Source organism: Plecotus auritus (assembly GCF_963455305.1).
Source record: "Plecotus auritus genome assembly, chromosome: 1".
NCBI classification, from domain to species: Eukaryota; Metazoa; Chordata; class Mammalia; order Chiroptera; family Vespertilionidae; genus Plecotus; species Plecotus auritus.
Window position 1 is genome coordinate 4,587,022 of NC_137770.1, and position 138,389 is coordinate 4,725,410.

The 138,389-nt window shown below is 57.0% G+C and overlaps 4 protein-coding genes across 10 annotated transcripts; 2 read left to right on the forward strand and 2 right to left on the reverse strand.

Annotated features, from left to right (window-relative positions):
* The first annotated feature begins 15,167 nt into the window (after positions 1-15,167).
* On the forward strand, positions 15,168-27,848 carry ZNF839 (zinc finger protein 839). 2 transcript variants are annotated; one of them, XM_080672007.1, is made up of 8 exons: positions 15,168-15,434; positions 19,635-20,489; positions 20,859-21,023; positions 23,642-23,734; positions 24,359-24,508; positions 25,766-25,885; positions 26,024-26,121; positions 26,863-27,848. In XM_080672007.1, the coding sequence occupies exons 1-8, from the start codon at positions 15,240-15,242 to the stop codon at positions 26,903-26,905; spliced, it is 1,719 nt and encodes a 572-aa protein (XP_080528133.1). In that variant the 5' UTR covers positions 15,168-15,239; the 3' UTR covers positions 26,906-27,848. The 2 variants fall into 2 exon arrangements, with proteins under 2 accessions (XP_080528133.1, XP_080528132.1); XM_080672006.1 differs by having other exon boundaries at positions 15,181-15,434; positions 19,632-20,489.
* Positions 27,849-29,485: 1,637 nt separating this feature from the next.
* Positions 29,486-40,673, reverse strand: CINP (cyclin dependent kinase 2 interacting protein). Its single transcript, XM_080645220.1, has 5 exons — positions 40,553-40,673; positions 38,401-38,569; positions 35,905-36,034; positions 33,941-34,070; positions 29,486-32,961 (listed from the first exon to the last, which is right to left on the reverse strand). Exons 1-5 carry the CDS (start codon positions 40,557-40,559, stop codon positions 32,759-32,761), a joined length of 639 nt encoding a protein of 212 aa, XP_080501346.1. The 5' UTR covers positions 40,560-40,673; the 3' UTR covers positions 29,486-32,758.
* Positions 40,664-120,691, forward strand: TECPR2 (tectonin beta-propeller repeat containing 2). Of its 6 annotated transcripts, none has more exons than XM_080645195.1 (20): positions 40,664-40,802; positions 43,034-43,324; positions 59,863-59,991; positions 60,317-60,448; positions 65,439-65,596; positions 68,282-68,594; positions 69,432-69,564; positions 71,788-72,105; positions 72,985-73,973; positions 76,314-76,503; positions 78,125-78,298; positions 82,328-82,508; positions 83,607-83,748; positions 86,134-86,374; positions 87,441-87,530; positions 88,954-89,187; positions 94,664-94,812; positions 116,670-116,811; positions 117,275-117,424; positions 117,724-120,691. In XM_080645195.1, exons 2-20 carry the CDS (start codon positions 43,106-43,108, stop codon positions 117,873-117,875), a joined length of 4,236 nt encoding a protein of 1,411 aa, XP_080501321.1. In that variant the 5' UTR covers positions 40,664-40,802; positions 43,034-43,105; the 3' UTR covers positions 117,876-120,691. The 6 variants fall into 6 exon arrangements, with proteins under 6 accessions (XP_080501321.1, XP_080501322.1, XP_080501323.1 ...); XM_080645196.1 differs by lacking the exon at positions 40,664-40,802 and adding an exon at positions 41,147-41,282; XM_080645197.1 differs by lacking the exons at positions 40,664-40,802; positions 43,034-43,324 and adding an exon at positions 48,769-48,829.
* Positions 120,692-124,237: 3,546 nt separating this feature from the next.
* ANKRD9 (ankyrin repeat domain 9) lies at positions 124,238-127,088 on the reverse strand. The gene is made up of 3 exons (XM_080645229.1): positions 126,835-127,088; positions 125,807-125,878; positions 124,238-125,305 (listed from the first exon to the last, which is right to left on the reverse strand). The coding sequence occupies exon 3, from the start codon at positions 125,253-125,255 to the stop codon at positions 124,323-124,325; it is 933 nt and encodes a 310-aa protein (XP_080501355.1). The 5' UTR covers positions 125,256-125,305; positions 125,807-125,878; positions 126,835-127,088; the 3' UTR covers positions 124,238-124,322.
* Between the last annotated feature and the right edge of the window lie 11,301 nt (positions 127,089-138,389).

Genomic DNA, 138,389 nt, shown 5'->3' on the forward strand with positions numbered 1-138,389 from the left:
TCCCCGGCTGGAGGGGCAGTGAGGGTTGGCAGTGTCCTGAACCTCTGCTTCCAATAGGAGGAAGCGCTGGAGTCGAGGCAGAGCCTTCCTGAGATTCTTCCAACGCCAGAGAGACGGCTCAAGAGGACAAGCCAGGTCACCCCCAGAGAGCCCTCCCGGGTCCCTGGACGCCACCCCAGCATGCTCGTACCGGCTGGAAGAGAGAGGCGCCCGCACTGGGCCCCCGCCCAAAGGTAGGAGGCTCTGGCCTGGCTGCAGGAGGGCAGTGAAGGGCCGGATCGCAGGCCTCCCTCGTGGGCAGGGCAGAAGCAACGAGATGCGAGCTGGGTGCGCACACGTGTGCTTGGAGCCTGAGGGGGTGCTCCGCACACCCACGTCGGCCCCCTTAGGTATGTGAACACCCAAGTGGAAATGTGAACCCACATCCCTGTTGTGGCAGTTCCGTCCCAGAACCATTTAGTTCCTTCAGCATGAGAAGCCTCACCATCACGTACACTGTGGTGGGTCCTCGAGTATCCAGGGCGGATCTCCATACAGTTACCGCAGAGACAAGCTCAAGAGAGTATGTTTGTGGGGTTCCTTGTCTCTGCCAGGCCTCGGATCAGCCATCTCTGTAGGGCGATCCCCGCATGTAACACGTCATGGACATCTGCCGGGTCTTCAGCAAGGCTCAGGCTGCTCTTTCCCTCCCTCTAAAAGCAGGTGGGGTTCTCTTCTCCCCCCGACCTGGCCCTGCGCCCTCCCACCAGGGGGCGCTCCTTAGGGCTGTGGTGGGAGTGAGCCAGAGGGTCCAGTGGATTTCCAGCTGCATGTGCTGCCTGCCTTTCATGGGATCTAAGCGGCTGGCAGCTGTGAGCTGCCCGATTTTGTGCTCATGGACAGAAAATGAATGGGCGGGGGCAGTGACGGTTTGTCAGCATTGCCACCTAGCCGACAGTGACTGGGAGAGATGCCCCGAGCTGCATCCTGATTTCAGAGAAGTAAGGTGTGGTGGGGGGTGTTCATCTTACAACCGACTGAACAAAGCCATCGCCTTAAACGTGGTTTAGTTTTCAAATTCACTTGGAAATACCATTTTATCGGTTATTTACCTATAAACCCGCCAAACGTGCGCCCTGGGAAAGTTAAATTTGCTGAAGGACACTAGGGCTTTCTGAACACAGGGCCATGCCTGAGACTCGTGGGCTCCCAGGGGCTGGCGTTACAGGACCTGACAGGACCCAGGGCCTGAGGCAAGCCGCCCTGTGAGTGTGACGGGTGCAGCAGCCGTTCCGGAGGCAGTGACCACTTCAAGTCCTGCTGTGCCGCTCGAGATGCAGAAATGAAGTGTGCACACTGTGCCGGGGTTCTTGTCCCAGCATTACAAAGGGTTCAGCAATCTGGAGAAAGGCTGTGTGTAGATTAAATAAGAGTCTAGAGTCGAAAGATAATTTTGAAAGGCATTGGGGGTCAGAGGAGCTTCAGCTAAAGGAGCTAAAGATTCCAAGTTCTTAGTTCTTACTTCTTCCTGTTTCAGGACCCCTGCTTTTTATTAACACAATTTGTCCTAAGGCAAGATGGAGATAATACACTTCAAAGCGTAGGGTACAGAAACATTGTCAGATTGGGGAAGAGCCTACAGCTGTTCAGGTGTTTGGCCAACAGGAGGCAATAACATGTAGATTGAGATGCCCTGAGCCATCTGACAGCAATCATCCTATTCAGGTTTGGGGGGAAGTGCCTTTTAGCCAGTCCAACAGGGGATTACATATGTGACTCAGCCCTTGTTGAGCCCTCAAGTTTCACCCACCTTTTGATGAAAATCTTGTAATGATGATATGCTGGAACTGGCTTCCAGCACGCACTCAGACACCTGTCTGGGGACTGAAGTTTGCATTTCTGTCTCACAGGAGGCGAATTAGGTGAAACGCTCACGTGCAGGTAAATGATCATGAAGCTTATTGACTTAGTGACATTTGCTTTATCTAGAGGGTTCTGTAGCCTCAGGTTTTCATACTGGCCCCTCAAACTTTTTGACATGTATCACCTCAACTTGTGTGATGGGCTAAGTTGATGAGTGAGCTATAACCAGCCTAATTGAGTTAGCAAAACGTTCTGAGAAAAAACTGCTTGACAGATCCAACTGTCGTTTGGCGCCCTGAGTGAGCAGGTCCGTGGCTGATGCAGTGACAGCAGCCGTGCGGTGGTGCTTCCTGGGCTCAGCGGCCTTTCGGTAGTTGACCCGCTTTATCCGTCTCCTGGGGTCTAACTGCGGGTGAGGCAGGCACGGTTCCTGTCCCCTGTTCAGCGCTGGGAAGGTGGGGCTGTACCAGGGTAAGCACTGGCCCAGAGGACAAATGGAGCTGGGATCCGAACCGGGACTGACAGATCACGGGGCCCGAACTCTTAACCTCTGTGAGCATGCCTGCGCTTCAAGCTGCTTTGGTCCCTGAAGATGCTACACCAACTTGGGGCACCAGCACCGAATAGTGGGTCCCTTCTCCTTTGGTGTGAGCTGTGGTCAGCAGGTGGTGCTGTGGGGGAAGAAATAACAGGGGTGCAGCCGTGCACTTGAATCCTCAATCAGAACTCGGAGAAATCCCTTCTATTCGTGTACATGACGTGTTGAGGAAGTCAGACCACTCGTCTGCTCTCATGAGACTGTGATGTGAAGGTTGTGAAGGGAAACCGAGAGGAGAAGATGTGTCAGGATCTAAACTGCGATAATCCTTGAGTTTGAGGGTGTTTGGGTATCAAATAGAGGCTGGTGTTTTCACTTTGTTCAAGTCATCCTGCCGCAGAGGCTGTTGGATGTTCAAGAATCATGAGTGAGCCCTGCCCGTTGGCTCAGTGGTGATGGCATCGCAGGACCGAAGGGGCACCACTTCGATTTCCAGTCAGGCGCGCAGACCTCGGTTGCAGGATTGATCCCGGCCGCGGTTGGGGTTGTGAGAGAAGCAACCAGTGGATGTATCTCTCTCACATCGATGTTTCCCTCTCTCTCTCCCTCCCTCCACTTACACCCTCCCTTCCATTCTCTCTCTAAAGATCAATGAAAAGAATAGCCTCCCGTGCGGACTTTTTAAAAAGAAGTGTTATTACTGAGGAGTTCAGGTGGACTGTTCACTGCATGCAGCAGGCCAGGAACATGCCACTAAGTGTCCCACGGTCTTTGCGGAGGAGCAGGAGTTAGGTGTGTGTGAGCCAAGTTGTCAGGGAGCCTGTCACTAAGAGGGATGAGTAAGCCCAGCTGGTGAGGCTCAGTGGTTGAGCATCGTCCCATGAACCAGGAGAACCTTCTGATTCCCGGTCAGGGCGCATGCCCGGGATGCGGGCTCCATCCCCAGTACGGGGCGTGCAGAAGACAGCCGATCCATCTTTCTCATCATTGATGTTTCTGTCTCCCTCTCCCTCCCTCGCTCTGACAGTCAATAAAAACACATTGGACCCAAAAAATGGAGGAGGAAGAAAAGCCGCGCCCTAAATCAATAAACACCCTTGTTGAATAATTTCACCCGCTGAAATGGAAAAGCAGTCTAACGCGTCGTCTCCTCGAGCAACACAGAATTCTCCTCCAGGGCGCCACTCCGTGAGCTCAGTGGAGCCAGAGCAGAAGTGACGCACCGCGTCCTGATTCGGGTTGGGCCGTGGGTAACGTGGCCATCTCTCCTGGGCCGGACAGGATTCTGATTTTCCAAGAACATGTAGCGAACGTAGCGTCATTTGTCATCATTCCATTCATTGATTGCTGTTCTCTGTTTTTACCCTTCCTCTCTCGGTCATCCGGGATAACAATTTAGGAGCCGGGCAACAAAGGAGTGCCTTTTGGAGCAGGAGGAAGAGGGACGAAGTCAAAGACAAGCCTCCAAGGGCCAGGACGAGGCCTCCGCCCCCGACACTCAGGGCAAGTGGCCCCCGTGGCCCCCGTCCCGGCGGATCTCAGCCTCTCAGAGGGGGACGGGTCCAGGGCAGGACCACAGAGGGGGGCTCCCTGCCCAGCCCCCGCGCAGGTCTCCCGTCGTGGCTCCCACGCCAACAGGCCCCTGAGAACATCAGTCGTGGGAACAACTCGGAGAGCAGGCGGCGTCCCCACAGCAGCGTGGGCCCGGCAGACGGTGGTCCGAGGATGGAGCGTGGCCCTGGGGGCCTCCTCTCCTGGGCCCGCAGCTCCTGAACCTTAAAACCCCGACGCGCCCTCTGACCACCTGGGCCCCCTCTCCCATGGACCTGAGGGGCAGGGAGCGCCTTGGGAACGAGGAAGGGTCCCCCGCTGCTTCCATCTGTTCCGTTAGTGACAACGCTGCGCCACCCCCAGGGTCACCCTCCCAGGATGGCAGCACGCGTCTGGCCCTCCAGCCACTGGCTCTTTGGACCAAATCCACCTTGGCCTGGGGCTGCGCGCAGGGCAATGCCAAACCCACTCCCCCGAGGCAGACACCGTGAGCGGGCCCCTTAGAACACCTGTCAGCCACCTGACCTCCATGAACGTGTGTGTGTGCGGGTGCGGGTGTGCAGACACACACGTGCACGCGTGCTCTCAGGGCTGGGCCCTCGTGGTCCGGAAACTGGACTCCGTCTCCAGAGGCCTGGCGATCCCAGGAGAAGCCCAGACCGGCCAGACTACAGAGACCTCGAGGCCCGGGGTGGACCCTGGGGTCAGGCTCACTGTTACCCAGAGCATTGCCCAGCCAGGCCGGGGCCCCACGCCCCTCAGCCCAGGGCCCAGGCACCTGCCAGGCAGGTGGTCTCAGGCTCTGCCCCTCCCCAGCTGACTCCTGGGCCTCCCGGGACCGGCCCCCCTGCTCACTTTTCTACCAACACCGGCTCTGCCAGGCCTGGGGCAGAGAGAAGCACCCCCGCTCTCGGCAGTGGCCACAGTGTGCAGAGGGGAGCGTGTGCGAGAGGCAGGTGCAGCCTGATGGGTGTCCCCCATCGAGGGTGAGACTTGGGTTCATTATTTCTGAGTGACTTCCTGGGACAGAAACCAAATTTAATATATTACATACTCGTGGAGGCACTCGTGAAGTATATGTGCTTTGAGGTGTCCCCCAAATGTATATAGCACAGAGTGTCCCCCCAAATGTACACGCACTTTAACAGCTGATACCTCAGTTTTCACTCCCTTTCAGGGTTAACGGATTTGATGTAATGGGTGAGGCCAGACTAAGCTTCGAACAGAGAAGATGCCTCCTCTGGACCTTCTTACGGGGACACATACAGGATGGAGGGTCTGGTCCCGACCGGGCCACAGTCCAGGCATCCAGGGCCGCCGTGGACAGAGGATGCGCAGAAACACCGAACGGGCCACAGTCCAGGCATCCAGGGCCGCCGTGGACAGAGGATGCGCAGAAACACCGAACGGGCGATGCCCGGTGTTTGCGGTTCCACTGCTTCATTACCAGCGGCGCCTGGACCGGAACTGACGCAGCCATGGAGTCGCAAACACCCAGCATCGCTCCTTCGGTTCGGTATTTGTGCGCATCTCTTTCAACAGCTGCCCTCGATTCCTCGACTGCGGGGCGTTGGGTACCCTAAACTTTAACTTTTATGTATCCCCGTAAAAAGCCTCGTGGAGAAATGTTCTTCGTTCAAATCTTAGTCTGTCTTCACACATTTCTTCAAGTCAGTTAAACCTGAAAAGGAGTGAAAATTAAGTGCGTTAGCAGCTGTTAAAGTGTGTACATTTTTTGGGGGACACTATATTTGCACTCAGTGGGGTGCAATTTTCCATCACGTGTCTGACCTCTGTATACCTGTTTTTTTTGGGGGGACACCCTATATTTACATTCAATGGAGAGTAATTTTCCATCACATGTCTGACCTCTGTATACCTTCTTTGGGGCGATACCCTATATTTGAATTCAGTGGGGAGTCATTGTCCATCACCTGTCTGTCTGTATACCTGTTTTCTGGGGGGCACCCTATTTTAAATCCAATGGGGAGTAATTTTCCACCATATGTCTGATCTCTGTATACCTGTCTTTGGGGGGACACCCTATATTTACATTCCATGGGTGTCATTTTCCATCATGTGTCTGACCTCTTTGTACCTGTTTTGAAGGACACCCTATATTTACATTTAGTGGGGAGCAATCTTCCATCACATGTCTGACCTCCTTGTACCTGTTTTGGGGGGGACACCTTATATTTACATTCCACGGGTGTCCTTTTCCATCGTGTGTCTGACCTCTTTGTACCTGTTTTGGGGGTACACCTTATATTTACATTCCACGGGTGTCCTTTTCCATCACATGTCTGACCTCCTTGTACCTGTTTTGGGGGGACACCTTATATTTACATTCCACGGGTGTCCTTTTCCATCGTGTGTCTGACCTCTTTGTACCTGTTTTGGGGGACACCCTATATTTACATTCCACGGGTGTCCTTTTCCATCGTGTGTCTGACCTCTTTGTACCTGTTTTGGGGGTACACCTTATATTTACATTCCACGGGTGTCCTTTTCCATCACATGTCTGACCTCCTTGTACCTGTTTTGGGGGTACACCTTATATTTACATTCCACGGGTGTCCTTTTCCATCACATGTCTGACCTCCTTGTACCTGTTTTGGGGGGGACACCTTATATTTACATTCCACGGGTGTCCTTTTCCATCGTGTGTCTGACCTCCTTGTACCTGTTTTGGGGGACAGCCTATATTTACATTCACTGGGGCCTCACTGTCCAGCAGCAGCCTGACCTCTGTGTACTGTTTTGGGGCACACCCTACATTTACATCAGTTGGCATCATCTTTCTCCTGGGGAGTCGCACCTGCTGTGTGTGTGGCCGGGTTCCTGACATCCGTGTCCTGTTGTTTACTAAGGTGCTCTTCCTGGGATGGGCTCGGCCTGTGACTGGGGCTCTATAAGGAGGTTTTCCTTGGGAGCTGATGTGCTGAGAAAGAACTGGGGACGCTCACAGGGTCTGTCTTCCGAGTGCTTTGAGATTGTACTAAGTAGCCATTGATGCTGGAACACAAGGATGGGTTTGTAATAAAGTGAGATGGAGTAGAACGGAGTCCTCGTTTTCCTCTCCGCTCATCACTGGCAGCGATGCCGGGGCTCCGGGCTCCCCGCGTCGGGGCCCCTGGAATGCAGACCTCCTGGGCCCCTGGAATGCAGACCTCCTGGGCCCCTGGAATGCAGACCTCCTGGGCCCCTGGAATGCAGACCTCCTGGGCCCCTGGAATGCAGACCTCCTGGGCCCCTGGAATGCAGACCTCCTGGGCCCCTGGAATGCAGACCTGGGCCCCTGGAATGCAGACCTCCTGGGTCCCTGGAATGCAGACCCCTGGGCCCCTGGAATGCAGACCTCCTGGGCCCCTGGAATGCAGACCTCCTGGGCCCCTGGAATGCAGACCCCCTGGGCCCCTGGAATGCAGACCTGGGCCCCTGGAATGCAGACCTCCTGGGCCCCTGGAATGCAGACCCCTGGGCCCCTGGAATGCAGACCTCCTGGGCCCCTGGAATGCAGACCTCCTGGGCCCCTGGAATGCAGACCCCTGGGCCCCTGGAATGCAGACCTCCTGGGCCCCTGGAATGCAGACCCCCTGGGCCCCTGGAATGCAGACCTCCTGGGCCCCTGGAATGCAGACCCCCTGGGCCCCTGGAATGCAGACCCCCTGGGCCCCTGGAATGCAGACCCCCTGGGCCCCTGGAATGCAGACCCCCTGGGCCCCTGGAATGCAGACCCCCTGGGCCCCTGGAATGCAGACCCCCTGGGCCCCTGGAATGCAGACCCCCTGGGCCCCTGGAATGCAGACCCCCTGGGCCCCTGGAATGCAGACCCCCTGGGCCCCTGGAATGCAGACCTCCTGGGCCCCTGGAATGCAGACCTCCTGGGCCCCTGGAATGCAGACCTCCTGGGCCCCTGGAATGCAGACCCCCTGGGCCAGGAGGTCAGAGAATGGGGAGCGAGGCTGTCTGTTCCCCAGGCAGCAGCTTTCCCCGGCCTTGGTGGTGTCGGCTCCTGTAAGTTGAATCCCGTTTGATTTGGGGTTTACATCACAGTAGGAGCTCAGCTTCCAAGGATCCTTTGGATTTTCCCAGGCTCCTCCCCTGGGAAGAGGGGGAGGAGGGAGGGAGGCATGTGAGGACCCCCTGCCCACTCTCATGGCGGCCTGTCCACGGCCGCCTGCGTGTCCCCCCTTCCTCACCAGCCTCTTCTGTCAGGTGCCTCCTCGCCCTCCTCTCCCGTTCTCTCCCGAGGCCCTGCTCCTGGGGGAGCCGCGCTCAGCGAGCCGCCCTCCCCTGCGGGGGGCCAAACTGAGCGCAGGTCCCTGCAGCCGCCGCCCCTGCGCCTTGGGCTGTTGCAGGGTCTGGCCCGGCCAGGCCCCCTGGGAGCTCTCAGCCTCTGTCCCCTGACGCTCTCCTCTGGGACAGCTCTCCAGGGCTCCCCCTGGCCGGCCCTGGGTCACTCCCTCATCCCCTCCACAGACACTCATTGAACGCTCCTGGGTGCTCGCTCCCGGGTTCCACCGTGGAGGCAGCCCCCCTCCCCCTCTGCAGGGCTGACCACCTGCTCCCCTAGCACTGACACTCCGGAGCTTCAGGCCTGAGGTCGGCTGCCTCAGACCCCCTGCCCGGGCTGCAGGCCTCCCCCACTCTGCCCGGCTCCTCTGGGCTCCCTGCTCACCCACGGACACCAGCTGTCCATCACAGAAGCCCACCGCCTGTGGCACAGGCTGGACCCTCCTCTCTCCGCTCCCCACAGGTGGGAGCTCCCCTGAGCCCGGGAGTGGGTCTGGAATCTGCCCGCCCCTCTTAGCTGACGGTTCTCATCCCAGGTCCCCCGACACCCCTGTCCCTGGGTCTGCCTGCCTCCCGCAACTTCTCAGCCCCTTGGCACCTCTCGGCATCCCCCCCCCCCACCCCATGACCTTCCTTTTTGAACCTCCCCTCCCTCAGCCTCCACACTAGCTACACCCATCCCTTTGTGGTCTAGGCGCTCCATGTGGCTCACCTCGGGGTGCACCCTACCCTCTATCACGCCCCCTCCAGCCCCAGACCAGCTGGTACACACCCACAGCTCTCCCTGCAATCTTCCCAGAGCCTGCAAGCACCTCAGCCCAGGCCTCTCCTGGGAGCCCCCAGATCTGTTCCCAGCTTGGATGTCCCAAAGACACCTCCAACCCCAATGCTCAGCACAGCGTTCCCATCCTCCCCACCAGAGCCGTGTGCGCCTCCTCTCGTCACCTCTGTCCCCTGCACCCAGACCACGCTGGGCACCCCCCTCTTAGATGGGTTCTTTCCGAAGGCTGCTCCTCTGGGGTAGGGTTGCCAGGTAAAGCAGAGAACTTCAAGGTGAATTTCAGATACACCAACTACCCGTTTAGTATAAGTATGTCCCGAATATTGCATAACACATACTTATATGAAATTATTTGCTGAATCTGGCCATCCTCTCAGGGCCTGGCCAGAAGTAGAGAGTTTGAACAGAGAAATGACTGTGTTTTAAAACGTAAGATTTTTTAAATGAGCTCATTCTTCCTTCTGCCTCCTGTTATTAAACATGTGCTGTTGGAGACTGTGCCAAGCTCTGGGCATTCAGGTGTAAGCAAATGGAGGGGTGCCTGCCATCACCAGCACTTCCGTCTGCCCAGAGGGCTCTACCCACTACAGTCTACACGCACCCACCGCTGTCCTTGAGAACACCGTCACCCGTCACCGTCCCAGGAGTCTGCCCAGCCCTCCACAACCAACACGCTTTCTTTACAGGCCCTGAGCACAGCCTGCGCGCTCCCCTCGCTCTGTCCCCTGCCTTTGCTGACCCCCAGTGGCCTGGATCATCTGTTGTACTCCTGGCTGGTGTCCGGGTTCAGGGCACTGTCAGGCTTAATGACTGTTTTTTGACAGAGTGGTCGTCTGTCTGAGCCTGGGCCTCTAACCCTCCGGGTGCCCTCCCTAACATCCTTTCTACTAAATCTGTTCTCTTGAGATGAGCTAGACTTGGGTTTTCTGCTTGCAATGGGGAACCTGATGAGACACGGGCTTGGGAGCAGTTTTGTGAGCATTCAGACCAGAGGAGGGACGTCTCAGCTGTGCCCGTGGCCGGCCTCTCGGGGAGCGTGGCCCCTGGGACCTACAGGTTTGAGGAGCCCACATGGCTGAGTGTTGTCTCCCCAACGCTTTCTCTCCGCTTTATTTCAGTGCGTGCAGACCCTGGCCCTTTGGAGTGAATATGGTCGGTTGCTCACCCAGCAGGTAGTCCAGGATTTATTCATGTGCTAATTAGTCAGAGGGCAAATGAAGACATTTTCCAGACAGTATCAAAGGGGGAGGAGACACGGAGGAACCGTTTAAAATGGCATTTGCAATTATTTAGGGATAGACTTATGATAGAATAGTAAGTAAAAAACGCAAGATTAAAATATCTTAAGCAAGGTTATATTGAATTACATACACACACACACACACACACACACACACCACACACATCCAAAAAATGTATACACACTTTGAACAGTGATATATTCCTGTGGGTTAAATCTGAAAAGAAAGAAACATCAGTTGAGCTATGAGCTGTTAAAGTCTGTATTGATTTTGGGGGGACGCCCTGTATATGTCTGTACAGTGAAAGAAAAATGGAAGGAAGGATGCCAAGATCCCAGCGGTGGTTGTTATCGCGCGGTGGGAAATTCGGTGGTTCTGTCCTTTCTCGGCTTTTCTGTGATTTTCTAAGCTTTATTTAGCCAAGGCGAACGCTCTGGGTACACGAAGTTTCCAAGCTGCAAGGATTCTCGGAGATAAACCTAGCATGAGTTGCAGTGTTTGAAAGCCTTTCTCCGGAGCTAAGGCAATTTGCGTTTTCCCCGTGAAAGACTCCATTCGCTGGAAGCAACCGCCTGCCTTCTGGAAAGCCCCAGGCCTCAGGTTTTTCCTTGGCCCCAGGGAATGACAACCGGCGCCGCGGGAAGGAGCCGGCGTCCCGCAGTCGGCCTGGGAGCGCAGGCACAGAACCCTCATAGGCATCGTGGCGGCCGCCAGCTCTCGGCTGGCCGGTTAGCTCAGTTGGTTAGAGCGTGGTGCTAATAACGCCAAGGTCGCGGGTTCGATCCCCGTACGGGCCAGACTGGTACTTTTTCTTTAGCAAAAATCCACTGACTAATTCTTTTTACAGCATATTTCAAAATATGCCTTTGGAGATCTGTAAACCGGGTGCAAACAGGAGAGAGTCGCGCAGTCATTCCGGACTCCGCCTCAAACTTGTCGCAGCCGGCCAGTGGGGAGAGAGAGCAGGATCCCCCAGCGACTGGTTACCCCAAATCCCCAAGCGCCGCACCCCGCGGCCGCCCTTAGGGTCTTTCTTAGGAAGCTCTCAGGGGCTACCGACAGTGGCTTCCCAATGCAGAGCTTCCGAGGGCCCTCGGGGGAGACCCCAGTTAGTTTTCTGGGGCTCTTAGAGTTGAAATCCCGGCTTGTAATTAATGCATCCCACAGACGTTTACGGAGAGAGCCTGGGGCGTGTCCCGCACAGAAAGTGAAAGACACAAATGCCAGCCCGCACTGGAGACGTGACCTGGCACAGGGACCGTGTATTTAGGAGGGGGTCTGATTGTGGAAGCCTTTCTTTCATGTTGTTAGTGAGTTTTACTTTATTATTATTATTATTTTTTAATTTCTTTATTGATTAAGGTATGACATATGTGTCCTTATTCCCCCATTACCCCCCACCTCCCATTCATGCCCCCCACCCCCCGCGTTGTCTGTGTCCATTGATTAGGCTTATATGCATGCATATAAGTCCTTTGGTTGATCTCTCCTCCTTACCCTCACTGTCCCTCCCCTACCTTCCCTGAGGTTTGATGTTCTGATTGATGTTTCTCTGTCTCTGGATCTGTTTTTGTTCATCAGTTTATGTTGTTCATTATATTCCATAAATGAGTGAGATCACGTGATATTTATCTTTCTCTGCCTGGCTTATTTCGCTCAGCATAATGCTCTCCAGGCCCATCCATGTTGTTACAAATGGTAAGAATTCCTTCTTTTTTACCGCAGCGAAGTATTCCATTGTGTAGATGTACCACAGTTTTTTAATCCACTCATCTGCTGATGGGCACTTAGGCTGTTTCCAAATCTTAGCTATGGTGAATGTGCTGCTATGAACATAGGGGTGCATATATCCTTTCTGATTCGTGTTTCTAGTTTCTTGGGATATATTCCTAGAAGTGGGATCACTGGGTCAAATGGGAGCGCCATGTGTAGTTTTTTGAGGAATGGTTAGTGAGTTTTAGAGAGCATGTGTGTGCCCTGACCTGGGAGTCAACCTTGAGGTGTCAGGACGGCGCTCCAACCAGCTGAGCCGCCAGATCCAGGGCCTCCTGCTACTTTTTTGCTTTTTCAGAGACATCTTCGGCTTCACCTTTCTTCCTCTTGGTTCTGCAGTTTGCAGCCAGATGGCAACGGAATTCATTGCTCACTCAGGGCTCAAGTCTGCAAGTGTGTAGCCAGGAGTGTTTAGATTAGCAAAAGCCAATTTAAAAAACACACACCCCAAAACACATTTTTATTGATTTCAGAGAGGAAGTTGAGAGGCAGAGAGAGAGAGAAACATCAATGATGAGAGAGAATCCCCCTCCTGGGGATCAAGCTCGCCACCAAGGAATGTGTCCTCACAGGGAACTGAACCATGACCTCCTGGTTCCTAGGGGAATCGATGCTCAACCATTGAGCAACACCAGCCCGCCGGCTTTTAAGGTCAATGTCCTTTTATTTTATTTTTATTTTTTTAAACCATAAGGGAAGATGCAATTTATTTTTTAAAATATATTTTACCGATTTTTTTTACAGAGAGGAAGGGAGAGGGATAGAGAGTTAGAAACATCGATGAGAGAGATGGTGACCAGCTGCCTCCTGAACACCTCCTACTGGGGATGTGCCTGCAACCAAGGTACATGCCCTTGACCGGAATCGAACCCAGGACCTTTCAGTCCGCAGGCCGACGCTCTATCTACTGAGCCAAACTGGTTAGGGCAAGTTCAATGTCCTTTTATATCAGGATCCAGAGCAAGGGTTCCAGACATCTGAAAAATCTCCGGTGAGGCCCTAGCTGGCTTGGCTCAGTGGATAGAGGGTGGGACTGCGGACTGAAGGGTTCTGGGTTCGATTCAGGTCAAGGGCATGTGCTGGGACTGTGAGCTTGCTCCCCAGTAGGGGGCATCCAGGAGGCAGCCAATCAACGATTCTCTTTCATCTCTCTCTCTCCCCCCCTCCCTTCCTCTCTGAAATCAATAAAAATACTTTTTTTAAAAAAAATCCAGTGAGACCTACAACCAAGATTACTCTACCCAGCAAAGCTATCATTCAGAATTGAAGGGCAGATAAAGAGCTTCACAGATAAGAAAAAGCTAAAGGAGTTCATCACCACCAAACCAGTATTATATGAAATGCTGAAAGGTATTCTTAAAGAAGAGGAAGAAGAAAAAAGTAAAGATAAAAATTATGAACAACAAATACATATCTATCAACAAGCGAACCTAAAAATCAAGTGAATTAAAAACCTGAGGAACAGAATAATCTGGTGAATATAATAGAATCAGGGGCATAGAAAGGGAGTGGACTGATAATTCTCAGGGGGAAAGGGGTATGGGGGGTTCATGAAAAGACTGGACAAAAATCATACATCTATGGATGAGGATAGTGTGGGGGAGGTAAGGGCAGAAGGTGGGGTGGGAACTGGGTGGAGGGGAGCTATGGGGGGAAAAAGGAGAAACAATTGTAATAATCTGAATAAAGATTTATTAAAATAAAATTTTCTTTTCTTTTTTTTCTTTTTTTTTAATTAAGGTATTATATGTGTACATATCTTACCATTGCCCCCCCCACCCCACTCCCATACATGCCTCACCCCCCAATGTTTTGCATCCGTTGGTTACTCTTATATACATGCATATAAGTCCTTCAGTTGATCTCTTATTTCCCCCACCTCTCCCTAACCTTCCCGCTGTAATTTGACAGTCTGTTTGATGCTTTACTGCCTCTGTATCTATCTTTTTGTTCATCAGTTTATAAATGTTTTTCATTATCCCCAAATGAGTGAGATCATGTGGTATTTTTCTTTCATTGACTGGCTTATTTCACTTAGCATAATGTTCTCTAATTCCATCCAGGTGCCTACAAATGGTAGTAATTCCTTCTTTTTTATGGCAGCATAGTATTCCATTGTGTAGATGTACCATAGTTTTCTGATCCAGTCATCTGCTGATGGGCACTTAGGCTGTTTCCAAATCTTAGCTATGGTAAATTGTGCTGCTATGAACATAGGGGTGCATATATCCTTTCTGATTGGTGTTTCTAGTTTCTTAAAATAAAATTTTTAAAAAATAAAATAAAATAATAAAAAATAAAAAAAAAATAAAAATGCAGAGAAAACATCTGTAACCAGATGGGGGCCTGGCCTTGGACTCCTGCACACGAGCTGCAGGTCACATCTTGGATGTCTGTGTCAGGCTCCTTGTTAGATGCAGGGACACAACAGAGGAGGAGGCAGCTGAGACAGCTGCCCTCGGAGAGCAACTTTCTGGAACGAGGCTTGACGGGGTCCAGAATATGCCTCTGTGACATAAAAAATATTTTGAGCAAAAGGCATTTGAATTCCTGAACAGTCTTTTCTGCCTAAAAAAAAAAAAAAAAAAAAAAGCAGAGCCTTCCAAAAAGAACTCAGAAGAATTAAACTGTCATAAATGGTCTTCCCTGAGAGCGATCAGGAAAGATAACCTAAACGGGCATTGTCCCAAACTATCACAGCCCCACCTACTGTGGGTAAGGGCCCATTCACCTTCCTAACCGCCATCTGTTCCCCCCAGGCGCCCCCTCCTTCCCTTCCCCTGTTAAGATAGTGTACACGCCCCACACTCTGCCTCTTGGAGTCATTTTTTTTCTTTCTGTGGATTCTGGTAGGTACATGAATAAAAACACGATTACATTTTGTCTTTTCTCCAGTTAATCTGTCTTTTGTCAGTTTAATTGGCAGGCCCTCAAAAACCGAACCTACATGGGAAGAGGAAAAGTTTTCTTTCCCGCAGGTTTGAAGATTCCGGAGGTGACCCCTGAAGGTCAAGTCCGTCCTTGACAGACAAGCGTGGTTGGCTGGTTCCGGCGCTGGTGAAGCGAGGGGGCGGGGCCACTCTAGACCCCGCCCACCGACGTCTCCCTTCTCGGTCGCCTTCCGGGGCTTCTTGGCCCGCCCGGCACTCGTAGCCGCCCCTTTCCCGTGAGGCGAGTCTGAGCGGCGACCCCGGTTCGAGTCCCCGCGTCGGACGCCATGGCGGGCTCCGAGCCGGGGCACCCGGGCCGGAGCGGCAGCGCCTCGCGCCTAGCCCCGCTGGGCCCCGATCAGCTGCGGCAGGTCCTGGAGCAGGTGGCCCAGGCGCAGCCGCCGCCCTCCGTCCCGCGGGTCGCCCCGCAGCCGGGTCCCCGCGCCCAGCTCGCGCGCCCGCCGCACCCGCTGCCGCCCCAGGTGAGGCGCCGGGAGGGACGTGGGGAACGGGGCCGGGGCACCGCATCGGCCTGGAGCTGCCGGCCGGGGAGGTCACGTCCGCCCGCGGCCAGACTCAGGGTCCCCGCACTGGACTGCCTGGGACGGCTCGCGGTCTCCGCCCGGGGTTTGCAGCTCCCACGCGCCGGGCCCTCCTGCCGCCCCTGCCGCCAGCTCCGCCGCAGGCCTCGCCGTTCCCTGCGAGCTTACCGGGCACTTGCCGCGTACACAGCGTCCCGAGGACACCAGGCAGGTGCTGGGAGCCACCGGGGCCGCGGTAGCGAGAGCCGTGCTCAGGCTGGACCGGAGACACGGATGGTTCAGAGGAGCCAACGCCGAGAACTGTTCAGGTGGCAGGTGCTGCGACTCGGGACAGAATTAAGTACATTCTTTTTCAAAAAATATATTTTTTCATTGATTTCAGAGAGGGAGGGATAGAAACGTCAATGATGAGAGAGAATCATTGATCGGCTGTCTCCTGCACGCCCCCCCCCCCCCTTTTCTGGGCTGGAACCATGACCTCCTGGTTCATAGGTGGATGCTCACTCAACCCCGGAGCCTCCCAGCCGGCCGCGCAGACTTAAGTACTTTCTGATGGTGGGTGCAGACTTAGCGCCCTGTTATAGTAGGGCCTGGGTGTGTAACTCAGTGCTCAGCACAGCGCCTGCCATACACTTCATGAATGAAATATGCAAAAAAATATACCACAAAACCTCCTTTCTCAGTGGCATTATTTCCAGGGTACCACGGCTCTTGGTTCGTAGGGAAGTTGGGGGTCCCCTTTCAGCACTGGGCTGTAAATGACTGGAGGCCTTCTTCCTGGAACTGGGCAGAGAACAGAAGCCACCATCCTCATTGTGGAGGTCCCCCGCCCCCACCGGGTGATTTGGGCTTCTTAGAGCTGTATCCAGTTCCTCATCGGGACTGGAGAGTTGTCTAGCTAAAGTCTGAGAAGACAAGTACGATTCTGCCCACACTGCTTCCTCCCGCATGCGCCTGGCACAGCAAGTCTGCGCAGTCAGAGGGTGAGGGTGGCTGTCGTTTGCAGACGCTGCTCTGTGCCTGGCCCCGTGCTGCGTACAGTGTGGCTCAGCAGCCACACACGCGTGTTTGTGTCAGCGTTCTACAGATGAGGAACGAGCTCAGAGAGGTTAGGTGACTGCCCAGGGTCCCCCGGGTGTGGCTGCACGCCAGGGCCTGTTGAATGTGGCCACCGCTTTTTGGGTTTGGTATGACAACTTAGGAAAGGCTCCAAAAATGACATTTTCCACCAAATGAAAGCAAACTGAGCTAGCGTGAGGAGGCACGATTGTGTTCTGTAGCTCATCTAATTGGGAGGAGATAAATTCTTTGTGTGGTTTTTTAAAAATATTTTTTATTTTTTATATTTTTTTAAATATATTTTATTGATTTTTTACAGAGAGGAAGGGAGAGGGAGAGAGAGCTAGAAACATCAATGAGAGAGAAACATCAATCAGCTGCCTCCTGCATACCCCCCCACTGGGGATGTGCCCACAACCAAGGTACATGCCCTTGACTGGAATCGAACCTGGGACCCTTCAGTCCGCAGGCCGACGCTCTATCCACTGAGCCAAACCAATCAGGGCTAAACATATTTTTAAATCTTTTTTAATATTTCAAGAAAAACTATTTTAAATATAATAATGCTATATGCAATAAACATTCATATTTCAAGGGAGGATATAAATTCTACCCGAAATCACAATAATGTAATTGTGCGGCCTGTTCAGCTAATACTCCATGAGCACCAGCTGTGCCACGGAGGCAAAGAAGAGGTGCCCCTTGCCCCTAAGGAGGTAATAATCTAACCAGGGAGGTCAAACAGGACTCATAACTTCTGATCACAGTCAGAACGCTGGAGGCACATTGCCGGTGTTGCTCAGTGGTTGCGCGTCAACCTATGAACCAAGAGGTCACTGGATCGGTTCCCGGTCAGGGCACATGTTTCTCTCTCTGTCCTTCTCCCTTCCCCCCTCTCTCTCTAAAAACAATAAAAACATTTAAAGTGAAGAAAGCTAGAGGCACAGGTCAGGACTAAATGCATTAGAGAAAGGTTTCTGGCTGAGGGGTCCGAAGGGGTTCGTGGAAGAGGTGGAGTCTGCGTAGACAGGGGGGGGGGTGCCTTTGAAAATGCGAAAGAGGAGCGGCATGCTAGGGTGGGGTGGGGTGCATTTAGAGAAGGTGGTTCTCTGTGGGGTGGGGTGGATCGGAAGGCACAGACCCAGTGGACACACACCCACGGGTCAGGCTGTTCCCGTCCCTCCCGTTCCTGCCCCGCAGAAACACTGCTAGCTTTCTCTAATAGCCGTGCCCTGTTTTCCTTACACCTAGAATACCTTGCCACCTGCAAAAATTCTACTCAGCCTCCAGCCCCCGCCTCCCGCCCCCAGAGGTCATCTCTTCTGGGAAGCCACCCGCTCCTGGGCGGCACTGCCCCTGCCGCTCCCCCTGCACCTGTGCGCCACGGTGGCAGGTGGCATTGCTTTCCTGTCTGCGTTCCTTAGGGAACCTCTCTGCCTTCAGAATCAGCAGTGGAGCTGTTGAAAGTACAGATTTCGGGGCAGGAGGTTCCGATTCGGCTAGTCTGCAGGTGGCTGAGGCAGGCAGGAGAACTACCTGCCTCCTCCAGGTAGGCAGGGCTTTGCTTATGTTTACGCTGGCACCCAGAGAGACTTAGAAAGTCTGCTAAATGAAACGAACATGTAGCAAAGTATCCAGTGTGATACCCACATGGTAAAGCAGCATCCATACAGATTAAAAATTTAGGCCATTTTTGTACTGTGGTAGTTCTGAAACTATAGGGTTTGGTGCATGCACTTCTATTATTTACTAGAGGCCCGGTGCATGAAAATTCATGCACTGGAGGGAGGGGGGTCCCTCAACCCGGCCTGCCCCCTCTCACAGTCCAGGAGCCCTCAGGGGTGGGAGGCGACCTGGCGATCAGGGGAAGGCGACGCCCCATCACATCTCTGCTGCTGCCATTGCCGGCAGCGCAACCCTCGGCCGGCCCTGGTTACCTGAGCCTCGAGCGGCCCTGGGCGGCTGGGCAGCCACCATCTGAGGCTTGCCTGTGCCTGGGGCCCGCCCTGGGGGGCTGGGGGACTCAGGAGGCAGGTGCGCAGAGTGGCCATGCACCTGTCGCCCTGCCGGGGCTGATGGGACTGGGCGCTGCCATCTTGTGGCTATGGGCGCTGCCATCTTTGAGGGTGTGACAGTCAATTAGCATATTCCCTCCTTATTGGCTGTGGGCGCCGCCATCTTTGCAACAGCATGAGGGTCAATTAGCATATTCCCTCTTTATTAGATAGGATGTGTGCAAATGTTTCCACACTAACCGATGGATGTGACAAAATGTATCACTTGGCATTGTCAGAAAGGTTCAGAAACATCACTATAAACAGTATAGATATGCAGGCTGTCCCAAAACTACACACTTTAACAGCTGACAGCTCAATTTCAAAAATGGAATGTATTTGAATAAGCACTGCTTTTATAATTATTCAAAGTGTGTGTATACGTTTTTTGGGACACCCTATATTACATAGACTTTTATATACCTGAGATGCATTTTATAATTTTATTTATTTTTTCATACATTTTTATTGATTTCAGAGAGGAAGGAAGAGGGAGAGAGATAGAAATGTCAATGATGAGACAGAATCATTGATTGGCTGCCTCCTGCCCCACACTGGGAATGGGGCCCGCAACCTGGGAATGGAGCTTGCAACCCGGGAATGGAGCCCGCAACCCAGGCATGTGCCCTGATGGAATTGAACCGTGACCTCCTGATTTATAGGTCATCGCTGAACCACTGAGCCACGACGGTAGGGCATAATTTTATATTTTAAAAGATTTTTTATGGATAATTAGAGAGAAAGGGAGGGAAAGAGAAAGAGAGAGAAACATCAGTGTGAGACTAAAACATTGATCGGTTGCCTCTTTCACACTCCCGACCAAGGATCGAGCCCAGAACCCTGGCATGCACCCTGGCCGGGAATTGAACCGGCAGCCTTTCGGTTGCATGGGACAACACCCACCCAACTCAGCCACCACGCCTGGGGTGCATTGTATAATGTAGAAAAAATGTCAATGGTGGATTTAAGATGAGAGCAAAATTGCAGAAACACTGATAAGCTAAATGCTTCTTTTCTCTTTAAGCAGCTGGAAACCACCTGTGTCACAGTAACCTCTGGAGAAACGAAAGGTCAGGAGAGGCCGAAGCCCCAGCTGGCCACCGTCCATCCCAGGACAGCCCGGCTGAGCCAGCCGCCCGGAAGGCACGGCCGCGTGTTGGGGCTCAGCGTCGCCAGCCCTCGGCTGCTCAGGGCACAGCCCCTCCTGAGCACCCGGCCGCAGCCTCCTGTCCAGGTGCTGCTCCAGAGGCCACTGCCCGCCCTCCAGCCGGTCCCTGCGGTGAGACTTGTGGCCCCCCAGGCGCCAGATGGACCCGGCGCCACGTCAGCCCCTCGGGCAGCCTCCAACCCGCCAGCAGTAACATCTGTTTCATCCAGTTCAGCAAATTTATTTATTTCCAACTTGCATACAAAACACACTGAGAAACTAAAAAAATCTTTAAAAGTGAAAACACGTTCTGGGCGGATATCTCGACCTCCCAAGTACAAAGCCAAAGATTATAAATTCATAAGGATGGAGGATTTGGCCGACAGCCACCCATCCGACTCGGACGATTATTCAGACCTGAGTGTGGAAGAGGAGGAGGAGCAGAGGGACAAGCAGGCGCTCTTTGACTTGCCGAGCGGCTCCCTGAGGCCCAGAGCCTTCAGGTGTCAGACGTGTGGAAAGTCATACATAGGGAAGGGGGGGCTGGCCCGGCACTTTAAACTCCAGCCGGGCCACGGCCAGCCCCAGCCGGAGCCGCTGCTCTCTGAGAAAGCCGAGGGGAGCACGGCCCGGGGCTGTGCGGAGGGCAGTCCCCGAGGCCCGTCATCCCCGGGGCCGCCCACACCAGCTCCTCTGAGAGCCGAAGGGGCCCCCTGGGCTCGGGGTGGCCTGCAGGTAAGGATGCTACCTGGTGGCCGTGTCCTTGTTGCTGGCGTCCTCCTCGCAGCAGCCTTTATGATGTTTCAGGGCGTTCAGGCAGAGGCTCAAGCAGAACCACGCCTCTCGTTGGGGGATCTGAGACCCCCCCCACCTTGTGGGCCCGCTGGGGGCGGGTGAAGGGAGGTGTCTTTGTCCGGCGCAGCGTGGCGTGGGCAGCCAGTTCCTCCGAAGTGGTCACAAGGCTGCACGCAGCGCACTCCAGCTGGCAGTGCATCATGGGAAAGGTCGGGATTGGGGGCAGCGGCCCACGGGTGCCTCCTGGGGCATCGGCAGTGACACCTGGGCACGTTCTCTCCCCCTGTTGCCCCTCCCAACGCCATCTAGAACGGTCGGTCTATAGAAGCGCAAGAGGCGTCGGTGTCGGAACCAGCAGATGGACGTTACTCAGCCCTTTGGGAACCAGAGAGACACCCAGGACCGGAAAGGGGCTCCCCCCCGGCCCCCGCGGGCCAGAGCCGAGCTGCCAGGGGCAGAGCCAGGCTCCAGGAGGTACGTGGCTCTTGCGCGCTGTGAAACCTGTTGGGCGTGGGGTGTGGCAATTCGCTGTTAGGCTTCCACATGTGAAAGTAAAATACCCAGATGGGCGTGCAGTTCCCCTGGCGTGTGCGTGCCCGAAGCACGCCGCTAATTCAGGCGGCCCGTTTGAACGGACCAGAGTCTTACCTACAGCAAGAGCTGCTGCCCTCCACGGTTTGGAAAAGTATAGCCGTGTGTTCATGGAAGTCACTTAGAAAACAACAGAAATGCCTTTTGTTGTTGGTATTGTACTAAGTTACAAGATATAAAAGCATGTTTCCGGTTTTGAGTCTGGGAATCTCCAACCCAGCCCCGGAAAGTAGGTGCACTGAGTTTCTTTATTTTCTTTTAAAAAAATATTTTTATAGCCCTAACTGGTTTGGCTTAGTGGATAGAGCGTCAGCCTGCGAACTGAAAGGTCCCAGGTTCGATTCCGGTCAAGGGCATGTACCTTGGTTGCAGGCACATCCCCAGTAGGAGGTGTGCAGGAGGCAGCTGATCGATGTTTCTCTCTCATCGATGTTTCTAGCTCTCTATCTCTCTCCCTTCCTCTCTGTAAAAAATCAATAAAATATATTTAAAAATATATTTTTATTGATTGCAGAGAGGAAAGGAGAGGGAGATATAGAAACATCCATGATGAGAGAGAATCCTGGATCGGCTGCCTCCTGCACGCCCCACACTGGGGATGGAGCCCGAAACCAGGGCATGTGCCCTGACCAGAATCAAACCCGGGACCCTTCAGTCCACAGGCCAGCACTCTATCCACTGAGCCACACCGACGAGGGCGGTGCACTGAATTTAGCGGGACTAACTGGGAAAAGTGGGACTTACTCAGGTTGCCTTTGGCCAGGATGCATGTATCTGCCTGGTCACGGCGGATGAATGGATGTCTTAGGGCAGTGGTCGGCAAACCGCGGCTCGCGAGCCAAATGCGGCTCTTTGGACCCTTGAGTGTGGCTCTTCCTCAAAATACCACGGCCTTGGCAAGTCTATGTTGAAGAAGTGGCGTTAGAAGAAGTTTAAGTTTAAAAAATTTGGCTCTCCAAAGAAATTTCAATCATTGTACTGTTAATATTTGGCTCTGCTGACTAATGAGTTTGCCGACCACTGTCTTAGGGAAGTGAGAGCCAGCAAGAGAGCGCGAGTCAGCGACACGGGCTCCACACGCAGGGGAGGAAGTGGTTTCACAGGAAGTGGGTTTCCTGGAAAGCTCCCCGAGGTCAGGGTTCTATGGGAAATGTGAGCCCTGGTGAGTGGCTTTGGGGGTGGGGCTTGTTAATTAGTCAGGTGACTAGTGTTTAGGAGTAGGAGGGGAGGTGGTCCTTGGCTTGACTCACTCACTAGAGTCACGTTAGCCTCCACCCACCCGTAGGCCCTCTGCACCGCCCGGCCGCTGGCCGGCCTCGTGCTGACTTCCTGTGCGCTCCTCTCGCCGTTCCGTGATGGGGGTTACCTCGGCTTAACCGCCAGGAGCTGGAACTCCAGAGGCGCCACCTCCCACAGGCCCCCTGAGGTGGCAGGTCTGGAACCTGGATCTAGGGTGCTGGTGTCCGCGCGCGGCCCGTCTGCGCAGTGTGACGGACTCACACACGAGGGTCCTTCGCAGTCAGCGAGGTGGCGTGGGAAGCTGAGGCCTGCTGACCACACCCTGACTCGCAGCGAGGCCCTCAGAACCGGGCGCTGGAGTACACACTGCTGTCTGCACGGACCAGGCCTGTCCTGGGTGTGGAGGGGACAGTGTGCACATGTCCATCCTCCCATGTCTCAACCCGCACTCCCCTGCTGACTCCCACGTCCGAATCCGTGCTGCCTGTTCAGACCTCTCTGGCGCGTCAGCCTCGATTTCAAACATCCCACAGCTGGTTCCTGTCCCACCCACCTTGCCAGGGTCTGCCCAGAGCTCAGCCGGGCACCCAGAGCACCCAGGGCTCTCCTTTCCCTCACGCACCCTCCCCATTCCAGCGGTCACTCAGCCCCGGGGACTGCACCCTCCCTGCTGCTCCCAGATGCCCCCCCCCCCGCCCTGCCTGCCTGTCACGTGGCCCCTTTCTCCCACCGGTGCTTTGGTGGGGTCCTGACTGCCTGTCACCTCGTCCCCTTCCTCACCCACCGGTGCTTTGGTGGGGTCCTGACTGCCTGTCACCTCGTCCCCTTCCTCACCCACCGGTGCTTTGGTGGGGTCCTGACTGCCTGTCACCTCGTCCCCTTCCTCACCCACCGGTGCTTTGGTGGGGTCCTGCCTGGCTGCCTTGGGACTTCTGTGCCTTTTCGTCTCGGGCTGGGGAGCCTGCAGCCCTGGAGAGAAGGGAGCGCGTCTCCCTGTCGCCATGTCCTTACCCAGAACCCGTGTCCACTCCGTGCTCAGGGCTGTCGGGGAGTCAGGCTCTGAGCCCAGGTGGATCTCAGGATTTTGTTCATGGGAACAAGCGAGAGAGTTCATAAAGCAGAGCGTTTGTGGTGTCGAGTGGCTTCATCACTGAGATTTGGGGGAACTTTCTCAAAATCTTTTATGTTCTTCGTCGCACCAGCTTTTGGCTAATAGGAGATTCTTGTGGGCTTTCCACGACATCCAACGCCTCTTCCGGCAGGTTCTCCAGCAGTGTGCGCTCGAGGACCTGGTGGAGTTGGCGCTGCCCCGGCTGGCCCAGGCCGTGACCGTGTATGAATTCCTTCTGAAGAAGGCGAGTGTTCCTGACCGCTCCGGGGTGCCCGGGGCGTTTAGAAAGGCGTCCTCACGTTTAGGTTAGGAGCCAGGCCTTCTGCAGTCCTTCCCCTCCAGACAGCTGGGGAGCTGCTGGTGCTGCCGGAGGCCCAGGCCTCCCCGGGCAGCTTTAGCTTTTGTGGGGGGCCCCGAGGGGGTAACAGCAAACCCTGGCGGCACACGGCCCCAGCACCCACCACCCACCCGCACTGGCTTCCTCCACTCCGACTCCCCCACGCCGGGCTCCTCCCAGCCGGGCTCTGGGCCCCGGTGAGCCCACACTGAGGCTGCGCCTAGCCCTGCACCCACACCGCACACCTCCCAGCAGTGCCAGGGAAAGGAGGCCGCCCACAGGCCCGGAGCAACGCCCATCCTCAGGCCCTTCTACGTCCCCTTCGCTCCCAGGCCCCTCTGGTGAGCCCTGTGGGCGCAGTGAGCACACGGGCTCCCCCTGGGCCGCACACGGGCTCCCCCTGGGCCGTGGGGAACGCCTGCCGGGACAGGCCTAGGCGGGGGCTGAGGAACCGGCTCCTCCCCTCCGCCTCTGTGTTTTCGCTCTCACCGCCTCCGGGTAACGGTGTTGGTGCTCTTTCCCTTCACTCAGGCCGAGAAAGGTCACCCGGCACAGCCTTTGTTCCCCGCTGTGTACAAGGAGTTTGAAGAGCTGCACCAGGTGGTTAAACAGATGTGTCAGGATTACCTCCGGGAGCCCAGCCCACGTCCTCAGGAGCCCCTGGAAATAAAGGACCCCGAGGTGAGGGTCCCGCCGGGAAGCGCTCTGCCCGGGAGGAAGGGCGTTCAAAGGAGGGCGTGTGTCTCCGTGGTGACGTAGGCCAGGGCCGCTTTGTCACTTTCCCAGCAAATGCAGGTGGTTCTCTCCACGTGAAGGACAGGCGATGAACGCGTCCTCAGGAAACGTGGAAATGCAAATAAGCTCCCGGAAGTCCAGCCACCATGACCCTCCTCTCGGTGTCGGGGTCAAGGCCACGGTTAACGGGGTCCATAGGGTCCTTCATTATGTAGATTTTGGGTTACACACAGCCCAAAGGTCTTGTTGTTTTGACAACTTTCTCATTTCAATGTCATTGTCATCAAATTGCCTTTAGCTATATTGGGTCCTCGACAGAAATGCGTCTGGTTTTGTTTGTTTTTTCCTTCTTTTTTTTGTGTGTTTTTTGCTTGTTTGTTTGTTTCTGCTGAAATGTTTTGAAAAAGACCTGGTTTGGTTTATTTTGGATCAAGCCTTTGCTGCGAGGAGCATGTACCACGTGGTCAGGGACCCCTTCCTGCGTCCGTCAGGGGGAATCCCCTCTTCCCACTGCCATGCCCCTGAGCCGGTCACTGACCCACTAAGTCCCCGCACCGTCTGCAAGGTCTCTAGATGCTAACCTTGCCGACCCCTGGCCTCTCCACTGACCTTGATCTGCCCCTGCTTCCCTGCCGCCCCCTCCTGCTCTTGGTGTTCTCTCCATGGTCCATGCGTAAATGCTGACAGCTGTCCACGGTGACCTTCACACCTGCTGCTTCACATGTGGAGCCTGGCGTAATCCCCACACACACCCCTCACACGGCCGTGGTCCCCCGGGTAGCCGCCAGGGCCAGCCAGGCTGTGACAGAGAAGCTGGGGTCCAGCTCCGGCTCCCAACCTCCCAAACCCACGTCCTGGCCACCGGCTGGGAACGGAGACGTGGTTCTGGAATAGGCAGGATTCCTTCTCTGAAGTACCAGTGAGAATTCAAAAAGAGGCACAGGGGCCAAGACAGCGGCATGGAAGCAGACTGACGGTACTAAGCTTGTGGTGACACCAAAGAGAGTTTTACATTTTATTAAAATCCTTGCTGGTGCCTCCTGACCGGCTAACGCAGCGGCTCTGGCTCTGGGAGCGACCTCTCAGCGCCGGCTCTCCCACCTCACACTGACATCCCCCTTTCCCTGTTCAGATGCCTCACCGCACAGAGGGACTCCGCACACTCAAAGGCAGGCGTTCATTCCCACACCCTGTGTTCCTCAGGTCGCCGAGTCCCTGGGAATCACGGAGGATTTCCTGCGCAAGGAAGACACACACAGAGACGGCATTCGACACACGTGCAGCGGCCGAGAGGCGGCCAGCCCGCCCAAGAGGGAGAACGCGGTGGGCCAGCGGGGCATGGTGCGGGGGGAGGGGGGGCCTGCCTGTGTGCGGGTGGCTGAGTTCACTCTCAGCGCTGCTCCAGGAGGGGAGGTGGGGCTGCCTGCTCCTTCTGTCTTGCTGACTGTCCGCTCTCCCTAGACCGCAGAGGAGGCGCTGGCTTCAGCGAAAAGGATCAGGAGGGCAGCTCTGCCCCAGGAGCCCCCCGAGGCTTCGGAGTGTCCGGGCGGCCAGCAAGGGTAAAATGCCGTCGTGGTTACGCCTGGGGCTCAGAGGCCTGCTTTTCAGGGTCGGTGCCCTGGTGGCCACATTTAAGAGAGCCCCCTGGTTCCTCAAGGGCTTTGTCTCGGCTTCCCCCCCTTCTGGCGCTCGTAGGCGTCCCGGGAATCGCGAGGTCCTGGAGGTCTTCCTGGGTCCCGCGTTGACACGAAGAGCCGCCACGTGGTGGTGGGTGGTGTGCCAGGAGGGGCCCCAGGACCCCCCGAGTCTGGCTGGGCTTTCAGGAGACTGGGCTCCGAGTGCCAGCTGAGCTGTAGCATTTGCAAACGTGGCGTGTTCTGGCTTTTAGTCCTGCCCGAGTGGGCACCTCGAACCTGGGCATGTTGAGAACCAGGGGAAACTCTCTTAAGAGCCAGCTTCGCAGGCCGCCCGCTGCCCCCGCTGGTGCAGGTCTGACTTAAAGAGGCCTCTCCATTTCCTAACGCATTGCTTAACACATTGCTTAATCCTGCCGGGGCGGGGCGGGGGGGGGCAGGTTTATTCGTGAGAACGGAAAACTGACGCGCGGGACCCAGCTCCCCTGCCTCGGGGCTGCCCATCCTCTTGTAGCTTCCCCCGCGCCCGGAGCTGCAGTCCAGGCAGCAGGAGCTTATGTCTTCCTTTTCCTGGATGTGCGCGTGGACAGCTTGTTGTGGATAATGAGCGCAGCGCACAGACCGGTCTGCAGCCCGCGGTGACTTCCCGTTTCCCTCCCCACTTAGGGTTCGTCCCTCGAGTAAATGGGACCGCCTGTCCCCGCCCTGAGGAAGGCCCCACCACACCGAGGTCTGTGGGCGACACCAGCACGGCCCGGGCCAGCAGCTTGCCGAGGTAGCAGCAGCAGCCGGTGTGCGAGCGCCCTGGCGGGGGGATGTCAGTGGCCGGGCCTTCACGCTCAGCCCGGACAGCCGGCGCGCTGACCAGGAGCCGGCCGCAGCGAGCCCCACGGAGGGTGTGCAGGGACACTCTCCAGACCTGGACGCCGGGGACAACCTGGGCGGCGGGGACCCCGCTATGGCTCCATGTCCCCGGGAGGAGTCGCATCCCTGCTGCCTGGAGGGGCCGGGCACTGAGGCAGGGATGCCCGCCAGGTGCCTGGCTCTCACGTGAGCAGCCGGCAGTCCAGTGCCCGTGAGGCCCTGCTCCCCGCGGCTGTGGTCCCTCCGGCTGCGGTCCCTCCGGAGGAAGTCGTGTCCCTGCAGGCCGTGCCCCGCCCTGTGCCTGCAGCCCTGTGTCCCAGCGGGGCCTCCGCTGTCTGCTCGGGTGGGTCTCGGGGGCCACGCGTGGGGCTCGGACCAGTCACCCTTGGGGACCCGGCCACACACTGACCAGAGGGCACTGGAGAGCGTGGTCGTGGCGGGTGAGGCATGGCTTTGCGATCACCAGCGGGTGCAGGAGCTGTTGTCTCAGGGGCAGGAGCAGGGATTTCTCCCGACTTCCCAGGGCTTGTCCTGTCCCCTCCGGGCGCCATAGTGTCTGGGAGGCGGGCACTGCCCACCGGCCTGAGCGGAGCGGCCTGCCCTGCAGCCGGGCCCGCCGGGAGGGCTTCCTCCGGAGTCCGAGGCGCAGAGCCTCCCCGCGAGAGGGAGTCGGAACGCAGCAGCCCGACCTCTTTTATGCAGAGAGTCTGTTTCAAGGCACGTGTATTTTTCTAATGTGAATACTGACACAGATGAGCCTTCTATTTATAAAGAATGATGTCTTTCCACCCCCGCCTACCGTTTTCTCTACCTTCTCATCGCAGTGGTGGCACCGGGTATCAGTAACGAATTCCTCCCGGCCGTCATCTGTCATCTGCCTCAGCACCACTCAATGTGCTCCTTCCCCAGCCCCGCCCCCCCCCCCCCCCCCCCCGCCCAGGCCCCTGCTGGGCGATGTGCTCCTTCCCCAGCCCCCCCCCCCCCCCCGCCCCTGCTGGGCGATGTGCTCCTTCCCCAGCTCCCCCCGCCCCCCCCCCCCCCGCCCCTGCTGGGCCATGTGCTGCTTCCCCAGCCCCCGGGGCCATGTGCTGCTTCCCCCAGCCATGGCCCATCCCAGCTTCTGGCCTCAGGAGGCAGTAAAAGAGCCCTCTGGCCGGTGGCACTGTACCAGGAAGCAGGAAGGCAGGCGTTCTCTGCTTGGGTTACGAAGGAGGAGAGTGAGCGTAAAAGGTAGAGCCCAGTCCATTGGGCAACTAAGCAGCCGGGCCAGATGCGCACTTACTCTCCACGTACAGGATGTTGCTCTGCTGAACGTCCCGTTGCACCTGAATTTCTCCCGGGCATGAGCCGCTGTGAGGGGGCAGTGGGTTTCACGATGGAATTAAATGCCCTGGCCGCACCGTGCAGTTGAAAGCACCGGAGGCCCTGGCAGCAGCCACTGGCCTCTGCTCGGGAGCCCGTGTCGCTCCTGCCGGGCAGTGTTGGCGGGCCCCGAACCCGAGCCACATTTTAGCACTGCTTCATCCTCACAGCACCACCCGAGCGGACAGAGGGAGCGGAAGTTCCTTCCTCCTCGGGAACTCTCCTCTCTACCCAGTGCTCACAATTTGAGAGGCGGAAATGGGAGTGGGAGTGGGAGGGGAGGCCTCAGACCACAGATGACACATGCCAAGTGCTGCGTAGGGCTTGTGGGCCTCGGGGAGAAAGAACCGTTTCCAGCCTCCCATGGCGCCTGTCCGTGGTCAGCGCTGCACCCCTGCAGGCCCCGAGGCACAGGCCCACCCACCTCCACCTCCACCTCCACCTCCACCCCTTGGGGTTGGGACAGCTGAACGGGAAGAGGGCCATAGGAGAGTTGGTCTTCAATGCCCTTTGAGGTCCTTTTTTTAAAAAAAATATTTTATTGATCTTAGGGAGGAAGGGGAGACAGAGGGAAACATCAATGTGAGAGAGAAACATCCATCTGTTGCCTCCCACACACGCCCCAACCAGGGACTGAACCTGTAACCTGGGCATGTGCCCTTACCGGGCATTGAACTGGTGACCTTTTGTTGCAGGGGACAATGCTCCCACCAACTGAGCCACCCGGGCAAGGAGGAGGTCCATATTATGTATTTATGTATGTATATATTTATTTATAATCCTCTCTTGAGGATATTATTTTCCTTTTTTTTTTTTTCAGAGAGAGAGTGGAAGGGATGGGGAGAGAGAGAGAGAGAGAAACATTGATGTGAGAGAGACACATCAATTGGATGCTTCCTGCACATGCCCCGACCAGGGCCAGGGATTAGCCTGCAACCAAGGTATATGCCCTTGACTGTAAATCGAACTCTCGACCCTTTAGTCCGTAGGCTGACACTCTAACCACCGAGAAAACCAGCCAGGGCTCCATTGATTTTTTTTTTAATATATTTTTATTGATTTCTTTACAGAGAGGAAGGGAGAGGGATACAGAGTTAGTAACATCGATGAGAGAGAAACATCGATCAGCTGCCTCCTGCACACCTCCCACTGGGGATGTGCCCGCAACCAAGGTACACGCCCTTGACCGGAATCGAACCTGGGACCCTTCAGTCCACAGGCCGACGCTCTATCCACTGAGCCAAACCGGGAAGGGCTCCATTGATTCTTTAGAGAGTGTAGAAGTGACGGAAGGAAGGAAGGAAGGGGACAGAGAGACATCGACGTGAGACACACCGATTAGTTGCTTTGTGCATGTGCTCAATGGGCTGGGCTTTGAACCTGCAACCCAGGTAAGTGCATCAACTGGGAATCGACACTGTATCCACTGAGCAACACAGGCCAGGGCTCCATATATATTTTTATTGATTTCAGAGAGGAAGGGAGAGGAGAGGGATAGAAACATCAATGAGGAGAATAATTGATTGGCTGCCTCCTGCACGCTCCACACTGGGGATCACGCCTGCATCCTGGGCATGTGCCCTGATCGGGAATTGAACTGTGACCTCCTGGTCCATAGGGCAGACACTAGTGGATGCTCAACCACGGAGCAACAGTGGCCAGGGTCCGTATCTTTAAGATAAACCCTGTTTTCATCTGGGAGCAGCACGGCCATAGTTTATAAAATGTCAAGCACTGCCTGGGGCTGGATGAGTGGCGCTGGCCCGACCTCAGCACTCGGTTCCCCTCGGCCAAGGCACCCGCCTCCCCTTCTCGCGTCTGAACCAGGCTGCCTTGCTGCTTCCTTGATTTGCTCATGTTAGATGTTAGCCACAGACAAACCACTGAGACATAGGGACCTGGAATGCGCCCCCCGTCCCCCCCACCCCGCACTGCTGCCCCTCACACGCCGTGTTAGCATCTGCTTCGTGCACTCAAATGTAATATACCGTTCATGTGAGCCTGGGCACTACCGTGACGTTTTCTTTTAAGTTTTGTTTTTCCTAGAGATTATTGCCTTGTTTTTTTTCATTTGCTTAGTTTTCTTTCTTTTTTGCTATTTGTTTTTTAACAAAATCATACATGCATATAAAGTGTCAATTTTCTAGGACTTATTTTGCTTTTTTAAATGTTTTCATTGATTTCAGAGAGGAAAGGAGAAATAGAAACATCAGTGAAGAAAGAGAATCATAGATCGGCTGCCTCCTACTAGGGATGGAACCCCTAAGCCGGGTATGTACCCTAATAGGGAGCTGAACTATGACCTCCTGGTTCATAGGTCGACGCTCCACCCCGGGGCCACACCAGCTGGCGGACTTATTTTTTAAAGCAGCCCTCCTTCATTATGACACAATGTCCACAGCTGAGCTCCGTGGTGCATTGTGTGACTGTCATGCTTTTGTGTGAGTTTTTGTTTTTCCAGGAGTTAGTTTTAATTAGAGTACTGATCATGACTTCTCCCCCAGCCCACTCTGTCCTGCTGGTCCTTTCCTTGCCTTCCCTGTCCAGGGGCAGACTCCTGGAGGCAGAGGGGAGCACTGTTCTCCCGACATCACTGCCCCTTCCCGATAGGAAGTGTCCTGCAGGTTACCCTCCAGTGCGCCGTGACTTTGGAGTCAGCAAACCAGCGCCGGAGACTTCCGTCCATGTGACCCCTCTCTGTTTTGTGACACATCTCGGGGCACATGCCACCGGGTAGTCGGTTCCTCACTTCGCTCTTGTTTGTCCTCCGCAGTATCGATCCTTCCCATTCATTCTGGGCACGTTGAGTGTTCCGGGGTGAGGCATCGAGACATGAATGTCCTAGAAAGGCCTAGACGTCGTTGTGTGTCTCCTCTGAAGAGCATTTATTCCCTAAGTGCCCCCCACCCCCCGTTTCTGGGCCCCGCCGGTGGCCCTGGACCGGGGACCACAGCCTGCCCGAGGCAGCAGGACGTCATGCCTGCCAGACGCCTGGCTGCGGCTTCCTGCTTTCGTGTGGTTAGATTTTGGCGAATTCTGCACAGGCAGCGGCAGGGACCCTCAGCATGGTTGCCTTTCATGCTCTGCTAGGCCAAGGCTCAGTGCAGGCGACCGCCAGGACAGCCCGCCCCGTAATCAGCCTTTCCTTCTGGGCACTTCCCGTTCCTTCCCTGGGAAGCACTTGCTCCTGGGGCCTCGCACTTTAGTTTCCCGAGGTTACAGCCCCATCCCATCGCGTGAAGCCCGCAGGCTTGAGTCTGGGAGCATGGCAGGAGTGACCCCCTCCGATGTTCAGTTGCAAATATGGCCCAACTATAGGATTTCCGCCAGAAGAGTGACATGGAAGAAACCTCACTCGGCCGGTGGCACCCTCAGGATGCAAACAGGCAAATTTTTTGTAGGAACTTTTCATTTCATGATGCCATCTTTGCGCAGTTATCTTTATGGTACTTTTAAGAATATTTTTAGTTTTTTGTTAATCCTCACCCGAGGATACTTTTCCGTTGATTTTTAGAGATAGAGTGGAAGGGACGGGGAGACAGAGTAACATAGATGTGAGAGAGAGATAGTGATTGGTTGACGCCTACACATGCCCCGACCAGGGCCAGGGATTGAGCCTGCAACCTAGATGCATGCCCTTGGCAGGAATCGAACTCAGGACCCTGCAGTCTGTGACCAACACTCTATCTGTTGAGCCAAGCCGGCCAGGGCAATATATTTTTACAGATTTCAGAGAGGAAGGGAGAGGGAGAGAGAGAGAAACATCAATGATGAGAGAGAATAACTGATTAGCTTCCTCCTGCACCTCTCCCCCCACCCCGACTAGGGATTGAGCTGGCAACCTGGGCATGTGCCCTGACTAGGAATCGAACTTTGACCTCCTGGTTCATGGGTTGGCGCTCAACCATCAAGTCACAACAGCTGGGCAAACTCTGTTATTTTAAACATTAGCTGTAATTACAAAACTAGTCTCAAAACTTCGAACAATACAGATAAGTATAAAGTAAAAACACTAAAACCAGGGATTTTCTACACAAATGCAACCTCTGTAAGATACACCTGATTCACAGAAACAGGACCACGCCATCCTTGCGTTGAACTCATTTATTTCGTGCCGAGGTCCTCAGGGGTGTCAGGTTCACCGTGGGTACCGGTGACACTGTGTGGCAGACAGTTCGCAACATCACAGAGGCCGCGGGGAGCTGGTGAACCGGTCCAGTCTGGACGACCCTAAGAAGGCGGCCGAGGCATGGCGCTGGGGCATGGCCCTGGGTCCCACATGCAAGACTGTCCACCGCGGGCGCTGCAGAGGCCAGTGGAGCAGGCGGGCCTGGAGTCACAGCGCCCGGTGCCCCGTCTCGAGCAGCATGCTCTCCAGAAGCAGCCTGCTGTCGCTCTGCACGTAGGGCTGGTGCAGCCACAGCGACAGGTAGGTGAGGGAGAGGCCGTGGTCCGCGGTGTGCGCCAGCTCCTCCACGATGGTGCGCTTCAGAAGGAGCTCCGCCCCGTACATGTCCGAGAGGCGGCGGGAAGCCTCGTCTGTAACAAATGCGAGCCTCCCTTTAATGGCAGCCACGCAAGGAAGCACCTGGGCGGGAAGCTGCTGGCGAAACGCCAGATTCAGCTACGGCGCAGGGGTCAGGGACCGGACCGGCAGGCGTGCACACCTGGCGGCGGCCTCGGCAGGAGAACGCAGGAAGCACATGAAGTGAAGAGTAACTCTACCTCCTAGCATTGGGAGCCTGCAAGGCTCTAAATCAGCCATGGGCAAACTACGGCCCGCGGGCTGGATCCGGCCCGTTCGGCTGTTCTATCCGGCCCGCGGAGCCGAAAGAGCGGAGGGTTCTCTTGCTCTCCCCTCCGCTCGTTTACTTTGAATTTATATTCGTTCACACAAACACTCCATCCATGCTTTTGTTCCGGCCCTCCGGTCCAGTTTAAGAACCCATGGTGGCCCTCGAGTCAAAAGTTTGCCCACTCCTGCTCTAAATGGTAGGTTAACCTCACCTGACAACACTGCAATACACATCCATTAGGTGGTGTCACCCGCTTCTCACTTAAAAAAGTGAGCTCTCAATGGCTATCAAGTAGCTTAGCCCTGCTTTTGAACTAATAAAGCTAAAAACAACCTATTGCCTGGGCTTATGAAAGCAAAGGATTCCATTCCCAAGCAGCCTTCTCCCATGAGGTTCACTGAAGTTTTATCTTTATTCAAACAAAACAAAAGGCAAAAGAACCCTCTTTAAAAAAACAGATTTCTTCATTCTACCCACTGGCTTAAAGGGCCAGTAATGGCAACCTGCTTCATGGGTCTCTATGTTTCTGTTATTCTTTGCTGATTAGGTGATTAAGCCAATAATAAATGCTCTGTTTCTTTAAGATCCCCCCCAGGCTCCTTCCCTCCGTATGGATCGTCCTGAATTAAATGTCAGAGCCTGCCAGTGTGTCGGCATGCCAGGTCTAAATGGCACCAAAGGCTCTCGGAACGCACCCGGCAACCGAGGCGGAGAGAACTCACAGAAATGGCTGGTGGGCCACGTGTGAAACAGGGGCGGCCGGCTGCTGTCCTGCCCGTGATAGTACTTTTCCAGCTCGCAGACTCCCTTGGTGGTTGAAGAGAGCCTTTCCATCTTCACCTGTATTTTGGTCTGAAAAGATATTAATTTGGAATATGAGACTAAGATGTGAAACCTACTCCAGTCTCAGATTCAACAACTCAGGATTTCAAAGCTAAGACATCTAAGTCTGTTGAGACCCAAAGTCCAGTAACTCCACCCCGCTGGCTCCGTGCACAGCGAGTCCAGGCAACGGAGGCAGATGGCTGCTATGATGTCACTCACCTGGTCACGTCAGTAACCACCCCATCTGCAGCTGCACTTCACCCGCTTTCCCAGTGGCACTCATTCTAGCACCAAAGACCAGCCGGAATCAAGCCCAGGCAGGCTCCTGCTTTTGTGGAAGGCGGGGGGAGCCAGTAAATGTGCTCATTTCTAATGCTTTCATCAACTGCCTCTGAGTTTACTGAAACCTCTTTGAGGAAGAAAAAGGGGGGATGCCCGCTCCGTCTCTGAACACAGCACAACCCCAGGCCAGAAGGATGGCCGAGTCACGAGGACAGGACAATTACAAAAACCTAATCCTTGAGAAGAGACAAGTAGCCCGCACATCAAAATAGCCCGAAGTCGGCACTGCATTTCAATCTAAAGAAAAGACCAGCCCTGGCCGGTGTTGCCCAATGGGTAGAGCGTCGGCCTGCGGACTGAAGGGTCCCGGGTTTGATTCTGGTCAAGGGCACATGCTTGGGTTGCAGGCTCATTCCCCAGTAGGGGGCGTGCAGGAGGCAGCTGACCAATGATTCTCATCATTGAAGTTTCTATCTCCCTCTCTTCCTCTGTGATATCAATAAAAATATATTAAAAAAAGAAAAGGCTAAAACTACTGAGATGTCCCCATCACACCAAGAAACATTTCCATCAGGAGAAGTTAAATATAAAGACTTGATGTTCACGGGTGAGTGAAAGTTATCCAAGTTCAAACATGTGCAAACCCCTATCCCTGTGCCCTGCAAAGAGGTGGCGTGTCTTGCCCTGGCCGGTTTGGCTCAGCGGATAGAGCGTCTGCCTGCGGACTTAAGGGTCCCGGGTTCGATTCCGGTCAAGGGCATGTACATTGGTTGCGGGCACATCCCCAGTAGGAGGTGTGCAGGAGGCAGCTGGTCGATGTTTCTCTCTCATCGATGTTTCTAGCTCTCTATCCCTCTCCCTTCCTCTCTGTAAAATATCAATAAAATATATTTAAAAAAAAAAAAAAAGAGTAAAAAAAAAAGACTTGATGTTCACGGGTGAGTGAAAGTTATCCAGGTTCAAACATGTGCAAACCCCTATCCCTGTGCCTTGCAAAGAGGTGACGTGTCTTGTCCACATTTGGTGGCCAGTATGGGGGACACTGACCTCCGGTCATCAGTCCATTAAACAACCCCTACGAGCGGCCCGTGTGCCAGACCAGGGCCCCCGGCCAGCTGCCCCTGGAGCCGATTTCTGTACAAGCTGCCAGCTAAGAATGGGCCTTTTCAATGGTTGAAAATAAATCAAGAGAAGAATATGTGTGAGACATGAAAATTATATAAAATTCAAATCTCCGAGTCCATCAATAAGGTTTTGCTGCAGCACAGCTACAGCCATTCGCCTCCAGACAGAGCCGAGTGGTGACAAGAGACGCTGGGGGCCCACAAAGCCTCGGCACGTTTACGGGGTGACCTGGCACCGGACAGCACGGAGGACCAAGAGAACAAAGGTCTAGGACAGCATCTTGGGACGTCAAGACTTACGGGACAGGCAGAGGAAGAGAGACCAACAGGAGGCTGAGGAGGGAAACCCAACGTATGAGCAGGGAAGCCCGCCCTCGGCGTCCTGAGAGCCAGGCAACCCCAGACACGCCCGGGGCGTCGGGCGGCGAGCATGGTGGCTGGGCCGCGGGTCTTACCAAGCCGTCTAAGGTGGCCCGCAGCTCCTCGCACAGCGCCTCGAGTTCCGCGCTGTATTCCCGCGGCCTCTGCTCCGCATTCTCATCGCAAGCCGGGCTGCGGCTCTCTAACTCGATCTTGTCTTTACTCCTGGACCAAATGGAAGAGTGGCAACAAACACAGCCCATCAGCTCGCCTCAGACGTCAGGGTACACTCGCACACACTCGACACCCACGTAATGGTGTCAGATGCTCTGCAAAGGTGTTGCGGGTCGTTAAACGTGTTCACTCATTGACATACGCAATGAACCCATCCGTCAGTGACTCAATTTGCATGAGAAAAAGCCAATTACACTCAGCCTGTGGCCTCCTCGGTGGAGGGTGGGGTGTGGGTAAGATGGCGAAGATGGGGGCCACTCCCCAGAGTTCACAAGCTGGGGGTGCCTTGTGTAGAGTGAAGCTGTGACCCATGGGGCACGACACAGATCCAGCGGAGTCACAAGCGACACTGAAGGAGAAAATTCCACATTAAAGAGAATGGAGAATGCGGAGCACCGCTCGGGACCGGCTGAGCCGGTTCCAGGAAAGAGCAGCGGAGGCTCGAAGCGCACAATGTGGTTGAAGAAAGGGGCGCCGGCAGCCTGGCCAGCAAGGAAAGCCTAGACTCGGCCTGTAGACACAGGTGAGCTGGAGGATATACGTATATACGCTGAGTGGCCAGATGATGATGATCTCTGAACGCATAATAATCTGGCCACCCAGTGTATATCCTATATAATAAAAAGCTAATATGCAAATTGTCCCCTCGACCAGGAGTTCAACCAGCAGGCAGGCCGGCCAACCGCCCATGTCCCCTCCCCCTGGCCAGGCTGGCCGGACCCCACCCATGCACGAATTCGTGCACCGGGCCTCTAAAATACACACACACACACACACACACACACACACGCACACACGCGCGCACACACACACACAGACACAATGGGTGGCCAGATTACTATGCGTTCAGAGATCATCATAATCTGGCCACTCAGTATAATTAGAACTTTGAGAAGTTAAAGAAAACATGTATACAGGGTGTCCCCAAAAGTGGATACCCAGTTAACAGCTGATAGCTTAATTTTGAAACTGAAATATATCTTGGTAAACACTGCCTTTATAATTCTTCAAAGTGGGTGTATACTTTTTTTTGGTGACACCATCTATATATATATATAATCTAACCTGGAGACAGCAGCAGATCCCACAGGTGAAGGGCTCAGTCCCCAAGAGTGACCCTCCCAGGGGTCTAAGTTGTTACCTGTACTTCTGACTGACAGGCTATAAATCGAGGGATCCCACGACCCCGTCCTCCAGTTCAAGTAATTTGCTAGAGTGACTCATGGGAGTCAGGCAAACAGGTTACTCAGGAGATTCCAGGCTTATGACCAAGGGCATTAAAGAATAGCCAGATGAAGAGGCGCACAGGGCGAGGTTCAGAGGGGCCCCAAACAGGAACTCCTGTCCGGTGGGGTTTGGGGACACCCTACCCACACATCAAGGTATCCCTGTTTACAAGTCAGAGCTCTTATGCTCTTGGGGCTTTATGGAGGCGTCATTGTGCAGGCAGGATGGATTGGACCCCTGGCCACTGGTGATTAATTCAACTTCCAGCCCTGCCTCCCGGAGGGGTGATGCTAAAGGGGCGGTGATGCTAAAGGGGCGGTGCTGCAAGCGCCAACCCTCTAATGGCCTGGTTGGTTCCCTTGGCAACCACCCCCCTCCTTGGGGGCTTTCCAAACATCACCTTGTTAACATAAACTCAGGCATGGTGGGAAGGGGCTTGTTCTGAATGAGCGGACACTCCTTTCATTCTGAAGCCATTGCAGGAACGGGGACTATTTGAGGACAAAAGACCAAACATAACAGAACATTCTCCCATTGCTCTGACCAGCTAGGAAATTGTAAGGATTTTCGGAGCTGTGTACCAGGAACAAGGAGGAAGACCAAATAGGTATTTCTTATAAATCACAACAGCACGAGATAAAATGCACCTTAGGAAGATAAAGTCACTTTTTCCTGCCATCCCATACTCATTCTTCCTAGCAGAGACCAGTGTCATGAGCTGAGCTACCAATCTATTCTTAACGCTTTCACGCACAGATGTAACCATGGACAGCACGTAGTGTCATTTTGTACCTAAGTGTACATGTAATTCACACTTGCACATATTGTCTTACCACTTTTTTGCTTAATATAATTTAATGTATCCTTGTTCATGGAGACCCTCACCCTGAAAACGTGTGCCCAATGTATCCATGTTCATGGAGACCCTCACCCTGAAAACGTGTGCCCAATGTATCCTTGTTCACGGAGACCCCCACCCTGAAAACGTGTGCCCAATGTATCCATGTTCACGGAGACCCCCACCCTGAAAACGTGTGCCCAATGTACCCATGTTCATGGAGACCCCCACCCTGAAAACGTGTGCCCAGTCAGTAAGGGTGCAGAACTCGGAGGGGCACGGCAGTACTTACAGCAAACTGATTTTCGTGTTGGCAATGTTATTTGCAGTGGCAAAGCCGGCATCGTTGAGGGCTTCCCACTTCAGGATTAAATTATGCCAATCGGCTGCATTGTCCTTAATTTTTCTCGCACTAGCCGATAAGACAGGTTTTCGGGACGTTGCACTTCCAAGGGTCTTTGCTGATGGGCAGTAAAAGAAACATAATTATTGTGAAATTCTTGATCATAGTTGGAGGGCAAATGTCCTCATAACTCTCAACTGTAAGCCGATCTGAAACGCTACATCTTCTGGACAAACAGATGGCGTGGAAACGAAGAGGAATGGATGTCCGGGGAAGTTCCCAGAACAAGAAAAAACAATCGTTTTCACATTTTAAGACTCTCCGGAGATGGCTGGATCCTTTCTCAGCTTAATGGCTCCACAAAGTTTTACGTTAAGCACTTTGACCACTTACAATGAATGTCTTTATTCTTATTTTTCTTATTTTTTTAATTGATTTTTTTTTTTTTTAAGAGAGAGGAAAAGGGAAACAGAAAAACATCGCTTGGTTGCCTCCCGCACACACCCCAACTGGGTATGTGCCCCGACCCAGGTATGTGCCCCAAAACCTGGGTATGTGCCCTGACCTAGATTTGAACCCACTACCTTTGGTGTGTGGGATGATGCTCCAACTGAGCCACACCAGCCAGGGCACTTTGACCGTTTCCAAAGGTTGGGGATAGGGCAGAGTTGTGACTTCCTGCCAAAACCCTCCACGCCCCAGCCCAGTGCTCTCGTCATGGCCTCAGGCACTCTTGAGGCCTCACATTTGACCAGAGCTTGTGGTTCTCCAGACACGGCAAGGCTGGCCCTGGAGATGCAGCCGTCACCTCCGTGCTGAGGACGCGGGAGGTAGTCCCAAATCCTCAGGACCTGGCTTCCCCACCTTAACCCCCACCTGCAACCCCTTAACCTACAACTAAAATGAACTCCTGGCAGCTCCTGGGAAGCGGACTCACCTGCGGGCCTTTGCACATGCAGTTCTTTCTGCTAGAAAGTTCTTTCCTTTCCTGGGCTAGTGCTGCCCATGCTCCAAGACTCACCCGCAGCCCAGCTCCTGCCGGAAGCAACCCTCAGACCCAAAAGCCAGCTCTCTTCCAGACCTCCTGTGCCCTCCCTCCCTCCCTCCCTAGAACCCTTCAAAGGCTACTCCTGGAACGCAGGATCAAGTCCGAACTCTGTGGGAGGCCCCTTAAGGAGTCCAGCACACACAGCGGTACAGTTTGGAGTCTAGACTCTAAAGACCATACTGACTGGGTTAGAATCCCAACTCTGCCCTTGCCAGCTGTGCAATCTTGGGCACGTAAATGAACCTCTCAGAGCCTCAACGTTCTCATCTGTAAAATGGGGATGCGATATATCTACTTCAAAGAGTTGATGTAGAGATTAGATAATACATGTCAAGCCGTGAGGGCCTGGCACATGGCAAGCATCCGGCCTAGTGTTCCCACAAGGACCTCTCCAATGTCTTTTTCCATCACCACGAAGCAACAACCTCAATCCTGACCCTATTACCCGAAGAGAGCCTCAGATCCCACAGGTTAAGGGCTCGGTCCTACGAGATTGTCCCTTCCCCCCAACCTTCCACTTCGCACGCCGAGAGCAGGCCCAGGTTGCTGGTTACCTGTGCTTCTGGCCTACCTGCCATAGGTTCCAAAGACCCCTCCCTTGGGTTTGATTAAATTGCTAGAGGCTCACAGAACTCAGGAAAGCGTTTTATTGACTAGATCAGCTGACAGTTCAATTTTGAAAACGAAATGTCTTTTAACAAACACTGCCTCCATCATTACTCAGCGCGTGTGTGCATCTGGGGGGACACCCGTGCTTAGAACACGACGCTCGCGAATGAGCGCGAGGACTGAGCCCGGCGCTCTGCCCGGGGAGTTCAGGGCACGGGCTCCCGGACGCTAACGTAGAAGGACAATTGCAACTGGAGTGCCGGGATCTGCTACACCTGGCCGACATCATCCCGTCCCACGCAGGGAACTGAGGCTCGGCAAGCTGACCGGCCCGCAGGCCGACGGCAGAGCCCACGCGGGACAGGGCAGGGGCAACGCACGGACCCCGTTCCACCCGCGGCTCCCGCCTCCCACCCGCCCCGGACATCGGCCCCTTTCACGCACCTTCCATGCGGCCCGCTGATATCCCAGGAAGGAGACCGGGGCCCCGCCCTCGCCGCCGGAAGTTACGTCACTTCCGACCCGCCCGCCCGCGGCCGCTGGTGGCGCTGCCGCTCTAGCCCCTGAGGAGCCGGCTGTCCCCGGTGGGGCGGGCCCGGCGGCCCAGGGAACGGGCTCCCGGCAGCCCCCGCGGCCCGGCCTCACCCCGCCTCCTCCGCCGGCGGGGCCGAGAGTCCAGGGGCTGCCGCGGGAGGTGAGTCCGGCGACGCGGCCGGCGGCCCCGCGCCCCTCCCCGCCTCCCCGCGCCTCAGCGCCTCAGGGTCGCCCCGCCCGCCTCGCCCTCCCGCTCCCGTCGCGCCCGCGCGGCCGCCGAGGCTGAGTGTCCCCACACAGAGCGCCCGCCTGGCAGCAGCTGTCGCCCGCCCCTCCTCCGCGCGGGCCCGCGTCCCCGCCCTGGCCCCGGCCCCCGGGCTCCCGGTTCCCCGGCTCCGCCCACTCCGCCGCCGCGCCCCCGTCCTCCGACCCCCGCTCCGGCTCCCGCGCTCCCCGGTTCCGCCCACTCCCCCGCCGCGCCCCCGCCCCCTCCGCCGGCCCCGGCTCGGAGCGCCGGGTCTCGGGATGGACCCATGCAGCCGCCGAGCCTCGGGGCCCACAGACCTGGCACGTCCCCAGGGGGTGCGCACAGCGACGCCTCTGTCCCGGGCTCCGGCCGGGAGCTGGCTGGGCCGTGCAGGTCAGAGGTGGGCAGGTCCCCGCGGCCGCAGCTCTGTGCGCCGGGCGGTGACGTTCATCCCCAGGGAACCGGTGGCCTCGTTTCTGCTGCGGCGGTGGAGGGTTGACGGGGCTGGGCAGGCGAGGCGCTAGCCCAGTGCCCGGCGGGGTCGGTGTGCCCGTGCCCGAAGCACGGCTCTGCCTCCGCGCCTCTGCCCCGCTCTTCCGCCCTCGCTTTCCCCCGGGATTGCGGGCTTTGTTCTGTCGCCTCTGTCTCTGCTGGCGGCGGGGTGCCGCCCGCCGCACTCCGCCTGGGCTGCTGAGGGGCGAGCTGCACTTGGGTGGACTCCTCTGTCCCAAGGAGCCGCTTGAGGGGCCAGGGAGGCCGGGGTGGAGGGGACATCCCCGCAGAGACTAGGTGTTGAGTGGCCGGGGAACGCACATCCCTGGTGGAAGGCGGGCCCAGGCCAGGGCCCCTGGCGAGTGTCACTGGGAAGGTTGGAGGTCAGTCGTCAGCTCCGTAAACATAGGAAACACACCGCTGAAACAGGCTGCGATCCAGCACCCGGACGCTTCCGTGAGGGCTTGAGGTCTCCATGGGCCAATAGGGCTAAATGGCCCTCCAGCTGGTCAGGTGCCCCATCAACTGGTCAGGTGCCCCTGCAGCTGGTCAGGTGCCCCATCAGCTGGTCAGGTGCCCCTCCAGCTGGTCAGGTGCCCCTGCAGCTGGTCAGGTGCCCCTGCAGCTGGTCAGGTGCCCCTCCAGCTGGTCAGGTGCCCCTGCAGCTGGTCAGGTGTGAGCGCCCACCCGTAGCTGCCGTGTCTGTCAGAGCTGTGCCTGTGACCTGGGGAAGGCCCAGGACTTGGAGGGCAGCCCTGGATTTGGATCTCAGCCCTTGGTCTTGGGCAAGTCTTTTTTTTTTTTTTTTTTTTAATATATTTTATTGATTTTTTACAGAGGACAGGAGAGGGATAGAGAGTTAGAAACATCGATGAAAGAGAAACATCGATCAGCTGCCTCCTGCACACTCCCCACCGGGTATGTGCCCGCAACCAAGGTACATGCCCTTGACCGGAATCGAACCTGGGACCCTTAAGTCCACAGGCCGACGCTCTATCCACTGAGCCAAACCGGTCAGGGCTTGGGCAAGTCTTGTGAGCCTCTGGCCTTAGAAGATTCTTCATCTAAAGTTGGGTTCAGCCCATGGTTGAGCGTTGACCTTTGAACCAGGGGAGGTCACAGTTGGATTCCTGGTCAATGGCACATGCCGGGGTTGCGGGCTGGATCCCTAGTGTGAGGCCTGCGGGAGGCAGCTGATTGATGATTCTCTCTCATCATTGATGTTTCTTTCTTTTTTTTTTTTTTTTTAATATATTTTATTGATATTTTACAGAGAGGAAGGGAGAGGGATAGAGAGCCAGAAACATCGATGAGAGAGAAACATCGATCAGCTGCCTCCTGCACACTTCCCACTGGGGATGTGCCCGCAACCAAGGCACATGCCCTTGACCGGAATCGAACCCGGGACCCTTCAGTCCGCAGGCCGACGCTCTATCCACTGAGCCAAACCGGTTTCGGCTCTCATCATTGATGTTTCTATCTCTCTCTCCCTCTCCCTTCCTCTCTTAAATCAATTTAAATGCCCCTCCCCCCCAAAAGTGGTCTGAATGACAGCTGGCTTGCTTTCTCCGTGTAGTCCGGCTCCAGCTATGATTTCTACCCGCCTGGAAGGTCCTGTTCCCACGATGGAACGTGACCTCTTTGTTCTCTAGCCCCCAGGTGTGCTCAGATGCCAAGTCAACACTCCTTTCCCTTCCTGAAGATCAGCCGTGGGAACCGTGGCCATGGCATCCCCATCGGAGCCTGTCACGTTCAGGGAGTTCTGCCCTTTGTATTATCTCCTCAACGCCATTCCCACGAAGATCCAGAAGGGCTTCCGCTCGGTGGCGGTCTACCTGACGGCCCTCGACACCAGCGGGGACTACATTGCCGTGGGCAGCAGCACCGGCATGCTCTACCTGTACTGCCGGCGCCTCAGCCGGATGAAGAAGTACAACTTCGAGGTGAGTCCTGCTGTCCTCCACGCGCGCGCGCCTGAGCCCCGGCTGATGTTTGCTTGTTTGTGAGTTCCAGCGTGGGACAGTTTACTGCCGATGTACTAGAATATGGCCTTAGGTTCTCACCCAGACGATACTTTGAAATCATCTTTAACTGAGGTGGGATGTAGATGAAAACATTGCCTCCAAAAAATCTAGCATCATTTTAAAAGAATATTTTAGTGTTTAATACTTAGCAGGAAACTTTGGAAGGGTGTATTTTTTTGAAAAAAATATTTTTATTGATTTCCGAGAGAAAGGGAGAGGGCGAGAGAGAGAGAAACATCGATAATGAGAGAGAATCATTGATCGGCTGCTTCCTGCACACCCCCTAATGGGGATGGAGTCTGCAACCCAGGCCTGTGCCCTTGACTGGAATTGAACCTGGGACCCTTTGGTCCGCAGGCCAACACTCTATCCACTGAGCCAAACCAGCTAGGGCTATACTCAATTTAAACTAACAAAAATGGTTAGCATGCATGTAGCACTTATCATATGCCAGGCATTATTTAACCTTTACATATATGTATTAACTCATCACATGCTTAGAGAAATTCTATGAGGTGGGTGTTACCTTGATCCCCATTTTAACAGGGAGACACTGTGACACAGAGAGGTTAAGGGACTTGACCAAGGTCAGAAGTTAGTGAATGGTGGCAATATTGTCTGAACTTGGGCAGACTGGCTCTAGAGTTTATATTAATGTATTTTTTAAAATATATTTTTAAAATTAGAGAACATTATGCTAAGTGAAATAAGCCAGTCAATGAAAGAAAAATACCACATGATCTCACTCATTTGTGGATAATAAAAAAACATTATAAACTGATGAACAAAAAGATAGATACAGAGGCAGTAAAGCATCAAACAGACTGTCAAATTACAGCGGGAAGGTTAGGGAGAGGTGGGGGAAATAAGAGATCAACCGAAGGACTTATATGCATGCATATAAGAATAACCAACGGATGCAAAACATTGGGGGGTGAGGGCATATATGGGAGTTGGGGGGGGGGCAATGGTAAGATATGTACACATATAATACCTTAATAAAAATAAAAAATAAAAAAAGAAAAACAATAAATCAATTTAAAAAATACATATGTATTTTTTAAAAAATATTTTTATTTATTTCAGAGAGAGGAAGGGGGAGAGAGATAGATACATTGATGTGAGAGAAACATCAATCAGCTGCCTCCTGTGCGCCCCCTGCTGGGGATGAAGCCTGCAACCCAAGCATGTGCCCTGACCGGGAATCGAATCCATGACCTCTTGATTCATGGGACGATGCTCATCCTCTGAGCCACTGGCTGGGCTGAAAGAGCGTTTTTTCAAATAAAGTGTGTTCCTCAAGAAGAAAGCAGACCTTTTACATGATAAGGAGACCCTGGCATGTGTTTTCAAGAATAATCCTCTTTGGAAACCTTTTCTTTCTCTACACAAGTTAGTTGGAGAGAGCAGATGGCGACACAAGAAATTCTTGCTAGTGAGTGCCAGAAGCACAGAGAAATGTTTGAGGAGCTAATCATAAGTACAAAAGTGCTGTTAACTTGTTAAACATACCGTGTGACACACACAGGAAGAGAGCAGAAAGGTAACGTGACCTGAGTTTCTGATTTTCTGTTTTGGGATTAAATGTATGACCTCCCTTGAGAGCACTCAGCAGGTTGTTGAGATTCCATGGCTTTGCCCTCAGAACTCTTTGCCCATCCACAGCCCCTTTCTGCCATTTTGCCACACCTGCTGTCCCGTGCGCACATCATAAGCATGTGTCCAGCGCTTCCGGTGTGCCAGGCCCATCCGAGGTCCTGGAGATGCCGGAGGGCGCACAACAAGCCGGGTACCGGCCACGTGGAGCTGGGAGGCTCACGAGAGAGTCGGAGCCCAGCTGGGAGTCTTAATGGGAGATTCGGAGCCCAGCTGGGCGTCTCACGGGCTCAGAACTGAGTGAAGTGAAGGGCTTCAGTGCAGGAAAGCGGATCCTTTGTTTCCCTTTAGGTCAATGGCCACCAACCTTTAGGACCTCGCGGACCACCGGTTGGTGACCGCTGCTTTAGTATTCACACTTTGTGTTTTGTTTTATTTATTTATTTTTAATACTGTGTGTCGGTGGGGTCCCTTGGCCTGGCCTGCATCCTCTCATAATCTGGGACCCCTCAAGGGATGTCAGAGAGCCGATTTCGGTCTGATCCCAGCAGGCCAGGCCGTGCACCGGGCTTCTAGTATGCATTAAGATCTTTGGCTAAATCTCTTCCGGCCCTCGTCCCTCCCCCCTCCCCCCTTCCCTCTTGAGATTCATCAGTCTGTTCCATGCCTGTGGTTTCTGCTCCTGCGTTGAGCATCTGCCCCCTGGTGGTCAGTGCGTGTCATAGCTACTGGTCAGCCAGTCACTTAGGCATATACACACACACACACACACACACACACACACACACACACACACATATATGTGTGTACATTTTTATTTATTTTAGAAAGGAAGGGAGAGGGAGAGAGGGATAGAAACATCAATAATGAGAGAGAATCATAGATTTTCTGTCTCCTGTACGCCCCACACTGAGGATCAAGGCTGCAACCCAGGCATGTGCCCTGACCGGGAATTGAACCCTGACCTAGTTCATAGGTGGATGCTCAACCACTGAGCTGGCCTAAGTATTCACACTATAAACTGTGGTTCTTTGTTAGTAAAAGAAGGGAACTAGTGGAACAATTCTTACAAATGTAATGAATTCCTATCTTACTTAGTCCTCTTAAGTATTTCAGAATGCTCAGGTCTGTTGGCTGTTGGACGTGCCAGCAGTCCTTTCCTCCTGTGCACAGAGCCCTTTCCTCCACTTGCTCTGTCCCCCCTGCACTCCTGTCCCGCTGCACTCCTGTCCCCCTGCACTCCTGTCCCCCCTGCACTCCTGTCCCCCTGCACTCCTGTCCCCCCTGCTCGTCTGTCCCCACTCCTGTCCCCCCTGCACTCCTGTCCCCCTGCACTCCTGTCCCCATGCACTCCTGTCCCCCTGCACGTCTGTCCCCCCTCCACTCCTGTCCCCCCCGCACTCCTGTCCCCCCCGCACTCCTGTCCCCCCCGCACTCCTGTCCCCCCTGCACGTCTGTCCCCCTGCACTCCTGTCCCCCCTGCACTCCTGTCCCCCCTGCACTCCTGTCTCCCTGCATTTTGTCTTCTGCATGGAGGGAAAGCTGCCTGCCCAGAGCCTAAGAAAGTGGGCTGCAGGCTGTCCTAATGGTGACGTGTTTGTCCGGGAAACCATTCCCAGCTCCTGTCGAATTACTTTTTAAATGTTTTGATTATTGGGTGTCTGTTTGAGGAAGTTAAATTGCCACAGTGAAGCAACAAGTGCCCCGAGGAAGCTGCAAATGAGGGAAACAGAGTCGATGCGGTCTGAGATGGGCAGTGTCCTGACAGAGCCAGAAGAGTGGCGCCCAGGCCAGGATGATACTGAGCTGTCCCCTTATCACAAGCCTAGAGGATGTGCCGGACGGAAGTGGGTGGTCTGCTGCAGAACAGGCCGACTCCCTGCACAGCCGGTGCGGGGATCCCTCTGGGAGCCGTGATCCCCTTGGCGTGCGGCTCTAACGCTTCAGTGGTTTCATCAGAAACTGCTCCATGCTCGCCCTAGCCGGCCTGGCTCAGTGCTTAGAGTGTCGGCCCTCAGACTGAAGGGCCCTGGGTTTGATTCCAGTTAAGGGCACGTACCTTGGTGGCAGGCTCAATCCCTGGCCCGGGTCGGGGCGCATGCAGGAGGCAACCAATTGATGTGTCTCTCTCACATCGATGTTTCTCTCCGTCTCTCCTCCTCCCTTCCACTCTCTCTAAAAGTCAATGGAAAAAATACCCTCGGGTGAGGACTAACAACAAAAAGGAATTGCTCCGCGCTTGTCCGGCAGCTTTTGGACTAAAACGTGCTGCCCATGTACGTTGGCCGTAGAGGAGGAATGTTCGGCTCCTACCTACGCGAGCATTCTGGTCTGTTGGCCAGTTCATTCGCTGTAAAACGTAACGGCTTTTTGGCTCAAACTTCCACTTCGTGTGCCTTCGGTGGCGGAGAGGCAGCCTCCCTGGGCTGATCAACAACAGGACACTAAGGAGATTGAGGAAGGTTGGGGGCCACACCTCCGTGTGTAAGGGCACGCGAGACCGTGGTTTGCCCAGCCTCGGGGCGGTGGAGTTGTGAGTCGGGGAGAGGGGCACCGAGGGCTTCGGAGTTGTTCTGGGTGTTCCCTTTCCCAAGCTAGGAGGGACTTGCGGGTGCTTGTTCTATGATAACCCTTTAAGCTGTTGCGTGTGGTTATGTTGTAAATGTTGTAAATTTTCATGGGCTCGTATTTCCTCACTTTGAAATGAAAACAAGGACAGCCCCGTGCCATGAGACATCCTGCAGGCAGCACCGTGCTTGCCTCCCCTCCTCTGCCCCTCCCCTGGGAAGTGGGCCACATCCTTCCCAGACCACCGGCACGGGTGTCGGTGTCCACATGCCGGTCGCTCGCGGCTGGTGGGTCCTGCTCCTTTTCCCAGGCCGTCAGGCCCCTGCGAGCAGCCGGCTGTCGGTGTCCCTGCGCTTCCTGCGGACCCCTTCACTGTCCATCTCGCCAGAAACCAGCAGCTCCGTGATGTGGGGGAGGCCCATCTCTCATTGTAGCCCGTGGCAGAGACCAGACTCGCTGGGGGCTTAATGAAGTTAGTGCAGTGAAATTCCCATTTTTAAGTAATGTGTTAACCTGGAGGGTTGCTTTTTTGAAATAGAAATACTGCCGCATGCATATAAGAATAACCAACGGATGCAAAACATTGGGGGGTGAGGGCATGTATGGGAGTGGGGTGGGGGGGCAATGGTAAGATATGTACACATATAACACCTTAATTAAAAAAAAATCTTAAAAAAAAAAAAAGAAATAGAAATACTGCCAAAAGAGATACTAATAGTGGATTTTAGTCCTAGTGTTTGGATACCCTAAAACGGGTCCTCAAACTACGGCCCACGGGCCACATGCGGCCCGCCGAGGACATTGATCCGGCCCGCCGGGTGCCGCTGCCTGTCCTGCTTAGCAGCCGACTCGTCCCGGGCCCGCAGTGCGCATAGGAATTTGTTCATAGTTTTTTTTAAAAACTATAGTCCGGCCCTCCCACGGTCTGAGGGACAGTGAACTGGCCCCCTGTTTAAAAAGTTTGAGGACCCCTGCCCTAAAAGGTTTTGTGCATCCTGCTTCAGTCATGAAAAGGAACCCTCAATGTTCGCTCTCTTTAAATAAAATAGTGTTCGTTGTGTCTTTTTACTTTGTATGTCGCATGGTAATGACCTGGCCTCAGATCCTCTCCTGCTGTGGGGTCGTCCTTGGGGGGGCGCTCAGTCCGCCCCATGCGCGTTCCGAGGCCACCCTTCCGTGGCTGCTCCCAGCCAGGGACCGAGTGCTGCCGGGACCGAGGCGGGCAGACCTCAGGCCTGTGGACAAAGCGCCCTCTGACAGGTGAGCTCGGTGTGGAAGTTCCTGGAGTTGATTCTTCTTCATGGCCTATTTCCCTGTGGCCATTTCTAATGATGTGGCTGATCCTAACATGGCAATGCTGGGGGACCCGGGTCGAGACGCAGACGGGGTTCACTTTCACTCTGCCAGGCACCTCGGTGTGCTCCTCACCTGAAGCGCTTCAGTGAAATTGCCTGGCGTGGAGCTCCTTTGTAGTGGAAAGGAAGAAAGAGTGAAACGGATGCCGAGCGGGGCAGGCTTGTGACTGCAGATTCTTAGGAAAGATCCTTACTCACTGCCATCCGTGCCTGAGAGAAGGCCGAGTTCATTGTCAGCCTCTTTTGCCAGCAAGTCCGTTTCCCCTCGCCCACCCTTTCTCTGCGGGCCGGGTCCACAGGGGTTCCGGCTTTGGCAGGGGTTATGGGTTCCAGCCTCCACCTCGTCTGACCTGAAGCCAAGCATTCCAGGGAAGCCGCAGCTTCAAGGCTGGCTTCTGTCCTGGTTTGGCAATATTCTCTTTGATTTTGGCTCCTGTAAATGTTCTTACTTTTTAGAGGTCAGCTGTGCGTTTAGAAGGATGTTTTTATGTATCTTAGCATTTCTAGGTATTTAGAGAGATGTCTTTTGGAATAGCTAGATGATATGATCAGAAGTTGAAGCCTTTTGTTGCTAGGTGAAGTGTAGTTAAATGTGGGTAATCTGATTCTTGGGGTGTTTTGATTCTTAAGTCAAGAACTGTAACGCTTATTGATGATTGTATTAAATAACATTAGTGGAGACTTAGCACATTGCTCTACTAGAGCAGGTGTCTGAGCGCCCCCCACAGATACTCAAGCTTCCAAAGGCGTGATGAGTTTTACTTGGAAACCATTCGGGAACAGGACACGCTGTCATAATTTATGCTAAGACATGGAAAGATTTCCAGTAAATGATTTTGATTCCGATGTGGTGGTCTTATTTCTTATTTTTCTTATTTTCATTTGAGAGAGAGAGAGAAAGAAACATCTATCAGTTTCCTCTCCTACCTGCCCTGACCTGGAATTGAACCTGCAACCTTTTGGTGTACAGGACGATACGCCAACCAACTGGACCACGCTGGCCAGGGCTGGTGGTGCTATTTTTGCTTTTTATTTTATTGTTTAAGGTATTACACATAGTAGTACATATGTCTCCTTTTTTTCCCCATTGACCTTCCCCGGCCTCCCCTACCTGCCGGCACATGCCCTCCCCCCCGCCCCCCCCCCCCAGTGTCTTGTGTCCATTGGTTATGCTGATATGCATGCATACAAGTCCGTCAATTGATCTCTTACCCCTGCCCCAAAACTCCTCAGCCTTCCCGCTGTAATTTGACAGTCTGTTCGATGCTTCTCTGCCTCTGTATCTATCTTTTTGTTCATCAGGTTATAATGTTCTTTATTATCCATAAATGAGTGAGATCATGTGGTATTTTTCTTTCACGTCCAGTCTTATTTCACTTAGCATAATGCTCTCCAGTTCCATCCATGCTGCTGCAAATGGTAAGAATTCCTTCTTTTTTATAGCAGCATAGTATTCCATTGTGTAGATGAACCATAGTTTTCTAATCCACTCATCTGCTGATGGGCATTTAGGCTGTTTCCAAATCTTAGCTATGGTGAATTGTGCTGCTATGAACATAGGGGTGCATATATCCTTTCTGATGGGTGTTTCTGTTTTCTTGGGATATATTCCTAGAAGTGGTATTACTGGGTCAAATGGCAGGTCCACTTTTAAATTTTTGAGGAAATGCCATAGTGTTTTCCACACACTATGCTGCACCAGTCTGCATTCCCACCATCAGTGAAGGAGGGTTCCTTTTTTTCCGCATCCTCTTCAGCACTTGTCATTGGTTCATTTGTTGATGATAGCCATCCTGACAGGTGTGAGGTGGTACCTCATTGTTGTTTGGATTTGCATCTCTCAGTGGACTTTGAGCATGTTTTCATGTGTGTCTTGGCATTTTGAATGTCCTCTTTTGAAAAGTGTCTATTTAGGTCCTTTGCCCATTTTATGATTAGATTGTTTATCTTCCTTTTGTTAAGTTGTATGAGTTCCCTGTAAATGTTGGAGATTAAACCCTTATTGGAGATAACATTGGCAAATATGTTCTCTCATGCAGTGGGCTTTCTTGTTGTTTTGTTGATGGTTTCTTTTGCTGTGCAGAAGCTTTTTATTTGATGTAGTCCCATTTGTTTATTTTCTCCTTAGTCTCTCTTGCCCTAGGAGCTGTGTCTGTAAAGATATTGCTACGACATATGTCTGCAATTTTGCTGCCTATGGAGTCTTGTAGGATTTTTATGGTTTCCCATCTTACATTCAAGTCCTTTAGCCATTTTGAGTTTGTTTTTGTGTATGGTGTAAGTTGGTGATCTAGTTTCATTTTTTTTGCACGTATCTGACCAAATTTCCCAGCACCATTTATTAAAGAGACTGTTTTGACTCCATTGTATGCTCTTGCCTCCTTTGTCAAATATTAATTGAGTATGATGGCTTGGGTCAATTTCTGGGTTCTCCATTCTGTTCCATTGGTCTATATGTCTGTTCTTGTGCCAGTACCAGGCAGTTTTGAGAACCGTGGCTTGGTAATATAGTTTGATGTCTGGTATTGTGATCCCTCCAACTTTGCTCTTCTTTCTCAGGACAGCTGTGGCTATTTGGGGTCGTTTTTTATTCCAGATGAATTTTTGGAGAGTTTGTTCTAGATCTTTGATATTTCATTGGTATTTTAATAGGTATTGCATTGAATCTATAGATTGCTTTAGGTAGTATGGACATTTTAATGATGTTGATTCTACCAATCCATGAACATGGTATGTTCTTCCATTTGTTTATGTCTTCCTCTATCTTTTCAATGTCCTGTAGTTTTCTGTGTACGGGTCTTTAACATCCTTAGTTAAGTTTATTCCTAGGTATCTTAATTTTTTTGATGCAATGGTAAATGGGATTGTTTTTTTCATTTCTCTTTGTGTGAGTTCATTATTGGTGTATAAAAAGGCCATAGATTTCTGGGTTTAATTTTGCATTCTGCTACATTGCCAAATTCATTTATTAGGTCTAGTAGTTTTTGATGGAGTCTTTGGGGTTTTCTATGTATAGCATCATGTCATCTGCGAATAAGGACAGTTTTACTTCTTTTCTAATTTGGATGCCTTTTATTTCTTCTTCTTGTCTGATCACTATGGCTAGCACTTCCAGTACTCTATCGAACAGGAGTGGTGAAAGCAGGCATCCCTGTCTTGTTCCTGTTCTTAGGGGAAATGGGTTTAGTATTTGTCCATTGAGTATGATGTTGGCTGTAGGTTTGTCATATATGGTTTTTATTATGTTGAGGTATGATCCTTCTATTCTCACCTTGTTGAGAGTTTTTATGAAGAAAGGGTGTTGGATTTTGTCAAATGCTTTTTCTGCGTCAATTGATATGAGTATGTGATTTTTGTCTCTCAGTTTGTTTATGTGATGTATCACATTTATTGATTTGCAGATATTGTACCATCCTTGCATCCCTGGAATAAATCCCACTTGGTCATGGTATATGATCTTTCTAATGTATTGATGAATCCGATTTGCTAGAATTTTGTTGAGGATTTTAGCATCTATGTTGATGAGGAGTTTTGGCCTGTAGTTCTCTTTTTTTGTGGTGTCTTTTATCTGGTTTTGGGATTAGGGTGATGCTGACTTCATAGAAAGAGCTTGGAAGTGTGCCTTCCTCTTGAATTTTGTGGAATAGTCTGAAGAGGATAGGTTTTAGTTTTTCTTGGGATGCTTGGTAGAACTCCCCTGTAAAGCCAGGGCTTTTGTTTGCTGGAAGATTTTTGATCTTTGCTTCAATTTCTTTGGTAGTTATCGGCCTATTCAGTTTTTTTTATTCTTCGTGGTTGAGTTTTGGGAGCTTGTATTTTTCTAAGAATATGTCCATTTCATCTAGGTTGTCCATTTTGTTGGAATATAATTGTTCATAGTATTTTTTCATAATCCTTTGTATTTTGTTGGGGTCTGTTGTTATTTCACCTCTTTCATTTTTGATTTTGTTTATTTGGGTCCTCTCTCTTTGCTTTTTGGTGAGCCTGGCTAAGGGTTCATCAATCTTGTTTATCCTTTCAAAGAACCAGCTCTTGGTTTTGTTGATCTTTTGTATTGTTTTTTTGGTCTCTATGTTCTTATCTCCGCTCTGATTTTTATTATTTCCTTCCTTCTGCTTACACTGGGCTTTTCTTGTTGCTCTCTTTCTAACTCTTTGAGTTGTTGGGTTAGGTAATTTATTACCATTGTGTCTTGGTTTTGTTTTTTTTGAGGTAGGCCTGTAGAGCTATGAACTTCCCTCTCAAGACTGCTTTCACTGTGTCCCATAGATTAAGGATTGTTGTGTTTTCATTGTCGTTTGTTGCCATGATGCTTTTTATTTCTTCTTTAATCCCTCTGGTAACACAGGCATTGTTTAATAGCATGCTATTTAGCCTCCAGGTGTTTGATTTTTTTTATTGTTTTTATTGTAGTTGATTTCTAGTTTTATGCTATTGTGATCTGAGAAAATGCTTGATATGATTTCTATCTTCTTGAATTTAAAGAGACTTTGCCTGTGTCCCAATATATGGTCTGTCTTTGAAAATGACCCATGTGCACTTGAGAAGAATGTATATTCTGTGGCTTTGGGGTGAAAAGTTCTGAAGATGTCAATTAATTCCATCTGGTCTAGTGAGTCATTTAGGATTGATGTTTCTTTGCTGATTTTTTGTTTAGAGGATTTGTCCAATGGTGATAGTGGGGTATTAAAGTCTCCTACTATGATTGTATTGCTGTCAATCTCTCCCTTGATATGCTCCAGAAGTTTTTTTATGTATTTGGGTGCTTCTGTATTGGGTGCACATATGTTTACCAGAGTTATATCTTCTTGTTGGATTGCTCCCTTTAGTATAATGAAGTGGCCTTCCTTATCTCTTGCTATGGCCTTCACTTTGACATATAATTTTTCAGATATAAGTATTGCTACCCCAGCTTTTTTTTTTTTTTTTTTTCATTTCCATTCACCTGAAAAACCTTTTTCCATCTCTTCACCATCAGTCTGTGTGAGTCCTTTGTTCTGAGGTGGGTTTCCTGTAGACAGCAGATATATGGGTCATGTTTTATTATCCACTCAGCTACCCTGTATCTTTTGATTGGGGCATTCAATCCATTTACATTTAAAGTTATTATTGATAGGTACTTGTTTGTCGCCATTTTTATTCTTTACGCCTGTGTTTCTTCTTCGCTTCCTATTTCTTCTTTTTACAGCAGACCCTTTAGCATTTCTTGCATTGCTGATTTGGTGGTAGTAAACTCCCTTAGTCCTTTTTTGTCTGTGAAGTTCCTGATTTCACCCTCAATTTTGATTGATAGCCTTGCTGGTACAGTATTCTTGGATTCAGACCCTTGCTTTGTATGACTTTGTATATTTCATTCCATTTCCTTCTGGCCTGATGTGTTTCTGTTGAGAAATCAGTTGTTAGTCTGATGGGGGATCCTTTGTAGGTAACTTTCTGTCTCTCTGGCTGCTTTTAAGATTCTTAATTTGTCGTTGGTGTCTGGCAATTTAATTATAATATGCCTTGGCGTTCCTTTTGTTTGGGACTCTGTGAGGTTCTTGGACTTGTGTGAGTTTTTTTCTTCCCTATATCAGGGAAGTTTTCTGTCATTGTTTCTTCAAACAGGTTTTCTTTTCCTTGCTCAGTTTCCTCTCCTTCTGGAACCCCTATTATGCTGATGTTGTTTTGTTTCATTTTATCCCAAAGTTCCTTTAGGCTCTCCTCCTGTTTTTTAAGTTTTTTTCTTAGATGCTGCCCTGCTTGGGTATTTTTTCCCTACCTTGTCTTCTAGCTCACTGATGTGGTCCTCTGCTTCTTCTAGTCTACTGTTGATGCTCTCTATTGAGTTCTTTTTAAAAAAATTTCTTTATTGATTCAGAGAGGAAGGGAGAAGGAGAGAGAGAGAGAGAAACATAAATGATGAGAGAGAACCACCGATTGGCTGCCTCCTGCACACCCCCCACTGGGGATTAAGCCCGCAACCCAGGCATGTGTCCTTGGCCGGAATTGAACGTGGGACCCTTCAGTCCACAGGCCGACGCTCCATCCACTGAGCCAAGCCAGCTAGGGCTCTATTGAGTTCTTTATAGCAGTGATGTCATTTTTCATTTCTTCTTGGTTCTTCTTCATTTTCTCTTGGTTCTTATACATATTGTTGAATTTGTCTTCCAACCTTTCAGCAACCTTATGACCATTTCCCTGAGTTCTTTCTCTGGCATATTGCTTGCCTGCCTTTCGTTTACTTCCTTTTCTGGTGATGCCTCCTTTTCTTTCGTATGCGGGCTGTTTCTTTGTCTCCCCATGGTTCTCCTCTCCTGGTGTCTGGTTATGTAGCTCCCTCTCTCCTGCGTTGACTTAAAGGCATACAATACAACACAACAAGGCACAACACACAAGGCACTGAACACACATGTATTCACGATACTAATAACACCAAATAAAGATGACCACCAGAGAAAAGAGAATTAGGTGATTTTAAAAAAAGTGCAAAAATGATATTGAGAGAAGGAAAAATAGTAAGAGAGAAAAGAAGGAGAATAAAAAAAGAAGGGGGAAAAACCTATTTATATGGGTAGGAAACCCCAATAGAACAACAACTAATCCAAAAAAATGCAAACAACAAACAACCAGAGATGAATGCAAACTCCAAACAATAAGTAAGAACAAGCGAGGAGAGGAAAAACAGAAGCAAAAAGAAGAGAAACAGTCACACAGAGAAACAAACAAAAAACCCAAACTAATCAACAATCAAACAAATAACAACAATAGGACAGAGAGAAAGAAGGGCAAAACAAAATAAAACATAAAACAAAGAAAAGAAATAAAAGGGAAGAGAGAAAAGAAATTGGATAGAGAAGAAAGAGAAGAGAGATGTGTGTATGGACTTGGAGCAGGGAGCAGAAATTAGATATATAAGTAGGATGAATTTTTAACAGGGTAAAAAGAAAGAATAGGGAAAATCTAAAGCAGGAATAGGGTAAGAGAAATAGAACAACAGAATGGGAAAAGTGAGGAAGAGAGTGTTGGCATAAAGGTGAAGTTCAGATAGGGTAAAATGATGCTAAAGGAAAAATGAAAATAGAATGTGGGACACTAATCTCAAAATAAAATACAATAAAGAAAAAATAAAATTAAACTTTAAAAAAAGGTAAAGCCCTAACCGGTTTGGCTCAGTGGATAGAGCGTTGGCCTGCGGACTGAAAGGTCCCAGGTTCGATTCCGGTCAAGGGCATGTACCTTGGTTGTGGGCACATCCCCAGTAGGGGGTGTGCAGGAGGCAGCTGACCGATGTTTCTCTCTCATCGATGTTTCTAACTCTCTGTCCCTCTCCCTTTCTGTAAAAAAATCAATAGAATATATTTTTTAAAAAATAAAATGAGGTAAAATAATAGTAATAATAATAATAAAAAATAAAAACGTAGTAATTAAAAAGGTAAAATCAAGTGAGAAAAAAGGGAAAAAACTTAGTTTCTTAAGTAAGAGATAAAAAATAAAAATGTGCAGCAGTGAAGGTCATTTACTTGCTCTGCTGTTCTGTTTGGCACGCCTGTTTCCTGTCAGGTAGTCAGGACAGTATTGAAGTTCCCTGCGTCCCACTGCTCCTCTGTGTCGTAAGCCTCAGTCCTGTTTTCAAGCAGGCGGTATTTCTTTGTTTCTCAGCCTGCCTTTAGCTGTATTTATACAAGAGTCAATTTGTGATTCAACCCCTGGGTGGCAGTGTTTCTGTATTGACCTCCGGGGCTATAAGTCCTCTCTAGCCAGTGTTTAGTTTTTGTTTTCCCTGCCTCACTTAATACCGGGTTGGGGGAATGCACTGCTCCAGACCTGGTTTTCTGATCGTTTCTCCCCGTTCTGGTCCCCAGGTTCCACAAAAACCACTTTCCCCTGAGTCTCTGAGAGTGTTTTTAATTGGGAGAGCCCATGTACTGGGCTTAGTAATCGAAAGCAAGGATTTGAAGAGAAAAAAAGCCAGAGTAAGCGCGCGGACTTGCGACGTTTTCCCCCCAGCACCGCGCGCGTCTGTGCACGCGTCTCCGCACGTCTTTTTCCCTTGGCACTGTGCAGCCGGTGTACTGGTAGAACTTCAGGCCGCCTTTCTGTGCTCAGCCCAGCTGTGGGTTATTTCTAGAGTTCCCTTCAACCAGCAGCCCTGTGGAGCCCTTCCACATTTGCGGGCTATGCTGACCCCAACGGCCGCAGATTTTGTGGGGCGCAGACTTCTTTGAAACTCCAGATCCCGCTGTGCGTGTTTCCCCCTCCAGCCTGGATCACAGACCTCACCTTTCTCTAGGCGATATTTGACCTTTCCGTGAGAAGGTGCAGGGCTTGTCTGCGTCTGTGTATTTGTGCTGCTGGAGACCCGGTGTTTGTGGGTTCGCAGCTGGTCCCTGGGTGTTGTGGTTGTAGGGTCCCGGGAGGTATCCGAGTTCTTCCCGGTTGGAGGTAAGGCTCTGGTGGCGGTTTTTATAATCACAAACTCCCAGGGAAAATAGTCCCTTTCAACATCCTGCTCCCACATCAAGACTGTCACGTCTATGGAACAGCCCAGTGCCCATCAGTAGGTGAGTGGATAGACAGCTGTGGGACGTTCCCACAGTGGACTGCTACTGGGCTGTGAAAAGGAAGACCTCTTACCCTTTGCACAGCCTGGATGGCCCTGCAGAGCAGTATGCTAAGTGAAATTAGCCAGTCAGAGAAAGACAAGTACCTTATGATTTCGCTCATCTGTGGAATTTAATGAACAAACTGAACTAACAAGCAAAATAGAGAATTTAAAAAATTCATTACATTTGTGATTGCTGTTTTTTTAAAAAACACATTGAATCAAATCTTCATACTGTTCTGTTATTTGCCCTCTTTTTTCATGTAACATTTATAAATATGGACCTACTTCATGTTTTTAGTACATGAATTATACTCTCTTAGTGCTTCTGAAACCAATTTTCTGTTTTTAATTTCCAAACCATTATTGATGGGTAGTTTTGTAAATTACAATGAATTACTAGAAAGATGTGCCGAAACCAGTTTGGCTCAGTGGATAGAGCGTCGGACTGCGGACTGAAGGGTCCCGGGTTCGATTCCGGTCAAGGGCATGTACCTTGGTTGCAGGCACATCCCCAGTGGGGGGTGTGCAGGAGGCGGCTGATCGGTGTTTCTCTCTCATCGATGTTTCTAGCTCTCTATCCCTCTCCCTTCCTCTCTGTAAAATATCAATAAAATATATTTTAAAAAAAAAGAATTACTAGAAAGATGAAAAAGAATAGCCATAATGTCTGAAACATTAGTGCTCGTCCTGTCACTTTCTCTCCTCAAGCAGCACCGGCAGATTCTGCTAATGCAGCATCAGTCCTGCCACCCGCATTCCTGGTGGTCAGGTCCTTCCTTCGCTTCCTTCCACGAGCCCCCGCCTTCGGCTGCCGGGCCTGTGGACTCGCTCGCAGAGAAAGCCCAGGCAGCGAGGCGAGCAGGGCCTCCAGGAGGCACCCCAGGGCCCTGGGGCCTCAGACAAGCCCCTGACCCTCCGGGCACTGCGGACGGCACCTACCCACGTGGGAGTGTGAGGACTGCAGGCGGCAACACTGTGCGTGCTACACCAGCTGCCCGGCAGGGACTGCTCAGCCCACGAGAGGGCTGTGCGGCTCTCGCTGCTGCTGTCACTCAGTGGGTGTGGAGAGGGTCTCCTGTCCGCACCAGGGGCACTGCCTCCGCCCGTTCAGTTTGCCCTTCTCGGGATGGCATGTACTCCCTCCAGCCTGAGGATCCCAAAGGCTCTCTGCTGGTCTTCCTTGCTGGCCCTCCCCCGCTGCACCCCACTCCGAATCACCTCTGACTGGCGCATTGGCAAAATTGGGACTCTTCGAGGGCTCCCCCTTTCCTTCCTTCAGCTTCCGACCCAGACCCTCACCCTGTGTCACCATCGGGCACCACAGGTGTTTACAGCCCAGGACCCTGGAAGCGCTGAAGGGCCAGGTGAACGTGAGCCCAGCGTAGTTGTGAGCTTCCCCACCGCCTGTGGGCAGCATTGCATGTTGCCACAGCAAAGCTTTAAGGGTGACCGCGACCTACTTCAGCTTACGTTACCATGGCACCCGGCTCAGTACCGTGTGACAGGCTGACCACCACCTACATCACCACGGTGGGGTCACAGTGGCGTACTGGGGATCTCGCCCTGTCAGCAAGGTCAAAATGGGTGTCACTTTCTGAATGAAGGGTCTCAGGATAAAGATGATCACTTACGTCCTAACCGGTTTGGCTCAGTGGATAGAGCGTCGGTCTGCGGACTGAAGGGTCCCGGGTTCGATTCCGGTCAAGGGCATGTACCTTGGTTGCAGGCACATCCCCAGTGGGGGGTGTGCAGGAGGCAGCTGGTCGATGTTTCTCTCTCATCGATGTTTCTAGTTCTCTATCCCTTTCCCTTCCTCTCTGTAAAAATCAATAAAATATATATATTTTTAATTGGAAAAAAAAAAAAAGATCGCTTACGTGGGCTGGAAGCCTGTGCTCCTGAGTAACGGTTGTGGTAAGCCTGACTTAATGTTACTTGCTGATTACTGGTCTCAGAACCGGAGCACAGCAGGAGTCCTCTTTAAAGCTCTTGTGGAGGTGCTGTCTCGCGACTGGGCCCCGCGGTGAGAGACTGGGCCACCAGAGGAGAAAGCAGAGCTGAGGCTGACCCCTGCGGGCCGGAGACCTCTCGTCCAGGCTCCCTCGTCGCTCTTGCTAAGAGCTCAGTGTGTTCACACGTGGGTGATCAGCACTTCCTTCGTCAGAAATGCAGTGTTTGATGTTGTCGTTTCAGCGATTCCAAACCTGAAATGGGAAGGAGGTTTAACAGAGTCCGTCATCTCCCTGCACTGCGTGCGCCCTCCTAGGGGTAGAGGCTGTGCCTGTGCGGGTCCTCTCCCGCGGGTGTTCTGCGGAGAGCCGCGGCTGACAGGTGTTTGCTGTTTCCTCTTTCAGGGGAAGATGGAGGCCATCACGGCGGTGAAGCTGCTGAGCTGCTTCGACGACCTGGTGGCCGCAGGCACAGCCTCCGGGAGGGTCGCCGTCTTCCAGCTGGTGTCGTCGCTGCCCGGGAGGAACAAGCAGGTGAGCCGACGCGGTTCGGCGTCTCTGACCGTCGTGGCAAGTCCCCGGGGTTTTAAGTGAGAATCCTCATCTGCCTGGATAGTGATGGCCAGGAAAGCTCACACCGCGTGCTTGGTCACCAGGTAGCATGTTGGTTCTGGTAGGACACGCAAAAGGCACGTGTGGCGACTTAAATTCCGCTGGGCAATCTCTGGCTGTCCTCTGGGCTTTGAAGGTACATAGGCAAATGGGACCCAGCTCCCCCAAAAGTGGGACGGTTCCGTCCACCTTGTCCCCAAAGCTCCACCCCGTCCTTTCTCTGGTGTGACTGACCGTTCCCTCCTAGCTCCGGAGATTTGACGTCACTGGGATTCACAAAAACAGCATCACAGCCCTGGCGTGGAGCCCCAACGGGATGAAACTGTTCTCTGGAGACGACAGAGGGAGGATTGTCTATTCTTCTCTGGACCTCGACCAGGTAAGATTAGCTTCAGAAGCACCGCTGGCCTGGCGTTTGGAGAAATCACTGCGTTTTTAGTTCATCGGCGTGCATTCTCCATCGTCCTGTTATCTCAGTTGTGAGTAACACTTTCTTTCAAAGACTTTTCTAACGTTTCATGAGCCTCTACTTCGTGATGAAAGAGCTGGCCTTCGTTTGCACTGGAGCGGCCACGTTTTCATTCTCTTGTTGCCTCTTCTACTAAGAAAAGAAGCCACTGTCGTTCCTAACTCCTGAGGGTTTGTAGGAACGAGGTGACGCCCTCCCTCATCAGCTGGACAGAGGTCAGCGCTTTCGGTGGCGCACAGTTCACCCCTCGCCAAGCGCTGCCGCTGTGAGGTGACCAGGTCCAGCCCCACCCTCGTGTTTCCTACTTTATTTAATCCTCCAAGAGTCCCCTGAGCTGTGTTCTCACCCCAGTCCGTGGAGGAAACCACGCCAAGAGACACAGGCAGCAGGGCGGGACCACAAGCTAACTCCTGGCGGAGCTCCACCGCAGGCTAAGCTTCCGCCGCAAACCTGCCTTCCCCCGACATTGGCCTCGTGCCTGCCTGCCCGGTGGTCCGACCTCCGAGGTCCACGGCCCTTCCGTTTTCTTATTTGTAGCCTTCACGCCGAGCACGGGGCAGGAATTCAGCAACTACTAGCTGAGTGGCTCTTGTCCCTGGGACCCAAGACTGACTTCTTATAGGTGCTCTCCTGCAGCAGCTCCAACTGCCTGGTCTCAGGACCCCGTCACACCCCTAAAAAGGAGACCCAAAGTGCTGCCTTCTGTATGAGTCTGTCTGCTCAGTGCACCATGGTAGAAATCAAACCTGGGAAAGTAAGAAATATTTATTAAATTTACCTACACTAATAAAAGAGAAACATGCAAATTGTCCATCACTCCGCTACACCACAGCCAATCAGGAGTGAGTATGCAAATTAGCACAACCAAGATGGCGGTGGCCACGGAGCTGGAGCGAGCAGGAGGCTTGGGTTGCCCCTGGCAATGGAGGAAGCCAAGCTTCCCGCCCACCCTGGCCGTCCCTGGCCTCCACTCAAGGCTACAAAGTTTTAATTGTAGAAGATAAATAAATCCCAGATACCTGCTTCCAGCTGGCCCTGGCCTCTGCTCAAGGAGGCACTGAAAAAAAAGGAGGGGCTGAGAGCCTGGATCACCGGGGGGCATGGCCAGCCTGAAAACAGCCCTCAGCTCCTCTCCCAGGCTGGCCATACTCCCATGGGGTGAGGGTCCCCGCTGGGGGACTTGGCCAGCCTGCAAACAGCCATCAGCCCCTCACCCCCGTCAGTGGGGGTCAGTTGGAGGTGATCAGGACAGCGGGGGGGAGGGGGCAGTTTGGAGTCAGCAGGGGGGCAGTTGGGGGCGAGCAGACCAGTGAGGAGGGAAGGTGGGGGCGAGCAGGCCAGTGGGGAGGGGCAGTTGGGGGTGAGCAGGCTGGCATGGGGGGCAGTTGGGGGTGATCAGGCTGGCAGGGGAGGCAGTTGGGGGTGAGCAGGCTGGTAGGGGAGGCAGTTGGGGGCAAGCACACTGGCCTGGGGGGCAGTTGGGAGTGATCAGGGGGGGCATTTGGGGGCAAGCAGGCCAGCTTGCAGAGTGGTTAGGGACAGGCAGGAAGGCAGGTGAGCGGTTAGGAGCCAGCAGCCCCGGATTGCAAGAAGGATGTCCGACTGCCGGTTTAGGCCTGATCCCTGTAAACCAGCAGTAGGACATCCTTCGAGGGGTCCCAGATTGGAGAGGGTGCAGGCCGGGCTGAGGGACACCCCTTCCCGTTCCCCCCCCCCCCCCCGTGCACAAATTTCATGCACCGGGCCTCTAGTTTTTAAATAATAATACACCTGTTATATGTTAACATAAATAACATTTTAATGAAAATAATTGTTTTCAAAACAAGTAGAGTGGCATTGCTTTACATGCTTGCGAAGCTCTTTCATACCTGGCGTGGGGAAGATGGCCCGCAGTCTGTTGCAAATACATTGTTTTGCTCGGAAGATATAAAGAAACTCCAGCCTGTGGTTAGAAACGGAGGAGCGTTTTAGTAGCCTTTCCAGAGAATTGTGGATATTCTTCTTTAGTTCTGTCCCCAAACTGACTAATGGTAGTGTCCTTGAAGTATGGAATTGAAGCCATGAGGGGAATTTTCTGTGCTCTGTCACCATAAAATCCACTGGTCCGTCTTGCAGTCAGAATGGCTCTTCGATCCACGTGCGATTTTGTAACATGCTCGGGTCACTTAGAACATATGGGGCCCCTGAGTGAGGCCGATCTTCCAAGTGTTGACACAGTTAATTACGTAACACGGAAGAGAGCAGCTTGGTCAGTGTCGTCATTCTGATCAGAAAAGCCTTCAGCTATTGGGAATCTCTAAGGTTCACCCGGCGGCTACCCGGCTTCCAATTCTAACCTTTACTTGAAAACTTGAATTTTACCAGCAGCAAACACTGCCGCTTGTTGCCCTGGAAGAACAGGCTCCCTTTGTTCTTCCTGGGGAATGCCTGTCGAATACCCACCCGGAAGAATGGCCGCCTTCCAAGTCAACAAGGCTGTGTGAGAGGCAGCTGCCCCGGCTGATGGCGCTGACGGCGCGGACCCTCGCGCGGGTGCTTGTCGCCTGAGAGGACACGGTGCTCCCGTGCGCAGCGGGCACAGCGCAGAAATACGTGTGTCCAGGGGCCAAGACTGAGTGACGTCGTCCTTCTACATCAGAGACGCTCTTAAGTGCTGAGCGCCTGTGGGGCCCAGGGACACGGGAGTTGGGTGTCCTGCTCAGTTGGGCCACCTTGGGGCTCCGGCGGCTCCCCCACGTGGCCGTGTTCCATCGGTACAGGGCCCCTGAGCAAGGCTGGCCTGCCCCGGTGTGGCCACGACTGCAGGCTGCCCCTGGAGAGCCGCGCTGTGCAGGCTGCCCCTGGAGAGCCGCGCTGTGCAGGCTGCCCCTGGAGAGCCGCGCTGTGCAGGAAGCTGTCCTGTGACACTGCTGAGGGGCCCGTGTGTCCTTCCCGCCGCCACTCGCCGGCCCGCCTGCGGGCAGCGCACAGGACACTGCTTCCCGCTGAGAGGTGTCCTGAGCAGTCCGATCCTCTCTTCCCCGGCTTTATGGAGGTTCTGATCGTTTTTTTAAAGACTGAGCTCCATGGGAGGGTGTGGGTTGTAAAATGCAGTGCGGTAAGTGTCACCGCGATGCCAGGAAAGTCAGAAACTAACAAGCTGCCGTTGGCATAGCTGCCAGTGCGGGTAGAAAGCTGCCTGAAGAGTCCTTGGCGTTGGAGGGGATGGGCTTCCGTACCTTCATCGGGGTGACGGTTACCCGGCTTGGGTGCTTGGCACAGTTCAGGGAGCTGTGTGTCTAAAGGGTGGATTGTCCCTTGGAACCCCTACGGTGAGTCTGATTGCCGCTCCCGTCCCCTCTCTTCCCTCCTTTCCCTTCCCCTCCCCTCCCTTCCCCTCCCCTCCCCTCCCTTCCCCTTCCCTCCCCTTTCCTTCCCCTCCCTTCCCTTCCCTTCCCTTTCCCTTCCCCTCCCTTCCCCTCCCCTCCCCTCCCCTCCCTCCCCCTTTCCTCCCTTCCCTTCCCCTCCCTTCCCTTCCTTTCCCTTCCCCTCCCTTCCCTCCCCTCCCTTCCCCTCCCCTCCCTTCTCCTTCCCTCCCCTCCCCTCCCCTCCCCTCCCTTCCCCTTCCCTCCCCTTTCCTTCCCCTCCCTTTCCTTCCCTTCCTTTCCCCTCCCCTCCCCTCCCCTCCCTCCCCTCCCCTCCTTTCTCCTCCGCCCCCCTCCCTCCCCTCCCCTCCCCTCCCTTCCCCTCCCCTCCTTTCTCCTCCGCTCCCCTCCCCTCCCTTCCCCTCCCCTCCCCTCCCTCCCCTCCCCTCCCCTTCCCCTCCCCTCCCCTCCCTCCCCTCCCCTCCCCTCCCCTCCCCTCAGAGGCCTTCTTCCCCAGAAAACGGGCTCAGGGGAAGAGTGACGGACGCAGGCAGATCTCTGACTCCAAGAAGTAGAGTTTGTGTTAACAGCCAAGAGCCTTCTAGATTTCACTTTGTTCTTTAATAGGTTTAATGCCATTTCAGTCTCTTTCTAACCTCCTGTTTTCTCTGACCTTTCGGTCGGCAGGGATGAAATGTCCCCCAAATTGCGTTGCTCTCTGGGGGGAGTATAATACGAACCTAGCTGGTCGGAATCACAGTGATTTTATGGCAGGTCCGGGTGCTCCTTTACCACAGGGTAGATGATACTCGTGGCGCGGCATGTTTCTGCTTAGAGCTTTATGAATTTTCCTCTGAACGATCTACTGAGACGTTTTAAAATAAATCGTACAGACTTTAAAGTTTCTTGTCAGGCTGAGGTAGCCTGAGATAGATGCCCGCATTGACTGTTCTCTCTTTAGTAAGGCTTTTCAAGATAATTTCAGGGCGATGGGTTGACACCGCATATGATGGGAGTTAAAGCGTGCACTTTAAGGGGAACTTGGCCTAAATAAAAGTAACAGAGCGGGTGCTTTCCTAGGCAGGGAGGAGGTGGGGTGCTGGGGCCCCCTTGCGTGGGGTAACCGGCCTGCTAGTCACGGGGGAGGTGGGGTGCTGGTCCCCTGCGTGGGGTAACCGGCCTGCTAGTCACGGGGGGAGGTGGGGTGCTGGCCCCCTGCGTGGGGTAACCGGCCTGCTAGTCACGGGGGAGGTGGGGTGCTGGCCCCCTGCGTGGGGTAACCGGCCTGCTAGTCACGGGGGAGGTGGGGTGCTGGCCCCCTGCGTGGGGTAACCGGCCTGCTATTCACGGGGGAGGTGGGGTGCTGGCCCCCTGCGTGGGGTAACCGGCCTGCTATTCACGGGGTGGTGGGGTGCTGGCCCCCTGCGTGGGGTAACCGGCCTGCTATTCACGGGGGAGGTGGGGTGCTGGCCCCCTGCGTGGGGTAACCGGCCTGCTATTCACGGGGGAGGTGGGGTGCTGGCCCCCTGCGTGGGGTAACCGGCCTGCCTCTCCAGGGCGTCTGCAAGTCCCACCTGGTGCTGGCGGAGCCGTCCTCCATCGTGCAGCTGGACTACAGCCAGAAGGTGCTGCTCGTGTCCACCGTGCAGCGCAGTCTGCTCTTCCACACCGAGGAGCAGTGTGTCCGCCAGGTCGGGGCCCAGCCGAGGAAGGGGTGAGTTTCCCGGTGTGCGGCCTGCTGGGCCCGGGCTGGACGTTTTCCCAGGTTCCGCTGTGCCACGTGCAAGCCCCCAGCGGCGCTAAGCCTGGGGTGCCGGGGGGTCCCAGCCTGCCCTGGACCCCTCATCCCAGCCTCTGAGGAAGTTTATCCCTCAGCCGCTCTGCCAGGAGTGCCAGGGTCTGGGGGGCAGGGAGGGCCGGGAGCAGACGGGAAAGAGGTGAAGAATTCTAGGCTGGGATGGTCCCTGCTTTGACCTGATGCCGGAAAGAAAAAGTGACCAGAAGGATTAGGCCAGTCCGCCTGCCTGCCTGCCGTGTGGGAAAAGGCAGCAGCGGCCCGTGGGTGACCCGGCCCCTCGGAGGCCTCTGGGCAGCGTAGGGGAGGGGGAACTGAAGAAGGGGGGAGGGAGGGACGGTGGGAGAGGGTGGGCGGGAGCTGGGGGAGTACCCAGGAGAAGACACGGGCTGGGAAAGGAGGAGGGGTGGGGTGGTGAGTGGGCCTGGGCTGGCTTGCAAGCACGGTAGAGCTGACAGGCGCTGGTGAGGGCCGGGGAGGCTGGCAGTGCCGGTGCCATCAGGGGAGGGCGGCTGAGGTCAGCGGTGCAGCCAGCATTGATCTCTGTGCCCCACACACAGGGGAAGCTTATTCTCTGTTCTGTGTGGCAGCCCCTTGCTTTCTCCCCTGTGAGCAGCCCTTCATCGGCAGCTTGCCTCTTTACAGCAGTGACCTGCCGGCCCCAGGAAAAGGCAGGGGAGGGTGGTGGCCGCCCTGCCGGAACTCCTTGGGGTCAGTCGGGCCACCCAGGGCCGGGATGAGACGCGTTGCTGATTGGAGAGGTGCCTGTGGACACCCTCAGTTAGTCTCACGGTCTGCGTTTGGAGTGACTCTGACCTGTGATGTCCTCCTGGGACCCTGCCCAGAGGGATGTCGTTACTGAGGTGCCGTAGGGACCTAGCGAGACACGAAGGGCAGAGAAGCGCCCACATACTTTCTCTGTGATCCCTGGGGGCCCCTCTCCGGGATGGGCGTGCTGCGGCGCTGTGCCGGGGGGGGGGCGGGAAAGACACAGCACACAGGACCCACACTCTGTGGGGGCGTGGGTAGAGGAGGGGCAGCTCCCAGCTGTGAGCGCCCGCTGCTGCGTGCGTGGCCGTCGAGTGACTGTGGGGACTTGATCCTCACTTCACCTTGGAGATGGGAGTTATCCCTGGCTTACAGACTAGAAAACCGAGGTCTAAAAGGGTCACACACCACATAGCTAGGAGGTGTCTGTAAAGCCAGTACTCTTTTGTAATTTGTTTTTAGCGATTTTTAGAGAGAGAAGAAGGGAGAGGGAGAAGGTAGAGAGAGAGAAACATTGATAGGCTGCTTCCTGCACTCCCCCAGCTGGGAATCGAGCCTGCAACCCAGGCCTGGGCCCTGAGTGGGAATCTCACCAGCGACTTCTGGGTGTCTGGGTCCACACTCCACCCCTGAGCCGCGCCGCTGGGCAACCAGTGCTCTTTCTACTGTTCAACGCCAGAGAAATATTGTGGGGAGAGAACCAGCAGGACTTAGGGTTGATTTGAACCTCTTAGCACATGAACTCGGCGAAGTCTAAGGCTTGCCAGCGTGGAGCAGTGAGGACGCAGAGACTGCCGGGGGCAGTGTCGTCGGGATGGCCGCTGAGGAAGGTTGAAGCGGTCTCCGGACTTCAGTTTCTCTCACTCAGCAACCCCACAGTCCCACCCTGCGTTCTCAGACAACAGAAAATAGAAACCATTCCAGTCCCGTCCACAAGAGGGTATGTGAGTCAGTGTGGGATACCGTGTGGCAGTGACAGTGAATGAGCCACAGCTTTACCAACAGGACGAGTCTTAGAAATGCTTCTGGGTAATGTTAAAAGCAAGTTTCAGCAGAGAGCAGAGAGCAGCGTGCTGCTTTTACACAGTGGGAGACACGCCGTATAATTCAGGAGGACGTGGTTTGTGGCTAACCCTTCCGTGACAGCGAGGGGCCGGGAAGCACAAACAGCCTAGCGGTCGCCCTGGGGGTGGAGCGGGCAGGGACCTGGGAGTGGAGCAGGCAGGGCCTTCTCGGGGCCGGGAGCACGGGGGAGGGGCTCCCGGGCATACGCGTCATTACCAGGCTTCATAATTCATTCACCACATACATGACGCGGATTCTTTTGTCAGTGTTCGGTATGTCACGGTCTCAGGAGGGAGATTTGGTCCCTCTGACAGTTTAGAAAAACTCCCAAAGGCCTGCCAGGACCCCAGACGTGAGCCCGTTGGCGGGGCGTGGGCGTGAGGCGGTGATCTGCGGAGCGGTCTCAGGCCAGGCGGCGGGCGGGCTCGAGCTGCCAGCTCCTGCCTCAGTTTCTCTCCAACGGGGGTCGAGGTATTTGCCTCGCCGGGTCGTGGGGGTGAAACGAGCGTGCAGCTACCGCAGTGGGGGCAGTGCCGCAGGGGACAGGAAGCGGGGACCTGGGAACCAGGAGGCGCGCTCCTGGCTGGGCCTCCTGGGTGTCGTGCGGAGAGACCTGTCGGCCGGGCGCAGGGCTGGCTGGCCCAGTTAACGAGAGAAACGGAAGGGGGCTCTCGGAATCCGTCTTGTTCAGGCTTACCAGCCGTGCCTGCTCCGGTCAGCAGCGGCGGCCGCTTTAAACCAGCCGTGTCCTGTTTCTTTCTCTCATTCCAGCACCGGGAAGTTTGGTGCTTGTTTTATACCAGGACTTTGTAAGCAAAGCGATCTGACCTTGTACGCATCCCGGCCAGGGCTCCGGCTGTGGAGGGCTGACGTCCAGGGGACTGTGCAAGCCACGTTTCTCTTAAAAGACGTCTTTGCCGGAGGAGTCAAGCCCTTCGAGTTGTACCCGCGCCTGGACCCCTTCGACCCGGGAAGTGGCAGCTTCCCCGAGAGGCACCTGGGGCTAGTTTCCTGTTTCTTCCGGGAAGGCTGGGTGCTCAGTTGGAATGAATATAGCGTTTACCTGCTGGACACTGTCAACCAGGTAGGTGGCGCCTGCACCCCATCCTGTGTCTCCAGGCTTATCGGGGGCTGCCTCTCAGGGTGCTGGAGGGGACGGAATAGGTTCTCATGCTTTACTTCCCCCCTGGGCCAGTCATGGAAATCAGGCGAAGGTTTGATTATTGGTGTAGATCTGAAAAAATACTTGGTTTGCTATTCATAGTCCTGCCCCGGCCAAGAAATGGTGGGGTTTTTTGCACTTAAGCACAAAATGAAACTTGTTCTTCGTAGTCTGTTTGGGTCCTGTTTTCCCAGACTTCTCAGCCAGTGGCTGAGTGTGTAAACGAAGGGCCGCTCGGGAGAGCGTGACTCCGTGGCCTCTGCAGGGCGGCCTGAGCGACAAGGCTCTCCCGCTTCCTCCCACCCGTCCTCTTACCCTGGTCCCTCTGCCCAGATGGAGACACGTCACTGGCCATTTCTGTGTAAAAACCAGGGTGATGACAGATTGTGACCATTAGAGCTGGATACAGAAACTTTAAAAAAAACGTTTTAGTTTCTCCTTGCTGTGTGAGGTCGCCAGGCAGGTCCCGCCGGGAGGAGCTCCGTGTCCTAGGGAGTGGGGAGCAGGTGAGGACAAGGTCCAGAGAGCGGCCAGGAGGTGCGAGGCTGCTCCCCAGACACGGGAATGTACTGGTGAGGGGTGCGCTCCAGGTCAGACCCGCTCAGTATACCTGACCACCTACCAGCTCGGGACACCTGCCGACATCCATCAAGTTTCGGAGCAAACGCAGAGCACTTCCTTGGGTCCCTGTGCGTGCTGGTGCGGGGCCTGGGAGAGCAGTCTTGCCTGGGGGGTGACTGTGTTTTTGTTTCTGGACAGGCCGCGATTGCTGGTTTGGAAGGATCGGGTGATATCGTGTCTGTTTCCTGCACAGAAAATGAAATATTTCTCTTAAAGGGAGACAGGAACATTATAAGGATTTCAAGCAGGCCGGAGGGACTAGCATCCATAGGTTAGTACTGGAAATACAGGTACTGTGTGTGTGCAGTGGCGGTCTTTATTAAAACCCTGACCATTTTGCTAAGTGATTGTGGCTTTATCTAAACTAGGAAGGCACCTGCCAGGTTTCTTATGATTCTTAAAATACTGCTTACACCCCTGTTCTTGAAGGTGACCTACTTGACGGCCTGCATCAGACAGGTCTCCCCTTGGTAGAGTTGCTCCCAGGGGTCCTGAAGGTGGGAGGTCGGGTGAGGGGGAGCGAGAACTCAGTGCCCACTCGAGCAGCCTCTGATACTGTGGGCAGCGTGTGGGACTGATGCTGCCAAAGACCCAGATTTGCACAAGATTTTACAGCATTTAGCCCGTCGCCTGGGACATACTTCACCTTAACACAGCTCTTCCTGTAGAACGGAGTGTTATCCTCTGTGCCTTTGACTTCTGTTTGAGCCCAGACCAGCCGTGGGCAAACTACGGCCCGCGGGCCGGATCCGGCTGTTCTATCCGGTTCTCTTGCTCTCCCCTCCGCTCCTTTACTTTGAATTTATATTAGTTCACACAAACACTCCATCCATGCTTTTGTTCCGGCCCTCCGGTCCAGTTTAAGAACCCATTGTGGCCCTCGAGTCAAAAAGTTTGCCCACCCCTGGCCCAGATTCTCACGAGCAAAGGACCTTACTGTGGGTTCTCGGGCACACGTCCCAGTACTAACGCTCGTGTGCTTAGTGAACTGGCTCCTGGTGGGAACCAAAGCGGCTACGTGCTCACCATTCCCGATCCTATAAACCCTCAGAAGGGCCGCCTGGGAGGTGCTGAGTCTCAGCACGGTGCCTGAGGGGCCCAAAGACACCACCTCTGCACTGCGTGAGCCAAACCCGAGCACATCCGGTCCCAGAGCCCCTGCATTTGTGGGGCCTCGGAGGTCAAAGAGCAGTGACACAGAGGTTCTGTTGGTCTCTGACAACAAGCCCGTGGGCAGTGCAGACCCCTGTCCCTCCACCCACCGCCTTCCTCGTCCTGCGCCCCCCGCCCCCGTGTCCCTTCCTTGCTCTGTATCCGCACTGTCCAGCAGGTGGCCCCTGTCCACACTTGGCTGCTCAGGGCTTGAATGGCAAGGGCAGCCGAGGAGCTGCGTTTTCAGTGTTTCACTCTAATTCGTCTGCATGTAAACAGCTCCGTGGCTAGTGCCTCTGTGCCGGACAGCGCAGCGCCAGACCGAGGGCTCCAAGCGTTCGCTGTGTGACCGGCGCAGGCCGCCACCCTGCCCTGGGCTTCGTGCAGCAGAGCCTGCTCTCCGGTCCCGTGAGCTCCAGGAGCCGCTGTCGGCCCCAACAACCCGGAACAGGAGTGCCGCCGGCCGGCGGAGGCCGGTCTGAGCACCTGGACTGGTGTCTGGAACGCAGTGGGTCCCAGTGGCCCCGGTCCTGGGCTGAGGGACGGTGGCTGGAGCCGCTCAGGCCCTGATGACCTGCTGGTGTCGAGTGAGAGAAGGGCGGGCCCATGGAGGGGGACTTGCCTGTTCTCTGTCCTGGGACAGAGTCCGGGACGCTCTCCCTGCCGCTCCTCCCCCTGCCTCTGCCTGGAGCGGGCGCTGCCTGGGTTAATGAACATGGTCTTGAGTTGGCTCTCGTGGACACCTACCCTTTCCTCCCTGGATGTTGAGCAGTGTAATGACGGGCATGCCTCTATTTTCAAAGCTCTTTGGGTGCCAGGGAAGTATATTCACGGCACGGGGTGAGCACGAGATAGCATAGACCAGCCGTGGGCAAACTACGGCCCGCGGGTCGGATCTGGCTGTTCTATCCGGTTCTCTTGCTCTCCCCTCCGCTCCTTTACTTTGAATTTATATTAGTTCACACAAACACTCCATCCATGCTTTTGTTCCGGCCCTCCAGTCCAGTTTAAGAACCCATTGTGGCCCTCGAGTCAAAAAGTTTGCCCACCCCTGGCATAGACCCTTGTCAGACAGGCCTCTCCTTTGTCAGTTATCGGTGCGTCAGTGAGAGGCGCTCCGTACCTAGTGGAGTCCCTTCCTGTGGGGTTATTGACGAGGCAGCTGGGAGACTTTTGATAAATAAGCTGCCTGGAGAACAAAAGCTGTCGATGGGAGTGTTTTGTGAGATTCTTTGAGTTTTGTGAGCTCTCTGCATTCAGAGGCCGGCGTGTAGGGTCAGTTAACATAAGAGCACGTCGAGTCTCAGGTAAGCGGCAGTAAAACGGAACTCTTCCTTCTCAGCACGAGACAGTCTGGAGACGCCAGGATGCACAGAGCAGGTCCCCGCGCAGCACGCAGAGAGGCCGCCGGGGGCCCCGGTCCCTGAGCCGAGGCTCAGAGGCGCCTCCGTGGCCAGCTCCGTGGCCAGCGAGCCGAGGAGCAGGAGCAGCTCGCTCAACTCCACCGACAGCGGCTCCGGGCCCCCGGCAGCCCCGGAGCTGGGCCGGGGCGGCCAGCCCGCCTCACAGCGGTTCAGCGCCATCAGCTCGGAAGACTTCGACCGGGAGCTCGTTGTGAAGCCTCTCAAAGTGAAAAAGAAGAGGAGGAAGAAGAAGGCAGGTACGTCTGCGTGGGGCACTCGCCCTTCCCAGGACAGTCAGCAGAGAGGGTCCTCACAAACAGCGTGCTCCTGCCCCGAGGGAGGCGTGCTGCGAATGCTCTGCCCTTGACCCGCGGGAAGTGTCGCCGTGAGGGCTACATAGGATCGCCCGCCTGTGTGCAGAGCGCTCTGCCTCCCGGCGGGGTTCGGCGCTCCCCAGTATTTAAATAAAAGGCTGGTTGGCCCAGGTCTACCGTTTACTAGACAGAGACACCGGGAACCTCGCCGGAAGGTCAGGAGGCGAGCGTGACGCTGTGTCTAGATGGTCACTTAGGTGCCGTCGGGTGTGTGTGCCACCAGATACGGGATTTAACTTCAGCTTCCTCCTCCTCTTAGCTGAGACCCTTGCTGTATCGAAGGATATCTTACCAGGTTCCTAAGCGCTTTAATAACGTCCAGAAGTTGGTCTGGCCTCTTAGTTCTTTCATCTCTCTGAGTGACGTGTCCTGAGGGAAGCCTCCGAGCCCATCGCACGTAGGGCGTTTGCATCCATTTAAAATACCCAGCGTGGGCATAATTTGCGCTTGAGAGGTTTGTTCTTTGCCAGTTTAAAATGTATTTTTCATTTATTTAAAACATTTTTCCTTTACTTAAAATGTATTTTTTCTTAAGCCAAAACTCTTTTAGAGGAAGAGAGAGAAGTGTTGTCCCACTTACGTATGCATTCCGTGATGGCTGCTTATGTGTGCCCTGACCAGGGTCAGACGCACCGCCTTGGCGTGTTGGGGACAGTGCTCTAACCAACGGAGCTACCTGGCCGGGGTCTTAAAATTTTGGGTTTTGATTCGTGTCTTCATGGAGAACCATACCTCATTTCAAACATCCTTGTTTTAAATTAGAAGACGGAAGCAGCAACGCCTGGCACAGTTCCCTTGAGTCGACTCCCTGCTGTGAATTTCCTGGTGACAGCCCCCAGTCCGTGAACACAGACCTGCTGTCCACAGCCTCAAGCTTGGGCAGCATGGTGGATCGGCTGAGCACCGAGTCTCCCGACTGGGACGGCAGCCTCAGCGGTGAGGTGAACGGTGTCCTGCGGCAGAACCACGACCCTGAGGCGTTCAGTGTCCTGGAGGCGCCTGAGCCCGCCCCTGACTTCCTCAGCGAAGATGACCGGGTGGAGATCCCGCGATGGAGCCCGGCAGGCCAGATGGAGCTGCGCGGTGGGGGGCTGTGCTTGCCCCTGCACCTGAGGGGAGACGTGGAAGGTGGCGAGGTCACAGAGCTCGAGGGAGAGCCTCGTCCTGCGGATGATGGACCCAGTAGCAGACAGTCACCTTGCCAAGACCAGGACAGCCCTGCTGAGGCCCAGGGGGTGGGGGGCTGGGAGCCTGAGGACCCCCAGTGCACGTTGTCCGCAGCCTCTCTCCTGGACTTGCCCCCCGTGCCTTCCAGCCCTAGCGGGGTGCCCAGTGCCGAGTGCAGGCTGCCGGAGACCAGAGCGAACAAAGGCGGCGCCAAGGAGGGCGGCGGAGAGCAGGGCCTGCTCATGCACGCGGCGGCTCCTGGCCACCTCGGGTCCGATCCCTGGCTCGCTGTCACTGACGATGACGCGGGCCAGAGAGCAGTGGTTGCTTCCGAATGTGACCTGGGGAGTGTGGGCGGACGGCTGACTCCTGTCTGTGCCTTGGTGGCCGGCGCCCAGGACTCTCGCCCCGAGCATCCCTCACGGGATCAGGTGCTGACGTCCAGCGACGAGGAGGACATCTATGCCCAAGGGCTGCCCTCTTCGTCCTCGGAGACGAGTGTGGCGGAGCTTGGAGGCAGCCGCTCCCTGCAGGACCTGAGCCAGCCAGCCGACGACGATGCTGGGCTGCTGAAGTCAGATCAGGTATGTGGGCTTCTGTCTTTGGGGACGTCGTCGGCGACCCGTGTTCCTTTTTATGGAAAGAGATTCTATGTCTACTGCAAAACCTGTAGGACAAGTGTTTGAGGTCCGGGTTGGGGGCGTTTCCGGTGCAGGGCCCGCGGATGGCCTGGACTCGTGCTGACCTGTGTCCCTGCTCAGTAACCCGCATCTCCGCAGGAGCAGCGTCCTGCCAGCACAGGCACTAGTTTTGGTCGCCTCGGGGAGGCCTGACCCGGCCTGGCCATTCCAGACACCGGTGGGCAGAGGACCAGCACTGGCGGTGGAGAGGGCTCTGAGCAGGTGGGAGGCAGGGACTGTCCTCGCCGCCCCCTCAGGCGCGCCCACGGCACCAGCTGCAGGAACCCGGCCCTTTCCCAGCGCTGGCTCCTCGGCCAGCGGTACTGGCGCCAAGGCTCCCGCAGGCTGGGTCCGGTGCCTGCGGGCCTCCCCGCCCACGCAGCCAGGAGACGATTATGAACCGTCCTGGGCCGTTTATATAAAAAGTGCTTTTTAATTAGTGTTTACTTTCCGTAGCAGGTAATGGCTATTCGAGGTATTTGGTTTCAGGGTGACCCGTGTGCTGTAACTTTTCCTCCTGAGTGGGTGTGAGTGCGGGTGTGAGTGTGAGCTGCAGCCGCCTCCACCTGTGCTTTCCCTGCACGTCCCGCCAGGCTCTCGGCGCTGGTAGTGGTGCCATCTGGGCAGGCACCAGGCCAGGCACTCACAAACTAACGCAGCAGGTAGGCACTGTTGTCCCGCTTTACAGAGAAGGAAGCTGAGCCTGGCACAGTGGATGGCTCACACAGAGCAAGTGAAGGGCCAGGCTGGCCGCAGACCCCCAACCTCTGCCCTGCTGTCCCCAAGTGGAACACACAGCTTGCTTGTCCTGGGACAAAGTGCCAAAGGCCTGGCCTGTGTCTGTCTGTCCTGAGGGCCTCGGCTGCCAAGCTGTTTGGAGCCGGGGATGCCGCGGTGCATGTGACAGCAAGCAGCGTCACCAGGTGGATGAAGTGAGGGGCAGTCTCAGGGACTCTAGGCCAGAGCTTAGGGAAGTGCTTCCCCAGAGGAAAGGGCGCTGGCACTCTGAGGACCTTTCTCCTGCCTTCGTGCCCCTGGGGAAAACCTTAGTCCTCAAAATTCACCCCGCAGAGCATCCTGGCCAGATTCCTACGAGCCACACCTGTGCCCTGTGGGTGAGGATTGGGACAGTGATTGAAAATGTGCTTAAAACACACACAACCGCTGGGGTGGGTGGGGAGAGATTAACTAAAGAACTTGCTGTATGCACAACCCATAGACACGGCCAGTACTGTGGTGAAGGCCCGGGGTGGGACGGGGGTGGGCTAGAAGGGGTCAGTGGGGGGAAATGGGGAAATCTGTAATACTTTCAACAATAAATATTTTAAAATTTGATTAAAACACACACACAACAAAGATAGTGGCAGAGCTGCTTCTGCTAATGTCGGTGGTGAGGTGATGTACAGGCAGGTGTCTGTAAGGTGGGCTGTTCCTATGGGACAGAGCCAGGTCATTCCAACTCCCCGGCTCTCCCCGAACCCCCCGGCTCTCCCCGAACCCCCCGGCTCTCCCCGAACCCCCCGGCTCTCCTTGAACCCCCCGGCTCTCCCCGAACCCCCGGCTCTCCCCGAACCCCCGGCTCTCCCCGAACTCCCCGGCTCTCCCCGAACCCCCGGCTCTCCCCGAACTCCCCGGCTCTCCCCGAACCCCCCTTCTCTCCCCGAACTCCCCGGCTCTCCCCGAACCCCCGGCTCTCCCCGAACCCCCGGCTCTCCCCGAACTCCCCGGCTCTCCCCGAACCCCCCTTCTCTCCCCGAACTCCCCGGCTCTCCCCGAACCCCCCGGCTCTCCCCGAACCCCCGGCTCTCCTTGAACCCCCCGGCTCTCCCCGAACCCCCGGCTCTCCCCGAACCCCCCGGCTCTCCCCGAACCCCCCGGCTCTCCCCGAACCCCCCGGCTCTCCTTGAACCCCCCCGGCTCTCCCCGAACCCCCGGCTCTCCCCGAACCCCCCGGCTCTCCCCGAACCCCCCGGCTCTCCCCGAACCCCCGGCTCTCCCCGAACCCCCGGCTCTCCCCGAACTCCCCGGCTCTCCCCGAACTCCCCGGCTCTCCCCGAACCCCCCTTCTCTCCCCGAACCCCTCGGCTCTCCCCGAACCCCCCTTCTCTCCCCGAACCCCCCGGCTCTCCCCGAACTCCCCGGCTCTCCCTAAATTCCCTGGCTCTCCCTGAACCCCCCGGCTCTCCCCGAACCCCCGGCTCTCCCCGAACCCCCTGGCTTTCCCTGACCCCCCACTCTCCTCAGTTTGCAGAAAGCTGGATGGGCTACTCGGGGCCCGGCCACGGCGTCCTCAGCCTGGGCGTCTCCGAGAAGCACCTCTGGTGCCTGGACTACAGAGGCGGCCTGTTCTGCAGTGCGTTGCGGGGTGCCGGTGCCGGGCTGCGCTGGCAGAAGTTTGAAGATGCCGTCCAGCAGGTGGCAGTCTCGCCCTCAGGTTCGCCCTTTTCTGCTTGCCGCCCCGGGGTCACCGCCCTCGCCAGAGGTCCCTGCAGCCCATTCCACAGACAGCTGCTGGGGGGGGGGGGGGCGGGCTTTTCTCCACAGATTGCTTCGTTTGCTATCCGTGAAAGAGCGTAAATGGATGTTCAGTCTGAGCTTCTGTTTTTTTATTAATTGCAGTGGTAACACATGAACATTTTTTGCAGGCTATACAAATAGCTTGAATTTTGAGGACATGGAGGGAGATGTAACTTGCTCCTTACAGAAATAAAATGCATTTCTGTTTCTTAGCGTTGCTTTAAAGCAACTGAACTAAGGAAGATGGGTCAATGCACATGTTGGGTACGTTCAGACTCTCTGGTTTCCTTTTTAGAAGTCATTTTTAAATGAGCTATGTACAGATATCCTCTGGGTGAACAGCCTGCTCCCTGACTGGACAGAGGAAGCACCCAGCGTCTGATGCCACGATCCGGCCACGGAGGAGCCGCTGGGCTGAAACGCCCGCTGTCTCTGTAGTCGTGGGGCTTCCCGCCTCACCTGTTCGGGGCGGGCGGGCGGAACAGAAGGGTGTCTGTGTGTCTGCCGGGGGTGCCTGGTTTGTCGCCAGGAAGCTGGTGGGAAGTCCTACTAAAGTCTGACCTTGGGCTGTGCTCTGTGACTTTGCAGTGGATTTCCCTAACTCCCCCTGGGCTTCGTCACCATTTAAAATGCTAGCTTGTCAGGGTGCCTTTGTTTTAGCCCTCTGCTGTTTGAAGAATCTTTTTCCTTCAGAGACCAACTGAGGAGACCTCCTCCCTTCGTGGGCATGGTGATTGTGGGTTTCCATCTCTCTGTCCTTTACCTTGGGGGTCACCTCCTCAGCCACTTAGGAGCTTGGGTCCTTCCCTGATGATAGTAATTGCCTTGCGTTTCCAACCCTCCTGCCCCCCGTTGCTCTAGTGAGAACTCTGCTCCAGAAGGTGGGTGTCCTTGGCTGGGATGGCCTCGGGGCCACGTCTGGAGTCAGCGCCTGAGCCCTGAGCCCTGAGCCGTGGCATTTGGGGCGAGCTTTGCCGGGGCACCTGTCCTGCTTCCTCTCCTCAGGCCCGCCCTCTGGTCCAGCTGCTGTGCTTTCCGTCATCCTGGGCCAGGTGGCTTCTCACACTTGGGTGCCCAGCCTGTGCCACACCCCCTGTCTGCAGAGGGCCTTCCCGTCCTCCCTTCTTCGCTGTCCTTCAGAATCCCTTTGAGTGAAGAAAGCACAGCCCAGGCCAGATGCTTCCTTCTCTGCAGCTTGCCCCGGGGAAGTGACACCCTCTGACACCCTGCAGGGCTCCCACCTGCCTCAGGGCGCAGGGTGGCTCACTGTTCACTTGGTCTCCCCTCGGCCACTAAGGATGAAGGCCGCGCCCCCGTTTAGTGTGGTGAGTGCCTGTGAGGTGCCAGCCCCGTGGTCTCGCCGTTTCACAGATGAGGTCAGGACACCCGAAGCCGGCAGGTGGCAGCCACAGATTGAAACCTGGGCACCGGGGGCTCCTCCCCGTGAGGGCTGAAGCCAGGCGGCGTTCAGAAACCCCCTCCCCGGCGCCCAGGCGGAGTGTGTCCACGTGGTTCCGACGGGAGCTTTCTCTGCGCAGGCGCCCTCCTCTGGAAGATCGAGCAGAAGTCTAACCGGGCTTTTGCTTGTGGCAAAGTGACCATCAAGGGCAAGCGGCACTGGTACGAGGCACTGCCCCAGGCCGTGTTTGTGGCGCTGAGTGAGGACGCCGCCTGGGTCATCAGGACCAACGGAGACCTGTACCTGCAGACAGGTAAAGGCGCCCAGGTGTGACGGCTGCTCTCTGCGCCCTAAGAGGCTGAAAAGCCATTTAAATTAACGTTTCTAGAGAGAGGGTGCTTCCATTAGCATGTTAGCTGTTTCCTGCTACTGATTCACATTCAACCAGGACACATTTAGGGCGAGAACGAATGGGATTGTTTAGTGAGGAACAGAAACAGAACCTTAGTCTCCTTCCTGGTGACCACTGTGTGTCACTTACCCCGCAGGGTCGGGTCTGAGAGAAGTGCCACTGGCACCCTTCCGTGGCTGTGCCTGGGTTTCTCAGTCAGGCCACAGCCCGCTTCTCGGCACACACTTACATGGAGGTCAGGGAAAAACGAGAACTGGTCTGCTCCCAATAGCAGTTCAAGGAAGCTGCCCTGAGGGCAACCTTAGCTGCTGGAGGCGACACAGGGCGACTTGTTTACTAAAAGGAGACTGATGAGAGTCCATGTCCCTGTGCTGTCAGCAGAACGGGGGCGGGGGGGGGGGGGCGAGGGGGGGTCCCGGAGCAGTGATTCACAGGACTGGGGCGGATTGGGCGGGAACTCTTCTTCTTGTTGTTGATCCTCACCCAAGGATATTTTTCCATTGATTTTTAGAGAGAGAGGGAGGGAGGGAAAAAAAGAGAGACATCGATGTGAGAGAGACACATCGATTGGTTGCTTCCTGCGTGGGCCCCGACCCAGGGCCCAGGAATCTGCAACCCAGGTATGTGCCCTTGACTGGAAACGGAACCCGGGACCCTTCAGTCAGCAGGCGGATGCTCTAACCACTGAGCAGCCAGCCAGAGCCAGGAGCTCTTTTCTGGTTGTCAAGAGACCATATTGGATTTCCGTAAAGATCAGTCTTCTAACCAGCAGTATTGCTGGTGCCGAATGTTGTGATCTCTCTTACAAACTGTCACGGCTGATTCCTGGAGGCTCAGAGCCCAGCTGTGGGAGGGCCGGCGCATCCCCGAAGCCTGCTGGAGCCCTGGCGGCAGCTCGGCAGCTCCTGGGTCGTGGGCCAACCCTGGTCCCTGGCCTCCTTCTCTGTCTCCCTTCCAGCGGAAATAGCTCTGGGGCATCTGAGTGTTGTTCTTGGTGGGGAAACGGGGTGCTCCTGCCTGGGGGTGAGGAGCGGGTGGCCTCATAACCAGCAGTGCCTTAGGAGTCTCCAGGGCAGTGGTTTCAAAGGAGCCCTGTTCCACCTAGACCTTCTGGGGTACAGTCTCAGGTTGGCCCGAGGATTTGTAGGCGTTAGGTCGCCGAAGGAGGAAAGCACGAGGCCAGAATGGTGAGGGATTACGAATTTATTCGAATTTATTCCATCAGCCGCCCACCAGGTGGCTGAGCCTGGTGGGAGTCAGTGGCTTTGAAAGGACTTTGGGCAGGATTTCTCTGGGCGGAGACTTCCTTATGCATACCCGGAGGGGAGAGAGTGGGATGTGGTCACCGCAAGTGAAAAGTGGTCTTCAGCGAATGGACTGTCCACAGTGCAATGGCCTGAAAAGCCAGTTCCGGGGGAAGGGTATCAACTCAACTGCTCCGTCAAACCTAACATCCCAGCCTTTTTGTTTTATGGAATAGGGACGAGGTCAGATCTGAGGTCAGATCTTCCGTAATCGCTTCCTGCCGAGTCTGGACGTCGAGATCACAGGGGGTTGGACTTTGATAGCAGTGGGCTGGACGAGGGTCCCAGCAGCATGATTTCCCCAAGAGACAGGTTGGCGAAGTCTCGAGAGCCATCCTGTTGAGTGACTTGGGAGGTAAAAGCGGGTCCTGAGGCTGCCACAGCGTCACTTGTCTGGTTTTGCTGCTTTTCTGGGCCTGGAGCTGAAATACAACTCAGACCCTAGATCAGGGGTGGGCAAACTTTTTGACTCGAGGGCCACCATGGGTTCTTAAACTGGACCGGAGGGCCGGAACAAAAGCATGGATGGAGTGTTTGTGTGAACTAATATAAATTCAAAGTAAAGGAGCGGAGGGGAGAGCAAGAGAACCGGATAGAACAGCCGGATCCGGCCCGCGGGCCGTAGTTTGCCCACCCCTGCCCTAGATGTTATTTTAAGGGGGAAAGAGTAGGGGTCTCAGTTGCCTCACTAGCGATATGAAAGCGGAGAATAGGTTACCCTGCGCGTGAGGTTCTTGTGTTCCCAGTTTTGCCCCTTGCTGGGCATCCACGTGTTTCTTGTAGGTCCTGAGACAGGGTTTCAGAATAGGTAGAGCAGGGGCTCCGCCACCCGGCGTGCGGCTGAGGGAATAAGTTCGCAGTCCCTCACCACTCTGGCCTCGTGCGTTCCTCCTTCGGCGACCTAACAGTGGGTGAGAAGTCCTGCAGGTGGTTCCCACCTCGTTTGTGCAAGGAAGTACACGCCACGGCCTGCGGCTGACTGTGCCAGATGTGTGTGACCTGTTGGGAGCACACTGAAGACCACGGAATATGGGATTTCAGTTCTGCCAGCCCACCCGGAGGGCCTGCTGGTTCGCTGGGCAGAGGGTGCCAGGAGGCAGGACAAGAGTCCTGTGGGGAGTCAGGGGGCCTGGGGCTGGTGCTGCCCCAGCGATGGACCGCGCTGTTCACCTAGGACAGTGGTCGGCAAACTGCGGCTCGCGAGCCGCAGTTTGCCGCTCTGTTGGCTAATGAGTTTGCCGACCACTGCCCGAGGACACCCAGGGTTTTCATTTGAACGTTGGAGCCCCTTCGTTGGAGCTGCTCTGAGAGGGTGACTGGCGGCCTCAGATCTGCCGACCCCTCTGCTCCCCCTGAGGCTCCAAGGGGCACAGCTGTCCACAGGGAAGGGCGTCTGAGCGCCGGCTGCTCTTGGCCTGGGCCCCGTTGTTTGGGGTCTGGCTGCTCTTGGCTCTGGGTGTTCCCCGTCCCAAGTCCACGCGCCTGATGCTTCGAACGGCCCAAACTCAGAATGTCGGAATTTGGGAGAAGGAAAGGTTTCTTTATGGAGAAGTCCCTGACCTAGAAGAGGGGAAGCTCCGTGGTGCCTCAGATCCCTCGTAAGAAAATAGAGCTCAGGCTTCCTTTACGTCAGGGAAAGGGGAAAGGGGCGTGGTGGGGGGCGGGGGGCCAAGAGGTGATTGGTGACTGAAGACATCTGGGCGCCAGCAGGGGCCCGAGGAAGATTGTGCTAGAGGAGGTGAGTCTGGTCATGAGGTTCCTGCAAATCTTGGAAAAATAATCATTAACTTTGTACATACTTCCCTTTCCTCCTGGGGAGAGGCACGTTCTGGCGAGGAGAATCCCTCTAATGGCTAGCGTGTCTGTTTGCAAGAAGCTGTTGGCCTAGGGGCCGTGGGGACAAAGCCGGCGGACAAGATGGAGCCAGAGGCCAGCGTCTCGCTCTGGTCTGGGCCTTCGCTTCTTTCAGGACACCCTGGGTGCCAGCTCTGAGTTGTTACTCCCGGGTTTCCAAGGGCCTCCGGAAAGGCTGCACCCAGAGGTTGTATTCAAGCACAATTTAACCACTGTATGTTGACAAGACCTATTTTCCCTTTTGTATTGAACTTATTGGGGTGACACTGGTTAATAAAATTACATAGGTTTCAGGTACTATTCTATATTACATCCTCGGTGTATTATATTGTGTGTTCACCATCCAAAATCAAGTCTCCTTCCATCACCGTTTATCCCCCATTTACCCTCTTCTGCCTCCCCCCCACCTCCCTTCCCTCTGGTAACTGACTACACCTTTTATTTTGTTTTATTTTATTTATTTTTAATCCTCACCTGAGATTTTTTTTGTTGATTTTAGAGAGAGAGAGAAACATCAATGTGAGAGAGAAACTGATTGGTTGCCTCCCGTACATACCCCCCACCAGGGATTGAACCTGCAACCTTCCCGTGTGGGGGATGATGCTCCAACCAACTGAGCCACCCAATCAGGGGCTGACTAGATCTTTTAAAAAGCACTTTTTACAAAGGAATATAGCAAAATATCCAAAAAGAAAAATAAGTACACAGGATAACCATGAGGTGTGACATCCTGATTGTGTGTTTGGGGGCTTCCTGTCCATCTCTCTGGCAGGTCTCAGCGTGGATCGCCCCTGTGCCAGAGCCATCAAGGTCGACTGCCCATACCCACTGTCGCAGGTGACAGCCCGGAACAGCGTGGTGTGGGCGCTGACGGAGCAGAGAGCCCTCCTGTACCGGGAGGGCGTGAGCAGCTTCTGCCCTGAAGGCGAGCAGTGGAAGTGTGACATCATCAGGTAACTAGTGGTCCGGTTTGTCCCACCTCTGGTCCTTGTCAGCAGGGCGCCCCTCAGGCGTCCAGGGGTGCCTTCCCGGGGAAGAGCTGGTTCCCTGAGGGTTTCCAGGGTAATGGTGTTCTCTGCAGTTGTCAGAACCAGTTTGAGCAGCCTGACCTTGGAGACACTGTCCACCTCTGAGGGCGCTGCATGTTGGGTCAGAGCTCAGCTTTTCCAGTGCTGCTGCCTCCTGTGCAGCCCCGAGCCTCGCCCACCACCGTCTCTCAGGACCGTCTCTGTTCAGAAGTGCCCAGTGTCGGGTTTCTCTTTAGAATCTCGGATGCTGTAGAGTCAAATAGTTTTCTTTATTATCCTCCTAGTCAATTGAGATTGACCTCTGAATTGCAATTTATTTGGTTACATTTTGCCATTCAAAATTTTAATTACAGAATTGCTATCAAATCATTTTGCTAATGTAAAATTATTAATAGCCCTTAGAAAATTGGATTAGGATATTGGTTTGCATTTAGCAACCCACGAAACTTGAGCCAGTCCCCATTGTGAGCCAGAACTGCTGGGCTGGGTGTGCAAAGACCGCTGAGCCTGCCCTGCCCCATGGAGCTCCCGTGGGAGTGTAAATTGACCCGTCGGCTAGTGCAGATGCTCCTGAACCAGGGAGCGGGGCAAGCACTGGGCGCACCGTGCAGAGAGGAGCCCAGCTGAGCCCGAGGCTGGTGAGGATGGCACCAGGTGCCCAGAGAGCGGCGTCTGCCCAGCTGCAGCTGCCCGCACAGCCCGGCACACAGTGAAGGAGGGACGGGGTGGAGGCGCCTCGGGGCCTGAATCCCTGCTGGGCCGCTGCTCACCTTTTCCTGGGGTCATTTTCTTCCCAAAGCTCTCCTGTCACTCTGGGTCTTCGTGTGTCTTTCAGAAGCTGCGATGCCTTTGAACAATTGATGTTGCACAGTAACTTAACTCAAAACGCAGCTTTCTGCCTTGGATCTTGTGGGTGGGGTGTCTCTTCTCCCAGGCCGACCCCCCAGGACGCCCTCTGCTGGCTTGCCTAGACCCACTGGGGCCTCGCCTGGATGCTGACTCCCATGTCCTCCTCCATTTCAGTGAAAGGCAGGCCTTGGAGCCTGTCTGTGTGACGCTCGGGGACCAGCAGACCCTGTGGGCGCTGGACATCCACGGAACCCTGTGGTTCAGAACCGGCATTGTTCCCAAGAAGCCCCAAGGGGAGGACGACCACTGGTGGCAGGTGGGTGTTCCGGTCGGGCCCGGGGTCTCCCTGGGGTGGGACTGCTCCCCCCTTACAGCCCCTGTCTTCCCTAAAGAGATGGGGGAGGGGCTAAATAACGGTACTCAGGTTTACTCAGCCAGACGGCGGATCGCAGCACATTGGAACACCACGACTTCCCACCTGAGGAGCTCTGCTCCGAGCACAGGCTGTGTATGCAGGTGGCTTAGAATCTGCTTTACGTAAACCCGTGACGTCCACTCGGAGGCCTGGGTAGTGATGGTGTTTCATTCTGACAAACGCGCTAAGAAAGAGACTGCACAGTAGGTTGGGAAAACCCAGCCCACAGTTACAGTCCCTCTCTCTCTGCTTGTTCGCAAGTCCTCTGAGTGGGAGGCACTTCAGGGGAGTCCTCCGCCGGCGCCCGAAAGGGAGGGCTTTGGGAAGGGAGGGTGTCAGTAGCCACCTTCCGTGACTTGGTGCCAGCCAGGGTGGCTGGAATGCTCTCAAAGGAGTGTCTGCCCCCCCTGTGGTGCGGGGTCTCCCCGGGCTGCCCTCGGCGGGTGTGAAACTGTCACCTCAGACTCGCCTTGTTGCTCGTAGGACCCTGAGGTGAGACTGGGAAAGTCAGGTGTGTTTGCTCTTTGATGCATGTGTGTGTGTGTACATACGTCACTGATTCACGTGCCAGGTGGCACTCCAAGAGTTCTGCAAAGGACTTGAAAATACCTTCTCAGTGCTCGTTGCCATGTCATATGGTTTCTCACACACACACACACACACACACACACACACACACGCACACGCTCACCTGTACATGCGTACTAACTTCTGTTTTTAAGTAGCCAAGAGAAAAGCAGACACATTTTGCAGTAATGCTCAGAACGTTATCCTTAGAGAGATTTAACGGGCAGCAGCATCTGAAGATTGGTTCTTTGCAGCCTGAGAGCAGCACTGTTTGGCTGCTAAACTTCATTTACATCTGCGTCCTGCTCACCAGCAGGTCCTGGTGCTGGGACTGCGTCTGTCCCAGGCCTGGTGTGGCCTTGGTGAGGCACGCACCGGGAAGCGCGGGCTCCCTGAGTGGTCACAGCGCCGGCGTGTGCGGGGCCCCGCATTCTGAGGGCTCCGGGGCCCGACGTGGTGAAGCCCCCGCTTCTACTTCAGTGAGGGCGGCAGCTCACACTGACCAAGGGCAGTGTTTGCACCCAGTGCTGATTTTTACAGGAATTTCCTTTTCGTTTCTGTGTTTTGTACATTGAGGTCCCTTTCACTCAACCCTTCATTGTGCGAGACTTGGGCATGTCACCTGCGCGAGACTATCCTGGGAATAGGGCGGCGACGCGCCTCTGGAAAGCCCAGCAGGGCAGATACGTGCGTGAAAGTGTTTTAGAAAGAGGAGGGGTCTCCTCAGGGGGCGCCCGGAAAAGCACCTTTCAGGTCACGTGAGAGGAGCAGGGTCCCAGCATCTGAGCCAGGTGCTGCCTGCAGTCCAGGACGGGGCTCCAGGCTGTCGGCCTGGCATGGGGACTCACAGTCCTGGCTTAAATAACAGATTAGTACTGAGAATGCCTCTTATTTTTTTTTTTAATATATTTTATTGATTTTTTTAACAGAGAAGAAGGAAGAGGGATAGAGAGTTAGAAACATCGATGAGAGAGAAACATCAATCTGCTGCCTCCTGCACACCCCCAACTGGGGATGTGCCTGCAACCAAGGTACATGCCCTTGACCGGAATCGAACCTGGGACCCTTGAGTCCGCAGGCCGATGCTCTATCCACTGAGCCAAACCGGTTAGGGCCTGAGAATGCCTCTTTAGGGCTAATTGTGGTGTAGTCTGAGTACTGTACATCGCTGTCCATGAGAAACACCGGAATTTAAAAACAAAGTAATTCTCACTAACTAGAACAAAAGTCTTAGAGGTGCAGGGGGTGATGTTCAGTCACAGGCTTGTAACAGGTCCACGTGATAGAAAAGTGTATAAAAGGTGGCATTTTCGGCCGAAACCGGTTTGGCTCAGTGGATAGAGCGTCGGCCTGTGGACTGAAGGGTCCCGGGTTCGATTCTGGTCAAGGGCATGTACCTTGGTTGCGGGCACATCCCCAGTGGGAGGTGTGCAGGAGGCAGCTGATCGATGTTTCTCTCTCATCGATGTTTCTAGCTCTCTATCCCTCTCCCTTCCTCTCTGTGAAATATCAATAAAATATATTTTATAAAAAAAAAGGTGGCATTTTCCACCTCTCTACGTCCAACCCCCAGGGGTCATGACAGCAGTTCGGGGGGGGGGGGGGGGGGGGGTCCTGCTAGACTTTTCTCAGTCCTCACTAACACGCACGTGCACGTGGGCCAGAACCTCCCTCTCGGCAGGAAGATCGCCCTGACAGCGTGTCCTCCCGTCCCTGCAGGTGAGCATCACAGACTACGTGGTGTTCGACCAGTGCAGCTTATTCCAGACCATCATGCACGCCACACACTCGGTGGCCACAGCGGCCCAAGTGCCCGTGGAAAAGGTGGCAGATAAGCTGCGCATGGCGTTCTGGTCTCAGCAGCTGCAGTGCCAGCCCAGCCTGCTGGGGGTGAACAACAGCGGCGTCTGGATCTCCTCGGGCAAGAACGAACTCCACGTCGCCAAGGGAAGTCTCATCGGTGGGTGAATTGCTTCGACTTTCACGCGGCTTGACAGGCAGCTTCAGTCCGAGGAAGGGGCAGCGTGTAAAGGAAAGCTCGCGCGCGGCCTGAGGAGGGGGCGGAGGCCAGTGGGAGTGTTGGGACGGAGGCATTCTTCGTGCTCGTCCGTCTCCCTTCTTCATCTGTCGTTGCTGCCACTGGGACCCCAGTGTCGGGTGTGCGATCCGTCTCCCCTGGGAACCTATTATGATAGAAAGCAAATGGAGCTCCGTTTTATGTTAATAACTTCACATTTAAATGAAAAAACTCGCCCTGACCGGTTTGGCTCAGTGGATAGAGCGTCGGCCTGTGGACTCCAGGGTCCTGGGTTCGATTCCAGTCAAGGGCACATACCTTGGTTGCGGGCACATCCCCAGTAGGGGGTGTGCAGGAGGCAGCTGATTGATGTTTCTCTCTCATCGATGTTTCTAACTCTCTATCCCTCTCCCTTCCTCTCTGTAAAAAATCAATAAAATATATTAAAAAATAAAATGAAAATCTCGCCCGAACCTGAAGAGCCTAGGAAGAGGGACTAGTCCATTTCCTGGAGGAAGACTGTCACGCTGTTGAAAACGCCGGGCTCTAGCCAGACCTGTAACGCGGTGTCAGCCCACGCGCACCCATCCCTTCTGTACATGCACCCCTGCTTCGTGGGCAGGACGGTGGCTCTGCTTGCCGGTGTCCACAGAGGGACGGGCCGGCTCTCGAGTGCCGCTCGGCCCTCCGAGTAAGGACAGGCTGGAACCAGCCGTGAGCCGCCAGGGCCTGCTGTGGTCTAGAGCAGCCTTGGGCAAACTACGACCCGCGGGCCGGATCCGGCTGTTCTATCCGGTTCTCTTGCTCTCCCCTCCGCTCCTTTACTTTGAATTTATATTAGTTCACACAGACACTCCATCCGTGCTTTTGTTCCGGTCCTCCGGTCCAGTTTAAGAACCCATTGTGGCCCTCGAGTCAAAAAGTTTGCCCACCCCTGGTCTAGAACCACGCTCTGGGGTGTGGTTCGTTTCTTCTTTCTTTGACACCTGCTCCTGTTTCTTCTTTCTAGGCACTTACTGGAACAACGTCGTTCCCCGCGGCACAGCTTCTGCAACCAAGTGGGCCTTTGTGTTGGCCTCCCCTGCTCCCACAAAGGAAGGTTGGTGGGAGCATAGGGCGTGGCCGTGGCACAGCTAAAGCCACCGTCTGCATGTGGCCTTGTGGGGTGGGGGCGTGGCTGGGTGGACCTCGGAGACAAGGTGGGGTCATGTCACAGGCCAGTGGTCCTTGTGGGCTGAGCCGAGGGCCCCTGGGGCTGGGCCCACCTGACCGGGAGAGAAGGATCCAGAGCAGTGAAGCTGAGTGAGTCTAATGACGGCACGTCCTGAGGAGGGGAACATACAGTGTAGCCGCCAGGGCTGGCAGCGGTGACTTCCAGCCATCTCCCCGGGCCATGGCACAGCAGCCAGGGGGGCACCCAGCTTCTTGGGCACCTTCCCGTTTCCTCTTGTGAATTCCGTCACCTCCCAGCAGCCACTTCCTGCCTGGTTTACAGTCGGGACCCTGCAGGGCAGGCTTGCTCTCTGGTCACAAGTCAGCCCCTTCCGGCATCGGGCTGGGAGCCAGGAGCGGCAGCGTGGGGGCCTGGGCACTCCGGTGACCCCTCTGGGAAGCCGCCTCCCAGTACGGCACGGGGTCGTGCAGTCTGTGGTTCAGGGGAAGCAGTTGGTTCATTCAAGCTTCAGCACCACCAGGAAGTGGGTAACGTGGTCAGAGCAGTAACTTCTCCCCAGTCGCTCTGACCACCGTGCTGAGAGCGGTAAGCTGAGACCTAGGCCAGCTCCGACTTGGCAGCAGAACCTGCCTGGTCCGCCGAGTCACGCTGGCCATGGCCCCGTCATGCTGGGGTGGGCAAACATGTGCCGCAGCGGTGTTACTGCTCACCGGGGCCGCTGCTGGGCTGGGACCTAACACAGGCCAAGGTGTTGCTCTAGGTCTTCAAAACCAAAGAAATCTTCAATTCCAAAACATACTGGCCACAGGTTTTAGATCGCATTTTGGAAGACATATTGTGCCCAAGGTTTTTTTTGGGTTTTTTTAATATATTTTATTGATTTTTTACAGAGAGGAAGAGAGAGGGATAGAAAGTTAGAAACATCGACGATGAGAGAGAGACATCGATCAGCTGCCTCCTGCATGCCCCCTACTGGGGACGTGCCCACAACCCAGGAACATGCCCTTGACCGGAATCGAACCTACGACCCCTCAGTCCGCAGGCCAACGCTCTATCCACTGAGCAAAACCGGTTAGGGCTGTGCCCAAGGTTTTAACTCCCCTGAGGGTCCATCATAGCACGTCCCGGGTCAGAGCCACTAGGCCAACATCGTAGCCTCCGACAATCCCTGAGCCCTGCTTTCTTTCACGTCTTTAAAGTATCTTGGGCTTGTCTCTTGCTCAGTCACGGTGTGCCCTCCGACGCTACCTTCAAGCGCATGGAGCGTCTGTCACACGGTGGCGAGGAGCGAGGGAGCCGTGGGTGTCAGCGGCCCTTTTGTCAGTGACCCCCCCGAACTCTCCCGCAGGCAGCGCCTTGTGGCTGTGCCAGGGCAGCAAGGACCTGTGCAGCGTGGGCGCCCAGCACGCGCAGTCCCGCCCGTCCACTGTGCAGCTGCCCCCCGACACCGAGATGAGGGCCTACGCCGCCTGCCAGGACGCTCTGTGGGCACTGGACAGCCTGGGCCAGGTGTTCATCAGGACGCTGTCCGCGAGCTGCCCCACCGGCCTGCACTGGACCCGGCTGGACCTTGCCCAGCTAGGTATGCCGTCGCGTGCGCTGTGCCTGCGCTGTGCGGGCCTCCGGCTTCCACCTGTGGGATGGTTGTGTGACGCTTTGTAAGCTGCTGGATTTCAGGAGGCCGATTAGCTACTCAGGCAGATTAAGGGGCTTCTTGGTTTTGTAGGGGCTTCACCTCCCACCTTGGTTTGGGGGTTTTCAGAACTGGGGAGGAGCGGACTCAGGAGGCTGCCCACAAGAACTGCTTCCGGTAATCCCGTTGGTGCCATTGCCTCTGCCAGTCTGCCTGCCTGTGGCACGCTGCTTCGTGCTGTGCAGTCTGGAAAATGGCACGTCCCGCGCCAGGGTCAGTGACCCGTTGACCGTCTCCTCCCAGCGTACACGAGCTGCTCAGCGCGAGGCTCGGTGCTCAGGCAGACGGGAGACACACTGCGTCTCCCGCTGCTCTCTCCGAGTCTCCTCGGGTTACAGGGCGGGCCACCCAGCAGGTGCCTTTGATAAATCATTCATTCTGTTCTAAGAGACAAGGTAATAGGATGAGCCCAAACATTAGGTTATGCAGGCAGATTCTTGATTGAACGGCAGCTTAGGTGTGGCTGGTCTGAGGCGGAGGGTGCGCCAGGGGCTCCAGAGGGTCCAGATGGGCCCTACAAATGCTCTGCCGAACGGTCTCCCGGTCAGCTGGCAGCCACCATTGTCTGCACAGCATTGATGTTTGAGGGTTCAGCCACACGTCCTCCACACAAAAGGAGGGGGAGCAGGAAGGGCCGCATCTCCTGGTGCAGGGGCCGCTCACCACCCCTCAGGCAGGTCTCGGCCCAGGTGGCTCCACAGGTGCCATGCGGAGAGCCTCATCTGTTGTCCAGCGAGGCCCCACACAGCAGCTCGGCTGCAGCAGCAGGCTGGCCTCCACCAGACAAGCCCGCTCTGTCCGGAGCTACGCATTGCCCAGGGTCATTTGTGTGTGTTTGTTAACCCTCACCTGAGGGATATTTTTTTCCTTGACTTTTAGAGAGAGAGACATAGATGTGAGAGACACATCGATTGGTTGCCTCCCGTTGGAGCCTGACGAGGGCCAGGATTGAACCTGCAACCCAGGTACATGTCCTCACACTGTCCTTTGAGCCTGATCCCAGCACCAGGGCCACCGTTCCGCTTGTGAGAGCATTTGCCAGCCATTGTTCTGATGGTGTGGCCCTCCTGCCTGCCCCGGCCCGTCCTCAGCCCCAGCCAGACCTTGTGGGAGATGCCGAGGTTCCTTGCGGAGGCGCAGAGGCCAGGCGCGGTTTGTGTCCTGCCGTACTGAGAGCTTGGTGCAGAGGGAGTGGGCATTGTGCCTGGCTCCACCCACCGCACCCGCTCTGCCAGGGCCTCCAGGCTCTAGGCTCCAGCCCACAGCCCTGCCTCCTCCATGTCAGCCCGGTCCTCCCGGCGCAGCTGGCAGGCTGGAGCGGGGCCGGTCTTGGAGGTGCCTTTGGGCGTCACGGGGGTGGTGGCCATTCTTTCTGGGGAGAAACAGCTTCGGGGACGGAGTCTGCATCCGAGGGGGAGCTGCATCCGAGTCGGGATGTGCTTGGCCGTCTGGGTGTGCTGGCAGTGGGCGCTTGCTGCCGGCACAGTGCAGGCGAGAGGACGGAGCCGCCGGCCTCCTGCCTGCAAACCCATCGTTGGCAAACCCGTGCCAGCGTGCAGCCGAGCCTGGCGTCGGTCACACAGCAGGTGGCAGGAGGCCAGGCTGCAGAGCGGGACTCACGGCAGAGGCAGTGCTGGCCGTGCCCAGAGCTGGGCCTGGCAAGCTGCTGGCTTCCCTTTACACCCAGCTCCTCGCCTTCCTAAGGGGCACAGCAGCGCCCACCGCAGAGAGATGGTGGCAGGAGCATCCGTGGAAATGGGCGCTGCCTCAGAGCTGGGTGGGCCCTGCTCTCAGTCCTGGCCTCTCTGTCCTCGTGTCCCGACCTTGAGAACATCGAAATGGAAGCCTGTCTTCCTGGTGCTGACCACGTGAGCTGGGCTACCTCACGCCGGTGTTGACCTTGGGCTGTGCCAGGTCATTGCAGTCTGGAATGTCACTGGTCTTCCCCACATGGCACACAGAAGTTGCAATTTTAAGGAACACGGTTTCTGCTTTTAATTTCTTCTTAAAGACGTAGCATCCCTCCTTTGCCCCTATGCTAACTACCAAATGAATTGCTGCTTTGAGGTGAAATGAAGAGCATTCTTAAATGTTTAGCTATTGAACCCAGTTGTAACAGCAGCATGGAATTTGCAGTTTATTACAACCTTAGTTTTTGGAAGCAATTGGCATCCTTTGGGGGATGTTTAAGATGCCCTGGCCCGTGTGCACAGTCAGGCACCGGGGTCAGCAGTGGTGCGGTTTGCGATGACAGTTCATGGCTCTCAGCGTGGGATGGGGGAGGGCCTGGTGTCAGTCATGCCTTTGGAAATGCGTGCAGAAAAGCGTGCCGCCCGATAGAGTAGAACGCCAAGCAGGTGCCACTTTATGTCACGGGCAGAAGTGCGTGTTGGTTGGGCTATGGAGTGACAAGCCCGGTATCAGCGGCTTCACAGTGAATGCCGCCTGCTCTCCCGCCAGCTGGCTGTCAGCCTCGCTCTGTCAGGGCCATTGTGCCCTGGGCGGGGGGGGGGGGGTGGGGGGGGGAGCCCTGGTCCCCTGGTCCCCTGGTCCCCTGGTACTCTGCGGCCCGGCCCCTCGGGCACTGCAGCTGGAGGGCCCTGCGCCAGCTCCAGCGGTTCCGTTCAGGAGGGACAATCACTTCTGCTCATAGCCCGCTGGCCAGATGGGGCCCTGCTTAACTCTTGGGACTGGGAGCCGTGGAGTGTGTGGGAGGCAGGGTGGCTGCCACCGGCCTCCACCGTCCCCTTTCCCTCTGTGGACGGACAGGAGCGGGAGAGCGGAGTGAGGCAGGACTGCAGGGAGCCCCGGGGGCCGTTCTCTGCTTTGCCCTGCTCTTCAGTCCAGAATCCGCTGGTTTATGCCGTTTAGGTTCCAGCAGCTTCTGTATTTGTTCTAAAAGAACGTGCCCCTGGTAATGGCACTGCGTGTTCTGCGTGGTGCTGTCCCCGCACGGTGAGAGGCCGCCAGTGTGCCTCTCTCCCCGGTGACTCCTCCCCAGCTGACTCCGCCCCAGGTGACTCCTCCCCAGGTGACTCCGCCCCAGGTGACTCCTCCCCGGTGACTCCGCCCCAGGTGACTCCTCCCCAGCTGACTCCTCCCCAGGTGACTCCTCCCCAGGTGACTCCTCCCCAGGTGACTCCGCCCCAGGTGACTCCTCCCCAGGTGACTCCTCCCCAGGTGACTCCTCCCCGGTGACTCCTCCCCAGTGACTCCTCCCCAGGTGACTCCTCCCCAGGTGACTCCTCCCCAGTGACTCCTCCCCAGCTGACTCCGCCCCAGGTGACTCCTCCCCAGGTGACTCCTCCCCGGTGACTCCTCCCCGGTGACTCCTCCCCAGGTGACTCCTCCCCAGGTGACTCCTCCCCAGATGACTCCGCCCCAGGTGACTCCTCCCCGGTGACTCCTCCCCAGGTGACTCCTCCCCAGGTGACTCCTCCCCAGGTGACTCCTCCCCAGGTGACTCCGCCCCAGGTGACTCCTCCCCAGGTGACTCCTCCCCGGTGACTCCTCCCCGGTGACTCCTCCCCAGGTGACTCCTCCCCAGGTGACTCCTCCCCAGCTGACTCCTCCCCAGGTGACTCCTCCCCAGGTGACTCCTCCCTGGTGACTCCTCCCCAGGTGACTCCTCCCCAGGTGACTTCTCCCCAGGTGACGCCCCAGGCAGCTGCTGCCTGGAGTGCCTCTCAGGGCGGCTGCAGACCCCAGCATAGCCTTGCCTTCCGATCAGCATTTGTATCTCAGCTATTTCTGGAACTTACTGCTGAAGCTACTTTACTTCGATTGGTACAGATGTTTTAAAATATACTTTAGAGCCCTAGGGAGTCTCTTGAACTCCCTGGTAGGCCATTCTGTAAAAGATTCAGAGAGGAAAATGCAGTTAATTTCAGCATAGGAGAAACCATCGTCTTTGGGAAATGCAGAGGGGTGCTGAGAACTTGGGTGTTGTGGGAGTTACACTTTTAAGTTTGTCTCATACTAGAGGCACGTGACAGGATTGCCACAGCAAGACCCGTGCCCACTGGTGCAGACAGGGGCAGTCATCCGATGCCGGGACAGCCGTGGGGTGCCAAGGGCAGCGCCGCCAGCAAGGGCAGCTGCACCACCTCTTCCCTAGTTTTAAAGTCCAGGTGACCCGCCCTCTGGCTTCGTCACCGAAGACAGACCACTCGGCTTGAAAAATGGGCAAAAGACCTGAGTGGGCACTTCCCCAGACACCCCTCACCCCTACTAGGAGGGGCGACGAGAGGTGCCCCCCGATGCTGTGGGCGTGTCGTGTCACCTGGGGACGCTGGCCCGGTGCCCGTCTGCCCTGGGCCCAGCAGCTCCCCCCGGGCACCTCTCAAGAGAAACAGCTTCTGCGAGAACGAGAGGAGCAGCTTTACTCCCCCAGCAGGCGCAGGGGCGGCCCACGTGCATGGCAGGGGAAGGGTGGTGTTCGGTGCAGGGGAACCGTCCTTGGCCATGAAAGGAGGGACCCCAGTGGGAGAAGCCACCCCCAGCGTGCCACCTAGGACTGTTTCCATGGAGGCCTAGACGAGGCCGGACTCACTGTGGTAGAAATCCAGAGTCGTTGCCTGGCAGTGACGGGAAGGGCCTGAGGGAACCTTCTGGGGTGATAAATGGTCCCTAACGTGACAGGGCGTGGGTTCCAGGTCGGTCCATGTGTCAAAGCTGATGGAACTGAATGTGAGGTCTGCGTGCTCTGGATGTGGTTTCCCAGGGGCCGAGGTAGCTGGTGTGGGGTCAGGCCAGCCTGGCTTCACCCTCAGTTCACCCTCAGCCTCCTGGCTCAGCCACATGTGCCGTGGGACCCTGATGGCCTCACATGGACGGGGATACTGGGTGCTGTGGCGAGGTTCGAAGTGAAGGCCTGGCTGCAAGCCCGCCCCGCAGCAGCTGTTGGTGATTGCCAGAGAGACTGTCAATCAAATGTGGTTTCTCTTTAAAGCTCCTTCTACATCCCTACCTCTTCGCATCAGCTTAATCAACAGGAGAAACAGGAGCAGAAAAGTGAGGGTTCGGGAGGCTGTGTGAGCTCCCCTTCGCCAGCTTGGTTAGCCGTGAAGATGAGCATCCTCTCTGCTCGTCCTTCTCGCTGTTGCTCGTAATAGTCGCATCTGGAGGCTCTAACGATAGGCCCGCGTGGAGTTACCGGTCCCCGTGCTCGGTGGCTCAGGGCTGCGGGCTGATGGCATCCGGACGGCCTCGCCCTGGTACAGAAGGGCTGCTGGGTGGCGCTGGCAGGTGGCCTCGGTCACGCTCCTCGTCTCTTCCTTTGCAGAATAAAGTTGACGTTGATAGTCAGTGAAAGAGGAGTCATTGTACAAAAGTAACTCGTGTTTGTGTGTTTCCTCGTCCCCAGGAGCTGTAAAACTGACGAGCTTGGCGTGTGGAAACCAGCACGTGTGGGCCTGTGATTCCAGGGGCGGCGTGTACTTCCGCGTGGGCACGCAGCCTCTGAACCCCAGTCTCATGCTTCCGGCCTGGATAACCATTGAGCCACCCGTCCAGGTAAGCTCGAGGGAACCGCCGCCAGCGTGCCCCCTGGGAGACAGGCGTTGCCGGGGCGGCTGTTGGAAAGGCGCCTCGCTGCACAGGCGGACCTCCCACAGCGGGGCAGGGACGTGTCGGGGAACAAGGTGGCCCCATCCCTTGGCCTCCCAAACTCGGGCTTTGACAAAATGAGCATGTTTTTAAAGCCAGTGCCCCGAAGTGTAGAGAAGAAAGTAAAAGTCACCTCAAATCGCGTCCCGGAGGTAATGTGCTGGTATCAGCATTTTGTGAGAGTCTTCCCTGGCCTGTTCAAGAAACCCCACGCCCGCGTGCCCCGCACCCCGCCTCTCCGCCTGCAGCGTGTTCTACGTGACTTGCTTTTGCCGTGGCTGTCACGCCGCTGGGTCAGAAGCGGAAGTCTGACTCCAGCGCCCTGTCTGGTTACCCTAAAGGTCTGAGGGGTCTGGTTGCTGTCAGTGTGTGTGTTTCTGTGGAAAACGTCACGAGGGGCTGCTGGGCCCTGCTGCGTGACTTCGTTGGGAACAACTTGAAGTTGCCATATGCCGGGGCAGGAGCGGTTCGTCTTTGAACAGAGAGCTTGAATGGGACAGGAAAGAAACCAAGGGTTTGGGTAAAGACCTGTGTTCACACCCACCTGCATTTTGGCATCGTAACCCCCCCGGTTGGGCGACAGGTCGAGGGGCAAGGTGCAGGTGTGACGTGAGGACCAGCAGTCCTGCCCCTTGGACCTGGGCGTGGGCTGGAAGGCCCGACAGTGGAACGGGAGCTCTTCTGGAGTTTTCTCAGGCCCTGGTGAGCGGTCCTGCCACAGGGAGGCTCCGTGTGGCTCTCCCCCGTCCCGGGCCCCGGGGAGAGCGAGGGCAGTGAGTGTGTGACACTTCGTGACCTAGAAAGCGCTGTGCAGGCATGAGGTTACAGAAGGAACTGTGACGCGCGCCCGCATTTCCTCTCCGCACGGCACGTCGCCTGGCCCGAGGACGGCTTGTCACTGACGGAGCACGGCGGGTGCCCAGTGATAACGACGGCCAGCGACGGTGCTTAGTTTCATCACAGCTCGCACGTCTCTTTAGAGAAGGCACCCCCTTCCCCCTGGCCCTTTGGTTCATCTTTGTCAACACTTTATTATAGTCTTCTACCAGTTTTATATTATTTTGTTAGTTATAATTCACCCTTTTTGTATATTGACCGAGTTGTGCAATCATTATTACTAGCCAATTTCAGAACTTTGTATCACCCCAGAAACAAGCCCTGCACCCATTAGGAGTCACTCCCTTCTCTCCCAGAAGCCCCACACCCCTAGGCCTCTGGCAGCCACTGGTCTTCTTTCAGTATCTACACATTAGCCTGTTTCATATAAATGGAATCAGACAATATGTGGCCTGTTTTGTTTGCCTTCTTTCACTGAGCATTCTGTTTTCTAAGTTTACAGTAAGTGGTGCAGCGTGTATCAGTACTTTGTTCCTTTTTATGACTGAACTAGAGGCCCGGTGCACAAAACTCATGCATGGGGAGGGTGTGTCCCTCAACCCGGCCTGCACCCTCGCCAGTCTGGGACCCCTCATCCCTTTCACAATCCGGGACTGCTGGCTACAAACCACTTGCCTGCCTGCCTGCCTGCCTGCCTGATTGCCCCTAACCGCTTCTGCCTGCCAGCCTGATCACCTGCTAACCGCTCCCCTGCCAGCCTGATTGATGCCTAACTGCTCCCCTGCCAGCCTGATCGCCCCCAACTGCCCTCCCTTGCCGGCCACCTCCTCCGCCGGGACCAGCCTCCTCCGCGCCACGCAAAACCACGGGACCCCCAGGCCTCACCGTGCGGAGTGGCCACTGGGCCCCGCCTCCACTGTGCGTGCAGCCATCTTGTGACGTCATGCAAGGGCATGACGCCATCTAGGCTTTTATTATATAGGATAATATCTCATTGTATGCATACCTCACATTTTGTTTATCCATCATCAGCTGTGGACATTGGGGCTGTTCCTACTTTTTGGCTGCTGTGAATAATACTGCTGTGAACATTCATGTATGAGTATGAGTGTATTCATGTATGAGTCTTTGTTGTTATTGTGGGGTTTTTTGTTTTGCTTTTTGTTAATCCTCACCTGTGGATATTTTTCCCGTTGATTTTTCGAGAGAGTGCAAGGGAGGGGCAGGGGGGAGAGAGAGAGAGAGACATTGATGTGAGAGAGACACATCGATTGGTTGCCTCCTGCACGCACCCCGACCAGGACCAGGGATTGAGCCTGCAGCTGAGTGAGGTGTGTGCCCCTGATGGGAATTGAACCCGGGACCCTTCAGTCCATGGGCAGACACTCTAACCGCTGGCAAAACTGGCTAGGGCATGTAGGAGTCTCGGTGCAGGCGGCCGTGTTCAGTTCTGTTGGATATATAACTGTATGGGGAATTCCGGGGTCATATGGTGACAGCACGTTTAACTTTCTCAGGCACTGCCAAATGGTTTTCACAGCGGCTGCACCAGTTTACAGCCATGGGTGAGGGTTCCAGTTTCTTCACCAAAAGTCTTCCTTGCCCAGCTTATTTTTTTGCTGCAAACAGCTTTATTGTTCCCATTTGGTCCAAAGCGTGGGAGTGGGCTCCCGGGTGGTGAAAGAATTTTAGGGGTTTGGGGGAGAGGCTCAGGCAAAAGCCAGACACCAGGGGGATGCAGGGCCTCAGGGCCCCAAAGGCTCCTGGTCCTGCTTGAGGGGGAGCCGTTCGAAGAGATACTGGCCCAGCCCAGCCTGCGGGGGTGAGTCAGGTGTCCCCATCTTCTTGATGAGTCTCACCTGCTCATCCGGGAAATGGCTCTCCGGGAAGTCAGAGCTGAGGGCCTGCGGGTGGGACCAGGGCCTGGCCAGGTTCCTCCCCAGGACCCTGGCGGCTTCCAGGGCGCCTTGAGGTTCGCCCGCTCGTGTTGGGAGGCTCAGCAGGCCCTGGGAGAACGCGCCCCCCCCCCCCCCCCCCGCTGGCTTTGCGTCTTTGGGAGATGCTGGGCTCTCTCTGCTTCTCCTCTGCCAACTGGCAGAGAGGCCAGCGCCCTGCGGAGCCGCAGCGCTGTGGTGCAAACAGAAGCCCAGAGAGGCAGGTGCGGAGGCCGCAGGGGCAGGCGGCCGGGCGGTTGACGGCAGCCTCCGCCTCGGGGGGGGGGGGGGGGGGAATTCCGAGGGAGGTGGGAGCTCGTGGCTGCTCCTACCTAAGGCGTTAAGGTAGGAAACCGGTGTTGGCTGGTCTGGGAGGTGGTTCGGAAGGCGGTGACTGGGTAAGAGGCTGGGAGGAGGTCAGGGCTGGAAGAAGGGGTGTCCCTGGGTCTGTTCTGTCCAAACACTTGAAGCAAGAGACAGATCCGGGACCCCCCAGGGCACTGTGTTGCCCCAGTATTTTTTTCATTTTATGTATGTATGTATGTATGTATTTATTTTAATCTTTATTGTTGGAAGTATTGCATAGGTCCTCCTTTTTCTCCTATTAACCTCTCCCAGCCACTCCCCCCTGCCCCCCCACGCCCTCACCACCCCATTCTCTGTGTCTCCGGGTTATGCATATATGCATACAACCCAATTTTCAAATTCTGGTCATTCTAGTAGGTGTAAAGTAGCATCTCACTGTGGGTTTGTTTTTGTTTTTTACAGAGTAAAAAAAAAAATGTATGGAAACAAGAAAGGTAAATTGGTGTGTTGTGTAGGTTACTGAATGGTTTGCTTTATTTTGGAGCAGCGCTACTGATAGAGGAAAGCTGATCAGACCCAGACTGGCACTTTTTATCATAACTCAGTTGGGTTTTTTAACTCAGGTGTAATTGACTATAGCATTATATTCGTTTCGGTATACAATATAATAATTAGGTATTTGTATATGTTGCAAACTGACCACAGTTAAGTGTAGTTAACATTCATCATGATATAGTTATCCTTTTTTTTTCTTGTGATGAGAACTTTTTTTCTTCATCCTCACTGGAGGATATTTTTTCCATTGATCTTTAGAGAGAGAGTGGAAGGGAGGGAGGAGGAGGAGGAAAGAAAGAATGATGTGAGAGACGCATCAACTGGTTGCCTCCCCGACGCACCCCAACCAGGGCCAGGATCAAACCTGCACCGAGGTACGCACCCTTGACCGGAATCGAACCCGAGACCCTTCTGCCCACGGGCCAATGCTCTAAGCACTGAACAGAATTGGCCAGGACGAGAACCTCTAAGACCTCACATTAACCACAGCCAGCACGCTGTACGTCGGATCCCCGGCATCGTGGTTCCAAGCTGATTGCCCCAACGACGGATGGTGCCGAACATCTTTGCTTATGTTCTTGGTCACTTGTGCAGATTCTTTGGAGAACTTGACATTCGAACGCTTGGCTCATTTTAAAATTGGGTTATTTGTCTTTTTAATGTTGAGTTATAAGGCTCCTTTATGGATGCTAGACCCTTATCAGATAGATGATTTACAGATATTTTCTCCCATTGTCTTTGTTTTTTAATTGATTTCAGAGCGAGAGGGAGAAATACAAACAATGATGAGAGAGAATCGTGGATCGGCTGCCTCCTGCATACCCCACACTGGGGACCGAGCCGCAGCCCGGGCATCTGTCGTGACCGGGAATCGAACCGTGACCTCCGGGTTCATAGGTCGATGCTCAACCGCTGAGCCCTGCCGGCTGGGCTCGTATTGCCTTTTCACGTTCTTTATGATGTCCTCTGCACAGAAGTTCTTCATTTCTCTCTGTTTTTGTTTAGTTGTAGTGCTTTTGATGTGCTAAGAACCGTTACCTAACCCTAGGTCAAGAAGATTCATACTTACGTTTTCTTCTAGAAATTGTGTGGTTTTAACTCTTATACTTAGATATTTGATTCCTTTTGCGTTAATCTTGATACAGGGTATGCGGAAGGAGCTCGGAGTCATTATTTTACATGTGGATATCCAATTCCACCGGCGCCGTTTACAGAGACTGTTCCTTCCCCGTTAAGTTGTCTTGACAGCCTTGTCAAAATCATCATGTAAGGATTTATTACTGGACTCAGCTCTATTCCAGTGACCAGTAGATATGTTTATCATTATGCCAGTACCACGTTGTTCTAATCATGTTTTTAATTCTTTTGGATGCTATTGTACATGGAATTTAATTCCATTTTCAGATCATTCATTGCCAGTGTAAGTTTTTGAATATTGATCTTGTATCTGGAAATCTTGGTAAACTTGTTTATTAGTTCTGATAACTTATTTGTAGGTTCTTTAAGGTTTCCTATACATAGATCGTTTTGTGTACAAATAGAGGTTATTTTACTTCTTTCTTTCCCATCCGAATGTCACTTATGTTGTCGTCTGGCCTAATTGTCCTGGCCGGAACCTCCTGTGCAGTGTTGAATGGCACTGGCGAGGGTGGACACCCCTGCCTTGTGCCTGCCCCGGGGAAGGCCGCCTGCCTTTCGCCTTCAGCAGCTGCCGGCTGCGAGCTTGCTTCCAGAGGCCGTTTCGCAAGCTGAGGAAGTCCCCCTTATTCCTATTTCTGTTGAATGTTTTTATCACGAAGGAAAGGTGGATTTGGTCAAGTACTTGTTCCACATCTGCCGAAATAACTGTGTGGGTTTTCCCTTCATTCATGTGATGCGCGAGTCCGTGTGCTGACTGTGTGTGGGCCTCCTTCCATTCTGGGATCTCCCCGTGGCCGTGGCCGTGGCCGTGGCCCTGCTGGACTTGCTTCGCCGTGTTGTGTTGAAGGGTTTCGTGTCCGTATTCCTAAGCGCGATTGTCTTTGGTTTTCTTTTCTCGTCAGGTGTCTGGCTTGGGGATGGGCACTGCGGCCTTTTAGATGAAATGAGAAGTGCTTTTTCCTCTTACCTTTTTGGAAGAGTTTCTGAAGGGTGGGTGTTAATCACTCTCTAAGCATTTTCTAGACTTTACCAGTGTGGGCCTGGGCCTTCCTTAGAGGGTGTTTTACATTACCGATTCAGTCTCTTTACTTGTTACAGGTCTGTCCACAACTTCCTGTGTTTTTCTTCATTCAGTACGAACAGTTTATGTCTTTCCGGGAATGTGTTCATTTCACCACGTCGTCTAATTTATCGACATCCACTTGTTCCTGTTTCTCCTCATTACCCTTTCTATTTCTGTAAGGTTGGTAGTTAGGTCCCTTCCTTCCTGTCCGGTTTTAGTAACTTGTTTCTCCTCTTTTTCTTACTTAATCCAGCTGAAGTTTTGACAATTTTGTTGATCTTTTCAAAAACCCTCCTTTGGTTTTGTCGACTCTTCTCTCTTCTTTCTATCTTCTAGTTCACCTACGTCCGTCTCCGTCCTTTCCTCCCGCACGTGCTGTGCGCAGTGCTTTGCTCACTCGTGACCCTCTGACCCTCCCAACAGTACTTGTCCCAGTTCCCAGGCCCCGGCGACGACCTAGAGTAACCTTGGGCTGGGAAGCGTGTGGGTCCCGCTCGGAGTCCTGCCAGGGTCGGGAAGGGCTGCTGGGTGGAGGAGCGTGGGTGGCGGTGAGGATGCTGCCGAGTGGGTGGGAGCACTGGGCAGGGAGCCGAGGCCGCGGGGCCCAGCCAGCCTGCCTCTGCTGCCCCTCGGCCGGCCCGCAGCTTGTCCATGGGGCTGTGTGGGAGACCATGGAACCACAAACTCCTCTTCCTTCCTCCTCTTGGATTCTAGAATAACCTCTCGGAAGCAGAGCCGAAACGGGGGGAGGAAGCTGAACTGGGAGCGTGCTGCCGCCTACAGCGATGGGCAGCCTTGCCCAGTGCAGTGGCCACAGTGGCACAGGCTCCCCGGGAGTCCTGCCGGCTGTGCTCTGAGCAAGCGCGACTGCCGCTGGGAACTACGTGGGAAGCAGGGGCCGTGCGAGTGCTGCTGAGCGAGCCACGTCTCCCTCCGTGCTTGCCGCGCCGCGGGAGAGTTCCCTTTGCCGTGGGATGTGTTCACGCAGGGTGCTTGGAAGTGGGTCCCTGTGGGGCATCAGGCTTTGCCCTGGCACCCGCCTTTCCACGCGCTGTCCCACTCTCTGTCCCTCTCCTGCTTCGCCTGGGCGGAGGGCAGGTGTGGCTCCCCCCCTGGCAGAGGACGTGAGGTACTTGGACAGCTCAGTGTCGGCGCCACAACCCTAGTGAGTAGCTGAGCCGAGATGGGGACCCAGGCCTGCCCTCGTAGCACAGTCTGTGCGGCCGCTGCTGCTGGCAGGGGGCTGACCGCTTTGTTGCTGAGAAGTGGCCACGGGCACCGCTGCTGGGCACTCCCATATGCCAGGCCAGCACTTGAAGCACATCTTCCCCTCCAGGGCTCACCTCATGCCAGTGCGTGGCCAGCCCTGCCCCTGCCCGGGAAAACTCGCGCCGAGAGGACGAGACGTTGCCGAGGCCTCGTGGCCAGTAGGTGGAGGGCGGACCCCACGGGTGTGTCGCCCCAGCTGGTGCTGAGAACAAGCCTGGGCCATAGCACGACTGTCCCCTCGGCGTGCACCCGGCTGGGACCTCACACGCGGGGGTTTAGTCCTGAGAAGATGAGTCCGGCCGGAGGGGGCTTCATGGAGAGGATTTAGAACAGCAGGACGACTCGGTTGAATCCAGGCGTTCGAATGCAAATAGGTTTTCATGTTTCAGCCATGACCCGCCTCTTTCTACGGCATCTTATTTACTCTCTGCCTGCGCTGCCTGGTCTGCATGTAGGACGTTTGCGTTTGGGGCGAATGGAGGAGGTGACGGATGCTGAAGGGCACCACGTGTGAGCCACAGAAATCTAGAATTGCCACAGTCTCTCCGTTTCCCTTTCCTATTCTCGTCTCCCCAACACCTCCCTCCTGTAGCAGTTTGGGGTGAGATTTTACAAAGCACTCAAACAAATGACTCAGTTTTCAGACTTGCTAACGTGTAGAAAGATTGGGAGAAAATATTTATAGTTGTGTTTAGCATCTCTTTGGAGTTTGCTGCGTCAGTTGGAGAATTTTCTGTCCACCTGAAAATTAGCCCTGAAGCTGAGAGCACAGTTGATGGGATTTCCTGTGCTGCTGGCACTGGGTGGGGGTAAAGAAAGCTGGTCCAGCTCCCGCACCCCAGCAGGCCCCCCTCTTTTTTCACAGGGATCTGCTTAGCCCCTTATGCTCACCGCCGCCCCCTGATCCCCGCTGCCCCGGGCCTGGTGCCTGGGTCTCGCGCAGTGAGAAGCTCCCGCCAGCTCCCTGTGCGGGCTGGCTCTGTCCGTTTCTCTGGTCCCTATATTCTGCCTGGATTGCAGCTTTCCCAGAAAAGACAGAAACCTGGAAAACCAAGATGAATATGGCTGCAAATGGCCAAACTGACATTTAAAAATAATTTTAAATTCAGCTGCTTTAGTTATACTTAGCTAAATGAACATCAAAATAAAACAAGCATGCAAACAGGATATAGCTATACCTGAGAATGCCACGCCCACGGTGCTGCTGGTGGGGACGGGAGGGAACTTGATGTCACTTCAACATCCAGATCTTTAGAAAAGCTCAGGCCTGACCACAGGAGGACGCGCTGGGGAAGCGTTGGTGTTAGAGAGTGTGCCCTCCCCCCCGCCACCTCCCGTCCTCCCGTCCCCCTGGCTGGGCCTTCCATTGACCCATCGGAATGAACCATCATTTCAGGCATCAGAGCAGAACAAGGTGAAGGGAATTCTACTCCTTGCTCCCGATCTAAGGCAGTGCCACCCACCCCTCGATGTCACTCTCACTTCTTCCACCCTCTGCGCTGGCAGAGGTCACTCACCCCAGGGCACCAAGACGCTCTGGTTTTGTGGGGGTTTTTGAAATACATATTTCTTTTTTAGTATTATTTTTATTGATTTCAGAGAGGAGGGGAGAGGGAGTAAGAGAAACATCAATGATGAGAGAGAATCATCGATTGGCTGCCTCCTGCACACCCCACACTGGAGATCGAACCCTTAACCCGGGCATGTGCTGTGACCGGGAATCGAACTGTGACCTCCAGTTTCAGACTAGTGGGTCGACGCTCAGCCACAGAGCCCCACCAGCCGGGCAGGACGCCCTGGCTTTCAGTAAGAGAGAGAAGAAATGCTGCTGCCTGATGGGCAGGCCTGGGAGGCCTCTCTCCTTAAGGGGATGAACCGAGGCCTGGCTGAGGGCCGACATCCGCACAGTGAAACCGCTCGCTCCAGCTGTGGCGCGGGGCCTCCCGGAGAGCTTGTGTTCCGGGGAGAAGTGCGCACAGAAGTAGTCGAGTGAAAACATCAGTTACGAAGCCTGTGTGATGAGCCTGCCTTTGTACGGAAGGACACACACGCAGGAACAGTGTGTAAAGGCGCGTTCTGTCTGAGGGTGCTGTTGTGGCCACCTGTTCCTCCTACAGTTGTCCCCTCTTTTCTGAATATCTTTTTTTTATTATTATTATTGATATTTTACAGAGAGGAAGGGAGAGGGACAGAGAGCCAGAAACATCGATGAGAGAGAAACATCGATCAGCTGCCTCCTGCACACCCACCACTGGGGATGTGCCCGCAACCAAGGTACACACCCTTGACCGGAATCGAACCCGGGACCCTTCAGTCCGCAGGCCGACGCTCTATCCACTGAGCCAAACCGGTTTCCCCTCTTTTCTGAATATCTTGCGTTCACATGTCAGCCATGGGAAAAGCAGTCCATAGCTCTCAGTAACCTACTAACACGCACCCGTCCCAGCAAAGGATCCAGAATGTTCCCAAGCTGTTTGAGGTCACTGTGAACATGACCCTGGACCCAGGGAGACGGTGCCCGGTGAGCGCGCTGGCCCGCCCGGGTGCGAGGGGCAGCCCACTTAGCAGGGTGCCCTCAGTGGCTGTAAATAACGGAGGGTGCACTTCCGAGTCGCGTTCTGGCGAGGATGGACCCGGAGGATGTTCCGGGGGGAGGAGGGCTTTCATGGTTTGGAGCTGGCCTTCGCCGCTTACTTACCGGAAACGGGCCCACTTCCTGTGCCGGTGCTGCCACCGGGAGCGGGCCGTGCGCGGCGGTAGGCGGCGTCTGTTGTCACTGTGCCCGCAGCGCGCTCAGGAGTGCGGTGTGGTCCAGTGCTGCGAATAACAGAAACCCAAACGAGAAAATCCCCGAGTTCCTAGAAGAATCCATGGCAGAGGTACTATTTTTGGTTAAGGGGTTATGAACTTTCATTTCTGTTTTCTATATTTACCTATAAGGGCAGGACATTTTTTTATAATCAGAGAGAAAAACATGTATTTGACAAAGGACCCAAACTTTGTGGGTCAGCAGCCCTGCTCCAGGCCCCTCCTCTGACCCCAGCCCGGGGGATCCGGTCCCTATGGGTCTTCCCTCCCTGCCCACCACACACAAGGGTTTAGAGTTGGGGGACACGGGAGCCAGCGCTCCTCTGGGCGAGCAGAGTGCAGCTGCAGAAAGTAAGGCTCCGGTCCGGCTCCCGTGGCGGGCGGTTAGCTCCGTTTCCTCTCCGTCCCTCGGACACGTCAGGCCATCTTCTTGGAGGGACCCCTCTGGGACGCTTTCGCCACTCGGGTCCGGCCTGGTCACCCTGTCCACCTGGGGTCACCCTCGCCTCCCTCGCTCCTAGATCCCGCGTCTTCCTCTCCCTTTGTTTCGGTGGAGTTGCTCCTCTGGCCGTTCCTGAGGAGGTGCGTGGTCGGCTCCTCTTGGAGACGTTGCATGTCTGAAAAGTCTCTCACCACCTCACCCTGACCATGCTGGACACGGCCGTCGGGCTGGGGGTCGTTTCCTGAAAAGCGGGACCTCCTCCTGCACCGCCTCCTGACGCCCAGCATGGCCGTGGAGCGTCTGAGCCACTCTGGGAGCTGACCCTGAGATTGGACCTGTTTCTCCTCTGGACGTTTGTAAGCTCTTTGTTCCCGTGTTCTGAGGACAAAGGGCGCTGTGCCCAGAGGCCTGTCCTTTGTGCCAGGGACCACGCCTTCGTCTGGGCCCTGGCCACGTCCTGGTGCGGGTCACAGCCGCCTGCCGCCTCTGCCCCTGCTTCTCTGTTGGCTCTTCCTGGGGTCGGGCTCCTGTGCCATGGCTTCCTGACCCGGCCTCTGCTTACCTTTTCTCTCCTGTTCTCTCTCTCTGCTTCTATCCTACTTTCTGGAAGGTGTTCCCCACTTTGAGCACGTTTAACTTCCGGAGCCCCCGTGGCTGCTCCTAGTCGCCAGACCTTCTGTCCCGAGCCCGTTGCTTGGCGCCCCTGCTCTGCTCGGCGCCCCTGCTCTGCTCGGCACCCCTGATCTGCTCAGTGCGCCCCTCCCCTGCTCGGCGCCCCTGCTCTGCTCAGTGCGCCCCTCCCCTGCTCTGCTCGCCCCTGCTCTGCTCGCCCCTGCTCTGCTCAGTGTGCCCCTCCCCTGCTCTGCTCGCCCCTGCTCTGCTCGGCGCCCCTGCTCTGCTCGGCACCCCTGATCTGCTCAGTGCGCCCCTCCCCTGCTCGGCGCCCCTGCTCTGCTCAGTGTGCCCCTCCCCTGCTCTGCTCGCCCCTGCTCTGCTCAGTGCGCCCCTCCCCTGCTCTGCTCGCCCCTGCTCTGCTCGGCGCCCCTGCTCTGCTCGGCGCCCCTGCTCTGCTCGGCGCCCCTGCGTGTGTTTCCGGTTGAGCTGCTGCGCCCTCGCCTTGGTGTTCTCCCTGGCGGAGGCTTCCTGAGCTGCTGGCGGCCGTGGGTGTCCGTGGTGTCGGCACAGCAGCCTGGAAGCCCGAGCCCAGGGAGCTCTCGTCCGGGGTCCCTGGCGCCCCTCTGGCCACAGCGGCTGCTGGGGGGTGAGTGCCGTGGTCAGAGCAGCTGTCCCTTGGCCGTGCTTGGCCTGGCCTCCCCGCGGCCCCCCAGCTCCCACAGTTTGGCTGTATTCTCCTCGGATTCTGCCTTTGTGAGATTTGAGCCTTTTTTTTAAATGTGTATTTTTATTGATTTCAGAGACAGGAAGGGAGAGGGAGAGAGAGAGAAACGTCAATGAGAGAGAGAATCATCAGTTGGCTGCCTCCTTGCACCCCCTACTGGGGGTCGAGCCGCACCCCGGGCCTGTGCCCTGACCTCCTGATCATAGGTCAGCGCTCAACCATTGAGCACGCTGGTTGTGCTCAACCTTTCTTTGACGCTTTCCCTCTCGATGTAGCGTTTCAGGAGGGAGGGAAGGGCCGGTGTGAGTTGGTTCTGGAATCATCTTCCAAGCGGTGCTGGTGTTTCAGAGCGTGCAGGAGCGTGGGCCATGCTGCGTGCTGAGAGCCAAGAGCCGGGTGCAGTCACCCACCCACTCCTGGGCTCCCCGGCCCGTTGGCTGCAGGACCACACGCTGCCGGCCGCCTCCAGAGGAAGAGACAAGTTGTGTGCGCCACGTCCTTGATTACCCCCCGTGTTGCCTCTTTTCCCAGAACACGTTGTTTGGGGGCTCTCTTCTCCAGCCCTGGCCCTAAGAAATACCCTTCCCGGGGGGATGTGTCCGTAGCCATTGTCTCCTGCTCTGCACAGCCGTGTTTCCCAGCAAAGACCACCAGGGCGCAGATGGGCTGCCATCGGGTGACCCAGTGCTCCCCAAAACTGCCGGCTCCAGGAAGGGTCTGCGTCAGTCCTGGAGGAGCAGAGCTGGGCCCTCCCCGCACGGAGGCCGCCCCAGGCCTGCGTGTGCAGCAGCGGCCAGCCGGGCCCGGGCGCCGGGGCCCTCTGAGCAGCCGCCGCGTGCCCAGCCATCGGAGACAGCGGGCCAGTGCGCAGGGATAGTTCCTGCGGGTCACGGGCCTCATCACGGCCTCCGCTCGGGAGGAACAGAAGGTCGTGGCCGCCCAGGAAAGGCTAGCGGATGCGGAGTCTCTGAAGTCACCCTCAGGCCAGGCGCAGGGGGAAGCACTGGCGGAGGGGACCGCTGGCTCTGCAGCCGCTGACCAGGAGAGGGAAGCAGCCGGGAGCTTGTCCCTGTGGGAGCCCGCCGCAGGCCTCGCACGGCTGGGTCGTTCTCCCAGTAAAGTGTGCATTGAGCCAGGCGTGTGCCACCGTGACGGCGGAGCAGCTCCGGGGAATGGGGCTTCCGCAGGGACCCAGCGCACGCAGAGCGGGCTCACCCCCGGTGGTCCCGCAGGCCAGGCAGCCAGAACCCGTGCCCCAGCCTGGAAGGGGGCACGGCCGGGGGAGGGGCCAGCCCAGGTCACAGGCTGACCAGAGAAAAAGTGTCCCAGCTCCCTGCCCCTCGGCCCCCTCGCCCTGAGGGTCCACTGGCACTAATACAGGCCTGTGCCGTGGGGACCTAGCTCCCACTTACCTGAAAGGGAACAGACCTGAGCAGGAGAAGGCACAGAAGCAGGAAGACCGAACAGCCGGAAGTACAGCCACCATGGGGCCCACTCAGCCTCGGGGTGCGCGGTGCAGGCCCGGACGCATGCGGAAAGGTGAAGTCCACCTGCACGGGCGGGAGGTGGATTCAAGTTAATGACTCGGGGGGCGGGGGGAGGAAGAGGCCTCTGGAGGTGGGCGGCCTTTGACGCCGTGCGTCGCGTCCGGTCACCTTGTTTCCAGGGGGCTTCCCAGGGCCTGCCGCTGCCCCACAGGCCTCGCTGACCACCGCGGGTCCCCGGAAATGTCCCTGCTGAGTGTCATCCGAGTTCCCGTAAGGTCCATGCCAAAACAGCCTGTCTCGATAAGCATGGCCAGCCACGCATGTGCGTGCACATGTCTTTGGGATGGAGGTTCAGCTGCAGCAGATGTGGGCGCTCTGGCCTGAGCCCAGACGCCTCAGCCTCAGGCTCAGCTCAGCAGGCCCCTCCCGTCGGTGTCAGTTTGTCTGTCTCTGCACCTAACACGTGAGGGCGCTGGGCTCAGCTGTTCTCCTGGGCCCCTTTCAGCCCAAACGTGTTTTGGGGAGCCCTTGAAACGAAAGAGCCAGAGCTTCCATGAGGAAGAGGCCTTGCTTTCTCGGGAGCCTGGACTTACTGGGGTTACTGGGCCTTGCTGTCCCCTATGCCAATTTCATGGACATTTCCCAAGCAGGGGCTCTGTGGGGTGTGAACATGGGGGGTTCCGGGCCAGAGGGGTCAGGCGTGGGTGCACTGTAGGGGCCAGCGGGATGGGCTTGAATGCTGGCCACTTCGGCTGGCAGATGGGGATGGTGGCCCCTCAAAAGGCTGACGGAGCAGCAGCGTGTGAGCGGGGCCTCTCAGGGCAGGGAGGGTTTCGACAGCAGACTCAGCCAGTGGGGTGAGATGCCCCGTTGGTTTGGAGCTCACGCCCAGTGCTGGGGGACCTGGCTAACGGAGAGGCCAGAAAGGGGGTGGCGCCCCCGTGGGGGGTGGAGGGCCACAGGGTGGAGGGCCACAGGAGGAGGGCCACAGGGTGGAGGGCCACAGGAGGAGGGCCACAGGGTGGAGGGCCACAGGAGGAGTGCCACAGGAGGAGGGCCACAGGAGGAGGGCTGTGGTCTAGTCCCTTGCCCGGCACAGATTGCTCTGCAGCCTGGATGGAAAGGCGTAGTGTGGGGACCCCAGTTAGGAGGCGGCCACAGCGAGGCGCCGAGTCCAGGCGTTTGCCCCTTCCCACACGGTGCGGGGCGAGGCCGCCCTGTGTCAGGGATCCTGCTGGCTCGTCAGATCAGAGCAAAGTGCCCGAGCAGAAGTCCTGGGGAGGGGCCGGCGCCCAACGGCTGCAGTTCCAGAATCTGCTCCTGGGAGCGCTTGGCCGCGGGCGGCATCCCAGGGCCACACCCGGGAGCTCAAACAGGACAAGCCTGTGTCACCGGGGAGCACGTGCCGCCTGCACTGAGCAGTGTTCCTGCTGCGCCGCACCCGAGGACAGGCCCTGAGGGCCCTCCGCAGGGGCTCCGGCTACCGGACAGGCCCTGAGGGCCCTCCGCAGGGGCTCCGGCTACCGGACAGGCCCTGAGGGCCCTCCGCAGGGAAGCCGGCCTACCGGACAGGCCCTGAGGGCCCTCCGCAGGGGCTCCGGCTACCGGACAGGCCCTGAGGGCCCTCCGCAGGGAAGCCGGCCTACCGGACAGGCCCTGAGGGCCCTCCGCAGGGAAGCCGGCCTACCGGACAGGCCCTGAGGGCCCTCCGCAGGGGCTCCGGCCTACCGGACAGGCCCTGAGGGCCCTCCGCAGGGGCTCCGGCTACCGGACAGGCCCTGAGGGCCCTCCGCAGGGAAGCCGGCCTACCGGACAGGCCCTGAGGGCCCTCCGCAGGGAAGCCGGCCTACCGGACAGGCCCTGAGGGCCCTCCGCAGGGGCACCGGCCTACCGGACAGGCCCTGAGGGCCCTCCGCAGGGGCTCCGGCTACCGGACAGGCCCTGAGGGCCCTCCGCAGGGAAGCCGGCCTACCGGACAGGCCCTGAGGGCCCTCCGCAGGGAAGCCGGCCTACCGGACAGGCCCTGAGGGCCCTCCGCAGGGGCTCCGGCCTACCGGACAGGCCCTGAGGGCCCTCCGCAGGGGCTCCGGCTACCGGACAGGCCCTGAGGGCCCTCCGCAGGGAAGCCGGCCTACCGGACAGGCCCTGAGGGCCCTCCGCAGGGAAGCCGGCCTACCGGACAGGCCCTGAGGGCCCTCTGCAGGGAAGCCGGCCTACCGGACAGGCCCTGAGGGCCCTCCGCAGGGAAGCCGGCCTACCGGACAGGCCCTGAGGGCCCTCCGCAGGGAAGCCGGCCTACCGGACAGGCCCTGAGGGCCCTCCGCAGGGAAGCCGGCCTACCGGACAGGCCCTGAGGGCCCTCCGCAGGGAAGCCGGCCTACCGGACAGGCCCTGAGGGCCCTCCGCAGGGGCACCGGCCTACCGGACAGGCCCTGAGGGCCCTCCGCAGGGGCTCCGGCCTACCGGACAGGCCCTGAGGGCCCTCCGCAGGGAAGCCGGCCTACCGGACAGGCCCTGAGGGCCCTCCGCAGGGGTACCGGCCTACCGGACAGGCCCTGAGGGCCCTCCGCAGGGGCTCCGGCCTACCGGACAGGCCCTGAGGGCCCTCCGCAGGGAAGCCGGCCTACCGGACAGGCCCTGAGGGCCCTCCGCAGGGAAGCCGGCCTACCGGACAGGCCCTGAGGGCCCTCCGCAGGGGCTCCGGCCTACCGGACAGGCCCTGAGGGCCCTCCGCAGGGAAGCCGGCCTACCGGACAGGCCCTGAGGGCCCTCCGCAGGGGTACCGGCCTACCGGACAGGCCCTGAGGGCCCTCCGCAGGGGCTCCGGCCTACCGGACAGGCCCTGAGGGCCCTCCGCAGGGAAGCCGGCCTACCGGACAGGCCCTGAGGGCCCTCCGCAGGGGCTCCGGCCTACCGGACAGGCCCTGAGGGCCCTCCGCAGGGAAGCCGGCCTACCGGACAGGCCCTGAGGGCCCTCCGCAGGGGCTCCGGCCTACCGGACAGGCCCTGAGGGCCCTCCGCAGGGGTACCGGCCTACCGGACAGGCCCTGAGGGCCCTCCGCAGGGAAGCCGGCCTACCGGACAGGCACTGAGGGCCCTCCGCAGGGGTACCGGCCTACCGGACAGGCCCTGAGGGCCCTCCGCAGGGAAGCCGGCCTACACGCAGGGCCTGGGAACAGCAGTGCAGGAACGGCCCGTCCTGTGGAAACTTCACTCCTGCGCTGACCTTGGTGTCCTGTCGGGATCTCGTTGCATAAAGTGAACTCTGTGTGGAGGCCCGTGTTCCTGGGAGAGCAGGGGTTGCTGTAGTGCCGCGCCGGGACGCGTGCGGCTCGCAGTGGGCGGTGGCAGCTGGCGGGTTCCTCCCGGGAGGCCTTGTCGAAGGGGGGCTTCCCAGCTGAGAGCACCCCTTTGCTCTGTGCGCATCGAAGCTGGTGGCCGCCCTTACCCCGCTGGTGCTCCCACGGCTGCTGGCTCCCTCCCCGCCGCCCGCCCTGTCTCTTTAAGGGCACTTAGCACACTCACGGACTCTCCGTAAGTTTTTTATCATTTCCAAATGGTTTTTAAATCTTAAATTCCTTATTTACTTCGTAAGTTGCATCCTTTTTTTTTTTTTTTTTTTATGATGTTTTGAGCGTGAATTAGCCAAAACTTTAGGCTGCCAACTTTTTTACTTGAAATTTCTGTTGAGATCATTGCCGGTTCGTTGTAAGAGAGAATAGAGCCCGCGCGCCCGTCCCCAGTCCCCCCAGTGACGTCCGCGAGGAGCAGGCTGCGGTCCCGAGCACGGCTGCCAGCATTGTCTGTTAGAAACTGGTCCAGCACACATCAGTGACCGGGAATGGCGTTGCGTCTGTACACAGCGCTGTTCAGCCTTTATCACCATCTAGTTCCAGAACATTCTTTGTTTTTTTTAATGTGATCATTTCTGTCTGTTTTGTAAGCATGTCTCTCTGGCCATCTGCAGGGATGTTTTTCTGTCCCGTATTCTCTCTCTCTCTCTCTTTTTTTTTGTGATCCTCACCCAAGGAGTGAGAGTCATTTTCTCTTTGGTTTTTAGAGAGAGTGGACAGGGAGAGAGGGAGAGAGAAACATCCATGTGAGAGAGACACATCGATTGGTTGCTGTCCACATGTGCCCTGAGCAGGGGCGGAGATCACCATCCTGCCACCCTGGTACATGCCCTCGGCGGGGAATCGAACCTGCGACCCTGTGGTGCACAGGCGGCCGACACTAACCACTTGGCACACTGGCCAGGGCTCCGGAACATTCTCATCACCCCAGAAGGAAGCCCTGTACCCAGCGGTCAGTCTCCACCCTCCTCTCTGCCCCCGGCAACCACTGACCTGCCTCCTCTCTGTGGGTTCTCCTCCTGGGAAAGTCTCAGACACGCGGCCTTCGAGAAGGGCTTTGCTCACGTACTGTCCGCTTTTTGAGGCTCGTGTCGTGTCGGGGTCGGTCCGGAGCGAGAGCCCACTGCGGGCAGAGCTCGGTCTCCGCTTCGCAGGTGCTGCGTGTTCGTCCAGCGAGGCGAGACCCCCCCAGCACAGTGACCTCCGCTCCCCGAGGCATTTCTTAGCAATAGCGTGTTTTTCGCTAAACGTATGATGGTAACCTACAATGAAAATTGTGGTTTTTTTGTTTTGTTTTGTTTTGTTTTTTAAATATATTTTATTGATTTTTTACAGAGAGGAAGGAAGAGGGACAGAGAGCTAGAAACATCGATGAGAGAGAAACATCGATCAGCTGCCTCCTGCACACCTCCTACTGGGGATGTGCCCGCAACCAAGGTACATGCCCTTGACTGGAATCGAACCCGGGACCCTTCAGTCCGCAGGCCGACGCTCTATCCACTGAGCCAAACCGGTTTTGGCGTGGTTTGTTTTTAAAGAATGCTATTGCACGCTTAACAGACTGCAGCGGATGTAAAGGTCACATTATGTCCACTGGGGAACAGAGAGGTCATGGGACTCCCTTGGTTGCCATGTCGCTTGCGGGCGGGGCCTGGGCGCGCGGCCTGTGGGGTGTGCCGCTCGCTGAGGCGCCGCCTCCGGCCTCCGGCGCGGGCATGTGGGTTGTTCCCCCCTGGGCTGTTGTGAGGAATCCCTGCTGTGACCATCCCGGCCTTTCGTCTGAGTCCGCGCCAGCTCTCTGGGCAGAGGTCCCGGAGCGGGATTGCCGGGTCGGGCCTGTTCGACGCCCTGGGCCTGCAGCCTGCTCTCCACCCCACACCCCACTCACACGCCGTGGGAGATGGGGGGTCCCTGTGCTCGCACCCTCCCTTACTTGTTTTCCGTTTCCTTGCCCAGACGCCCGTGGGCGAGGAAGTGCTGCGCGGCGCTTTGACCTGCGTTCCCTGAGGGCTAGCGGGTGCCGTCCGCACCTTGGCATGTGCTCGTCGGGCTCTGCGGATCTTTGCAGAAACGTCTTTTTAAGATGTTTTTATTTTCAGTTGATTTTTAGAGAGAGATGAACGGGGGGGGGGGGGGAGGGCGGGGGGAAGAGATAGAGAAACATGGATCGGCTGCCTCCTGCACTCCCCCTACCAGGGATCGAACCCTCACCTGGCGCCTGGGGTGATGCTCAACCACCCGAGCCACACCGGCCAGGGCTGGAGAAGTGTCCTTGAAAAAATGTGGTGGTTTTTCGTGTTGATGTTGGATTTTGAACGTTCTTTGCTTGGGGTACTAGACCCTTATCGGTACGTGATTTGGAAATGTTCCCTCCCATTGTGCAGCTGTCCTTTGAGGTACGCAAGTTATTAATTTTGATGAAGTCCAGTTTTCCTTTTTTTTTTTAATATATATTTTTATTGATTTTAGAGAGGAAGGAAGAGGGAGAGAGAGACAGAAACATCCATGATGAGAGAGAATCATGGATCAGCTGCCTCCTGCAAGTCCCCGACTGGGGATCGAGCCCACAACCCGGGCATGTGCCCTTGACCGGAATCGAACCTGGGACCTTTCAGTTCACAGGCCGACGCTCTATCCACTGAGCCACACCGGCCGGGGCCCAATTTACCTTTTAGCTGTTGCTGCCTTTGGTGTCATATGTACGAACCATTGTCAGGGTTAGCTCCCACCTTCATTTGGGACCCATTTCGCGTTACTCTGTAGAGGCCGTGAGGCAAGGACAGTCCCGGCTCCACTTGTTGGAAAGATGCTCTTTCCTCACTGAGCCGTCTTGGCGCCCTTGGCAGAACCACTCGACTGCGTGGTGACTTACGGCTCTCAGTTCTGCTCCGTTGACTGGCCTGTCCAACGGGAGTCCAGGCCTCACTGCGTGACCACTGTCGCTTCGAGTAGTCGTGACAGCAGGAAGTCGAGTCTTCCAAATTAGTGCTTGTTCAGCGTTGTTCTGGCATCCGGGACCCCTTGCAGTCCCACATGAATTCTAGGACGAGCTTTTCCATTTCTGCCTCAATACCAGCTGGGCTGTGTGTACGTGCGCGCGCGCACGCGTGGTCTCGCCTTGCCTGCACTTGACAGAGTGTAGAGCCTGGTGACCCCCTGAATCGGAAGCACCCGGGTGCTTGTCTGCAAGATTGTTTCTGGGCCCCGGCCCCCAAGTCTGATGCACAGGGTTGGCCCCAGCCCCCAGGGTGCCTCTTTGTTTGTTAATCCTCACCAGAGGATATTTTTTTCATTGATTTTTAGAGAGAGTGGAAGGGAGGGGGAGAGACAGAGAGAGAGAGGAACATCGATGTGAGAGAGAGACATTGATTGGTTGCCTCCTGCATGCTCCGACCTGGGACTGGGGATCGAGCCTGCAACCAAGATACGTGCCTTTAACCGGAATCAAACCCGGGACCCTTCAGACTGCAGGCTGACACTAACCACGGAGCCAGGCCGGCTAGGGCCTGAATGTGCCGTTGAAAAGCTCCTTTCAACAAGAGCGTGTTTCCTAGTTTGAAAATGGCCGGTGTGTGTACAGAGCAGCCTGCACAGACTGCCAGCTATTCACCCGTTTGGCCCTGCTCGGCCACTGGAGTAAGGTCCCTGGGACTTCCCCAGGTGACATTTGTGAAGCAGCATGTCTTGGGCCATGTCAGGAGCTCTCAGGTGGGTGGCAGACGGGGTGACATCTGTGAATCCTTTGCTACCGTGTCACCCGCGGTCTTTCCCTTGTTGCCTCTACTTAACCCCATTCTCTCAAGTGCCAGGTGGTGCGCCCTCTGACCTCCCCAAAGCCAGGTGGTGCGCCCTCTGACCTCCCCGATGCAGGTTGTGCGCCCTCTGACCTCCCCGATGCAGGTGGTGCGCCCTCTGACCTCCCCGATGCAGGTGGTGCGCCCTCTGACCTCCCCGAAGCCAGGTGGTGCGCCCTCTGACCTCCCCGAAGCCAGGTGGTGTGCCCTCTGACCTCCCCAAAGCCAGGTGGTGCGCCCTCTGACCTCCCCGATGCAGGTGGTGCGCCCTCTGACCTCCCTGAAGCCAGGTGGTGCGCCCTCTGACCTCCCCGAAGCCAGGTGGTGCGCCCTCTGACCTCCCCGAAGCCAGGTGGTGTGCCCTCTGACCTCCCCAAAGCCAGGTGGTGCGCCCTCTGACCTCCCCGAAGCCAGGTGGTGCGCCCTCTGACCTCCCCGATGCAGGTGGTGCACCCTCTGACCTCCCCGATGCAGGTGGTGCGCCCTCTGACCTCCCCGATGCAGTTGGTGCGCCCTCTGACCTCCCCGTCCTTAGTTTTGCACGTTGCGTCTTGTTTCCTGCATCTGCCCTCATGTTTCCAGAGCTCTCTCTGAACCATCCATCAGCCCCAGCGTCCTGGCCCCCGGCACCCAGCAGGCCTCTGCTGCTTACGGAGGAGAGGCCCTTCGCACAGTGCTGTGCGCCCGGCCCCGCCCACCCCAGCCGCCCGAGCTGTGGGCAGTGGCCCCGGCTCCCTCCTCCAGTGGCTCACAGGACTCAGCCCCTGTGCCACCACGCTCCCTGCTTTTGCAGGCACTTCCCCCGCCTGGCACACTCTCCCTGCCCTCCTTTCTGGGTCATTCCGTTCATCCTGCCGTCTCGGTATAGCGGTCGGATCCAGGGCGGCTTCCCTGACCTCCGGGTCTGACCAGTTATGTGATCTGGGCGCCTCGTTCACCTGGGCAGCTTTGGCCTGGGGCGGCCTCCTCTTTCTCCGTGTGACCATGGGGAATGCCTGTCTCTCACAGGACTTCACATCCAGGAGACACCAGCCCGTGTGGCTCGGTGGCACATGCCCGGGTTGCGGGGTTGATCCCCAGTAGCGGTGTAAAGGAGGCAGCCGATCAGTGATTGTCTCTCATCATTGATGTTTCTATCACTCTCTCCCTCTCCCTCCCTCTCTGAAATCTATAAAAAATTTTCACAAAATCCAGGAGCCAGGAAAATTGGTTGCCAGCTCCTGGCACAGTGCCTGGCATGTAGTAGATGCTCAAGTAGTCACCTGTTGGGTGGGTGATGTGTGGGTGGGTGACGTGTGGCTGAGTGGCTGGCAGGCTAGCAAGCAGGAGCCAGCAAGTTTCTAGAACCTCCTGTTGCCACGTCACAGGCCTCAGGTCACACCTCTCGGTCTTGCTCTGTCCAAAAATAACGACCCACCACCCCTTCCCTCCGCGCAGCCTGCGGGGACCACCTTGGTCAGCGTCCACTGCAGCCCCAACGACCAGATGCTGTGGGCGCTCGACAGCCGGTGCAACGTGCACGTCCGCGTCGGGATCACCGAGGAGATGCCTGTGGGGACCGACTGGGATCACGTGCCAGGTGGGCGTGGGCGGCATGGCGCTGTCCCACCAGGCAGGCCCCGGGCCATCCGCCTAGCCAGGCAGCCAGCGTTTCACACCCAGGCTGTCTCGTTCCTGCTGCTCTGCTGCCCGAGTCCCCCACCCTGGCTCTCGGTGGTGTGGTTACTTCTTCCCCCTCAGCCACCCCCGAGGTGCCACTGCCGCCTGACCCCCAGCACCGTGCGCAGGGCCAGCGGGGGCTCAGCGGCAGTGCCTGGTGCCGCTCTGCACTGCCGGACCCTCTGTCCTTCCATCTCGGCCCTCGGTGGCTTTGCTGGCTCTGCCGATGGGCACCCTCTCCCTCAGCTCCCCGCCCAGCCCCGCCCAGGGCACTGTCACCATGGGGACAGGCGCAGTGTCGGGAGAGAGCAGGCTCTTGGGAGGGGGGTGCATCCGCCCGCAGCTGGGGTCTGAGGACAGACGGACGCCCTTTTTGCCCACAGGGCTGCAGGCCTGCCAGCTGGCACTCAGCACCAGGACCGTGTGGGCCCGCTGCCCCAACGGGGACCTCGCCCGGCGCTATGGCATCACCGACAAACACCCTGCGGGGGACTACTGGAAGAAAGTCCCCGGGCACGCCACGTGCCTCACAGGCAGGTCTGGGTGTGGGCCGTGCGGGCACCCCGAATCCAGGCTCTGGACCGTGTCAGCGGCTGTCCAGGCGGCTCCCTCGGACTCCCTCTCCCCAGAGCCAGCCCTGGATGACGCCTGAAGGAGGGGAGCTGCACCCTGCTCTGCCAGGGCCTCCAGGAAGGGGACAAGGCAACCTGAGGAAATGGGGGCACAGGTCGGCGGGGGGCAGAGGGGAGCGTCTGGCCCCACAGCCCGAAAAGGCCACGTGGGGACGTGGCGCTCCCGGTGGCTAACGGTGCGGCTGCTCTTGTCCCTGCAGTGACCTCGTCAGATGAGCTGTGGGCAGTGGGCCCGCCCGGCTACCTCCTCCAGCGGCTCACGAGGACCTTCAGCCACGCGCATGGTGCCCAGAGCAGCCCGGCCGCCGCCCCGCACCCCGAGGACCTGGAGGACGAGTGGGAGGTCATCTGAAGGAGCGCGGGCGCGCTCAGGGCGGCCGGACGTGCGCTGCACCATCGGTTCTGAGCCGCACTCTCGGACCCGCCGCATCCACGCATCCGGACATGTGGGCACGGTGGACGCCCACACTTGCTTTCACCATGTTTGTCTCCGTCTTGTTCCAGAACCACAGCCTCAGCCAAGTGACCGGAGCCTGCGCGGCCGTCCCCGTGTGGGGCAGTGGCTGCGGCCAGGGTCTCGTCGCTGACCCCCACCCTCCGGGCTGCCACAGCAGCCACACCGAGGCCGAAGGTCAGCGCTCCCACCACTGAGCGTGCTCCCCCGGTGGTGCGCCTCCTCCCAGGGACGCCGGTCCCCGCACACATTCCATGCCAGGCGCCCAGATGGGAACCCAAGGCCGCGTCGGAGGGGTAGGCGCTGGCCGGGCCAGGATGGAGGCCACGCCGCGGCCGCCCAGGCCTGCAGGCCATGACCTGGCCGTGCACGCACCCAGGCGGGTCGGCACAGGAAGGCCGGCGGGGAGCGCAGCGCCCGCTCGCAGGAGTCTCTGTCCAGCTCGTGCTGCGGGGCACGAGACTAGGGCATCCTCAGGAGCAGTCGACAGTTGTCGCCTTTTTGTTGGTTGTATTACAAACCTGCGTCAGATACCTCGTTAGGAGGGACACATCAGACTTAGGAGAGAAGTCTATTCCCTGAAGCCAGAGGAAGGCCTTCACTCCTTCCGTGGTTTGTCCCGAGCCTGCAGCCTCAGCTGCAGCGTCCCACAGTGGGCGTCACCCGTGTGTCCTTGCCGTGTGGAGCCCTGGGGCCTGCCCCAGCCCCCAGTGCAGCCGGCACTGTGGCGGCATTTGGGCTGATCCCCTAGAACAGTGGTCGGCAAACTGCGGCTCGCAAGCCACATGCAACTCATGAGCCGCAGTTTGCCGCTCTGTTGACTAATGAGTTTGCCGACCACTGGGATAGGGGCTTAATCACAAGGAACAACAGCAGCCTGTAATTATTGGAATCGAGAGTCTCGGTCAGTGGTCGGCAAACTCATTAGTCAACAGAGCGGCAAACAGCGGCTCACGAGCCGCATGTGGCTCGCGAGCCGCCGTTTGCCGACCACTGCCCTAGAAGGTTAGCACTGGCTGCGGTCAGTTACTGTGGCCATGTCAGATGTCAGTCCGTGGGTCAGCCTGCAGCGCCCAGTCACCTTGCTGGCACCTGAGCTGTGGGACTCGGGGCCCAGGCCCTCGAGGCCTGTTTCCTACTAAGCAAGGTGCCAAGCCCCCAGGACCCGGTGGCAAGCGGGGAGGTACGTCCTCCGCGGCACCAGCCGGCACTGGGAGGGCCCTGCAGGTCCGGGTGGGGACGGTGCTGGCCCGGTGCTGCTGCACGCCTCGTTGCCGTAGGTCCTTCCGCAGGTTTGGTGACAGCGGAGGCCGCCCGGGGGCTGCAGCGAGGTCGGGCCTCACCGCTCCTCGCACGCAGGCTCTCCCGGGCCCTCGGGTTCCACGCATCACCCGTCTGCTCGATGCGCTGCCCACGGGCTCCGGTGCTGGGCACGGCTTCTCCCTGGTTCTAGCTTTCGGTTGTGCTTTGAGACAGTGCAACGGACTAGACGTTTTCCGCCGGTCCAGCCTACGTCTGTGCCGTGACCAGGTGCCTTCTGGGCGCTCACGGAGGCCACATTCCCGCCCGGGCTGGGGGGGCCCTGCCCACCGTCCCACTGCCGGCAGAGTGCGGCGGACGTGATCGCCTGACCCGACCCACGCTGCATACACACCGGCCTGCCGAGGGTGGCGGTCCTGCGGGAGGGGTCGCCCCACAGGTGCTTGTCCCCCGGTCCCCGGAGGCGGAGTGCAGGCCGCCTGCTCACGGAGGCACTGAGGCCGGGGCTAAACCTCCGTCCAGGAAACAAGCGAGGGTGAGAAGTGCCCTGTGGGACCGGCACACGGAGAAAGCACGTGCTGGACGGCGGGGCCCCTGGGCCGGATGCTGACCGAGTGTCACCTCCTGGCAGCAGACGGGGAGGACTGAGCACTGAGCCCTGGAAGCAGGGCACTGTGGCCTCCTCGGCTTGTCAGGACCCTGGCGGATGTCTGTGTTGGAGGGGCAGGAGGCTCCCAAAATAACGCCCTTCACCTCGCGAACGCCCCAGCCGGGGCTGTGCGGGGTCTCCCGCCGCCTCGCCCTCCCGAGGTCCCGCAGGTGGTGCCGTTCGTCCCAGTGAGACGCGGTCAGGGAACTGACGCGGGTGACGGAGCCCAGCGCTGCCGCTCCAGGCTGCCTGTTCCACACCCTCCCTGTCCTGGGGGTGGAAGTGGGGGGTGGGGCCGGGACACCCCAGCCCAGCCAGGCCCCGGGGGGTTGCACCATGCAGGTGACATCGGGCTGAGGGGACCGAGCGACGCCTCACAGCCCACGTGCCACTGATCGGCTATTTGCACAAAATAAACACGAAGTGGATTACACGGTGTCTGGTTTCTGGGTGGCGAGGGCTTTCTAAAGCTTTCTAAACTCGGGGTGGGGAAAGCGCAGAGGAAGTGGACTTGATTTCTTCACGGTGTGAAGGTGCTGCCGGCTGAGAGCCACGACACTGAGGGACGTGGCAACAGTGGCCGTGGTACTGCCGCCCCCCGGCACCGGCTCCACCGGGAGGGACGTGTCAGACGCGATGGACAAAGGAGGGGCGGGCCGAGGGTGGGGGAGCCCCTGGCAGCCCAGCAGCGGCCCAGAAACCTTTGAGCCCACCGCACAGGCTGCTGCATACAAACCTGTGGGTGGCTTTTGAGTTCTGAGCCATGTACATTACCTGTTCCAGAAGTAAATAAAACGGGCATTTGACAAGCACAGTCCTCCAGCATTTCCTCTGCGTGGTGCCAGCACTAGCTGAGTCAGCGCCCAGGAAATCACCACCCAAGACCGTAAAACTCATTCCCAAGGTGCACAATATAGATGCTTCCGCTCCGTACGTTTAAAAACACTGAGCTGTGTAAGACCTGCTGTCACGTATGTAGAAACACGCATAGGAAAAGTACATGTGTGTACGCAGAGAAAAGACAGGAAGGAAATACACCAAACGCTAGCAGTGTGTGTCTGGGGCGTGGGTGTGGGTTGGCCTCATTGGGGGCCGGGCCCCGCCCACCCTGCCAGCTTCTCTGCAGAGCCCGGGGTTCCGCCGTGAGCATGAATATAAGCTAAATTCCTTAAAATCAGCCAAGGTACAAATCTCCGTCTTCCTCTCTTGTCTGATTGGGGTGGTGGATACACGTGTGTAGACATGTCATGATCCCTCAGACCAGGCATCCTCAAACAACGGCCCGCGGGCCACAGGCGGCCCGCCGAGGACATGTATCCGGCCCACGGGCTGCCGCTGCCTGTCCTGCTTAGCAGCCGATTCGTCCCGGGCCCGCAGTGCGCATAGGAATTTGTTCATAGTGTTTTTTTTAAACTATCGTCCGGCCCTCCAGCGGTCTGAGGGACAGTGAACTGGCCCCTGTTTAAAAAGTTTGAGGACCCCTGCCTCAAACTATACTCCAAGTCTGCATTGATTACACGTCGATTGCGCCTCCATTTTAAAATGTAGCCAAAACCAATTACTGCAGGGCGGGCTCTGTCTGGGTCACTGGCTTCTGAATCAGGTCCAGAGGCTGCACAGCCTCCGTCCCGACTTCCAGGACACACCTTGTTCTGAGCAGGATGTGGGGTAACGGGAAACTGCTCTCAGTACAGTATTGGAAAATTGAAGAAAGGGGGGAGGGGATGGAAATCAGGGGAAAGGTAACCTCGGGTGAGGCTAGGCTGCAGAGGCAGTGAGGTCAGCGCAGGGTCACGTCACCAGGGCCTGGCTGGCCTGCCCTCCTGGCATCCCCCCAGGCCACCCTACAGCACGCAGTGTCCTGTGCTGTCCCTTCAAGCTCTGGGCAGGAGGTCATGATACCAACAGGTGTCCAGGGTACAGATTCTGGCCTCCTGGCTGGGGTTCGCTAGGCCCCTGGATGGGTGTGGGGGGACCAAATGGGCCAGTCAGGTTTTCCTTTGAAAGGTTGGAGGAATGAACGAACTCGGCAAACGAACCAGCGCACTTCACCGCAGAGAAGAGGGGCCTGTTGTGGGCAGAGAAGCCAACGAGACCGGCTGCCAGGGGCCGAGTGGAGCTGCTGTCCACCAGGGGACCTGGCTGGGCCTGGCTGTCTAGTCCCCAGGACTGATGCTCATCACCAGGGTGGTAATGGTGACGGGGCGGGGCACTGTGCTTGCTGCCCTCCGGGGGCTGGAGGGCTCAGCCGGCTGATAAGCCCAACACTGGGCCTGCCCTCCCTCTCCCTCCCCCCCTCCCCTCCAGCCAGCAGCGGCCACCAGATACCCTTATCTGCCCTGCACCTCCCCTCTCACCCACAGGCGTCAGTCCCCAGTGCGGCTTGGGGAGGCCGTGCCAAGATCCTGCCCACTGGGCTGTCACAGGGCTGTGAGCCGGCCTGGGCTCCCTCTCCCTTCAGCAAGGACGTCAGGCTGATGCCCAGGCTGCCCCCCTCCTGTCCACTCCTCCAAGGGGTGCTAAGATGGGGCCCCAATGTCACCCAAGAAATGAGGGTGCAATCCCCTGCTCACCCCAAACCAAACCACTCCACATGGGCCCTGGCCTTCCCCACTCTGTGCCACCCACAATCCTCCTGCTGGGATCCTGCCCCAAACTCCAGGGCCAGCCCAGGTGCCACCTCCACTTGCTTGACGATGAGGGAGCCCTGAGATGGGACAGCTCCCCCTCCCCCTGCCTCACCCCTGTCCAGCCCGGGGGGGGGGGGTCAAAGGAGGTTGTCCCCAAAGAGGGGGAATGAAAGGGGACCTCGGCCCAGGGCCTTGGACCAGCCCCACAAAGGCCAGAGCTGGCCCTGGGGAAACAGAGGAAGTCTGAGGCCCAGGTCCCCCGCCAGGTGCCCAGCATGAGGGCTCCAAGCCCCTTCCCCTCCTCACCCCCAGAGCCACAGTGACCTGCTCTGGGCACTTGGCTCCGGGTTCCGTCTCCCCTCAGGAAATGTCCCCTCCCCCACAGCGGCACCCCCGTGTGAGGACTGGGGCCTTGTAGAGGACCCGGGGGCTCCTGATTCCCCCAGTTTTGAGCTGGGAGAGAGGTGAGTATCCTCTCCGCCCCCCACAGGTGTCAAGGTTCAGAGAAGCTACCTAACTGGCTCAGGACACACAGTGGGGGGAGGGGCCCTCACCCCCACCTGGAGCCCAGGATCAGCCACTGGCTCTGCACCCTTACCTCCCCTTCCCACCAGGGCTGTGCACCCCCACCCCACACGTCCCAGGAACTGAGGTCACATACTTTTCAGGGCACGTGGAGTTTGGAGATGGTCCAAAACCCTTTGACAACATGGGGACACAGAAGCCCAGGGTGCAGGGGGTTTGTCCCAGGTCACCCTGAGAGTGGGTGGCAGGTACAGGCCAGAACCAGGCCCCCCAAGCAAGCCTTTCCCGCTACCCAGGCCCGTTCTGTATCCGTCCTATGGCCCACCAGCCAAGGCCTCTTTGGTCCCCAGGCATGCCCCCTCAGGGACGCTGGGGGCAGGGTGGGCGTCCCGCCAGGCTGGTCACCGCATCACGCACACCTTTGGCCCTCAGCTCCTGGCAGGACACCGTGGCCTGCCACTCCCGGGTTGAATTTCGCGGCCCAGCAGAATTCCTGGGGCTGAGACGTATCTGCTGGCAAGTCTGCACCTGGGGAACCTGCCGGCTCCACTGGCTGGACCCGCAGGCTTCCCACTGGGCGATGCAGCCATCACCACGCGTGAGCACCACCTAACACCCCCTGGGGCTGGGCCAGGGACACGGGAGACCCCCTTGGGGGGACTGAGGGCGGGTCAAGGCACAGCTAACCCACCTGAGGCGGCGGAGCTGGGGCCAGGAGCCCAGGCTGGGTGCCTGCTCATCCTCAGGGAGCAAAAAGGGGGCGACAGCACGAGGCCAAGCCTGGGGAGACCAGGTTTGGTGGGGCGGTCACGGTGACACCCAGGGTGGGAGGGGGCAGGTGCCAGAGTGGGATGGGGAGGGTCAGCTTGGGGCGCACCTCCCCCATTCGCACCGCAGCCTTCCTGCCCTCCTTGCCCTCCAGACCCAGCCCCCTGCTGTCAGTCCACAGCCCTGCTCAGCTTAGCGGTCACTCCCAGAGGGATAACCTTCCAGGAGATTCTACAATCTAGATGCAGGTGGAAGGCTGGCCCTCACCTTCCTCAGGCTGGGCAGTGAGCGGAGGTGAAGGCCTGTCTTGGGAGCCACGTGACCCCTCCACCCCGCTTTGCGCAGGGAGGCCACGCACTGAGCCCAGCCAGACTGAGAAAACCTGCCCCCTCCCCGCCCCCCCTGATGGGACAGATGAGGCAGAGTCTCACGTACAGCAACCAATATATGTAAAGTGCTAGCACAACCTCCGAAAATAGTCTTCTCCCAACCCGGTCCCAGGGCGCCCGCGGGCTAGCCCTTGCCCGTGAGGTCCAGTGGCTGCAAGAAGGGCGGCAGTGGCAGCTCATCCAGGGCCTCGGGGAAGCGGCCGGGCGAGATGGCGGCGACCAGCACCTGCATGGCGCGCACGAAGAGCGAGGGCGGCGCCAGGCCCGCCAGCCACTGGAACTTGTCTTCGCCCAGCAGCCGCTGCCAGCGCGGCCGGTCGCCCAGCAGCTCGCAGCGGGCCAGGCGGGCGGCGTCCGCGGGAGCGTACAGCACCAGCAGGTCCAGCAGCAGCAGGCGGCGCTGGCGCGCCTCCCCGGGCGCAGCGGGCGCCCCGTTGGCAGGGGTGGCCCCGGGGTCGTGGCCCAGCTGGCGCAGCAGCAGCTCGAGTGGCGTGAGGCCCCCGCCATCACGCAGGCCGGGCGAGGCTCCGTGGCCGAGCAGCAGGAAGAGGCACTCGGGCCGCGCCAGTTCGCAGGCCACGTGCAGCGACGTGCCACCGCCCTCGACGCGGCCGCAGCCCCGGCGGTCCAGCAGGCGCGCGCGCTCCTCGGCCGGGAAGTCCCGCACGGTGCGCAGGATGCGGCGCAGGATGCCCACGCGGTTGTAGCGCACGGCCAGCGCCACGTGCGGCCCGGGGGCGGCGCAGCAGCGGAAGCCGGCGCTGGGCAGCGCGAGCGCGCGCCGGGGGAAGGTGGCCAGCAGGCAGTGCGCGTAGGCCTGGTGGTCGTGCACCAGCGCGTAGAGCAGCGCCTCGGACGGCGAGTAGGCGGCGGCGAGCCCGCGCTCGTCCCAGTGGAAGGCCTCGCTGGCGCGCATGTCCTCCAGCAGCCACACGGGCAGCAGGTCGCGCACCGCCTGGTAGAAGGCGAAGGAAGACTTGCGGCACTGCTTCTGCGCCCGCAGGCGCGCTGCGCTGGCGCCCTCCGCTCCCCCGGGCCGCTGTGCGTCCCACGGCATGCTGGCAGGGGCAGCGCTGGCCTCACGGCATGGGGTCCGCAGCCAACCACCTACAGGCAGAGGGGACCACGGTGAGGCCCCTGGGCCCGTCCCCACCGCCGGGGGAAACCGGAGGGCCTAAGAGGGGCTCTGATCACCCGTCACGGGGCCAACTCTGTACCCACCTCCAACCTCGGACCGGCCCTTCCAGGCACTCCTCACAGCTCCCTCCCCTTCCAGACCCCGAACCACCTCCCACATCCTTGCTCCAGCTGCGCCTGACCGCCCTCCTGAAATCCCCTCGTTCTCTGGCAACTCTAGGAGACCTGCGCTTCCCTGCCTCTGCCCCGCAGCTCCACGCACCCTCATGACCACAGTGAACCTTACTCCCCCAACCCCAGGTGGGGGGTAGGAAAGCTGGCCCACATCTCAAGTGGAGCCAAATCCTTTCTGTAGCCCAGTCCTTTCTGTAGGACAAATCCCTGTCCTAACCTTGACCCTGTCCTCTGACCCCTGACCCCTAGAGGCTACCCCCAGGCAGGACAGGGGCAGAGCTCTAGACTCAGACCTACCTGGTTCCTGCACGGGATCTCCTAGCAGACGTGGGTCTGTCACTTTGCCTCTCTGAACCTCAGCTCCTTCATCTGTAAGGAAGAGGGGAATGCAGGCCGTGAACCCCAGCAGGGTGAGTTTGGGGGGGGCGGGGATGGGGGCGGGACTCTAGCCGTCCACCCAAACATGATGTTTGCAGGATGTCCACACCCCTGGCTCCTGGGAGGAGGCTGGAGGGTGAAGTCAACTGGGGACTGGGGCGCACCGCACTTCACAGCCTGCAAACTCCGAGCGAGCGAGCGAGCGGTGACCTCTGTTGCTCTCCCAGCCACTAGGTGAAGCAGGTGCTGCCGCCATTCCCAGCAAGGGGCAGGCTAGGCGAGGACCAGTCAGCAAGCCATGGCAGAGCCCGGCCTCCGACCCAGATCTCCTGCCTCCCATTTTGGGCTCTTTCCATACATGGGGGTGTCCCAACCCATGAGGGAGCCCAGCCTGAACCCTGACCTTGCCCTCTGAGCCCCCGGCCTCAACCTGCGCCTCTGACCCCGGCCCAAGGTCCCCACTGCTTTCTCCCAGGGCTAAGTCCTCCAGCAAAAGTCAAAAAGGGCCCGGATAACTAAGTTACAGAGATGGGCACGGTGGGGGTGGCCTGCAGGCCCAGCGCCCTTTTGGGGGGCACTAAGAGTAGACAGCCCCCACGCCTGGGCCTCTGCGCCCCAGGTGGACCCTGTATGGACAGCGTGGGGCGCCGGGCGGGTTACGTAAAGTTGGGCGGCCCCACGTCACCGGGCATTGAGTCACGGCCGCGGCTGGGTGAGTGGGGGGTTGGGCTAAAGAGAGCTGAGTGGCGCGTCCCGGGCCGCTCGCCAGCTCCTCCCGGCGACGCGGCGACCCCGCCGGGGGCGAGACCGGGGTGCTGCGGGCCGGCGGCTGGCGCAGCGAAGGCTGCACCTGCGTGTGCGTGTGCCCAGGGGGCGTGAGGGGGGCGGCGGCCCGGGGAGAGCGCCCGGCGCGGGGGCTGCGAGCCGGGAGAGGGCGGGGGACTCACCGTGGGGGGCGGTGGCCGCGGGCCTGGTTCCCGCCCCCCTGCGGCAGGAGCGCGCGCGCGGTCCCGGCGCGGGGAGGTGCGGAGGCGAAGGTCCCAGGACGGACGGACAGACGGGGAAGCCGCCGCCGCCCGCGCCCGCCGCAGCCGCTCTCCGGGCCCCGCGGTCCGTCCGAACGCTGGGCGGCGGTGCGGGCGCCGGCGGCGGGCGGGCGGCGGGCGGCGGGCGGCGCAGTGCGGCCCCGACCGGGCAGGACCGCGGGGCCGTCCGCCGCCGCCATTGGCCCGCCCTGCCGGCCCCCGCCGCTGCCCATTGGCCGACGCGCTGCACCATTGTTACGTCACCAGTGGAGGGCGGGGCGCCCGGCGGGACCTGCTGAAAAGTTGGGAGAAACTTGAGGGCGCGCGGGGCGGGCGGGGCTTCGGGAAAGCGAGCCGCGGGGAGGGAAGGCTCCGGGTCGCGGGCGACCAGGCTTGGGCGGGCGGCGGGTCCCGCCTGCGGGGCGGCGCACGCGTGGACGCCCCGGGTCCACCGACCGGGACTTTCCTGGTCACCCCACGAGTCGTATCCGAGGTCCCCTTTGCAATGACCCTGTGACCTTGGGGAAGACCATCTGTACGCGGGCGGCGGGGTCAGAAGGCAGGAGCTGTGACCCCTAAGGGCCTTCTGCCGGCTGAGGTAGGGGCCTCGGAGCCCCAGCTCTAGGCGGACTCTCCCAGGGAATGGACGAACGGGTGCAGCAGCAATGTATGAGCACCTACTGTGTGCCATTTTCACATTTGGTAGTGCTGGGAATGATGACCCCAGTTCGCCTGCCAGGAAGTTGGGGCTCACAGAGGGGTGGCCTCCAAATGAGCAGCAGCCAGGGAGCAAGCCAGGGGCTTCCCTGCCTTTCTTCAGACAAGTGTGGTGGATGGGGCCCCAGCCTTCCCACAAGGCGTCCAAGGTTTGGGGCACCGCACAGATCACGCTGAGACCCAACCAGGCGCCCTCACCCAGAGCTCTGCCCCACCTCAGTGCAGTGTGGCCTTGCAGGCCCGCCCATACCTCCTGGGGCCCATGGCGACCAAATGGGCAGGAGCTAGGTCACAGGCGGCAGCGACTCTGGGCTCCCCTTCTGCCTGGCCTCAGCCTTAACCGCCTCCCTCTCCAGCTCCCCTTCCTTCCTTGTCCTGGGTGTCTATGAGTAGGATGGGGTCCGAGGGAATGGCGGTCCTGGGGCTGATATTTGGCCTTTGGGAGCCCCAGGTCCTGGGAGACAGCCTCGGAGCTGGTGGCTCAGGGCTGCAGCCGCCCTGCTGCCTGGGCCCCAAGAAGACAAGGGCTGGAGTGGAGACCTCAGGCGTCTCCATGGCAGCAGGGAATGAGGGTGAAAGGGCATCAGCGGTGGGTGCCAGGCGTGCAACTGACTTCAGGGCAGTTCTCTCTCCGCCCCTCCATGCCGCCTCCGCCCCCTTCCATTTGCCCTCCTTGCTGGGGTTCCCAAAAGCCCCTTTCTTAAAGTCAGATCTGACCCCATTTCTCTACGGCTTAGGACCTTGCCAGGGACGTGGACTTAGCCAGAAAGACCAGGTGGGGAGGGGAAAGGCATTCTGGGAGGGAGAGGGGGGAACCCAGCTGGAGGGAGCAAAGGTCTGGGAGAGGCGGAGGGAGGCTGCAAAGGTCCGACTGGGCGAATCACAGGCCAAGGAGCTCTGAGCACTCCAAGCGGAAAGCGTTTGGAAGTCTGAATTATTTCAGACACAAAAAATAGTGAACCCAGCGGAGTGGCTCAGTGCTTGAGCATCAACCTAGGAACCAGGAGGTCACCGTCGGATTCCCGGTCGGGAGTGCGGGAAGCAGCCGATCACACTGACCAGGGCCAGGGTGGCCTTGATTTTATGTTCTACTAGAGGCTTGGTGCACGAAATTCGTGTGTGTGTGGGGGCGAGGGGGGGTGTCCCTTAGCCCAGCCTGCACCCTATCCAATCTGGGACCCCTCGAGGGATGTCCTACCAGGATCGGGCCTAAACAGGCAGTCAGACATCCCTCTCACAATCCAGGACTGCTGGCTCCCAACTGCTCGCCTGCCTGCCAGCCTGATCACCCCCTAACCACTCCCCTGCCAGCCTGATTGATGCCTAACAGCTCCCCTGCCAGCCTGTTTGCCCCTAACTGCCCTTCCCTGCAGTCCTGGTCACCCCTAACTGCCCTCCCCTGCAGGCCTGGGTTCCGCCCCCTCCCAACTGCCCTTCCCTGCAGGCCCGGTTGCCCCCAACTTCCCTCCTCTGCCAGGCTGGTCACCCCTAACTGCCCTCCCTTGCAGGCCTGGTCCCTCCCAACTGCCCTCCCCTGCTGGCCATCTTGTGGTGGCCATCTTGTGTCCACATGGGGGCAGCCATCTTTGACCACACGGGGGCAGCCATATTGTGTGTTGGAGTGACGGTCAATTTGCATATTACTCTCTTATTAGATAGGATTACTGTTTCGTAGTTAAACCTTTGAAGAGAATACAGGTGGCTACCACGGAGGTAGGGTCATGCTGTGTTTTGTTTTTGTTTTGATAATAGCTTATTGATTTTTAGAGAGAGATGAAAGGATCGGGAGAGAAACATCGATTTGAGAACTTAGTAACACCAATCAGCTGCCTCCTGTACACCCCCTACGGGGGATCAAGCCCGCAGCTGGGCATGTGCCCTTGACTGGAATCATACCAGCCACTCCTGGTGCAGGAGACGCCACCCAACCAGCTGAGCGACTGGCCAAGGCCTGTGCTGTGCTTCTCCTAATGGAAACGGGGAGCCAGCTGGGGGCCATCTTAAAGGGACTGCACCTTCCCAGGTGGGATTCTGGTCCCTCAGCAGCAGGGCTTTTTGGAGGGGACTGTGTGTGAGCCTGGAGCCTTGGCACCATCTCCCTCACCAGCCTGAGGCTGCCCTCCTGCCCCCCAGGGAGACAGTCTCCATGGCACCTCTGGGTTTCTTGTAGGGTCCCTGAACCCCACTGGGCCTGAGGACTCAGACCGTCTCATTAAAGGAGCTGGTAATTTGTTTTATTTTTTAAATATATATTTTATTGATTTCAGAGAGGAAGGGAGAGGGAGACAGAGATGGAAACATCAGTGATGAGAGAGAATCATTGATTGGCTGCCCCCTGCACGTCCCACACTGGGGATCGGGCCCACAACCTGGGCATGTGCCCCAACCAGGAATTAAACCATGACCTCTTGGTTCATAGGTCAACGTTCAACCACTGAGCTATGCCGGCTGGGCAAAATTCTCTTTTTAAAAATGTCCTAACTCATTAGAGTATCTACCTGGAGCAGCCCCCGTCCTCCCAGCAGGAGGTAATGTCCTCTTCCTGCTCAGCAGGTCCAGGTTTACGAGGGAAATGGCATGGCTGCCGCGGGACATGCACCTACAGGTGTTATGCAGCCACCGTCACAGGTCGGAGAGCCGGCGCTTCTGGTCTGTCGGGTGCAGGTGAGAATGGCGCCTGCCCCAGAGAGCCGCCCACCTGAGGAATTCTCTAGGGACTCGCTGTGCCGCACAGGGCTGGCCTCCATGCCTGAGCTGCTGGGATTCCTTTTTAAATATTTCAACATGAAAACATTAAAAAGCATCCATGTCCTATATAATAAAAGGCTAATATGCAAATCGACCAGACCACAGAACGACTGGTCGCTATGACGTGCACTGACCACCAGGGGGCAGACGATCAAGCAGGAGCTGCCTCCTGATAGTCAGTGTGCTCCCACAGGGGGACCGCCGCTCAGTCACAAGCCAGGCTCACAGCTGGCAAGCGCAGTGGCGGTGGCGGGAGCCTCTCCCCCTTCTGGAACAGCGCTAAGGGAGCGGGCCTAAACCAGTGGCCGGTAAACCGCGGCTCGCGAGCCACATGCTGCTCTTTGGCCCCTTGCGTGTGGCTCTTCCACAAAATACCACGGCCTGGGCGAGTCTATTTTGAAGAAGTGGCATTAGAAGAAGGTTAAGTTTAAAAAATTTGGCTCTCCAAAGAAATTTCAATCGTTGTCCTGTTGATATTTGGCTCTGTGGACTGATGAGTTTGCCGACCACTGGCCTAAACCACCAGCTGGACATCCCCTGAGGGCTCCGGACTGCGAGAGGGCGCAGGCCAGGCTGAGAGACACCCCCCCAAGTGCATGAATTTCGTGTACCGGGCCTCTAGTTGTCTTATAAATGCTGGAAGCCACCCACTAGCCTGTTGGGGGGAGAGTCGGCAAGAGGAGGGAGGGTCCCTGGGTGTTTTTATTCTGTACCTTCTAGTCATTTGCATCGTTCACGAGGGACACATATTCACATATTTGTGTACTAAAGGAGGGTTTTTAAAGAGGCAGGTCCCATTGGCAAAATGCTGCCTCACGGTCATTGCTTCGCTGGCTTGCCCGATGAGGTAGGTCAGATTGTCAGCTCACTTCACAGGCAGGGAAACTGAGGCTCGGAGAAGAGGTGGAACCTATAAGCTTCGCCCGTCTGAGGGAAGGCTTTGGTGCCGGGAGTCCCTGAGCCCCTGGAGTTGCAGACCACTTTGTGCAAGCTGGTGAGGTCCGAGGTCCCTCCCCTCACGTCACCGCCACTCAGGATGGGGGTCAGCTGCAGGTGGGGTGGGTCCCTCCATCCCTGACAGGGGAGTCAGGGTCAGCCAGCACTCCGAGCAGCCTAATTTACTCAACAAACTGGCCCCTGAGCCTGCTCTGAGGACCGGGGTGAGTGGGCAGGAAAGGAGGCACCTGCACCCCTCAAATGGAGTCTAGAAGGCTCTATGTCCAAACGCCCTGACCCACCTGTCACTGCTCCATCCCCCTCCCAGGCCCGGGCTGCCCTCGACTTCCCCCCCTTCCCCCCACCCACCCCCCCCAGCCTGAGAGGTCCTGGCAAAACCCATCCGCTTGGCCCTTCCTCTGCTCATCCCTGCTGCCTGCCCCCCCCCTTCACTACACCCCACCCGGCCCCAAGGCCAGACCCTCCACATTCACTGGGGACCCGGCAGTGTCCGTGCTCCTGAGGGTTCCTCCTGGGTCAGCCCCAGAGGGGGCCCACCTGTCCCTACAGGAGAACAGGTGCCCATAAAAGCTGCGGCTAAGTGGGGGGGTTATCAGGCTGAGGAGGCAGGAGCAGGCGCCGGCAGGCCTGTCAGCCTGGGCGTGGGGGTGGTGCTGGAGCCAGGGGTGCCCTGGGCAGGGCAGGGAACCCATGATTCATGCTGGCTGTGTCAGAGGCCCACTGCCGGGTGTCTGAACACCAGGGGACACTGGGAGGGGGTGCTCAGCGGTGACCCAGCCCAGGACCTGTCCCCACCCCCTCCCCGGCCCAGGACCTGTCCCCTCCCCCCTTCCCGGCCCAGGACCTGTCCCCTCCCCCCTCCCCGGCCCAGGACCTGTCCCCACCCCCTCCCCGGCCCAGGACCTGTCCCCACCCCCTCCCCGGCCCAGGACCTGTCCCCTCCCCCCTCCCCGGCCCAGGACCTGTCCCCTCCCCCCTCCCCGGCCCAGGACCTGTCCCCTCCCCCCTCCCCGGCCCAGGACCTGTCCCCACCCCCTCCCCGGCCCAGGACCTGTCCCCTCCCCCCTCCCCGGCCCAGGACCTGTCCCCTCCCCCCTCCCCGGCCCAGGACCTGTCCCCACCCCCTCCCCGGCCCAGGACCTGTCCCCTCCCCCCTCCCCGGCCCAGGACCTGTCCCCACCCCCTCCCCGGCCCAGGACCTGTCCCCACCCCCTCCCCGGCCCAGGACCTGTCCCCTCCCCCCTCCCCGGCCCAGGACCTGTCCCCTCCCCCCTCCCCGGCCCAGGACCTGTCCCCTCCCCCCTCCCCGGCCCAGGACCTGTCCCCACCCCCTCCCCGGCCCAGGACCTGTCCCCTCCCCCCTCCCCGGCCCAGGACCTGTCCCCACCCCCTCCCCGGCCCAGGACCTGTCCCCTCCCACCTCTCCAGCCCAGGACCTGTCCCCTCCCCCCTCCCAGGCCCAGACCTGTCCCCACCCCCTCCCCGGCCCAGGACCTGTCCCCATGCCCCTCCCCGGCCCAGGAACCTGCTGGACACAGACCATCCTCCTGGGGTGGAAGCCAGCTCGGCCCCCCGGGGCCTTGGTGGCAGGAGGGGAGTTGGCAGCCGCAGGGACTCCGCCTTCCCAAGGCCCTGAGCCAGCGGCTGGATCCCTGCGTCCAGGACCCCCTCTCGGGTGGCAGGAGGGAAACTGGTTCCGGGGGCGGAATTCCTCGGCAAGGGCCAGAGCAGGTGTGGGGATGGGAGGCTCCAGGGCTTGGAGGTGAGGAGCCCCTTTATCGGACCCCGCGTGAGCCAGGGTGGGGTCGGCCTCAGTTTCCCCAGGCGCAGGAGTCCAGTCCCGCCCCCACCCGCTCCCGCCGCCCAGCGCGGGCCGACACCGCCCCCTGGCGGCCGCGCGCGTCCTCGCACCCTCGGCCAGTCGCGGGCCGCGACGCCCAGGGCCTGGAGGGCTGGGGACGTCTAAGCACCCTGGCCCGGTGCCGGGGTCCACCGGCTTGGTCTGCGCCGGAACACGCTACCCAGCTCGCCACTCCCCAGGGGGCCCCTCGCCACGCCCTCTCTCCCCGGAAATAGCCATCACCCTGACCCCCAGACCTGCGGCCACTCAGGGCGTCCCTGGGGCTGCGCGCACCCCTCACCCCCCTTGGGTACCCGACCCTGCCTTTCCATCAGCCAATCAGAAGTCCCGGGCGCGGGGAGGGGGAGGGGCGGGAAGCCCGGGATTTCCTGCTCCCACACCTCCCCTGCCCCGTGACCCCTCCCCCGCCCCCCCTCCTGTGATCCCTCGGGAAGTCCTCTGGCCCCCGCAGGGCACAGAGTGGGGAGGGGGAGCTTCAGTTTCAGGGAGACAGCTAAAAGGCCCGCCCCCCCCCCGCCCCCGCTGGTGCCCCCAGCCCTCTGCACAGCCCCACCTTCCCCGGGAACAGGCCTTCGCACTGAATGTTCCTCTGCCTGGAATGCCACCCACCCGGCCCGGCCTAAGGGCCCCACCCAGGGGCTCCCCACCTGCCACGCCTCTCCAGGTGCGTGTTTGTGAGGCTCCTGAGTGCTGGCCAGGCTGGGGGCGGGGGGGGGGGGGGGGGGCGCCACATCTCGGCCTATTTCACAGATGCAGACCTAAGTCTAAGCGGGCTAAGGGCTGGCCACAGGCACCCGTGGGAACCTAGCCTTCCGTAGTGACCCGCTGCTGCACCGCCCCCAGTGTCCCTGCGCCCCAAGTCTGTCCTCTGCTCCCACTTCAGGCACCACCTCCCACCTACCCCCAAGCACATGCCCTGTGGAGCCGCTGAGGAGGCACTGCTGTCTGTATGGGGGTCAGGGCGCCCTGGGGAGCCGTACCGCACTCCGCCACCCCTTGTCCAGTGGGGAGCTGAGGCCCCGGAGGTGACCCAAGGCCCTGCCAGGCGTCACTGGAGTCCTAAGCTCCTCTGAGGCCCACTGGAGGGAGCACTGGACCCCGGAGCAGACAGGCAGGCCTGAGGGGGGGGGGGCGGCCTTGTTGGCTCCCAGGAGGATTGGACGGGAAGGGGAGGCGGCTGGGGGCTGCAGTTAGGCCAGTGCACCCCCGGAGAGGAGTGAGACGCCCACAAGTGTGTCTGCTGGCTGCCGCTGTGTAAGGAGGAGGCTTGGAACGGCAGTGATGGCTTACTTCCCGCTGTTCTCTGGGCTGAGTGGACAGCTTGCTTTGAGGGGCAGAGCAGTGGAGCAGTATACCCCCCCCCCCCCCCCCGTGACTGGGGGCCAGCTGGGGGCAGCGGCCCAGGGGCGCTCACCTCGTGGCTGCCTTCGATGCCAGCCGTCAGCGGGGAGCTCAGCGGCTGTCATCCCCGCTACGCGGCCCCTCCACAGGCTGACTTGGCCTTCCTCCCAGCCTGGCAGCCAGGTTCCACGGAGAGCAAGCCCCAATCTGCACAGACGAATCAAACCTCCGCTTCTATGACATTTGATAATTTAAAAAATATTCTTATTGATTTCAGAGAGGGAGGAAGAGACAGAAACATCGACAATGAGAGAGGACCATGGATCGGCCGCCTCCTGCGTGCCCCACACTGTGAATGGAGCCTGCAAGCCGGGCCTGTGCCCTGACCGGGACTCACCCCGTGACGTCCTGGTTCATATCATAGGCTGACACTCAACCAGCCAGCCACGCCGGCTGGGCCACTTGCTGATTGTTTAGTCACCAGAACAAGGCACATGGCCACGCCCAGAGTCAGTGCGGAAGCACAGACTACCAGGGAGCATGGTTCGCTGGGGACCCCCACGTTCCAGCTTCCACAGTGGGAAAGGAGTGAGGGGGGGGGGCATAGCAACCAAGGAAGTTTCCTGAAGGAGGAAGGACTTGGCCAAAGATGGGCTGGGAACCCCGTCCCCCTCCTGACCCTCATCCCACCAAGGTTGCCGGGTAACCAACCACCACCAAGGACATAAACTGGGGCGACGTCTGATTGGAGGGAAGTGCTCTGTGGACAGGAAAGCGGGGGGGGGGGGGGGGGGCGGTCAAAGGCTGTACGACTTTGGAAAGCAGTTTGATGGTCTCTCTTTTTTATTTTATTTTAGTTTTTTAAATTGATTTCGGAGAGGAGGAAAGAGAGAGAGAGAAACATCAATGATGAGAGAGAACCATTGATTAGCTGCCTCCTGCACACGCCACACTGGGGACCGAGCCTGCAACCCTGGCATGTGCCCTGACCGGGAATGGAACCCTGACCTCCTGGTTCATGGGTCGGCGCTCACCCACTGAGCCAGGCCTGCCGCGATGCTGCGTGAAGGAAGCCACAGGCCTGCCGCCACCCGGGGGCACTGCACCCGCGACCCGTGTGGGAGGCGACTCGGCTGTGTCCTCATCACAGGGAAACTTTTCTTAAAAAGAAAGAAACCAAACGCAAATGACTCCAGTGTGCCTGCCCCCATTTGCAGGACGCGTACCGAGGGAGGACAGGCACAGGTGCGGGGCGGCGGGGGCAGGGCGTCCCGCACCCTGGAAAGCTGCTAAAGGCGTGGCACTGTGCCCTCCACCGGGAACTTCATGGTATACAAACCAGACCCCGTGGAGCCTCGGGAAAGCAGGGAACACGGGCCAGCCCTGAGCCTCCCAGCTCTCAGCCCCAGCCCTTGGGGCCGGGGTAGTGTTGGGGGGCCCCTCAAGTCAGGGGCCCCAGCCGGATGATGGGAGGTGCCTTGTGAGTTGTTTATAGAAGCTGTGAGGGGGAGGCATGTTTTTGGTTATTTTGGTTATTTTGTTTTTGGTATAGCAAAGGTGGAAATTTATTGAACAAGTACAGACTCCCACGTGGGGAGGGGGAAGAGTCCCCGAGGCAAGTTTTGAATGACATAAGCTCCAAACTCCAAGTTCAACTCCCAAGTCAGAACTCTCCCAAACTGGGGGAATAACAATCTGGGGCCCAGGGGAGGCCCCCCAGCTGCAAGGGAAGCAGGCAATTAGCAGGAGGCGATTAGGGGCCTGCTCTGCGGGGGCGGGGGGGGGGGGGTCTGGCCCTAGGGAGGTTCCCTGGGGGCAGTAGAGCGTGCGCCTGGCAGGGGCAGGGAGCGGGCACACACCGTGCCCCCACCCACGCACCCTCTCCCGCGCCCCGTGGGGACAGGGCTGCGCTGACCTGAGCCTGGAACAGAGGCCAGAGGCGCCCACAGAGCCCTGAGCTCACAGGCTCCCTGAGGAGGGCCCCAGCCGCCCCGAAGGCCAGGTCAGGAAAGCTCCCTGACCGATGAGGGCAAGCTCCTGGGTCCCCCCCCACACCCCACTCCAACCGACTCCCCAAGCTCCAAGGCCCAGGAGCCTCGTTAGGAGAAGGTGCTGCAGATCTCAGCCCAGGGGGTGGGGGCAGGACCATTCCCCCAACACCCCTCCACCCCTCAGTATCCTCAAGCTTGGGGTTCCCAGGCCTTGACCTTCAGCTCAGACCTTGACCTTCCCCTCAGGCCCCTCCCTGCAGCAGACCCCTCAGACCAAGCAGGGGCTTTATTTTTATTTATTTTTTTGGTCGCCTCCTGCACGCACCCCAACCAGGGCCTGGGCGGGGAGGAGCCTGCAACCAAGGTACATGCCCTTGACCAGAATTGAACTCAGGACCCTTCAGTCTGCAGGCCAACGCTCTATCCACTGAGCCAAACTGGCCAGGGCAGGCGGGGGGGGGGGGGCGGGGGGGGAGGTGCATTATTAAACCTGCAGGTGCCCAGGCCCCACGGAGCCTTCCCCACCAGTGAGTGGACGGGCATGGACAGCTGACAGAGGAGAGCCGTCCATAACTGACCAGCGAGTTATCAGGGGGGGCCGGGCCAGCAGAGCCAGCAGACACCTCCCTGGGATTTGGGCCCAAACCAGACCCAGAGGGCCGGTGGGGCCGAGGGCCTTAGGGTTGGGGGGCTGGCCTTCGCCTCCACTGGACCCAGCTCCTCCGTCGGACCAGCGGCCAGTGGGGCCTTTCACCCCGTTGGACACCCCTCAACCAACCTTGCTGCTTGGTTACGTCACCCGGTGGCTCCGGTGGCCCCAGGCACACATGTCTGTGAGCAGTGATGTGTGACTGCATGGCCCCAACCTTGAAGTGAACTCGCCACCATCCAATGATGCTCCCCTCTGCATTTTTTAAATATGTTTTTATTGATGTCAGAGAGGAAGGGAGAGAGAAACATCAGTGAGCAGAGAGAGTCATGGACCGGCTGCCTCCTGCACGCCCCACACAGGGGATCGAGCCTGCAACCTGGGCATGTGCCCTGACCGGAAATGGAACCTTGACCTCCAGGTTCATAGGTTGACACTCAACCACTGAGCCACGCTGGCCCAGCAAGATGGTAGATTTTATGTTATGTGTATTCTTATATATTTTTATTTATTTCAGAGAGGAAGGGAGAGGGAGAGAGATAGAAACATCAATGATGAGAAAGAATCATTGATCGGCTGCCTCCTGCACACCCCACTGGGATCGAGCCCACAACCCAGGCGTGTGCCCTGACCGGGAATTGAACCCTGACCTCCTGGTCCACGGTGGATGCTCAGCCACTGAGCCACACTGACCAGGCCAGATGCTGCTCCCCGTGACCCACTGAGACGCCTCGTGGCAGGAGTGGGACCCACTCGGTGGCCTCACGGAGGCTCCTGGTCCAGGAGCTGGGCCTGGAGAGTGGGTCCCCCTGAGCCTGCTTCTCAGCGAGGAGTGAGTGTGGGTGCCTGTGGGGCAGGGCAGGAGCTGCAGTGTAGACACGGGTCGGCTTCCAGAGGCCAGCTCTGGCATTTGGGGCGGGAGGTGGGGGATCGGGGTGAAGGCCTGAAGCCTAATGTGTGTGGCTCAAGCACCCCCATGTTCAAGGACAGAGCACAGCCCCCACTGGGCTTTTCGGGGAAGCGAGGGGCTCTGTGCTGGCTGCAGGTCCCGTCATCACTGGCCTCCGTGAAGAGGAAGCGGTGGTGGGAAAGCTGTGTCCCATCTGCCTTTGGGGGACAAGGCTCACTGTACGTGGTGACATGCCTCCTGGTGACACTGGACGGAAGGATGGGCCCTGGGACAGGCCAGCAAGGGTGTCGCTTGTGGCTGCCT

Bases quoted from the DNA above. Each gene is read 5' to 3' on its own strand.
- ZNF839 (XM_080672006.1), top strand. From the start codon at position 15,240: ATGGCGGGCTCCGAGCCGGGGCACCCGGGCCGGAGCGGCAGCGCCTCG. The intron at 25,886-26,023 runs GTGGGCCAGCGG...CGCTCTCCCTAG, and splicing joins CGCCCAAGAGGGAGAACGCG to ACCGCAGAGGAGGCGCTGGC. The intron at 26,122-26,862 runs GTAAAATGCCGT...CTCCCCACTTAG, and splicing joins TGTCCGGGCGGCCAGCAAGG to GGTTCGTCCCTCGAGTAAAT.
- CINP (XM_080645220.1), bottom strand. The intron at 36,035-38,400 runs GTAAGTACTGCC...CATTTGGTCCAG, and splicing joins AACACGAAAATCAGTTTGCT to GAGTAAAGACAAGATCGAGT. The intron at 34,071-35,904 runs GTAAGACCCGCG...ATATCTTTTCAG, and splicing joins GGGCCACCTTAGACGGCTTG to ACCAAAATACAGGTGAAGAT.
- TECPR2 (XM_080645195.1), top strand. From the start codon at position 43,106: ATGGCATCCCCATCGGAGCCTGTCACGTTCAGGGAGTTCTGCCCTTTG. The intron at 65,597-68,281 runs GTGAGTTTCCCG...CTCTCATTCCAG, and splicing joins GGGGCCCAGCCGAGGAAGGG to CACCGGGAAGTTTGGTGCTT. The intron at 78,299-82,327 runs GTAAAGGCGCCC...TCTCTCTGGCAG, and splicing joins AGACCTGTACCTGCAGACAG to GTCTCAGCGTGGATCGCCCC.
- ANKRD9 (XM_080645229.1), bottom strand. From the start codon at position 125,255: ATGCCGTGGGACGCACAGCGGCCCGGGGGAGCGGAGGGCGCCAGCGCA.